The sequence below is a fragment of the Sander vitreus genome, chromosome 12 (genome assembly GCF_031162955.1).
Source record: "Sander vitreus isolate 19-12246 chromosome 12, sanVit1, whole genome shotgun sequence".
NCBI lineage: Eukaryota > Metazoa > Chordata > Actinopteri > Perciformes > Percidae > Sander > Sander vitreus.
Genome location: NC_135866.1, coordinates 18433248 through 18574930, shown reverse-complemented (window position 1 = coordinate 18574930; position 141683 = coordinate 18433248). Strand labels below are relative to the sequence as shown.

The following is a 141683-nucleotide window of genomic DNA, read 5'->3' as shown; positions in this document are numbered from 1 at the left end:
ATTGGCTATCTCAAAGAAACAGAGGGATGATGGTAGGTGCACTTCGGGGCTGTTAATTAATTCTCTGGTGTGGATCTCATGTTCCTCTCCTACCCATATGGTCATCTGGATGAAGCTGATGGGCATGAGTAGTGGAGCTGTGGGAGAGAAAATGAGTCACACTGTTAACAGGCTGTGAAATGTGGTTGTACTGTATACTGCTAAATACTGTACTGAAAAGGGCTAACTTAGAGCACAATGTGTTATTCATGTTATCCGAACCAAAACCAATTGGATTACTGATGTTGAAAACTTGTACTTCAGTTCAATCTTTGCTTAGATGAATAAAAGAATAACTTGATGAGCCCCAGTTAAATTAAATTAAATTCTTACTTGAATAGGCTATATAAGTTTATTACAACACAAATCTGGCCATAGAAGATCTTGGTACAGCATGCATTGACACAGTCGTACCAAAGAACTTTAATTACATTACATTCGCTCAGCTTATATTCAGTGTATTCCAAATCATGCATAATCTTGTATGATCACCCCACCTTGGAGGAGGCAAAACAATATTGTGTAACTATTGGTCCAAACTCTTTACAATGGGACTCTGGAACATCTACAAGGTCTTCATCTTATCTTAACCTCCAGACACCCAGAGTCTCCTCACATTTGCATGCCAAGAGTGAAGGACTCGAGGCCTCTCAAAATACCAAACCATGACCATGGACAAATGATGCACAAATCATACATTCCTTCATGTCTAACACATTGTGGTTAGATGAGGTTAAAACACAAAAATAATAGTCTAACCTAGTAATCTGTGCATGACACAAAGAAAAAAATGTCAAGTGAGCAAATCCTTAATATTGTGAAGCAACACATTTTGGCCTCAAGTAAAAAATGATGTAACCTGACACCCCAGGGTTTGTTAAGAACCATCTGAGAAGCCATGATTGAAAACTGTTTGGGAAAGGGCACGCACTATAAAATACCTGGCAGGTAATTGGATGAACAGTCTATCACGTCCGCCATTGTTGTTTTGAACCGAACAGTCGTGGCTGAATGTATTAAAGGCGTCCTCTTACCATGGCCATCACACACATCTAAACCATGCCCATAGCTGCCAGTAGCTCTTCACTGGACGCTGATTGGTTCGGTCCCGTCGTGTGATTTTATGATATGCAAAAATCCAGCTGCTGTGCAAGGTAAGATGAGGCAAAGTGGAGCTCAAACATGCTAACATAAGCTACCATGCTACTGGTCATACCCATGGATGTATAAAAAAAATGGTCAGGGCTTTTTCTTAGAGTTTTTGTCGCTTTTTTGGACGTTTTTTTCCGCTTTTTTCAACGTTTTTGTTGCCTTTTTCAAGGATTTTTTTGACAAGTGTTTTTATGGACAAGCTTTTTGTTGCTTCTTTTAACGTTTATACATCTTTTTTCGATGTTTTTGTCGCTTTTTTCAATACATGTAGAAAAGTCCCCGGAACTCCCTAGATAGTTGTAGAAATTTCCCCACAAATGACTTACCATTTCTTCAAGGTTTTTGTTTCCCAATGCGCCTTTTTATCCTTCTTTCATGAAGACGGATATGGGATTGCGGGGGGCTGCGGATGCCACCTTTCATGACCAACCTAGTCTGGACCACTGCCCGACCGGAGACCTCTGTTACCAAGTTGACGCGCTACCCGCCACTTCGTCTGAGGGCTGACGGTGATGCACCGGGCCTGGCCCAAACAGAGACAAAACCTCAACCCAAGTGCGTTGGGGCGGCCTCGCCCTGGCCGTCCTCCAGGTACCCAGACCTCAGGGTAAAGAGTAAAGTCAGTAAATTTGAGTAAAATCACAGGCTTGACTTATCCCATAAAAGTAACACATGCCATCAATCAATGTTCTTAAGTAAGCCATCATCACACATAATGGCTACTCAGAGTGTCAAAAACTACTATTTTAAATATGAACTGTTATCTGTTAAATGCATTAGCATGTAAGCAGTAATTTAATGTTAGCTAGTTGAGGTGGAACTAAGCTAAGTTTACTTACTAACCTGGGTAGTTTAACCTGTTTTCTATGTAAATTGTGACTGACAGAAGACAGTTTGGGATCAGGTCAACCATCAGGTCATGCCATACATCAGTGAACAGCACTCTCATTAAACCCCTTTTCCGTGGCTGTGTTTTCAATGTGGCAAAAAGTTATTCTACTGGAACTGTTGCAAAATGATTATTGACTTCAGACTCCTTGGCTCTTATTGTTTTAATTTGACACTTAATTTAACACACCATCACCGCTATCAGCTATGCCTGAAATGTGTATAATAAAGTTTAGAGAAATGGCAACTTCACTGTGTTAAGAAAGCCGAAATAGCTTGAATGTGACCAGACATGAGAACAGAAATTAATTTACAGCTTCAGCCTAAATTAGAAACTTGAATTAAAGGAAAACTGCCTAACTCTAATTTCAATAAACCATACTGTAACAACTGAAATATAGAGTTTTGTCCAAAATTTAAAGCATTTTTTGCTGGCATGTTATAAATCAGCTACTGAAATGTTGTCTTTAGATAAACTATTTCATGGTCAGGCTCACCTGGTGGTGTGCACATTAGGTGATCGGTGGCAGCAAATCCCTTGTGATGTAAGTGTTCTGAAGAGAAGAATATGAAAGGTCTTTCAGTTATTACTGTGACAATATCAATACTCTCAGTCCACATGTTGCTTTCATAATCTAATTACAGATATTCCTGTAGTTCTCCTGTTGTACAGATGCCATATGGTCTCTTATGCTGAGGTTTTCAAAATGTGATGCGGGTCTCTTCAAGGAGGGAGTGGGTGAGGCCAAGTGTGGGACAAGTCAGACAAATCCTACAAAACTGATCCCTGGGGACTTGACCACTGACTACCAGCTTAATTAACATTGCAGCCTCAACTCACCCTCAGAATCATCCTCTATAGTGTGTCTGTACCTACTAATCACACAGTAAATCCATCCAAGGCACCCTTCTTTAGATCAATACACATGAAGTTAACTATTTGATCAACTGTGTTTATTGCAAAACCCATTCTTCACCACAGTGATCACTATATAGATAAACCTGTCCTGAACTTAAAAGTCTCTATCTGCCTTGATCTATTCAGTGGCTTGAAAAATGTTCTGAAAAGCTTTCATGTAAAACAAAGTGAATTGTCCTTTGTATTAAATGCGGGATACAAACAAAACTGACATGACATAATACGGTATTGAATTCTGCTAACTGTAATCTGTAAAGACAAATACCTCATGGAGAACTCGCCCACATGAATGTCTGTAAAGGCATTATTAAAATCATATAAAACAACATCTAGAGATGATCTCAAACAGCCTTTTGATATGATGGCATTAGTGGCACACATGATAAAGTGGCACTCTACTAATTGTAGACATATTAGTCACAAGGAGTCCTTTTAAACCGTTGCATAATGTTGCTTTAACTTTGGGATGTGAAGATAAAAGAGAAGAGGGGATTTACTTGGCCAGGAGAACTTACAAAACAAAATGCTAGCGAGTTGCATCATGGGAAGTTTGCGATCCTAGGTTTTAGCTTTAACCTCGGCCTCTGCTGCCTCGATTTAGACCATTCTTTCAAAAGTCCCCCAACTATAAGACACTTAATCACTGGAGTAACCTTTTAAGGTTTGCAAGACGTATCTTTGTTGTTTGTAAAGTGACCTCTAAGTCCAGCTTTATAAAGAATGGATGAAAATAAGGTGAGATGATGTGTGGTGTCCAATCTTATGATGTTAGTTATAATAATGTTAGCGTCAGGTGTTATTGGAAGCTGCAATGATAAGAAATGTTCCATTCATGCAGGGAATACATTAGAAATCTTTTTTGTAGTTTGTATAGAAGTGTAAATGCTGTTGTGAGAGTGATGTGTGGGTGGAATATGCCTTAATCTTTTTTGAGCCACACTATTTAATACTTTTTAAATCTTGAGTTTCTTTCTTACTTTCTTTACTGTTTTTAGTTTGTGAGCCAGTGCGGCATATATTTTGGGTCATAAGTTTAATTGGGAGCATGGTTGAAAGATGGAGTCAAAAAAAGGTTACTTGTGTGTCTATATAGGGAGCGGGCAAAGAATAAAGTTCTGGATGAGAGACAAAGTTGTTGTCAAAGTATAAGCCAAAAGGAGGGAAATTTTGCATTGAGGTTGGTGTGTGTTATAATCCACTGTGTGTGTTTTGTGAGAAAGTGAGACAGAGAAAGAGAGATTCACATGAACAATACAATACCTTGATGGCAGTGGACAAGAAGATTACATGAATACATTCTGCATTCATTCAGCGTGCATTCAGCTTATCATATAGATAACTGTAGCTGTATCTGTAAGTGTTCAGCAGCACATTGATCTGATGCACCATGAGACATTTGAAGTGAGAAAGTTGAAAAGCATGGGAGGAACAGAATTCAAATGCATTCTGTAACCTTGGAATTGTGTGTCTTTGTTTAACCAGTTCTGCAAAGTATACTTTTCCTTTTTCTGTTTTCTTTTCTTCTTATCCTAGTAGATACAGTATAGGCTACCGTAGCAAAACTTGGCTGGCTATCTGTAGCCTCCTTATGTCGATGAAGTGCCAGGTACTGTATAGCTTTACGATACATATTACAATTTTGGATTTATCGAACTCTGCCATAAAACGGGCATATCTCTGTTATGAGATGGACAAATCTTTACATCGAACCACCTAAACCTTACAGATCAACAGTGTTGTAGAATCAGACAGCTTGGAGAGGAACATGCCCGTCGATAAAGTCTGCACTGAAATAAAGCTCAGCTGTTTCCTAAATTAGCCTGTTAATAGCCTTTTCACCTGAGAAGGCAGGAATGATCAATCATTTGATCAGTTGGTAATTGATCAGTTACTGCACTGACTGAATTAAAGGACGTAGATAGTTTACACAGTTAAAGAGCTGCACGACCATCATTTTGTTTTCTGCAGGACTCAGCTGTGATGAGTACTCCAAATTGTATTTCAGAGAACTTTTTGACTGTCGTCAAAGTTTTTTCAATTGTCAAATGCTTGTGTCCCACCTGTGACCCAGCAGCAACCACATGAGGGCAGTAGGTTTATGAAAATACTCCGGCAATGTCTTATGTCAACAAAGTAAGGCATCTTCTCTGCTAAGGCATCTCTCTGTTATCTACTCACTTCTGTGCCCCCCTAACCTTCAGCAGATGTGTTTGAAGTCTGAAGGATGTGTGGGCCCGGCTCATAGAAGGAATTGCTGATCAAGTGTGCTTTTAAAGTGCATCAGAACCGTGCAGCCAGCCTGAATGTTCTTGCCTCGCATGTGTGTTCTTGTCTCCATACAAGCTGCTGGACCCGCCCTTGAGAACTCTTGAACAAATATTTCTCTCCCCATTCTCACACACACACACATCATTATTCATACTACATAAAATCTACTCCAAAAACATACAACTTAAATATGCTGCTGGCTTGTTCACACACTTCAGCACTACCACTGCAGTTGATCAACAAGTGAAGAATAATTCCTGTCTCTTGATAATGTGTGGTAAATTGATCACAGAAAGAGAAGTGCAAAATTTTAATTTGGGAAATAATTACTTTCATTTCTAAGTCAATTAATATATCTCTTGTGAACACTTGTCGTGATCGTCTTCTTTAGCTGTGCAATGTACTCGACTGAACCCGAGACGCTTGGTCATTTGCATTTTGAGTGTATACTGTAGATAAAAATGAAGTCACTTGGGACTTAATGGAAGATGATGAAGTTCTGCTGCTGGATTAGATTTGCTGGGGGAAAAAAAAGTGACTAAAAAAAAGTTCCTGGAGTTGTTATCAGTAAATACATCTCAGCATAGCTTGAGAGTAAGCTGATATTGTTGGTGTGTGGGCTCATTTGGACCTCAGGGACTGAAATAAGCCAGCTCTAATCAATAGCAGAGTTGACTAATCTTTAGTTTGCCATTCCAGCACTATTGCTGATGTGAATACTAAGTTACCAACTCAGTGTTTTTAGGCTATCTTTTACCGTGGCACATCGACAATGTTTTCACAAATTTGGTTTAGAAAAAACTCTGGTGCTGTTAAGTCAATGGTCTCTCAAGGTGTCTGATCACAACGAGAGAAAAATCCTAAAACAGAACGCATTTTTTTTTCTGCCGTCATGATTACCATAAATCCCAAGCTCAGGTGCTATGGTGATCCATTAGAGATATGACAAATACATTCATTAGCTTCCTCACAGCACCTCAGCGTCTGTGTGCACTATGCCGCTGCTTGCACATAATACTTAAAAGTGATTTTTGAATGAGGAACTTGTAAATAAATAAATCATTTTTTACTGAAGTTGTCTACAAAGTTGCCTTGGTGAATTAAATTTATCGGAATATTGATAACCCACTTGTTAACATTTATTGAAGAACTTGTATGTAACACATCTGTCAGTGTGGATGATTCAGTCGGATTTATTGGAAAGTACCATCATGCAAATGGATTGTGGTTAAATCACACTCTTGTTATCTCCCAGGAACAATATCATACAACATAAAATAATGTTTTGCTGCACAGCATCAGTTTGTGTTATCAAGATAGTGATGGTTAGTTGATCAGTTTAGATACATAACACACATGTCTATCGATCTACAGTGTATTACCCAATATGGCTGCTACAGTTTGCACTATACCAATCCTGTTTTTAAGATTATAGGACAATATACATTATACCAGTTTTCGAGATTGTGTTGTTTCTTGACACTGTCTCAAATGTTCTATTATTATAAGCCCCATTTGATACATCAGGAAATGCTAAATAGATAAGCTGAACCATGGAGGCAATTGTGGAAACTGTGAATAGTTCCCTTTTAAAGGTCAGTCACGCCTCATTTACAGAACATAATTAAATAATTTGCCTGGGGAATGCATATGAATCTCTCATGAATGTCTAATTGATTTAATTTTAGACGATAAGAAATGAATAAGTCATACCAAAAAAATTTGCTTTTGCACATTTAAAAGCACATTTAAAAGCACTAGCTACACACACATCCACCAAATTGCATAAGTCAATTACTAGTCTCACATTGCCAAACCTTATTCCACAGCGTTGATTACCAACAGCTTTTGAGACAGCCACACAAAATCCAAGATTTTCTTCAACATTACCATTTATTGATTTTGTAACACAACAGCTTTAGGGCTGAATAATGCAACAATGCGCACAAATATGATTACAAAGATGCCAGATCAGCCCACCCCTGAGTATAGAGGTTAAATATGAATTTAGACAAGGACAGGCCCAGAACATATGTAGCAATGTACCTATTTTAGTTTTACCAAAGTCCAGGATAGTTGCTGAGTGACAGCTTTAGAAACAGCTGATGTACACATCCAAAGTCTGCTTCAATCTGTCCTAATGCAGAGCAGGCTGACAGCACATTTGTCCCACCTAACTTGCTGCAGTAGCTGAGTGTAATGAAGGTGGTGCCATGGCAACTGTTAGCCCCTTGTCAAACACCATGATGTTGACTGCCTGCAGCTTATTACTAGCCTGGTCCTATCAGACTCTTGTACATTTCATTTGTACAGAGAGTCTGGCCACTCTCCATTGACAAATGTTAACTTCCTTGAAGGCGGGTACTCTGTTGAAGTTTAAAAGCTTTCGCCTTAGCCAACTTATTCACCACTAACGGAGCGAGCTGGAAAATCTAACTTTTCCCGAGAGACACAACATCATGGCCACCAACAAAACTCAGCAAAGATTGTTCTTGCTCGGGCTTTAACTTCTGGATATTCGGCAGCGTTGCCACAATGGACCGAATGGCTTCACTTGCATCTTTCTCCGCTGCCATTACGGAACTCACCGAACGTTACCGAACCTCAACGTCATCTTTTTCAGCCACTCCCTCTGTTCGCTGATTGGACCGCCAAATATTTGGTCGGAGAAAACCCAAGAATATACCGCAAACCCAGACGTAGTACTGAAGGAAAATTAAAATTGAGCGGAAGTAGGCTAGCTTATTACAGGTCCCTGTCAACTTCTACTGCATCCATGAGTAAAACAAAATACTATTTTTCTGGTTACATTAACAATGCTAACAATATAGTGAATGAATGCTTAATGCTAAAACTTGCTCTGTTGAATATGTAAAAGGAATATACACATTATGGGAAATAGGCTTTCTAGGCAAGAGTTAAATAAGATGATCGATACCACTCTCATGTCTGGGCATCAAGTAGGTCATTAGGTAATTAGCTAAGCTTAGCATAACGATTGGAAGCAGTGGGAAACAGCTAGCCTAGTTATGTCCAAAGATAAAAACACCTAAAAACCATATCTTGTTGATTTTACATTTATTTTTATGTCTAGATTAAACAAATCTGATGAATTAGTGAGCTTTAAAGGTGTTGGTAGACAGATTTTTTAACTATGGGAGCCAGGCTAGCTGTTTCTGCCTGCTTCCAGTATTTATGCTAATTCAAGCTAAGATAATCACTGCTATCCTTAGCTCCATAGCGCACAGAGAGAGTTAATAATCACATTTCCTAAAATTGTTAAACTATTCCTACTGTAAGCCTGCTCAACAAAACTCAAACAGCAAGACTGCATAATGATTAAGGACAATCACATAAACTACAGTACTAAAAATACTAGCCTAATGAAAGCCTTAACTTTTAAATGACAGATGTAAAAATGTCTTACTGTATGTGTATAAGTAATGCTAGAGATAAAACAAAAAAACAATCTTCTTGTTTGAGTGGACATCAGATCAACGTATTCTTTTCAACTTTTCAACGTAATCAGGGTGCATGAATTTTAAAGAAAACTGACTTCTAACTAAATGAACTACAGCTATACTGACCCTTACACAATATGTGTGATTCTATGTATGTGTGTGTGTGTGTGTGTGTGTGTGTGTGTGTGTGTGTGTGTGTGTGTGTGTGTGTGTGTGTCTGTCTGTGTGAGCACATCCCAGACAATGGTTGTAAGTGATTTAATAAAAGTGCCATATTTCTTTTATCATGCTCTCTCCCTCTCAACCCTGGGAGCTCTTTCCTTGAAAGAATAGATCCAATCTTTTTTTACAATACCCACACCAAGGCCTCGCCAGTCCTTGGCACAGATCAATCTCTGAGGCTTGAGCAGTAGAAGGTTAATCTGGAAGAGGAGGCCTGTTCGTTTATACCTCGACATGCTCCACTGTCAGTCAAAGATCTTGGTGCATCTGTCCTGACAGATGTAGCTAACATCCATAATCCATACAGCCTCTTTTTTCTTTCTAAATGTTGAACGGTTATATGTACATATTTGTTTCAGTATGTATTTTTCATTTTTTTTTGTATTTTTTTCATATTAAAATTTTATATGTTTATGCATGCACCAACAACCAAGGGAAATTCCTTGTAAGCGTTACTTACTTGGCAATAAATCCCTTTCTGATTCTAATTATTATCCCGAATGGCCTTCCCAGGACCCATCGGCTGCCACCTCGTTATCATTTATCGACCTCATTATACCGAAACACCTAAGAAATACTGGAAATTGACCCAATATGTGACTACATTTTACATTTATATTTTAGCCATTTAGTGGCAGGTGTGTGGGGGTCAGGCTCCTAATGTATGTGCATAGTTTTTTATTTGTTTTTTGTTTTTATTTATTTAATTTTTTTTAACCTTTATTTAACCAGGAGAAATCCCATTGAGATTCAGAATCTCTTTTTCAAGGGAGTCCTGGCCAAGACAGCAGTACAAAAGTTCCATATTTAAAATATACAGCAAAAACAGACAACATAAAACACAAAAAAAGGTTGGCAAATTAACATCATCTACACATAATCACCAGCAGCACTCAGTAGCAGCACATGTGCATATAGTATTCAAGTAATCCTTTATCCTAATTTTAAACTGTATCAATGTTGGTAGGTAGTCTAATTTAAGATGTTTCTGCAGTTTATACCAGGATGATGGAGCAAAACATTTAAAGGCACTTTCACCGAAAACAGTTCGCGTTCGGGGAATGTCATACATGATTTGCCCATATGATCGAAGATTACATTTCCCGGTAGTGACTTTAGGAGTCAGGAGAGAACATAAATAAGGAGGCAGTTTACACAGTATGGCCTTGAAGAGAAAAATATACCAATGCTCCAACCTGTGATTATGCAAAGAAGGCCAACCAACACTCTCATACAAGCTACAGTGATGAGTACGAAAACTGGAATTAGTTACAAATCTTAGTGCTGCATGGTATACTGAGTCCAGCATTTTCAAAGAAGATTGATTTGCATGCATGTATAAAATATCACCATAATCCAGCATTGACAGAAATGTTGCTTGTATAAGTGTTTTTCTCGCACTAAAAGAGAAACTATATATTCTATAATAGAAACCCAACTTCACTCTAAGTTTTTTTGTTAGACATTCTATATGCTGCATAAAGGACAAACTTTCTTCTAAGAAGAAGCCAAGATATTTGTAGACTGATACTCGTTCAATTACTCTCTCATCTAGAGTAACAATCTGACAAGCATTGTCTGTGTTCCTTGCTTTAGAGAAGCACATAATTTTAGTTTTGTCAGAGTTTAATACAAGTCTCAATTTTTGAAGATTCTTCTAAATAATGTTAAAAGCAGATTGCAGGTCCTCTGAGGCCCTTGTTAAGGAAGAGGCAGAACAATACAAAATGGTGTCATCCACATAAAAATGACACTTTGCTGTTGTTACATTCTGACACAAGTCATTTATATAAATAGTAAATAAAATGGGCCCCAAAATGGACCCCTGAGGGACACCATTTTGTATAAGTAATGAGTTTGAGGACACACCATCAACCTGAACACTTTGTGTTCGGCCACTCCAAGTAGTCGCCAAACCATTTGACTGCTTTTAAAGACATTCCAATATCCACCAATCTCTGAGACAGGACAGAGTGGTCAACTGTGTCAAATGCCTTTGACAGATCCAAAAACAGCGCAGCACAATATTCTTTAGAATCAATAGCACTTATTAAATCATTTAACACTTTCATAGTGGCAGTGACAGTGCTGTGTTTTTTACGAAAACCAGACTGCAAATCATTTAAAATGTTTTTTGTTACTAAATCTTTCAACTGGTCACTAATAAGCCCTTCTAAAACCTTGGCTAAAAGCGATAGCTTAGATATTAGCCTATAATTATTTGGATTTGATCGGTCACCACCCTTTAATAAAGGAGTGACATATGCTGACTTCCATACACTAGGTATTAATCCAGTTTCATTAGTCAGGTTGAAGATGTGTGTCAAAGGTTCTGCAATATGTTCAGCAGCAATTTTTAAAAAATACGGATCCAACCCATCAGGACCAGTGGATTTCTTAGCGTTTAACCTTACAAGAGCATCATATACCTCCTGTGTTGCAATAGGAACAAGATCAAAATTGAAAGGTACATTTTCCCTAGACAAAGAGTAATCTTCTTGTGTCATCTGTTGTTGTGTTGCATGCTCAAACAACAACCCAGAAGATATAAAGTGCTCGTTTAAGTGAGTTTCCGACTTGTTAGTAGCGTTCACGTCAATATCCAAGTCGTAGTTAAGACTGGGATACTGCCTTACGTCAGTCAAAGTCTGTTGTTTCATGTAAATAAACCCAAATCTAATGGATATAATGTATTTGTGTTAATACACAGTGTTTTAACCCCCCACGTGACCAATTTCGTTACTATACAACCTCCCTCAGGTGTAGGATAATATGAAAATGTATAAGTCGTGGGAATCTTTCCTATCATCCATCCCATCTGAAGTGAACATGGCTATAGATCATGTTCAATTTAGTAGAAAGTTCGCTCAATGGTGTTTTAAGCCTCCAACATCGCCTTCCAGGCAGCTAACCCTAACCTTAACCCTAAAAATAACCATTGCCACGCTTCCTGGAAGGCGACGTTGGGGGCTTAAAACACCAAACACCGGAAAGTTCTGTGAGAATACAACTGTCCCCAAATTACATTTTAAAAGAAATGTATTGAAAACTTCAAGAACTAAAGGGCCAGTTCATAATTTCTTGACAACATATTGTATTTGAGGTGATATTACATACTGAACATGCAATATGGAGATTTTGTAGCCTAACCATTTCTTTCATTTAGTCTATCATATAACAGCATGTATCATCATATACATTTTTTCTTTACAAATGTTACCTATGTAAACTAATATTTTACCCCATGTGAAAACATTGTTTTATTACTGTGTCTTGTATTACAGATATTTGGGAGTGACAACATTGTTTAATAGGCAAGGCAAGGCAAGGCAATTTTATTTGTATAGCACAGTTCAACAGCAATGCAATTCAAAGTGCTTTACATAAGACATTAAAACACAGTCAAAAATGAATACAAATTGATAACAAATAGAAAGTAGTTAATACAAAAATATAAACGAAAACATTTTTTTTTTAAAACAATTAAGAGTAGATTGAATACAAGAGTAAATTCACAATGGAGTGCAATGAATTAAGAAAAGGCATTGTTAAAAAGAAAGGTCTTCAGCCTTGACTTAAAAGAGCTGAGATTAGGTGCCGTCCTACAGTTTACAGGTAGTTTGTTCCAGATGTGCGGACCATAGAAGCTAAACGCAGCCACTCCTTTTTTTGTTCCGACTCTAGGGATGGCAAGCAGATGATCTCAAAGATCTCTGCGGCTCATAGTGTAGTAGTAGATTTGAAAGGTAAATTGGTCCCAAACCGTTTAGTGATTTATAAACTAGCATGAGTATTTTGAAATCTATTCTTTGGTGCACAGGAAGCCAGTGTAAGGACTTCAGAACTGGACTGATGTGATCTACTTTCTTGGTGTTGGTAAGGACTCGTGCAGCAGTGTTCTGAATCAGCTGCAGCTGTTTAATAGACTTTTTAGGAATACCTGTAAAGACACCGTTGCAGTAGTCAAGTCTACTGAAGATAATAGTAATAATAATAATAGTCTTTTTACAGTACTATAATACATTGATACCTTTACTTAAACCCCTATAATAATAACACTGGTCTGAATACACTAGATGAATAGTTTGTAGCTGACAATTAGATAACAACCCCGCAATAGTAGACAGTGACTTGTAGGTCTCCATTTGAAAACATAATACACCAATACTGTTATATTCTCCAACTCAAAGTACTGAGAGCAAAAACAAATGACAAGAACGAGTGAACTATATTAAGTGACTTGGTGTTTTAATGGCATTGTCATGTGTGGGCAGAACATCACATTGTAAATCTGTAGCCAAACTGCAGCTAATAAAAAGGATGAATCACTGGAACCTCAGTCAATACACAGTCAACAAGTCTGGGCTGTGACAGGTTTATTGAGCCCATTCATTCAGAAGGACGAACCCTTAGCTGCTGTGCACACAGATAAGGCATGATTTCAGATGAGTGCAGCCAAATACAGAAATGCAAACCTGGGACCAAGTGACATTCAAAATAAACACAATTGGTGTGAAAGGACACTATTCTCTCTCTATCTCTTTATCTATCTCCATCTATCTCTATCTATGGACAGAATCGCAGTTTCCACCAAAGTTGTCCTACACAAAACCAGATAAACCCAGAAGAAGTATTCAGCTTCTATTTTCTCCCACCATTAAATATCTAAGACGATATCGGACGATAACTCCTGCCTGTGGATTCAGTAATTCGGTTTGGTGGACAGGACAGACCAGACTTTACATTAGCTTTGATCATCCTTAACAGCTTGAGGAGATGTGACTTTTAGTGGGGTTTTTTATCAATAATTGCTGTTGTTGGAATTATAGAGCAATGTTGTGAAATGAGGGAAAGTTTTGGCAGCAATTTTGTTGCTGCTGTGTCCTTTTTTAATGTTTGATTCCTTTTTGTTCAAGAAGTGTCTATTCTTGTCTATTCTTGCATTATATATCTTAAACTTTAGAGGCAGGCTAGTGATTTGGTTCCCACTGAGGCGACCCCTGCATTAAAAGTTGTACAATTCATACACATTTTCTTGTGTGTTATAACGTAACTGTTATAATTTTTTCACTTAACTTAAATTAACTTTTAATCTTATCATTGGTCATACAAAGTGGTTTTAAAAGCAGATACAGACACAGTGTTGCCATTTTAAAGCACTATTTCTAGAGGTTGTTGACAAGCTTGCTGAGAAAAGACACTCAATATTAAGATTAGGAATGATTAAAGGCAAGCAATTCGAAGTTTATGATTGCTAAAAAAAGAGTACAAGACTATTGTTTTGAAAGATGTTCAGTGCATTTATATTTAGAATTTAGGACCAGTACATCACTTTACTCATATACTAGGATTTTAATTTTAATTAATTCACACGCATTGGGGTGTGTATTGGCTTTGGGAACACATTTCAATAGATAATGTTTTAGAGATAGAAAATGGAAGAAACATAAAAAGTAAAATATGATACAATTTTCTTTTCAGGGAGTATGAGGTATGTTTAAACTTGCTAGCTACACCTTGGCAGCCTCATCTGTAGCACTCCCAACTATTTAAATAACTCACATTGCAGTGAAGCATGATTTGGTGAAGCAATTTGGCTCATTCTTAAACTGAAAACAACAATATAATTTGTTTAAGTATCACAGCAATCAAAGTACAATTTCCATTTTTACTCACCTGGAAACAAACCAAATTATAAAGTGTGATATAGAAAGGCAGGCCTTTGATGGAGGCTAAATCTTGTCTTGTTACAGTCCTGCTTTAAATGTGAAGTCTAAGTGTTCCCTGCCACTAATAGCTGTTAACTTTAATGACTTCAATCACCACAGTTGACTTGTTTTAGAGACATCAGTCTGTGGCTCGATCTTCAGCTCTCAAACTGTTTTCTGCTGCCCTCAAACGTGCCTCGATTGCATAAGAGAACACCTGACATGCTCAAAACTGAATTGATGTTTGAAAGCAACTTCTTCCTTCAGTTAGCTTGGAAATTGGCACAGGAACTGAAAAATTACTTTAAAACCCCCCACAATTTCTTGTGTTTCCTGATGCAATGCATGTGTTCAAGTTCAATTCATTTCAATTATATTATAGCCCAATATCACAAATTTGTCTAAGAGGGCTTAACAATCTATACAGCATACAACACCTTCTGTCCTTTGACCATCTCATTGGATAAGGACAAACTCAACAACAAAAAACTTTTAACAGGAAAAATTATTGGTAGAAACCTCAGGCAGAGCTATTGAGGAGGGATCCCTCTTCTAGGACGGACAGATGTGCAATAGAGTCCTCATACAGAACAGACCAGCATAATGAAATACAGTATAAACAATCCATATGATACAAAGGAAGTGTGTGTGAGAGAGAGACAGAGATGCACTCCATCTAACATCTCAAATTCCTTGCTGTAAGTCCAGCAAGGAATGTTTGAATCCCAGTCTATGATTTTAACCCACAGTAATAAGGCAATCTCTTAAAGTTTTAGCTCACAGCTGGCAGGATGATTTGAAGCATCACATTATATAATCAAAAAGATCAGAAATATACTTTGTATTTCAGCAAAAAGGGTGTGAAATATCCTTTTTTCTCATAGCCCTAAAAATTAAATTTTATTCTAATCCTTTGTGTTAGCAAAGCTGGACTGACTGCTAAAGTCATCCACATTGTTGGTCAGCAGATGTTAATGTTTATACTGTAATAATGATAAATAAGGGTTCCCAGTGGGTGCTCATAAAATGGCATCAAACGGACCAGAGTAATTACATGTTTCATTTAAATCATGGGTCATGGCTCTAAACAAAAAGTTGCTCTGAGTGTTGAATGCGGCCTCTGTTTCATTTCTGTGGACTGTTTCACATTCAGTATTCTAAATTAGCCTGGGTTTATTTCCTGTTGTGGTGTATATTAATATAAATTTGAACACAAGCTGTTACCTAGCAACACAATTCCAATGAACAGGAATAGAATAAGCCTCAAGGTTAACATCACTGTACATCTGTTTCATTTGAGTGGGCACCACTAAAAACAAAGGGGAAAACAAACTAATTCTGGCAGGACATCAAGGCATTTCATATTATGTTGACTAAAACTATAATACCACACATGTTATTTAACTGCAAGGATTTGTCTGTTTATGTTGGCACTGTTAACGAGAGGTCCCTTCACCCTAGCCCCCCCTTGCTTTTCTACTCTGTGCCGTCTTTATTTATTGAATTCCTGCTGGAGTTTTATTATGTTTAATGCTCCCCACATGTTGTCTGTCATGTTGCTGTGTATTTGTCATGTCCGCTGTGCGTCGGACGATTCACGCCTCGCCGTCGTCCATTAATACCTGACAATGGACACCTCAAAGGGCATTAACCTGCTTTTACCATGGCAACTTGCCAAATATATTTTTTTAAACCATTACTTTATATTTTAATGCATTTTACCATCAAAATCTAAAGTTTTTCTAAATAATAACTCCGTTTCCCTGGTTACGCCTGAGGGTTTGACTAATACCTGGAACAATAGTTCCCATACCATGAGGTTCTTATGCAATGCAAATGTTGTTCACTGTTCCAGTGAATAGGATGGGCCTTAGATACAACTTTCCAGGCTTAGCAACGGGATATATTTATAGTCTGCTCAGCTCATACAACCCTTCAGCCCAGACAGCTGCGAGCCAGAAAGCTAACACTATGCTAGCATTATCCGCCATGTGTACTGTCGGCTGCAGCCTGAAGTAGCAAACTGAACAGAATCAGAATCAGAAAAGGTTTTATTGCCAGGATGAGTACACTTATGTGGAATTTGCCTTGGTAAAAGGTGCATGTACATAAACAAACAAACAGCAAACTGAACAGAATCAGAATCAGAAAAGGTTTTATTGCCAGGATGAGTACACTTATGTGGAATTTGCCTTGGTAAAAGGTGCATGTACATAAACAAACAAACAAACATCCATCCATCCATCCATCTTCGTCCGCTTATCCGGTGTTGGGTCGCGGGGGGAGCAGCTCCAGCAGGGGACCCCAAACTTCCCTTTCCCGAGCCACATTAACCAGCTCCGACTGGGGGATCCCGAGGCGTTCCCAGGCCAGGTTGGAGATATAATCCCTCCACCTAGTCCTGGGTCTTCCTCGAGGTCTCCTCCCAGCTGGACGTGCCTGGAACACCTCCCTAGGGAGGCACCCAGGGGGCATCCTTACCAGATGCCCGAACCACCTCAACTAGCTCCTTTCGACACGAAGGAGCAGCGGCTCTACTCCGAGCTCCTCACGGATGACTGAACTTCTCACCCTATCTCTAAGTGAGACGGCAGCTACTCTCCTGAGGTAACCCATTTCGGCCGCTTGTACCCTGGATCTTGTTCTTTCGGTCATCACCCAGCCTTCATGACCATAGGTGAGGGTAGGAACGAAAACTGACCGGTAGATCGAGAGCTTTGCCTTCTGGCTCAGCTCTCTTTTCGTCACAACGGTGCGATAAATTGAAGGTAATACCACTCCATTGTCCCCTCACTCGTGAACAAGACCCCAAGGTATTTGAATTCCTTCACTTGGGGTAAGGACTCATTCCCTACCTTTTTCCTGCTCAGAACCATGGCCTCAGATTTAGAGGTGCTGATCCTCATCCCAGCCGCTTCACACTCGGCTGCGAACCGATCCAGTGAGTCCAAGGTCACAGGCCGATTATGCCATCAGGACCACATCATCTGCAAAAAGCAGCGATGAGATCCCCAGCCCACCGAACTGTAACCCCTCCCCACCCCTACTACGCACAAACAAACATATTAAACATTAATATGAAATAAACATATAGACAGAATAACAAATATGTACATACAAAATAACTGATGCATAAGAAAATAGAGGCTGAATGGGTTAAGTGCAAAAAAAGCTGATGTTCAGCTCCCACTTGAGGTCCTGGGAGATAATGGAGCCCAGGAAGCGGAGGTACTCTTTTTTTGACATGCAGTGTATACTATGACTTTTTTTTTAACATACTATACCATGATATTTTTTATATACTATTCTATGACTTTTTGATCACTTTGATCACTATAGTATGACTTTTTTAAACTAATTACTTTTTTAAGACTTTTTTCGACCTACTATACCATGACTTTTGTTATAACTCTTTTCAACATACTATACTATGACATTTTTAGCACTTTTTTCGACAAACTATACTATGACTTTTTTCGACATACATACTATTACTTTTTTATCACTTTTTTCAACATACTATACCATGATATTTTTTATAGACTAATTACTTTGTATTACTTTTTTCAAAGGGCTATTACTGTTTTCCAATTAAATATGTTTGTGGCACACTGGCTCAGTGGTTAACACCGCTGCCAACAGGTAACCAGCAAGTAGTCACTTCAGACTCACACAGGTTTGATACCTAGTCAGGGCAGGTTCTTTTCATGATGTTTTTTTTCCAACATACTATACTATGACTTTATCACTTTTGGAGAAGTACAATACTATGACTTTTTTTGATATAATATACTTAAATTTTTTTAAACATTCTATACTATGACTTTTTCAACATACTATACTATGACTTTTTTATCACTTATTTCAACATATTGAACTTTTACTTTTTACGATATTTTTTATATACTAATGACTTTATTATGACTTTTTTCGACGTACTATGCTATTACTGTTTTCAAAATAAATATATTGGTGGCACACTCGCTCAGTGGTTAACACTGCTGCCAACAGGCAACCAGCAAGTAGTCACTGCAGACTCAGACCCAGGTTCGATGTCCAGGCTGGCCCTTTTCATGACGTTTTTTTCGACATACAATACTATGACTTCGTTATCACCTTTTTGACATACTATACTATGATGTTTTAATGGATTTTTTAACATGTGACAACTATTTTAACAACTCTGACGAGGTTCAATACCCAGTCCGGGCTGGCCCTTTTCATGAAATTTTTTTTAGACATACTATGACTTTTTTCCACATACTAAATTAACTTTTGAATGGCTTTTTTCAACATGCTATACTATGACTTTTTTCGACATACTATACCATGACTTTTTTTGACATGCTATACTATGACTTTTTCGACGTACTGTACCATGACTTTTGACACTTTTTGCGACATACATATATTATGACTGTTTTTGATATACTATACTATGATTTTTTTAAACATTCTATACTATGACTTTTATGATATCACTTTTTTAACATACTGTACTTTGACTTTTTTCAGCATACTATACCATGACTTTTGTTATCACATTTTTTGACATACTATACTATGACTTTTTTATCACTTTTTTAACATACCATACCATGACTTTTTATTTGCTTTTTTCAACATACTATACTATGACTTTTTTATCACTTTTTTCGACATATCATACTATGACTTTTTAATGGCTTTTTCAACATACTATGCCATTACTGTTTTTAACTGAAATTATTTGGTGGCACAGTGACTCAGTGACTAGCACTGCTCTCTCTAGCACCAGCGAGTAGGCAATGCAGACTCTGATGCAAGTTCGATACCCAGTCCAGGCTGGGCCTTTTCATGACGTTTTTTTCTAAAACAATACTATGACTTTTTATGACTTTTTTCGATATACTATACTATGACTTTATTATCACTTTTTTTGACATACAACACCATTACTTTTTTTCAATCACTTTTCAACATACTTTACTATGACTTTTTAATGGCTTTTTGGGACATACTATGCTATTTTTAACATAATTTGTTGTGGCACAGTGGCTCAGTGGTTAGCACTGCTCCAACAGGCAACCAGCAATTAGTCACTGCAGACTCTGACCCAGGTTTGATTCCCAGTCTGGGCTGGCCCTTTTCATGACTTTTTTTCTGACATACAATACTATGACTTTGTTATTACTTTTTTCAATGTACTGTACTGACTTTTTTCAACATAGTATACTATGACCATTTTCGACATACTACACTATGACTTCATCACTTTTTTTGACATACTATACTATGACTTTTTTCGACATAATATACTATGAAGTTTTCTTTTTAGGATTTGTTTGGCATTTAAGCCTTTATTTGATAGAACAGCTTGGACATGAAAGAGGAAAGAGAGGGTGAATGACATGCAGCAAAGGGCTGCAGGTTGAATTGAACCAGCAGACGCTGTAGCAAGGACTGAGTCTTTTTTATCACTTTTCAACATAATATAGCCTACTATGACTTTTTTTTCGATATACTATACTATGACCTTTTTCAACATTCTATACTATGACTTTTTAATGGCTTTGATCGATATACTATACTATGTCTTTTTCAAACATTCTATACTTAGACTTTTTTCGGCATACCATACCTATTACTTTTTTATCACTTTTTTCGACATACCATACTATGACTTTTTATTGGCTTTTTTCAGCATGCTATGCTATTAATGTTTTCAACTGAAATTCTTTGGTGGCATACCAGCTCCGTGGTTGAATTTGCTGTCAACAAGCAACCAGTGATTTGTTACTGCAGACTCTCGCCCAGGTTTGATACCCACTCCAGGCTGACTCATTTTTTTCGACATACGTTTTTTTAAACATTCTATACTATTCAAGGTTCAAGGTTCAATTTCTTCACAAAAGTTAAAAAATACAATTACAACCATAAGACATAATGCAGATATGTCAAATGGGACGCCCTGGTCAGCTATTTAAAGCTTGTGTAAACGTGCCAGACACTAGCAAATAATACACATTATGAATACAATCATATTTTTTTCGATAAAAAAAGTAAACATGTACTATTCTGACTTTTTCTACATACTATATGAGTTATTATCACTTTTTTTCAAGAAACTATACTATGACTTTTTTCAACCTACTCTACTTTGACTTATTACGACATACCATACTATGACAATTTTGGACATACTATACTGACTTTTTTTATTACTTTTTTTCGACATACTATGATGGTTTTATCACTTTTTTACATGCTATATTAGACTTTTCTTTTTAAAAAAACCTAAAATATTCCACTTTTGTTTAATACATTATTGGTATTATTCAATATTTCAATGATTAGTGATTAGTGATATTCTCACTACTTTACCTTCTTCTTATGCAATTATGCCAGCAATCCAGTTTAACCAATTTAGCTTTTCAGCATTCACAAGCATTTTCTGCAGGAAATATATCTTCTAGCTCTAAATTGTTTTGCTACCTTTACTGAAATACCTGAGTAATTATTCCCCCCTGACTGAAAGTAACCAGGAAAACAGTAAATATCTCTTGTGACAAAAAAAAAGAGGTGAAAAAATGGTAGTGCAGGAAATGACAAAAAACCTCTCACTTTGTCCTTTTGGAGGACAATGAAATGACGTTTTTGGCAGAAAAGCATTGTTGCACTCAGGTCTATTACATTGAATTATAGCGCAACGCTACTTCATGATCGAGGCATTTCAGTGTTTTCTTTTGTTTGTAGAAAAGCCTCTTGAAGAAATTTCCCAAGCCGTTATCCTAAAAATACAAATACACAACAGTGACTTAATGAAAACAATACTTTTATTTAGGTTATGTATAACTTCTTATATACACAAATGATTATTAAAGTTACATACTACTGTCTGTATAAATAGACCATTACTATAGCTAAGGAGGAGGAGAATGGGATGTTGTGCAGATACAAAATATACAGATATACAGTTACAGAAAAATCCTATTAGGATAGCCAACATCCATGCACTAGAGCGGTTATCATTGGGCTTACAGAACATATTGCAATGAATAAGGCATACAGACTGTTGCTGAAGTTACAAAAAAACTAATATCTCAAAGTACTCAATTAAAGGCAAACTGTTGTTTGCTGAAGTACTTTAACTTAATACTTCAAGATATCCTATGACCTGGATGACTGAGAATCTTCATACACAAACGCCAAGTACAATTATACAGGTGCATGGTTTACCACATTTCTCATTGTCTGTGTACACGGTGTGTACAAGGTCAAGTGCAAAAAACTTGAAAGGAAAAGTACAAAGATAACTGTAAAAGCTAAATTGAGGCAGTGAAAGGCAGGAATAAATTAGCAGATGATGAATAAATGGAAAGGAAAGAATGGAAACAAAAAGAACAATTAGAGAACACGGTCAAAATATGAATTCATTAGGGGAAATGAATAAATGCAATACTGAATGAGAAAACCATTATAAATTTGAAGACTTCATTTTGGAAAAAGCTTTCATTTTGGAAAGAGAAAGGAACTGCGGACATTACGGAAAATTCATTGACCTGCAATATGTTCCAAATGCTCCGATGTGTTTTAATTTTGTGCAGCCATTTACTTTCAATAGAGAAAGTTTCCACATGGAGAATAGATTAATTAACGAATTCTTCATATGAAAACAAGCAAATACCAAGATGTCGGTACGTAAGTTGTCTAAAATGCCCCAAAAAAATAAATATATATATAAATAAATAAATAAATAAATAAATGCGTTAGAACATTCTGGCGCAACCATACATTTTTTTTCTATATTTTCGTAATTTCTTTATTTCTTCATGTGTACTGTATGTTCTTCCGCTTAAGAGTCGTCCTCAGTTTTAATGATGTGGAAAAGTGTAACATTAAACAGGACCTGGTGGCCGTTATTCCAGCCGTAGAGGGCGCGGTCCCTGGCGTTGTAGTCCAACATAGACATGTGGAAGTACTGGTTATGAAAGGGAATGTCTGTATACTCGTATGTGGAGGTTTTAGTGGAGTAAGCATAGTACACCTTGGCACCAGTCAGGTGGGAGTTAGTGATGTAGAGTGTTCCACAGATTATAAAAGACTCGCCGGCATTCCTCTTTGAGTATTCTGTGTTCCATGTGTTGAGGATCTGAAGCGTGTCCGGGTTCAGCTGGCTGATGACAATGTTCCCTGCGTTTTGGTTGGTCGCATACACAGCCCACAGGCCCAGCTCATCTGCCATCATGTCGATATCGGAGAAGCCTCCCCAGGTGTAAGGGTACACATTATGGAACCCCGCTGACTCTAGAGCCCTCTGGGTGACCACACGGCCCGTCTCGAAGCTGTACCTCACTATGATGTTGCTCTGCATCTTGTTGTAGTACAAAGAGCCATTGTACACCACGTGGTTGGTTCCAGCCCATTTGAAAGGCAGGTTGTAGGTTCTCGACTCAACTCCTGCCACAAAATCAGCCATGGATTTATATTCTTTTACAATCTTGTTGTTGGTGTAGCTGTCCATATACCAGACCTGAGGACAAATAAATACAAAAAAAGTTCCTGTGATCAAGTGACAAGAAACTGCCAGCGGTATCGATAAGGTCAAACTGGGACCGAAGGAGGGCAAATCTATGTCTCTTTTGAGCCAGAAGACACTGATAAAGTGTTGAAATTGCTTAAATGTTTTAATTCGATCAAGGATTGGCTCGCAAACAACTTTCTACAGCACAATGAAAATAGGACCAAAGTCCTTATTGTTGCTCCGGACACTTTAGCTTCCAAGATTAGTCAGCTTCTGGGCTCCTTGTCCTCAGCTGTTCAGTCCAAACTGAAAAATCTTGGCGTTATATTTGATAATAACATGTACTTGGATCAACATATTAAATCTCTGACCCGCACATGTTTCTTTCAATTAAGAAACATTGCCAAACTTAGAGGAGCTGTTTCACATTCTGAGCTTGAGATGATCATTCATGCTTTTATTTCATCTCGGCTTGATTACTGAAACTCTATTTTCACCTGTCTCAGCAAATCGTCCCAGGACCGTCTTCAAATAGTCCTGAATTCTGCTGCAAGGCTGCTGACCAGGTCTAGCAGGATGTGGCACATTTTTATACTCATTACATTGGCTTCCGATTAACTTTAGGATCAAATTTAAAGTTTTGGTTCTGACTTATAAAGCTTTGCATGGTCAGGCTCCTGTGTTTATCACGGACCTGCTCTATTCGTACACTACGAACAGGCCCCTCAGGTCAGAGGTGACCGTTCCTTTGAAGCGCTGACTCCAAACCTGTGGAATGCCCTTCCTATTGTCTTACGTTCTGCAGTCTCTGTTGAAGCTTTTAAAAAGCAGCTGAAGATGCACTTGTTTAAATTTGCTTTTGATTCATGTATGTAATTTTTTTCTGGTGTTTTTTAATGATTGTTTTTAGTCTTTTTAGTATTAACAACTTATTATTATTATTATTATTATTATTAACAACCCTAGGTAGCAGAAAGAGACTTTTTGGATTTATAATCTCAGAATACTGCATCCAAATTAGATGAATAAGTACTCATAAATAAGTAATAAGTAATTTATTTAGTAAGTTTATAATATTTACTAACCGGTTTGAAATCCGCTGTGGAGTTTTTGACCACAAGTGCAACAACTGGTGCCATGGAGCAGTGTTTCAATAAGTAGGCCAGGTCTCTTTTATGTTTTATGTATCTGTTTGAACCTGTTTTTATCTGTATATGTTCACATAATAACTAAATAAAGGCTTTTTCTTTTCTGTGACAAAAAAACAGCCTTTGAAAATGAATATGAGAAGGGAAATGTATCGACATCTTATTTTAAGCCTTAATGATTGACACAATGTAGTTGGCGACTAACATTGAATGTGAACAGATGTTCTTTACATAAAGTCTCCACTTTTAAGTAACAGTTTGTCATGTACTTTTATTTTGAAATTTCTGTCTTACAGTAAAATGTGCAGCATCGTTTACAAGCAGGCCATTAATGTGTCTAGTACACATTGGATAATTGACAAAGCCTTAGCCATCTTGAGGTGTATGTAAACTCTGATGAAGGCCTTGTGCCAAAACACATTAGGCAATAAAGTGTTTTGAGATAGTTTTCACATTCATTTAAAAGATTGTCCAAAATGTCCAGCAAGCGACATCAAGTTTTATGTTTGATCTCAGCAGTTAAGTATACAAAAACATTTGAGTGAGTATGATGTTGTAATTCAACATCTCTCCCCCACTGAACAACAGGAGGGAAGCAGTTGTATGTAAATTATTAAACCGCCCTGTGTTACTTCAAAGCTCGCAATATACAGCAAAGAACATTAACTCGGCTCACCCTGTTGTTTTTGGGAGACGCCTGTGGGTCGGTCATCCAGGCTCCAAATCTGGTCCCTGAAGTTTTCACAGTCTGCGGCCCAGTGATCTTCATTAGCTTGCCACATGCTACGAACACATCACACAGAGTAACACAAACTGCACATGCTCCACATGATAAAACCACAGCCAATATTATCATGGTAATACTGGAACAAATTTCTAACATTAGATTGCTTCAATCTGTGGCTAAGAGATGAACAAAAAAGTTATAGATGGGCTGTTTGTACTCAGCATCTGGAGCCTGCCACATTTCTCTGCTACTATAAAAATAAAGGGGATAACCAGAGAAAATGCCACAGTACAACAAGTAACTAGTGAAACCTTGTGTCAGAGCTGGGTGACCATTTATCCCACATTGTTTAATATTTGAAGTAGCTGCACTTGATTCATCTTGCCAGACACTTTAATTGTGCCAAATGACAGTAGGCTATCACTTGCACAGAAGCTTGCGAGTTCCCTATTAAGTATTTAACTGCTATTTTACCTAATCAATCGAAGCTTTGAGCACAATGAATGCTTAAGTAATCATCTTGAGCTCAGACAGATTTCCAGCCACATCCCATTAGTATTCACGTTGACACTTTGACAGGCTCAATCAGTGTTAATAACATGGCAGTTGGCAAATTGGAGTTAAGTTATGCAAACCTTTATCAGAGGCAAAGCTGCTCTGGAGGCAAAATAAGATAAGTTAAACATCAATGGGTGGAGCAAGGGAACTGCAGCTTTTCAGTGCCAAAGAAGGATACAAAATAAGAAAGTAGGCATATATGGCAGACTTAGCAATCGTGATTTTGTGAAAGTCAATTGCGATTTTTTTTTTAATGAAGCCAGAGTACAAAGCTTAATGCTGCTACCACCTTTTACCTCTTTATGGTTTTCTCTACATTATTTCTGCCTCCAGAAGCAGTTCTACTGTCCCCTGCTCTGTATTAAAATGTAGCCAATTACATGTAACTGCTTTGTAGCCAATCTGCTGATAGCTGCAAGAAATATGCCTATGATCCCTCTGCCATCGGATAATCTGGGGTCAGCATGCCTGAATCTGCTTTTTCTGTGATGGACTTACTGAGTTTGCTCATGCAGTTGCGAAGCCGATTTTCCAGGTTTAGGACCCTCTGTTGCAGCTCCTCATAGTCGTAAGCTCCCATTTCCTCCTGGATGCCCATCAACACGCCCGACAGGTTCCTGATCTCCTCTTTGAACTGGGAGATGAGCTTGGCGTCTGCCTTGTATTGCTCCAGGACAGGAATCAGTGGCTGCAGGGACTCCATCTTTCCCTGTAGCTCCTAGAAAACACCAAGAATACACCACTGCAAAAATACCTCTCTTAACAAATCTCTCAATCTGGAATAACAGTTTACTTAGTTTCCAATGCAGCTGTTTCAGGGGAGTTTTATGGTACAAGGTTAAACATCCTTAACTAATGCAGAACATACAGTATGATAAAAAAATCAATATACAAATTATGATATATATATATTATATATAAAATATAATATAATATAATCAAGGCATCATAGCTGAATAGAAACTATGTATAAACATTATCTCTTCCCTTCCATTCCCTTGCTTTTACTTGTATAAGAAATTATTATTCTAAGACTCAATATCTAGAGATGGGCAGATCAATGCCAAATATATTGGTACTGTGATAACTGCATCTTCTTATGTTAGTGGGTAGATACTTTATAAATAGAAACAAAAGTCGCCCTGTGTTTTGCACAAAATGCAGACTCTTCTTACTGATTGATTATGACAAAAAAACATTGTTAAGTTAAGGAAAAAACTATTATTTGGTTTTCTCGCACATTAACATGAAAAAGAAAAACACTATTTGTAATATTTGCAGGAAAGATTGTCTATATTAAAAGTTTATCATGAGAATGAAAACTTAGGGGAGGACAGAGAAGCTCCAGTAAGTCCCAAGCAACTTTTACTGATGGATGACAATAGTAATTATCTACATTGTATCTATATATGAATTGCTCCTATTATTATTGTTATGTAATGTCAGTGCTTAATTATACAATGTCAAATTATATGAAAATCTCTCTCTTCTGTGAAAATACAAAGTTCATCTCCATTAAAAGTATCAATACCAGTGATACTTGTCATGATATTACTTGTTGTCAGATATAAAACTTTATGTATCTCTACCAATAACCAGGGGTGGATGAAGTACTCAGATATTTTACTGAAGTAGCAATACCACGGGGTGTAGAAATAAAAGTCCCACATTCAAAATCTATATATGTATCATCATCAAAATATTAAATACCAAATGTAAATCTAATAATTATGCAGAATAAAATATATTATATCACTGGATTCTATTTTTTTATGCATTATTGTGAAAGCATTCCTGGTGATGTTGCAGCTGCTATACTGCAGGGTAGCTTAATACATCATTACACATCATCATTCATTAGTTGATTTATATTTTGTATTAATAATCTAAGTAAAGATTATGCAAAGCAACTAATGTCAAATGTATTGTAGTGGAGTAAAAAGTCCAATATTGGCAGTGGCAAGTGTTAATGTATGTGTTTATTTGTTTATTAAAAGTGTTAAGTAGCATACAATGGAAATACTCAAGTAAAGCACAAAAACCTCAAAATTGTACCTAAGTATAATAGTTGAGTAACTTAGTTTCTTTCCACCTCTTAGAATAATATTTTTTTACAGTGGGTTTCAGAGGTTCACAGGAAGAATGTCTAACATAACATAACAGATGAGTTCATGTAAGCGAAAACTACAACTAAAGGGCAAGTATTGAACTTGATCACTGTATAAAATGTGTAAAATGTACAATATACTTTGTCTACATGATGTTTTTTAAAATGGAAAATGGAAATGCTTCAGGATCATGTCACTCTCACTGATGAAAGAGTTTTAAGAATCCACGCTGGATGTTTCTTCACAGCCTGTCTAGCTTTTAAAAGTCCATTTTGTTCTTTGCCGGGAATTGGTAGACTTGTATTGATCTAGTCAGGAATAAAAGTTTATCTATTCAGATGCCCCTCAGGTATCTTTGGAGGAGATCCTTTCACTGCCTCTCCTCTGATGTTGCTCACAAAGTTTAACATCAAACAAAAATATACCTGAAAGTTTTTGTTGACGAGCGTCTTCCTGTCCAATTCGATCTGTCGAAACTTTGACCGCAGTCCTTTGATCTGGCTCTCCATCCTCATGATATACTGAAAGTCCCTCTGCGTCCGCAGGTTCAGCACCTCAATTGACTGCGACATGTTCTGCACCTTTTGAAAAGAATCAAACAGCGCAGCATTGATTTTTCCGTCCACTGCGAAATTAAAATGTCCTCCATGTTCAGCCGTTCAGTAGCCTGCCATGCTCTAACTTCCCAAGGAACAAATCAACATTTTGACCTCCAACATAACTGTCTTTTAACCATCCATGTGTGAGCTGAATAGAACTGTTACCTCTTTCTTGCTGTGTTTTCTTCAGTTTTTAAATATATATATATATATATATATATATATATATATATATTCTTCTTTATCAGCTCTAATTGAAAACAGATTTCCTGTTTTTTAAATGTCAAGAATAAACTATTGAATCTGCGAGGTTTGATAACACATTTCAGAGTAGATATTTGAAACAGAAACATTACAGTGTTTCTCTCTGGTTTAACAACAGCTCACTAGGTTTATGGGTCATGTGAGCAAAAAGCAATGTGGTCCTTTCTCTCTTTTCTTTTTGGCTCCAATTGTCACCAGCCAACATTATTGGAGCACATCACCAGCAAAGTGGCACAACATTCATACATTGTGTTCTGCATACTTTTCTGGCTCTGGTAGAGGGATTCTGAAATGGCCTCACTGAAGCCCTGAGGCAGCTAAGTACATTAGTGGCAAAGGCCCCAGTGAATGACAGAGAACACCCTTTGGCATACGACATTAAAATGTAGGCTAGAGCAATGTTTCCTTATTTGGCATACAAGGGAGTCTGGTGCCGTGCTATTTGTTTGTTGTAGATAATGCATTAAATCGTTACTGTCAGAAAAAAAAAAAAAAAAAAAAACTATTTCTATATAATTAAAAGTCATGTTTCTGCTTTAATTCACAATGTTCACTGTTGTATTCAGAGTTACCTTTGTGTGAGCAATTAAAAATCCATACTTTTGCTTAAAACAAATTCATGGTGGTAGATGTGAAAAAATATGTTTTTAAAAACTCTTGAAAGGCAGATTTTCTGATGAGAGTCCACTTTCTGACAGACAATTGTAATCAAGAGCTTAAAGCCTGATAATACTTGAAACCTTAGCATTAGCCTTGAATTGTTTGTTGCAAAAATAAAAATATGCAAGCGACAAGCAACAATTCAGCTGATGCCATCCATGTAATATATGCAGAAGTAGAAAATAGGGTTATGGACCTGGCTGGTGCAATCTCTCAAAGGTTTAGGGCAACAAAGAAGCACAAATAACGATCAATGTGATATGTTTATATGAATGTGCTGGTTGCTTACAGAAAATGTGTGTGTTTAGAGAATTTGTGTTTTGTCACATAAGCAGAAACTGTGTTGTGTGCATGTACCTTCTCCAGTAGCTGGCGGAGCTGTCTGCCTTTGGCATCTCTGGAGCACAGATTCTGTTCAGGTGCCACCACTGTGCAGATACAACGGCCATCTGCATCTTGAGCTGAGCTGTACACCTGCCACCCCTCCTTTGGCCTGATGGTCTGCATACAGAAACGCAAGGCACAGTCGTAAATACACAGCACACACACCTACTGGCAGACACACTAAATGGATTCAACACTGATGATATCACTATCATGAAATTGAGGCACACAGCTGTTATGTTTTCTTATTTTTTCCTCATGGGTCATTCATTCTTCTGCCCTATGCACCCAAAGCTTTAACACCAACCAATTGCACTGACTTATAAAAAGTCTGGGCTTTGAAAGAATACATTGCGTTTGCTTTAAGATATTCCTACACAGAATATGCTCTCCAGTCTTCAACAATAAATAGTTTTTCCTGGTCTTGATGAATAACCCAAGTGCAGAATTTCCTCTGTTTCTCCTCACTAGACTTAACTGAAAGTCCTGCTGGGAGACGCAGATAAACCTGATTTGTGGGAGCTTTTCCCACTCTTTATTACATTCAATATGCTCCACAGCACTAGAGTATACAGCTTAAAGAACATACAGTTATGCATCATAAGCCAATGCAGCATATTTTAATGCAGCAGCCTTAACTAATGCCAGAGTGTACCAAGTCAAAGCTAGTTTGGCTCACAATATTGATCAAAGAGTCCTGAAGTGCTAGAAAAGTTGATAGCTACAAGTGGTATCAGTATTTGAACAATACTGCTGTTTATTGTCAGCATGGTAAATTAACACAAGCCTCCAGCCAAATACTGGCAACCTTTGACTGTGGAGGGTACATTTGTCTGCACTACCAGCGTCTTTGGCAGACCACCAACCATTATTTGGATTTTGTTTTACATTCTAAAACTCAATCTGGCTGGAAAGTACCATAAACGTTGGCATCAGCCAGCCTTTGGGGCTTGTGGGTAGAAAAGAGGAGTGCCCTGTTTTCATATAGTGCAGGCATTCTTTTCCTTTTCTCATGTATACCTTACATGTCAGCCTGAACAGTTTAAAGAGTGTTTGGAATCAGCCATGAAAGATCATGGCCACTCTAACAGGCAGAGACATCACGCCAACAAGAAAACTCAGACTTTGACTTATCCTTTTCACTTAACGAGAGACTGCTTTTGTTTAGTACTTTATCATAGTAACACAGTAGGCTATACTGTATTACTGCCATAAAGTCCTGCGTTTTAAGAAAATGAAATGGCTGATCAAACCTTGAGTTGGTAATTTACAATCAAGAAATTTGTGTTGGTATTTAGTCACTAATTTAGTCTTCAACACCTGACTCCTCTCCACATATTCTTTCCACTTTCTTATCTTGAAGTCAATAAATTAAAAAAATAAAGACTCACACTACGCTGAAAAGCAGCAGAACAAAGAAGTGATATAGCTGAATGGAATAAAACAACCTCAGTTCTTATTTTGCCTACTTTGCTTTGAAAGGCTCCTTAAAAGAAGCCAGTTTCACAACTCTGGTGACGCACATCGTTTCCCCCTCTTCTCACTCTCACATTTCATCATATTAAAATTAATCTGTAGCTCAGCCAAGCCAGATGCACACTCTAACTCTGCACAAAGAGTTTTTCTCTCATTAAATAATTCAGACAGCTGGTTCCTCTTTTGTATTTGCCGTTCATTTAGAATTTCTGACAGATCTCTATTCAGTTTTGAGTATCCTGTAGACGTTTCCTGTTTTTGCAAACAAACAATAAACATTAATCTGCACACCACTTTCAATCATGGCAAGGTGATATACAGTAGTATGTGATGACACTGTGCTGCAATCAAGACACTGGCAGAGGGATTGTACTCTGCATGGGTGGGATGAACCTAATCGACCATTGTTCGTGTCCAAATGGCTTGGTGATCTGCAAGCTGCTCGTCCTAATTTGTATAATGTTACCAAATGCATTCCCATTTTGTAAAGCTTACACTGGCAGGATACATTTCCCTTATAAAATATCACATTTAGAAACATGGAATAAGGTAGCCTGAAGAAGAAAACTACATAAGAAATCAATGAAACATTTCAGCTAAGAGCGAGAGAGAGAGATTATGTATCGAGATGTTTAGTGCAGCGCCTTCTGTCTGGGAGGGGATTTGGACATAATTCACAGCAGCAATAGGTTTTATTTATTTATTTTACAATGATTGAACTCTCCCTTAAAAGTGAGTTATATGCCTGGCAATACTCCAGGATCAATATCAGTGCTATGTGGTTGATGTAGGCAATAAACATGAGTGCTGTGAGGGTGCCTCTTCCTCTACCACCACTTTAAATTCAGTCTTTATTATTTCAGATGATTTTTTTCCAAACATTTTTGGCATGTTAGTGTTAATTCCTGCCAATGCTGGAGTGTGTACAGGCTACAGTGACTATAGCAAAGAAGCAGCTGAACATGCCAAAATGCCTGGAAACTGAAATGACTCATTTTCTCTGTTGTTGGTCATTCAACAACCATTGTGCAAAGCTCCACTCTAATTAAAGACATCCCAAATCAACTGAACTTTAAAACAAGGACATTACAAGGCATGCTGAGCTCGTTTTGAAGTTTATTCTAAAAAATGTGAAGGCAGTAAACTTACCACTGAAGGGCAGTATCCGAACAGCAGCAGGAACAGCAGCGGGTTCAGCACCACGGACAGCGACCACATTCTGTCGTCTGCAATATGTTTCCCTCCTCCACGTCCTCCGCGACGAGTACAACAATTTCACGCAAGTTTTTGCCTGTAGGCTAGCGCCACCTCGTCCACTACGTGCTGGTAAAAAACATGGATTCCTGGGGAGGAGGGGGGCTCATCCATCCATTCGTCCCCGTTACGCATGCCATGTGGGCAGCGGGGAGAAACCTCGTCAATGCAAGAAGGGGAAAAAGTTTGTGGGCATGCATGCAGCCTTCTTCACGGATATGACATCATCCAGCTGCCTCTCTCGAATTTTAATGAATCCAGCTCGTGGTGTGTGTGTGTGTGTGTGTGTGTGTGTGTGTGTGTGTGTGTGTGTGTGTGTGTGTGTGTGTGTGTGTGTGTGTGTGTGTGTGTGTGTGTGTGTGTGTGTGTGTGAGAGAGAGAGAAGAAACCACCGGCAGCTGTGCGGTGACAAAAGTTGCAGCTGGCAGTATTCACCAGAAAATAGGAGATAGAGACGCGAGATCAGAGCTGCTGCTGCGTTTTTGTGCCTGAGTAATAACGCGCAAAGAGAGAGGAAACTATGACAGCAGCACGCAACATATTTTTGTGAACTATTTTAATGTTAATTTTACTTCACCGCTTACTTTTATTGGTAGAAAAAAATCAAATCAAATAAACATATTAAAAATATAAAATACCAAATCAAAATATGAGACATAAGTAAAACGTTTTTTACTTAGGCCACTACATCAAAATCAATTGAAGTTCAACCCACAGAGCAAAAGCTGGACCTCCTATTGGCTAGCTGCAATGTGTTAACAAGAGTCTGCCCATTCCATGTTTTACTTTCAAGCAGCAGGCTGCTTACATTAAATCTTAAAATGAAAGCAATCATGAAATGGAAACTACATGTTAAACCAGGAACCCGATGAATTGTGAGATAGTATTTGACGGAGAGACACATACATAAAAAAAGTTATATTTAATACATGAATTTTGCAACAATTTTTTTTTTAATTATTTCATTTGGCAAATTCAATGACCTTTTTGGATTTTTTTTTAATTAAGTTCTTATAACTTTCTTAGATTAATTAGTAGGCTATATATTTATGCTTTATAAATTATTCTGATGGCACAGACTTGGCTGCATACATTTGTTGACTTAAACAAATCTAAAATTTGTCTTTGTATCTTATACCTACCATGAGTATTTTCATTTTTTGTAATTTATAACCTTCCATCTATTACTTTCTTGAGCGTGAGAGATCATTTATCGACCCTGGAAACTATTTTTTAAATTAACTTTCATATATCTGGCCACCCAAAGTCCTTGTTGTGGGCAGTTTTTATTGGAACTTCTTTTCTACAGAAGAAATAGTCTTATGGAAACTACTCACAGCAAGGTCTGTAGATAAGGGCTGTGTCTGGAATGAGAGAGGGGTTGCAGTTACATTTTTTTAATTAAAAGTTTAAATGCTGTCATCACTACAAACAAAATCGTTTTGTGTTTTGAATGAACCGGCCCTTTAAATAGGAGAAACACTCCTGCAAGACCTCATTACCATACACAGACATACATATATAATCTAAAATTTGTCATATTACTGAAACAAATGACACAAAGGTTTCTGTGCGTAGTGCTGATATAATGTTCCTCTCCGGCCAAAGCCATTAGTCACTTACTCTCAAATGACACCGTATTTTCAGTGCTTAAAATAATTGAGACAAGGTATTAAATAATGTGCGGAACACTTATTTTGCATACAAATAGAGTTCACAGTTTGTGGAGGAGTAAGACGCACAGCTGTTTTTCAAGCTGTTTAACTTCAAGATTCAAAAAAGACCCCTGGCAAATGTTTGTCTGAACATAAACCTTCAGACATGTTGCTGTTTTAGAAGTAAGAATGGAAATATGTTTTGAAAAAAAGTGCTTCAGGCTACTTTTGTTTTTTGTTTTTTGTTTTTGTAACATTTATGTTTTTTCTCCTTAACAGTTTTCCGACAGTTGATCAAGAACGTTTCCAGAAGCAAATTAGAAAGTGGCTTTGATAATACTGGGACAAAATGTAGCAGTAAAACATCAGTATCCTATGTTTATATTCATGAAGATGAGATGACCCAGTCTGTAAAAACATTATCATTGAATTGACTAAGAGTCTTAAAAACATTCTTCATTAGTATAAATATTGTGCTAAAATAGTTTAGTAATAGCAGATAGTCACCTTTTTCAAAAGGATAATTCTTTTGCTGACACATTCTTGATTGGTAGAGATAGGTTTAATCTATCTTTAATATATGCCTGGAGCATTCTTCACCTAAAGAGCTTTTGACTTGAGCTCGAGCCATGGCTTCTATCAGATTGCCATTCAGACATTCCCCTAGAGGATGTGCTCACAGGCTGCAACAAGAGCATGATCTTGACTGCAGGAGTCACCTTCACCCTGGTGGGAAGCCTTTTCACTTTGGTATGTAATTTCCCATTTTCTAAGGAAAGTGGACAGATTGTTATTTTTGTCTTTGTTTAGACAGTGGAAAGGCATCAAAGGAGACAGGAGGATGCAACGTTCTGTAAGGATAGGGGCACACGTTTGGTTTCAGACAAGGGGGAGTGAGGTGGTCATCTTTTCAGCCTTCTCTGGGCACGTCAGGCAATGCTAATCCAAATAGTGACCTGAATAGTAGGAGTGTCTCCAGACCACTCCAGACCACTCCAGATCAGCAGTCAGCAGCAGGTTGGAATGAGGTAATGGGTTGGGCAATGAAGCACAGTACTGTTGCAGTATTTCCCAGTGAAACTGTTTGAACGGGGAATACTTGAACTCAAGAAGTGTCTTTGACAGGAGAAGGAGACAGAAGTTTCTTGGCACACTTGAACAAAGGGTTTTTCATAAGCCATGACCTGCATTCCTGATGAGATTCTCTCCAGCAATAACAGTCACTGCTGCTTGCTTTGTAGCTCAATCCAGTTCAAATTGGTTATGACATATGATGAGCCCTGGGTATCTTTCGCAGTTCAAATATACTTTAAAAATTGCTACAAAGAATGTATTTACTGAAGTAGCGGAAAACAATCAATAGACAACTGAAAAATGTTAATGCTGTAAACAGTAGATTTGTTGTGTCTGCAGAAATTCAAGAAAATATCAACAGAGAGAACAAGCAATTATCTTGCTACAAAAGACACTAGTCAAACAGGCTGTTTATGATTCTCTCCAAATAGCTGAAAATTGCATGGTGCTGGCTATTTTAAACAAGTCATCTTCCCTTATCCAGGAAAATGTGCACTTGTTCTTTTCACTCTTTTGCTTCAGTTAAAACGTTTTACACCCAGTATCTCTCTAGTACAACAGAAGTTTTCTACTCTCGGTCACTAAGCAGTTCTGCTCAAGCAGTTGAAGGGTAAATGTCTTGCTCAAGAGCAGCTTGATGTCAGTTAGCTTCCTAGACTTTGGCCCCATCTGTCCAGGTATTTCAACCAACAGTGTACACAGTAAGATTTGCAGTGTTGGGCGCCCAGATAGCTCAGTTGGTTGAGCAGGCGCCCATATATAGAGGTTTACTCCTCAACGCAGCAGGCCCGGGTTTGACTCCAACCTGCAGCCCTTTGCTGCATGTCATTCCCCCCCTCTCTCGCCTTTCATGTCTTCAGCTGTCCTGTCAAAAATAAAGGCCGAAAATGTCCAAAAGTAATCTAAAAAGAAAAAAAAAGAGATTTGCAGTTTGTTAAAGTAAACAGTGTAAGGTTCTAAGGATAAAGTGTGTTGCATGCAGTGGTGGAAGAAGTGCTAAGATATTTTACTTAAGTAAAATACCACAGTGTAAAAATACTCTTTGTATACTGTACAATAATAAGAGAATAAATGTGGTGAGTTGGCTCAGTTTATCTTTTGTTCTGTTGTTTGTTGTTTTGTTTGTAGGCTTCTTCTGGTGTTTCTTCTGATTGTAAAACCACCCATGACGAACCAGAGACTCTGAATTGTCTATTGCCTTAAATGTGATTGTCTCTCCACAGAGTGGAAACCTTTTAGTGTGCTTTCTTGTCCTCTGGCTTTATTCATGCTGTGGCAGGGTCCAGCCCTTCATGACTCTTGGGAGGATTAAATGGGTAGAGAAAATGTGTTAGAATAGAATAAGAAGATGTGTAAGAATAGAAGAAGATTTAACAGTTTCACTTCTCCTTTCAATGGAAACCTCTCATCAGATGTGACTGAAGCCCACGGCAGCCCTGGAGTTTTGACAGAATAATTTAGGCATGTTAGACAAAAGTTGGCATAACAGATCGGCTGTACTAGCTTTAGGCAAGAGTTTGGAGTGGATACGTTTAGATGAAGCAAGCTGCCCCTTACCCTTGCAAACATCTTCTCATTAGACGGCAGCCTTATTTCCCTTTCCTTGTGTTGATTCTGCAGCCATTTTAACCAGCAAAACATGTTGTTATTCCTTCAAAGATGAAAAACAGGTGGCCCTGAATTAATTTAAAGAATGATGACAAGCCAACAGCCCAAACAAAATTGTCAGGCACACAAACTTAATGATTACTCATCACCATATGTGCTTCCACTGACCAAAACATGACAACATTCAGGTTTATGAAGTGCACACAGAAAGCTATAATAACAGAATGATTCACACAGCAAAATGAAAGCAGTTTCAGAAAGTCAAAAATGAAAAAAGGACCTCACGCCAGTCAAATACGCCAGTTTTTCTGTATAGGTTAAAAACATAGCTGAGACTTGGAGGATAACAAAGCTGTGTTAAAAGTTTATGTGAGTTTTGTAGTTAGCAAGGAAAATAAAGATTTTAATGTTTTTCACGACCAATATTGTGAGCAAAATAGCTATTGTAATGCTGTACTGTGTGCCAGCTACAACCAAAGTCTATTGAATCAAAGAAAGGACGGTAATACTGCATAAACAACATTTAAATTTCATTTTTTGTATGTTTGTGACTGTGACTCTGCCTGTGTCTGTTCTGACAACTTGACATTATTGTGAGATCTCTAGAGGAGTCGGTGACATTGTTAATTGAACAATGGGCATAAACATTTAGAAATTGTTTGGGCGTGAGAATAAGCCTTTTTTTTAATTTGTGTTGTAGTTGTGTCAAAAGTGAGTTGAAAGCCATAATCCTATGCAGCTGGAAAAAGAAAGTATGCTTTGTTTAATGTTGATGTGTTTTCCTACCAAGTACACATTACATTGCAATCACCATCACTACAGGTAGACAGAAACAAACTGTTTTTGTTTGTGACAGAAAATAATCTGTTTTGTAAAGTCCATGGTTTGCATTCTTCATTATTATAAACCTAATCTGTTACTTCATCCTCACCATTGCTAAAATGACAAACACCCTGGGAGAAAAGATAATTACGGTCATTTGCTGTAGACGCTTCAGCAGCATTACAGTGAGCTATTGTTAAGTCAACACTATGTGGATTATGTAGCAAATTACACTTCATGTGATACCAGAAAAGCAACCTATTTGACTGTGAAGAATAGGAATTAAGATACCACATACCATCTCAAATGTATGTCTGTATGTGGATAAATGAAACTGAACTCTGGAATGACCCAGTATGCTGTTTGATATACATATCATTTCATTGACTCTGTCTCTGTGCTGAAAAGTGAATGTTTTGCTGGTTGTCATACTATGAATTAACCTAAATGTCGACAAACCACTAACAGAATATGTTTGTAATAGTATGATAACTGGGCTGAAAAATTAGCATTTTTGAGGCAAGGGTACTAAAATCCAATTAATTCTTTTACTATATTGTGAAGATTCTCTGTCTGACATGTGGTCTGACTTTATTTTCTACACAGACAGTGATGCAGTAGAAGCCTAATCAGCCTGGGGAGTGTTGTTGTCATCCAGTGTTGGCACATTGGATCTCAGCATTCATTGTGTGACCATGCATTTTGTCTCGATATACTGGTTCAACGGACTCAATTATCTATAAATATAGGATAATCTGTAAGTGAATGCAAACGATTGCAGTGTGCATTTGGCAAAGCACCAAACATTTATTTCATTTGTACATAGGTTGTAAACATACTGTAATTACACAGGTTTGAAAGTCTATGCTTCGAAGTCTATGCTATCATAGCTTTAAGCTAAAGAGGTGGAGATGCAAACAGATTATGATCAAAGTCAAATTTGATTCAGAGAAAGAACGTGAACGAGATCACAGCACCTGGGCTCAGCAGAATCAATCACATGAACGCCAACACTTGGAGTCACTAATCCTCCAAATGGCGAAGGAAGGTGATATGTATAGGGCAGCGCAGAATCACAAAAAGAACATTAATCGTTTCTGCACTCAAATAGCCAACAATCCAATACAGACATTTTTCAGAATCCAGTTTTAATATTTTTGAATGAACAATTCAAGGAACATGAAACATTTTGTTCATTACAAATAAAAAAAAATCGACAGAGCTTTTGGACACTATTGGACAAATTTAACTCCACAGAAAAAAAAATGGTAAGTTAGCCACCACAAATAATGTTTAAACTTGATTGTGTTATCAATATATAAACACGGTTGAAGAGCCAAAAAGAAACTGAGATACAATATAACATCTGGGTGAATAAGGCTGGGAAGAATAAGCCCTTTCTTACAATATTTATATTACTATCTCATTTTATCATGGCTTAATATCCCAATGGGCATACCAACTGGTATGTCATGAAAAAAGACAAAATGCTTTTAGAGTTGTGTTTTATGTTCCACTTGTGTTAGCTCTCATAAAAATCAAATACTGAAAGTTATATTATTTACAAAAGGATTATTTTTTGCTTTACAAATTGGAATGTTTTCAATAGATATTTTTTTTAGCAAATTTGTTTTCAACACACATCAAATATATTCATTAGATTTATTTCTATATTGTTTACCAAATACTTATTTAAACTTAAGAGCTGGGGCACATGCAAGATTTTAGGGTGGATTCAGAAAGGCACAATATTGTACACAATAATAATAATAATTACAGTTTTATCAAAAAGCACTTTTTCTAGCACCTTGAGTGTTTTGTGATTCTGCACAAAAGCACCACTGTGGTTTTATTCAGAGCAGCACCTGGAGCATCCAGAGAGGGAGGCATGGTAGGAGGGGGAGGACAAGGGAGGATGGGGCTTGGGGTGAGTGGATCCTCTCTCTGTTGCCGAAGGTGCGCCACTGTCCGCCACGGCATCAAATGTCCTTTTCCTGATGTCACTCCCATTACAACATGTAAGTTAAAGTCATGTGATTCTGGCCCTACAAGGGCGAGGAGTAGTTTCCCCTGGTCAGCGCTTTCATGACAGGGCCTTGGGGGCACTCTTCTTCTCCGGGCTTGAGTGGATCTTCTCGGGCAACAAAAGAAAACACAGGTTTTTTTGCTTCACAGGGAGAGAAGGTAAAGGTTGTCGGATCTCAGCATGTGGGTGTTAATATGTACCCTCTGACCCTGTCCTTCAGCGGGGAGTAGGGGTGTGTCTAGCCGAGGAAACAGACAGGGCCCACCTCAAAGCCAAACCTCTGGTTGGATTCCCCAAAGTCATTCAGCATGACGTCAATGATGGGCAACTGGTCGATGCGGGGAGTGTTGATCTCCATCACAGTCTTTGAATAGCCCTGCTTCAGCTGTGAACACAAAGGACAGACAGTTATGTAGTTGGGTGGTGTAGTATGGTTCACAAAATCTTTTAGGAGCCTTTTATAATTAGCATTCAAAAAAACATGTTTGTTTAAGATTTTTCTCTAATGAAAAAAACACATTGGGGCCCAGTCACGTTGACAAAGCAGCAACAGAAAATGGATGAATTGATGGAGAGATAATATAGATGATCATATGCTCAGCTAGAAAGAGCAGAAGCTGGTTGTAATGTTGGTACAAATTAATACTGAACCGTTGTCGCTTGACAGACAATTAACTGCAAACTGTTTTGATAACAAGCTTCTGAAATGATCAAGATTTGCTACTTTTCTCTCTTTTTAGATAATTGCAATTTCAATAAATTTTTTTAAAAAGTTGATCGAACAAAATAAACAAGGAAGATGTTACCTGGGGCTCTCTTTCTAACATTTTACAAACTCAAAGTTATTCAATTGTTTTAAAAAATAATTTAAAGGTGTCTTACATCGGTTATCTAAGTGTAAGAAAAAGTCAGTACAGTAACTGCTGTAAAATCAATAAAAACTACATACCATAGGTGTTCAACTAGGGCTGCAGCTAATGATTATTTTTATTAGTGATTCATTTGCCCAATTTATTCCTGATTAATCAATTTTATTATAAAAAAGAAAAAAAAATGCCCATCACCGTTTCCCAAAGCTTGAAGTTAAAGCCACAGTTAAAGTTAGACCAAGATTAAAAAACCGAAAGATATTCCATTTAATATAATGAAAACAAAGAAATCCATTAAATATTCTAATTTGAGAAACTGGAACCAGCGAATGTTAAGCATTTTTGCTTAAAGAAATTTAACAATTAATCGATTATCAAAAAACGTTATGGATCGACTAATTGGTTAATCATCTAATCATTTCAACGATACCTTGACATTTTATTACAAACCATTACATACTGTAATTAGTGCATTAAAAGAGGATTGACATGTTTTCTTAACCAATATCAGATTCAACACACAGATTCTTCTGGTCTGTAGCTGTAGAAACATTGTTGTATGACATTCTTCTACAACAGTCTACATATTTGTGAGGATTAGGGGGATTTCATGGGATTTAGTAAAAATGTAATTGCAAACTGAAAGTTAGAAAATGAGTGTTTACCGAGCAGCTGTCCATCAGTGGCTTGATGAAGGGATTATTGTCGTAAGACATCTCCTCATCGTTGGAGCCAAGGAAGCGCAGCGCCTTGTCGTAGTTGTCAGCCTTGGCGTCGTACCAGGCCACGGACTGATGGCAAATGTAGGTGAAGTTCTGCCGTGCTGAGGAGCTCAGCAGCTTCAGGAAGGTCATCTGCACTGTGTTGATGGTGTTTTCTGCCATGTCAACGTAGCTCAACTGGGGAAAAGGAGATTGAGAGAAGGAAAAGGGGAATGAGGAAAAAAAAAATGATATGGAAAAAGGGGGGAAAGAAGGAACAGGATAGTTGTGTAAAAGGATGGAGGGAGATGTATAACAGAGGAAGGCAGGGTAGGAAGAAGAGAGAGATTGGTGTGAAAGAGCTCCCATAAATGAGGCAAAGTGATAAAGCTGCAAAACTGAAAAACTTTTCTAAAAAGGATGTGAACATCCATGGGGAGGTAATGGACAAGAAAATGAGCAAAGAAAAAGTCATGTAGTTTGACTCACAATTTTGCCACGTTTAAATTCACTGAACCATGAACCTGGAGACTCCTTGGGCCAGTTGGATATCCTAACCTATAATGAAAAACAGCAAAAAAAATAAAGTGAATGACAATTGGAGAACTTTGTTTTTTTGTTGTTTTTTTTTGTTTTTTTTTACATAAGACACCATTTGATTCAGGTCTCATACTGTATTTAACAGATGTTAACATCTGCCTGTTACTTACTCCTGCGGATTTCTTATCTGGGAAGATGCAAGTTTCTCCGCCTGCTGTGAAGTTACACAACACTTTGATGGAGTCTCCTATGCAGCCCTGGTTTGGATCAATCCAGTATTCACCTGAGAGAGAAACACAGCCATCACACAGAGCCAAGGAAGGGGCAAGAAGCACAGATTTGGCTTCGTAGAGAGTGAATACTACTGCTGTTATTTAGTGTTTACATCATCAGAGCTTAACTGTCTCAGAATACACTGATGTAGTATGTATGTTGTTTGTTCTTTCCAAAAGTGTAGCTTTGGTTTAGAGCTGCAACATTTAGCCGATTAATCAATCAGTTGATCGAAAATAAATCAATTAGCAACTTTTTTCTTTTTCTTTTTTAAATTGATTAATTGTTTAGGTAATTTTTCAAGGAAAAACGCCAAACATTTGATGGTTCCTGGTTTTAAAATGTGAGAATTATCTTCTTTTCTTTGTCGCACATTATAATAAGTTGAATATTTGGGGGATTTCAACTGCTGGTTGAACAAAACAAGACATTTGATGATGTCACCTTCTGCTTTCGGATATTGTGAAAAGAACTTTAAAAAAAAAACATTTTGCGGATGTCTTTCTAAACTATCCTTTTAATAAATTGTCTGTAGACTTACAATGTTCTCAATGCTTCGGTTAACATTTAGGGACCCTCATTATACTACTGTTGAAGTGTGGTGATATTTTTTGCCTTTTTAGTGGTATAATAAGCAATTTGTTTTTACTTTCCCTGTGGCCCGAATACTAGCGTTGTAAGCTAATCAGCGGTCCGCGCTAGCTTGTTTCAAGCTACAAACACATTCGATTAGCATGAAAACATGTCCCAGAGAGCGATCGAGTGGGTACACATCTGTTATTAACCCCTAGGTTGGTTTTGCGCCGGAATTGTCCTTTAAGTTACAATCATGTTTAGTCTCCCTAATAGCGACCAGACACTTTTTTTTTATGAATTTCTTTTTTTACATGTTACTGTATGTTTACCGTTTGCTATGACTGGAACTGTAAACCAAATATTATTATTGATAGATTCTGTGTCATTGGTTAATACTAATATAGTCTCGCTTTGCCAGACCTTCCTCGACAGCGCTGCGGAGGAGGGTCTGGCTTGTCCACACAGCATTCTTGGATGGTAGAAAAACGTGCTCTGGTTTATTAGCATATCTTTAAACCAATCACAATCGTCATGGGCAGCGCTAAGCACCGGGCAAAGCCACGGTGCCTCTGCAAAATAGCCTCGGGAAGGAACTTGTTTTGGTGGAACATGTACGTTCAAAAGTTGTTTTAGTCGTGCAACAGACAACTCAGATTGGACAGATAGTCTAGCTAGCTGTCTGGATTTACCCTGCAGAGATCTGAGGAGCAGTTAACCATAGTCCTCATAAATCGACCTGAGTTTAAAATTACAACACAAAGAAAAGCGGAAGGTAACAGGACAACCGGCCTAAAAGAGTGACATACAGCGGAATATCCGTCGGCAACAGAGCAATCCCGGAAGTGGGACGTCGTAGATATAGACTACTACTAATATAAACCCTGTCTCCACCCTACCATCTGGGTAGTCAGGCTGGCTGAGGTGCAGGTCGTTGCAGGTCCTGGCAGGATTGTCTTGGGTGCCCATGGGGAACTTCATGCGCTCAATGTCCTGTTTGAGGTTGTTGAGGGATCCAAAGACATCCTCCATTCCCTCCATACCGAGGCCATCTACGCTGTAGTCTGCCAACGCCTTGTCTTCCTGCTTCTCAGCTTGCCGCCTGGTCCTTTTGGCAGCCTGCTGGATGGGCAGTGGCTGGATGATGTCACCGGGTGGACCCTGTAACACAGAGGTTAAGGTCAAGCATGTTATTGCTATTGATACATATTTATCAAGGGATGTTTTCCAAAGTGTGCACAGCCTTTGTCAATTCCAGCGTAGAATAATCTAGAATCTGGTCAGTGCTCAGTCTGCATCCAACGATTATTTTAATTGTTGTTTAATCTGCCAGTTATTTTCACGACTAATTGTTCATCTGAAAATGTCCAAAAAAGATATATATAAAAAAAAAAAAACAGGCTTCAAAATTTCCCACAGCCCAAGGTAACATCTTCGATCCAAAATGTCTTCAGACCAAAACCCAAAGATATTCAGTTTACATAATTATAAAGCAGAAAGAAGTGGCACAATCTCATATTCGAGAAGCTGGAACCAGCAAATGTTTTTTTCTTGAAAAAAAGACTGAAATGATTTATCAATAAACAAAACAGCTGATTCATTTTCTGACTAATTGATTAACTAATTGTTTCAACTCCAGTGAGTACTGCATTTAATCATAACGCTACAGTTCGTGCACATTTAGAGCATTCTTAGAGTATAATGTGTTTAACAATTATGCTTCGGTAAAACTATCTAAATTTAATGATAAGAAACTTACAGGTGGTCCAGGTGGTCCAATCAGTCCAGTATCTCCCTTCTGACCTGTTGAACCCTGACAGAAAACAAAGTACCGTTGACATAATTAAAACACATAACGGGCAATGAATGGCATCAAAACACGGTAAAGAAAGAAAACACAACTTACAGTTGATCCCTTGGAACCTTTCTGTCCTAGAGGGCCCTGTTGAAAAGAAAATTAGGAAAAAAGAAAATTAAGAGATGAACAAGAGTCATGATGTTACAAAGTGGAAAAATGTTTTGGTCAATAAGAAATGGAACTTACAGAAAGACCAGGGGGACCAGGAGGGCCGAGAGGACCTTGGGGACCACTAACACCCTTATAACAGATAACAGATCAGTCAGAATGCAATTAATAGGTTAATATATACAAGTATTTTTCAATATGGCAAAAGCATGCAAAATCAAAATTGGCAAATTCAATACAAAATGGGTTTTACTGTTATGCATTACATCAGAACATACTCTTGACACGTAAAAAACCTTTGTTTATGTTAAAATGATCTCAGATTCAACCAGAAATTTGTACTATTTCTATGTGATCCCGACATGATTTTACTGAATGTCGATGAACAACACCCAGCCCTAATTACTCTAATATGTCTTCATATCTGTAATAAAATAAGTTAGTGGTCTTGTGAGATTTTAACCTCTAAGTCTAAGTAGGTCACACTACGTTAAATACGTTGACATGCAGCGCTATGACTTTATGAGATTCACAACCAGAGGAGACAATGGAGAGTATAGTTTAATAAAGCATACTCTGCCTGACACTTACAGCTTCACCCTTGCCACCTGCAGTACCCTGAGGTCCAGGCAATCCTCTGTCTCCCTTCTCTCCAAACTCACCAGGAGGACCAATCAGACCGATAAGACCTGGATGACCCTGGCGCAGGCAGGGAAGAAAAAATAAAGAACAAAAAGTGAAACAAAAGCATCGACATACATTTAGAGAGCAAAACAATATTTATACCAATTATGCATTAGACAAAAAGTAATTTTCATATTTACTAAAGTTTAATTTCTGCTCATTAATCACCTGCAGAAAATGAAAACCGTTTTTCAACGTGCAAGTTTATGCACAGTTTATGTCTGGTCACACAACCTCAGTACAGTCTTATTTCTGCCTATAAATAATTAGTGTGTTCATAGGGGCCGTCAAATTTAACAATGGTAAATGGCACCTGCTGCTAGGCAGAGATATTGTTATCTGCGTCTGACTACTGCATGCTGGCATATAACCAATGACCATCCCAGCAACAATATTACTGGACTTATACATATTCATTCACTGCATTAGATCACTGTGTGATGGCACAGAGCAGAGGCTTTCTTCATCCTTACTGGGAGAGACTGAGCAAAGAGATACAGGCAATAGGCCCGGATGTTTGCTTACTTTGGAAGCTTCCGATAAGCAGATATGACAAATCCACAATAAAGCAATTTGAGATTAGCATCGTAATAATGGCTTACCTTCTCTCCCTTCCCTCCAGAGTCACCTTTCATACCAAGAAGTCCAGGGGGTCCCTGTGGAGGGAAAGAATCAGTTTGTGAAGCATAACTGACAGCAAAATTAATACACATTATTTTACAGTGGCAGCCGTCGAAGATCTCTGCATTCATGGTGACCATTCTCAAATTTTCCAATTGCTGTAAGTAATACTTCAGGGGAGCACCTAAGGACTATTTTCATGATTAACCCACAGCTCAGGGCGACGCCTTTAAATGTCATGTTTTGTCTGACCAACAGTCCAAAAATCCAAATTCTCACATTTAAGAGGCCGGAACCAGCAACTGTTTAGCATTTTTCCTCCAATGATGACTAAAACGATTATTCAATTATGAAAAATAGTTGCTAATTAATTTTCTCTCTCGATTAATCGTTACAGCATTACAATACTGTAATGTTATCACACCAAAACCTGGTATATTGAACCATAAAAAAACATTTTCAGATGACCAATGTCCTTTATTTGGCTAAAAGCATGCAACCTCTTAAACAATGAGTGGGCAAACATGTTTTGACTGAACAATAACTATAACTATTGTTTTACTGAGCAGGTGGGAGAACGTGTCTTACCATAGGTCCTGGTGGGCCATCTTGACCAGAAGCGCCAGGCAGTCCTTGCTCACCCTGAAAATAAAGACAAAATGATTACAGTATTTGGCGAATAACATGAGAATAATCTAGATACTAGATTTTAAAGTTACTAAACTGTATTTTAAGAAACAATACATGTCCCAAAAGTATCCATGATACGAGAATTGTAGTTTTAAAACAAGAACATTGACTTTCAATCATGTCATTTATTCCATAAACATGAATTCATTAAATTCTGAGATGTGGCATTTCAATCAGAATATAATGTGAAACCTGTGGCATGAAAAGTGACAGATTTTTATGAGCAAAATGTACTCACAACAGGGCCAGGGATTCCACGCAGTCCCTCGGGACCAGACTTTCCAGCAGGCCCCTGAGGTCCCACAGGTCCAGTTTTCCCAACAGGGCCCTCGGCTCCAGCTTCGCCCTGTAAAACATCAGAACAAATTAAAAATGACTCCCTTTTCTCTGTCTCCGGCTCATACATGTCTGGGCGCTTAAAGGTATTGTTTGCAATTACATTCTCTGTCTCTAACTAAACACAGAATGTAATTTTGTGTATCCTTTCTTAACAAACATTTTGAATGCATTTTCTTACTTGAAAAAACTATTGAAAAGCTGATCTTTTAGACATTGTGTTCATATATAAGTACGTCCTTGTGCAGCAGATACAAACAAAAGCAGGACTCACTCTTAAAACCATTGCTCCACAGTGATACTGGTGCTCAAAACTCCACACGGTATCTCAAATGCTGTCACTTTGTATGATCAAAAAGATCTCTTCAGCAATAACAAGACCTCTATCCCACTTGATAATTGAAGCAATCACGGATCCAGAAGTCACATTGTCTGATATTATGCAATGTGTTCCCTCCACAAAAAACCTCAGGTTGGAAGGATTCGAGGAATTTGCAACATTCAAACAGATAAAATGTTACCAGATTTCGTCTGTTGTCTCTGAGCAGTTCCTGCTGAGTTTTTATGTGTTGAAGTTTCCGAGATGTCATATCAACTAGGATGATAGGAGGAGGGGATTAAATTGCTCTGACAACCAATTAGGCCTGGATTTGACACTCTAGGATCAACATGCAGGCTTTGCCTTGTCTCCATCAAATCAACTCTAATCCTTTATCTCAATGTGGACAGAATGTGTACTTTGTATGTGTGTGTGTGTGTGTGTGTGTGTCTGTGTGAGGGATGGAGAACAACAAAGAACGAGGCTATGTCTGAGATTTGTCAGGTTTTCTTTTTTTAAGATTATTTTTTGGGGCATTTTAGGCCTTAATTCATATAGGACAGCTGAAGACATGAAAGGGGAGAAAGAGGGGGGAATGACATGCAGCAAAGGGCCGCAGGTCAGAGTTGAACCGGGGCCGGCTGCGTCGAGCAGTAAACCTCTACATATGGGCGCCCGCTCTACCAACAGAGCTATCTGGGCACCCTTTGTCAGGTTTTCTATCTTTGCTTTCCTTCGAGCCGACTGATTCGGAGACAAACAATTTCTGTGTGCAGGTGTACAAAGATTCTTCCTATTTGATGGTCTTCAACTGTGCAAGCGCTAGCATGTTTAACAAAGCAATCAAATCTGCAGATAGCCTCGAGAAACCCCACTGCTTCTTTGCTGAGACAAATTCAGCAATTTTTACAACCTACAGGATCTGAGGTGAATACATAAATGTACACCAGAGCATAATATATTAAAGGAACAAGTTAGTTTTTTTAGTTAAATTAGTGTTACTTTGCCCTTGATATCATTACAGACATTTCATTCCATTTTTGTATTAACTACCTTTTAGGCAGTGAAGTCTGGCAGCCATTTATGGAAGCAAAGACAGACCATACAAATTACAAAGCTGTTTTTCTATGAGCGGGTCCCTGCTTTGTTTATCTCGTGCATGCACTCGATACACAGTCCTACTAATGCTGTCACGCTGTTCCACTAATCTACAGGTGGTGGTAACACGCACAATATATGCAGTAATACACCAGCAAAGGTTGAGAAGAAAAGACTGCAAGCTGCTAGACATGGATGTAAACAATGGTGTGTTTTATGAGGATGGAAATACACTTGACACGCTTGTTCCTCACGAATTCACGAATACACACAAATACACACGATGCGTTTTGGTGAGCAAAACTGAATGTAAACGTACGTTTTGTTTGTTTACAAGACTCGACAGGATCCCTTTAATACCTAGTTGTGACATATTACCACTAATATAATATTAATACTAATATTTTACAAATAATTTGAGTTAATTTAATAATTGGACATGCACCAATTGAACACTTGTTCTATTGTCTTTGCAGTACTAAATTACATGGTTCTTTCCAGGAAACACAAACATTATTAGGAAAATATGGACCTGTAAAATTATTTGAATTCCCCTCTTTGAAAATGTGAAGTTTTGCTATTTCAAAAGATGTTAATAAATTGATATAGAAAATTATGGTCTGGTGTTTCCAGTCAATCATCTGAACTTTCCTTTCTTGGATAACATGACTGACAGCGGATTCGATCAGACCTTTGTCCTATCAGGTTTCATTCTGAGGCTCGATTGATTATCCAGGTAGTTAGGAAGTGTGAATTTTTCATCTTAGGGTCTGTATTTCACCAGTCCGATTTGATCATCTGATTATTTTGACTTGACTTAAATTCTTAGATCTGAACATGACCAACTGAATTTGAGCTACTTGAATATAGCAGTTTGACACTTACATGTGTGAACCTTAAAAAAAATAAAAACTAACATGAATATAGACATGAATTGAGATAGATGGCTTTCAAAGTAAATTCAGTGGTGTTTAAATGTCAATATAAAATAGTCAGTAGCAATAACATTTTACAAATAGGTATTCAGTTGCTTATAAGATTCAAATTAAGGCCTTCCTTTGCTTCCATACAATTATCCAACCCTGATCGGAGAAAGAATAAGATCTACAATATTATTAGGTGATTGTTATTTGTAAAAGTCAAGCTAATGTCAGACGGTTAGCAACTTACCTTGGATCCCTTTTCTCCTTGTCTGCCCTCCTGACCTGCTGGTCCAACAGTTCCCTGAGGAAAACAACAACAAAATGCAATTATAGTTTTGCACATGAATAATTCAAATATACAAATATATCATTGTAATTAAAAAAACTACCTTAATAAATATACTCCCTCATGTCAAAACCTTTTACATAAATCTATTGAAAATAACACAAAATAGGTAATTATTCTCTAAAAGGGAGTTCTACAACATTTGCAGAGCAGCAGTAGTTTCATGTACATTATATACTAATTGTTCAGCTGATGCAGAATCAGAAAAGCTTTATTGCTAAGTACGTTTTTTACACATACAAGGAATTTGTTTTGGTGTTGTAGGTGCATGTCACACATTCTCTAAAATAAGTTAAACAAACAGGTTAAACAGAACAAACAATATAAGTATAAATATATGTATATATATATATATATATATATATATATATATATATATATAGTATATATATATATATATATATATACACACACACACACAGAATCATCATCTGACCTTGGAACTTTTTTCAAAGAGAGAGGGTTTTGCAGGGCCAGGCAACATCAGTGCAAGCAAATTGCCCTACATTCCAAACATGCTGAGCTAAAAGCACATCAGCATTTTCACCAAACAGCCTCTGGTCAAAACCTTGTACGTAAGTGGGCTGTCATTTGCCATTAGGAACCATAATCAAATAGACCAAACAAAAGCCATCGGTCTTCAATGTAGGTTATAAGCCCTTGCAACTGTGTATGTGCGTTAGTGAATGTGTGTATGGAGGCATGTGTGTGTGTGTGTGTGTGTGTGTGTGTGTGTGTGTGTGTGTGTGTGTGTGTGTGTGCTAATGTAGACAAGAAGCCACATGCATCAATGAGCACCAAACCTGAGTCAATTTCGAAGAGATATTGGGAAAGAGACCCCAAATTACCTTGGTGAAATAATAATATTGCCAAGTCCATTAATATGGACATGGAGCTGGGGTCTAATTTGTTCTGTAGCCTCTGTCACCTGGATAGTATCCCTTGGAATACAAATTGTGGGTCTAAAAAGTGCTTACCATACCTACGTTTTTAAAATGTATGATCAACTGTCCAAGCCTGCATTTTAATTCTAGCCACCGCATTGCAGGAAAACAAGCAAACAAGTGTGTCTGATGCTTAACAAAGAACATGTTTGGCAGTGAAATACCACAACGAAAAAATATCTTTTAGACATTTATATCTCAGGTAGCTGATACTGTATCTACCGGATGGTCATCTACTGTGCACAGTAGATGACCATCCGGTAGATACAGTCCAGTATCTCACCATAAGCTGTGTGGTCATGACTAGCTTGAGAAATGAATGAACAACTATTTGTGAATTGTATTGAAATTTAGAAATCTCCAAAGTCAAGAAAATGGCAATGTAGATTAATGCAACACATGGCTTCATTCCTTATTCACAGTCGTGAAAGAAGTAGTCAGATCCTCTACTAGTATACAAGTATCAGTAAGTATAATGTACTTAATGTCTTAAAAGTACTTGTTCTCCAGCAAAATGACCCCTGTGACTGATGTACTGTAATATTATACTGATGCATCAAAGTAGTCTTTTACTGTTGGAGTTGGTCAAGGTAGAGCTAGTTTTATTAACATTGTGTACAATAGGTAGGTTAGTCCAGTGGTTGCTAACCTAGTTGGGACCTTCTAGTGGGTCACAACACAAATCTGAGTGGTTGTGAGATTATTAATTAATAAACAAACTTGTATTTCTTTATTTTTTCCTCTAATCTTTGCTTTTTTGTAAACACATTGGATAGCTTTACCCCATTTGAAACTCAAACAGTTATTTCAGTGAAACCATCTGAACAACTAGATATCTGAAACAAGACATGAGGTCCCAAGTAAACATTGTTTTTTGTAAAAGGTCACAAACCAAAAAGGTTAGGAACCACTGGTTTAACCTTAAGGCCTAAAGGTTAGAGACACGAGCTTGTGACCGGGAGGTCATCGGTTCAATCCCCAGATCGACAGGATAAAATCTGGGTGGGAAAAGTGAAAGTGCAGCGCTTGTCCCTCCCTTATTACCACCATCACCTTAACCCCAACCACTCCAGTGGAGCTGCTCAGTGGCCAGCAGATCAGACTGTGGTTGTACCGGGCAGCTTCCAGGTGTGAATGTGTGCAACTGTGTAAATGTGGTCAGGGCGTTCCTGCAAAAGAGAGGCTGCCTCTCAGTGAACCTTCCCTGAATAAATACAGGTTAAAAAAAGGTGTAAGTAATAATGTTTTATAATGTAAAATCTTAGTCTGAAAAGTAACAAATAACTATAGCTGTCAAAAAAATGTATGGGGTCAAAAGTACAATATTTCCTTCTGAAATGTAGTGGAGAAGAGAGTAGAAAGTAGCATAAAATGGGAGTAATCTATCACTGCTTATTCATAAAAAATAAAAAAAACAGTGTTCATACATTAATATGACATACAAGAGCTACATTGTGTACGTACTATATACTATGTTTGTATTAATATACAGAGATGGCAGCAGAGCTGGTTCATACTCTGGAGGATAAGTTACACTTTACTGTGCATCATCTCGGCTTAAATAAACAGAACTAAATATCAGTTTCTATTCTCTCTTGCCATATTGTGCCAGCCTTTCATACAGTACATTAATCGCGTGTTTTATTGCTAACTGTAAAACAGTATTACAGTAAATGAAATGCATCGTAAAAAATGCCACGCTAGTGAAATGAAATAATGTCAGTTCAAGTCTGATGTGACAGAGGGGGACAGTGAGTGCCAGAAATTAAAGTGACACATTCATTTCCTGACATTAGGAGCAGCAGATTTCAAGTCAAACTCACAATATTTCAATATTCTCTTACAGGATGATCTCTGTCTGCAATTACTGGCTATTCCACACACATTTTACCTAATGGGCACCATTTCCTGTCAAACATATATAGTACATAGTAATTTAAATTCCAAACATATAATGCTATCATAATGTGTGTCACTTTACAGTGGGTAATAGCTTGCAAGCCCGTAAGAGCATTGTGAATCTAAAAATAGAGAACATCTCGAGAGTTAGCAGAAGTATAATCTCATCCATCATTTTAGAAATGTACTCACCCTTTTGCCAGGAGGTCCTGGTACTCCAGCCTCACCAGATGGACCTGAAGGGCCCTAAAGTAGAGTAGATGTAACACTTAACTCCACTTTACAAAAACTAAAAAGTTTTGTTACATAATGAGTTATCCCTAGTGATGAATGTCATTTTTTGGGATTATTTCACACCCCTTTCACCATATAGTTACATTTGTTTCAGTTTCAACAGAGCTGGATTTAAAACAAGTAACTGCAACATGATTTCAAATGACACTGCTAGGAGGTTCATTTCACTTATTGTACACATTTTCTAGATTCTGAATGTTGAAAAAAAAACATAATTCAGTTACTAGATAAACAAAATGCCGCTAATTCAAACTATTCTGCATTCTCAGGTTACTGCACACATTAAGGAATTAATCTTGCTGTATTCTTGCACATCATTGTGTGCATGGGAAATCAAGTTTAGTAGCTGAATGTGACTGGCTGGATATATTGATTTGTTTACATGGCACATTTTTACAATTTCAGATCACGTAAGACTTACCGGTTGTCCGGCCTCTCCATCGTCTCCTTTGTCACCTGGTAAACCGTCAAGACCCTAAAATATAATACACAAATGACAACATTAGTCAGCTCTTATACTGTACTGCGACGCAGGGTCTATATTAATGGCAGGGTCTACATTAATGGCACATTCAAGAAATTTACATACAAACAATAACAAAATCCTCATACACAAAATGGGAAAATCAAGAATGTCACATTAAAAAGAGAAAAAAAACAAGACCTTATTGGTAATAAAGGCATGTATTGCTACTCACTGAATGGTACATCATCCTAAACATAAGATTGATTGAGGGATAAATGTAGCACTTACAGCAGCACCAGGCTCACCAGGGGGACCAGGGTCTCCTGGGAAGCCGACAGGACCCTGCAGACAGATGAAGACACTGAGAAGACTGAGCTGGACTCAGATATTTGACATTGTGTCAACAACATGTCTAACAGAAGACAGCTCGACTGAGAAATATGACAGTGGTTCTGCAGCTGACAGCTTAAAGAATGCATCAGTCATGGCTGTGTATGTGACAGTGGAGGGGACATACGGGGTTGCCCTTGGGACCGTCATCCCCAGAGGGTCCGCGGGGGCCGGCGGGTCCAGCAGCTCCGGGTGGGCCTGTTTCTCCCTTCTCACCAGTCTCTCCTCTGGGTCCCTATGGAAAAATGCATCACAGGCTTGTCACAAGGAAAACCACATAAAGCCATCCACGTTTCTTTGACAATAGCAGGCTAAAATAAGGCACGGGACATACGTGTTATCAAATCTGTCACACCAACTGGCATCAAAAAATGCACCAAACTGTCTCTAAGAAGAACTAGTATAGCTCTTAGAGCTGAAAAAAAATAAACCAAAAATGAAGCTGTTTTCATCTGCTCTGGAGTTTCATTTTAAAATCCTATTTTGATCCATTAAATGATTACACAAAAAAGTCCTATTATTATAATATTTTATTTGCTCTAGTAATAAGCGTTGGCTCTGACTAAGAGCAGCAGTTGGAGAATAATGACAAGCCCAAAATCGTTAGTTGGCCCATTAGAGCAGAGCACGTCTCAGTCGATGCCAGCATGGCACCTTTAAAATTGACCTTGATGTGATGTGCAACACTGGGTCTATCTGTCACTGTTCATAGATACACAGCAGAATGCTGATACGTCAATACAACGTGATAGACTCAGACTCAAGCCCATACCTATAACTAAGGTGAGGCCTGCCTGGTCTACAAAACCAGTGCTTAGCCCAGATCAATGGCACTGCTACGATTTGTGAATACTTAATCATGATTTTTACCGCTGGAAAGGAAAGAGCAGAGGCATTTTTGTAGCCAAACACTGATGCTGCATTATGAAACTTATGTTGTGCATATCATAATGAGTAATGCAGGTGATAGAGTTAGTAAGTTGATGTCAAATGAGTTAGGAGAAAGTGAACTTCTGGTCATTTTGGAGACATTAAACAACGAAATTTACTGTGGGGAACACCTCCACGCTATCGTGATGCTTTTTTCATTCAAAATAACTCCTGGCATATTCTGACTTTTGCCTCTAATAACAGCCTCGCATTCTAAGTGATGTTTACACATGTATAAATGATCAGTTATCTTGTTTTTGAAAATAACAAATGCTATCTGAAATGAGATCATCAGTATTTTAACATGACACTGTACTTACTGCAATCCCAGGCTCCCCAACTGATCCTGGGTTGCCAGCTTCACCGGTTTCTCCCTGTTAGATCACAGTGAAAATGTGTGAAAATGTGGATTTATCACACTCGCAATAAACAATCCAGATAGTGTTATCAGCTGACTAACTTTTGGTTTGTACATCTACTTTGATGTCAAACACACACTTTTTTATGCATTACATGGTACTAAATATGGCAGCACCCTGCAGGAGCAGAAAGAGAAACATTCCAAAGAATTATTTATTTTGAGGCAAAACATATCAAAGGAGAGAAAATATATATATATATATATATATATATATATATATATTTATATTTATATTTATAAAGGAGCTGGAATGTGTTTTGTTGAGTGCTTCCACAATCGTCTGGACGTTGGTTTTTACCTTCTCACCAACACCTCCCATTGCACCAATACCACCGGGAGGACCTTGAGCTCCCTGTGGATAAATCACAATGAGAACATTTAGGGAAGTAAGAATCATACGAGAAAAATGTGTGCTTTTGATTGACAAAAACGTATGAGTAGGGCTGGGTATCTTTAAAAAAATTGTTCAATACCGGTACCGATACTGATCCCGAGACTTCAATGCCGGTTCCTAAACAATACTTTTTTCGATACCAATCTTATAAAACAAAAAGAAATTACAACATTACACATTATGGCACAAACGTGAGCCCTGTCTCTGTGCGTAATGTAGAGTTTTTCCTGCCTGCCTCTGCGATGTGTAACATTAGACAGCCAATCACAAACATTATTAGATCTTGGTAGAAGCATGCTGTGTGCTTATTGGCTCACTGTTGGTGAGGAGATTTACTCCTTAGATATTGAATTTGGGTCTTGAATGACGAGGCATTTTTCGGTACTTGATACTTTAGAGGCAATTCGGTCAGTACCTGAAAAGTATTGAAATTGGCACCCAGCCCCTACATACGAGTATGACTGAAGCCCCGTCAAGAAAAAAGAAAAACAATCAGACTTACGTTGGCACCGCTGGAACCCTGAGGACCTCTGGGGCCAGGAGGACCAGGTGGACCCTGTCAGCAAAAAGTTGTGGTTAGTATAGTAGTCGTGCCAATATAGCTTTCTATATGTTGCAGAAGGCAAACTAAATGTATAACTTTCACAGTAAAAAATAAATCCAAAAGAATCACCTGGTGCTATAATGTTTATGTTTGGTATTTGTTTAGTCACCACCCTTTAGTGCTATATTCATCGTATTTTTAAAATTAATAAATGCTACTAGATATAAAAAAAAACATACTGCATGGGAACATAGCATGTTTTCACCAGTAGAAATGTTTGTGTCAATACATCTTTTAGAGAATTCAAAAAATCTGCTAATTGGCTTGAGGAGCTGCCAAACGCAGCCACGAGCCAACACTTCAGAACAATCAGCACAATTTCCCACGTGTCTGGGTTGTACATGAAAACTATATGAATCGCTGCAACAGAGAAAAATCACAGAAAGAGCTGAACTCACCATTGGTCCAACGTCTCCATTCTCTCCCTTCTCACCAGGAGGGCCGGGCAAACCCTGCAAAGAAGGCACATATTCTTCAGAACAAGTAAAGAAGGGTCATGTGTAGCAGCAACTGAGACAAAACGGCACATTAGAAAATCCACAGACAGGAGCAGGAATACCTTTGTGCTGCTCATTAATAGGTACTTACAGATGATGTGTATTGAATAGTGAGCTTTAGAATGCAATGTGACGGTGAATGCATGAATACAAGCAGAGCCCCTGAGTGTAAACACACAATTAGTCAAAAAGGACACCTATTGTAATTAAAGGGTATGGGATGCATGGGTATAATCAGCCTGTGTAAATTACAGGGTGGGAGCTCCATCCATCTATGTCCACAGGAAAGTGGAAACAAAGAGGACGGTGCAGGCGGTGCGTATTTTCCAGTTTTGGTATTCAATCATGTAAAACAGTTTGAATACAACTTGGGAAGGTGTATGTGTGACACAAATGAAGGAGCTCTCATATGCTACTGTTGCTTATTGTCTATCTGCATAATTGCAGTTATTATTTGTTGTGTTAGTTAAGCTCTGATGATGGAGCATGCATATTCAATAGGTGGGTGGAAAGCCGCGGTAATGATAAGTTACTGTGAAACTAAAATGACATTGAAATCCATCATTGAGATCACATATGTGTAGTTTCAGCCCATTTTGTTGATTTAATGTACCTCTGGAATGGCAGAGAAGGCTACTTTATAACAGATTCTGCCTGGGACTTTAGTCACAGTAATAAAGCATGAGGGTAGTAAGAATGGAAAAATAAATTAAGCATCAAATTATTTCATGCATTATGTTTAGACGTGACAGGCCCTTGATCAATGCTTTATGTTAGGCTTCTTTGAAAAATGTTCTAATGGATTAGAAGGCCGGTAAGAAAAGGTGCATTGTGAGTTAAATTAACATCCACACAAACAGATACATAAGCACATAACTACTCTTTGGCTCACATGTCAGAGCAAATAAATACATGCTTACCTATATTTAATATTTCCCTTTACTTACCAGACTAGCCTGACGTAATAAAATCTTTATTACGTTATTAATTCCCATTTTCATCCACATCTTAACCTTTTGATCTGAACAATGCATCCACTCAGAAAAGACTCCAATATTCCACGGCAAACACAGGTCTAAATGATGGAAGCCTTTCAAACCGAAGGCATTCATTCCCCGTAGTCAAAAATCATTAATGCTACAGATAATTAAATTGAAGAGCTGAGCTCACAGTGGCTGCTGCCATCTACTGAACGGCAGCTTAGCTAAACATAATTAAAAGAGTGGAGATGGAGTGCATTATGCCCAATTAAAAGCCAATTGCACTTAATAACAACGTTATCTGGCCCTATTGACCAGCAGGGCTTCGCTCTAATTTCATCCTCAGTGAGTCCTTGGATAATTGACTTTTAGATATTCTAAAATGTGCTGTTTCATTATTCATTGCCACCAAAGCAAGTTTCTTCAACTTCAGCTCATTTGGCTTAAATAAGCCAATGCTGAGCTCTTTTGCTTTTCTTTCACTTGTTGCAGTTTGGAGGAAAAGAGAGCTAAATAGAGCAAATTAGAGTGGGGTGGTAGTCACATACTGTAAAGTTTTGTCTTAATCGTAGTATTACATCCTTATGGAGCAATTTAAAAGCAAACACTGTATACTGTTTAGTCAGTTTCCTAAAGTGAGATTATCTATCAGTGTGTCAGTGAAATGACTCAGCTATGTCAGTTACACAGCGACATCTACCTAAAGTTAGCTTACATTAGTTAACCTTAGCCACTACAAGCTACTGGTTAGACCACACTATGTAAGGTCGTATCTGCAAGTTTTTTGAATCGAGGAAAGGCAAATTTTATTGCTTTATCTTTCTCTCTTGTGCAATTTGCAAGAGTAGGAATGTGTTACTTCTTCTCTCAAAAGTATCATACCAGTAGTCTAATTTTAATACCAAAATGGGTGCTTATACTTTGTGCATGATTCAAAGAAAAACACTTTCTACAAATCAATGAACTACTACCATTAGAAATAAGATTAATGTGTGTTGAAGTGGAAAATAAAACTGCTAGTCATATATTGATAAAAGCCCTCAAATATCCCTCTTCCACACAGCCTATATCCTGCATTCTCCATGTTTGCGTAGGCAGGGTGTACTGCTCGACTATTTGTAGTGTCACAGGTTTGATACCTGACAAAGCAAATGTGTCCACCCTGGTATCAAACGCATCATGACTGCCTGCCTGCTTCAGAATTGCTGCCTCTTTTCTCTAAATCATCTAGGAAATGAATACTGTTGTGGGCCATATTTGCAAGAGAATTAATTTATACTATACATTGATTAAAATATCTAATTGAATACAGGCTACCACGGCAGCTGGTCTCTTATTTGGGCCCGGGACCACTGCAAGGAAGTGGTTTGCTGCATGATAATGATGTAGTCTGAGTGGAAAACCAACAGCAGCCTTCCCTCCCCTATTAATGGCGCGGCAAAATGCCAAATGCAAAATGTTAGCAATGGTGATGGATTTTGAGCACTGTCTATGCTACGGAAAGTCCTTGAGGGGGAAAAAGCATTACTTTCCCAGGAGCAATGAAAAGTGTTATTAGGAGCTGAGGCTGCATTAATAAATTATGCTCTGTTTTGATTTAATGTAAATGATGTAAAGGAGTGGTGAAATGTTGTCGGTTTAAGGGGTGTGGAGGAACTCATTCTGCTCCAGCTGGCTCTGACAGAGGAAAAGCGATGTGCATATCTAGTGGGCTTCGTGATCTGGTTGTCATGTGTTCAGAGAAGGAGAGAAAGGGAATCAGTGTGTGTGTGTGTGTGTGTGTGTGTGTGTGTGTGTAAAAGATGTCGACCTTACCTGTAGTCCGATGGGTCCTGGTAGACCGGGGAATCCTCTGGCTCCTTCGTCTCCTTTCTGGCCAAACATACCCTGCTGTCCTCTTGGTCCAGATTCACCATCACTGCCCTGAGGGAGGTAAAAGTTCATTAAATCTAAACATTTAAACACTTCATTCTGATCCTCATTAGCCGAAGCTTCGGCAAATGCAAGTCCACAAACACTGGTATCTAAGTGAACTTTCGCTTATGGGATTTCTCTGCCCTCTTAATCCTTTTCAAGGTGATGGAGTATGTCCAAGCTCAAGGTGGAGGGTGGGTCGATGCTCGTATTCAAACACAGATTAGGACAGACAGTTTACCTTAATGCTTTTTCTGAAGTCATTTTATGGCAATTTCATCCATCCATCAATTGTCTACACCCACATATTCTTGCTCAGGGTCATGAGGGGGCTGGACCTTTTCCCAGCATGCACCCTGGACAGGTCAGGGGTTTATCTCAGGGCTAACACATAACCAGACATTTACACTCACAGGCCATTTAAAGTTTAGAGTCTACCTGCAAATCTTGAAGGCTAGTCAAGCATTTAGAGGAAAAGTCAAATACAAAACAAAAAAGGACAAGGGTGAGGCCACGGGGAACCTGGGAAAACAGCAGCCAGATTACAGTAACAAAGCGCCTCATCAGGAATGCAGGATACAGTAGAGTGTAGCCACAGGGTTATGGTAAACAGCGTATGTGAAAGATGCTGACTTCATCTGTGAAGTCAGAGGTGCACAGGGCTACAGAGGATAGAAAGGGGCGACTACAGGGAAGGAGCGAAGTGCTGACAAACTGGGAGTTTTTAGTTCAAATGCATGTCAGCACTTGAAAGTGCTTGTGGAGCTCTTGCTGAGCCCTGGGATATGTAGGCAGCCTCAGGTGCTGGTACTGAATGTAGAGCAGTTTAGAAAGCTAAATGTTAGGTGATTACAGGTAGCATGAGTACAGCTTTGAACCGAAGAGTCGCAGACAAGGTGGACTCAAATTTAGAGAGACTGTAACCAAAACAAAGTCACAAATCTGACTGCTCCGACAGCTCCTCAGGGAGATCGGAATCAGAAATGAGTGTCTGTGATGTGTTTGAAGTTAAATACTGCATAATTGGTCTTTCATTGTTACACCGCATGCACAACTTGCTCCACTATTTTTCATGACACATTGGAGTTCTTCGATTGATAGAATTAGATGGAACCGCCAAAATAATATTTAGGGAAGCCTAGAACCGTTATCATGACCAAAATGCGAAGCTTGGTTTGGGTAGCTTGCTTCTCATGATTAGTGAAATGATCCAACAAGGGCAAAGTGTTTATGTGATCATGAGCATGAAGCCTGCCGATAACGGGTGGGAAAGCGTAAAAGATTATATTTTAATTACAGTTACATTATAATCATCATTAACATCACAAGTATAAACCAGGCAAAATAGTTTTCTTTTGTCTAAATGTGCAAAATAAAACAAAATATATTGTTTACAAGAGGACACAAACAATCCAAGTTATCGCTGATCCGATGTCAGGCAGATCAAACTGCCGCAAGGGGGCACTAGTCTGTTACTGTCCGTTGTTTCCCCTCCACTGTAATAAATGACTTCTCGTCTCCGTTAATCAGACAATGTGTAAAGTTGTGCATGTGGTGTAAATCGAGCTAAGAGAAGCTAAATACTTAAAATGTGCAGTAAAAGTATATTCCCCAGAAGTGACACATTATATTCTGAAAAACTGTCTCAGTGTTTTCTGTATTACAGCTATAAGAGAGCGGAAATCTGTGCATTCAACACACGCTGAAGTTCTAATTAGAAAAATTATTTCTTAGGGGCTTTAATCATCATAAATCAATGTATAACAACTTGTACTAAAATTGTGAATGTTTCATTTTTCAGGACTCGGTAGTTATTTTTATATGAGTCTATCTAAAATTTGAAATGTGGCTGATGTAATTGAATGAGATATGATTAGTAGCTGCAGGCATACATTCTTAGGCCTCGAGGCATTAACACATGCTGAGGCAGATGTCATTTATGACTCACCTGAAGTGCATCAATCTTATTATATGTTTAGATTGTGCCTGAAACAAATCTAAGTGAATATTTAAGGATTTTTGTTCACCTCATGTTAAGTTAGAAACAAACTTTTACATCACTTTGTGTTTCCTCCTGCCCATTAACATTTCAAAAATTGTTCTTATACAATATTTATGTTTTTATTAGACACTGCTAAATACAAAAACACAATTGATTTGTGGAAAAGGATGTTTACCACATCCTGATTAAGATCAATAGAGTTTCATTCCAACTGCTTGACCTTAGTTGTATCTTAAAGACAATACTGGCGAATGAGCTGTTGTAAACCTCGTTAAGCCTAAGCTGAAAAGAAAATTGGATCATTCATTTTCCCTGCAAACACCAACATTTTTCCTGGATTGAGAGGTGGGGTAGATAGTATAGTTGAAATGTATAACAGCATTAAACTTGCAGTAATAGAAAGAGGGCAGATAATGGTGAAACTACACAGCATGAGTCGGGTCCCAGTTCTGAAGGTATGAATACACATGAGCAGACTGACTCACCAACACAAACAACTGTTAAATAATTTGTTATTCAGCTTGTGTGCACTACCTGCTCGCGGCAATCCGTCTCACCAGGTCTATTCTAGCCCCCACAGAGCGCTGCAGATGCTGAATTTTTGCTAGAATGGTTGTTAAGGCCTGATAATTTACAGCAATGAGCTCTTAGTCACCCTCAGGCCATCAGCTATTGTAGAAACAGGACTTTTTTGTTGTGTTAATGAGATGGATGAGTAGAGGATGTTCTGCAGCATACAAGGCAGGCAGTATTCTCAGCTAAACCGGGTGCCATATGAGGTTAATACATGGAAATGATTGGCGGGTTGGCGTACCATTGTGATTTGTGAGACTCCAAATTCAAGAAATCCCAAATACATAACTGCAATGTAATTGATGGCTGGGTGCTAAAAAACTTTCTAAAGGAAAAGCTGTTAACAACCATGATGACAAAAGTCTTTGTGGGGTACCCTGCTGATAGCAATAGTTTGTGTAAAGAAATTTGTGTAACGTTACAAAAATATAAAAGGATGGGGATTCTTAAATAAATGGGGACGGCAGCCAAAAGGTTTTTGGAATATAGCAATACTGTTTGCATAATGTATCCCTGACCTGGCTAGAACAGTAATTAATGTCTGCCCATCTGGGAATTTTTATCTTTAAATTTTTTTTTCATAAATCTTATTGTAACAGTCTTCAACTATGCGCCATTAAGAGCCAAGTGTCCGATTTTCCAATGTATCTAAACACTAAGAGCTCATTTAACTGATTATTACACCATCAGCCAGGAATGGTAAAGTCTAAATAAAAACCTGCATAGAGTACACATTGCTCTCGGAACATGATCGGAAATGACTAAATAACAGGGTCTTGTGCTGCAGAACCTGACATGATTCAGAGTAACTCTCATCTGGAGACAAGTTAAAAAGATCTGCCCACCGGCTTTTGGCTTTTGGTTTTTCACTTTTCCAGTTTCTGTTTTGCATCATTACTGTCTTTGTCTTCATGGGGCCTTGAATTTGAGTAAATATTTTAAACTTAATATGCTATTTCAATGTTCTGATCCAGAACCCACCATGGCAAGCAGGGGCTACCATTAGCTACAACATTTCAATTGTTTAAGTCATGTGAAATGTTGAAAACTGTGGAATTTAAAAAAAATCAATACAAATTCAGAATCTGCCAAATAAAACTTTGAATCCTGAATATGACCTCCATTAATAAAGTAAACAGAGTGTATAATAATATTTCACAGGGAAAAGTTGACATTAGATGGCCAGAGGAAGTGATACTCACTGCTGGACCAGGAGCTCCGACCACACCCTGAAGACCGCTTGGGCCTGGTGGACCCTAAAAACACACGGAGCAATGAGATATTGTTATTGGGATCCCCATTAGTTGTTTGCACTTTCACTTCATACAGTAAGCAATAAAATAAAAACGTTAACATTGGATCAAACAATAAAATCACATCAAAACCAATAATTAATGTTCTAACTACAGTCCGACTATTGATATACACAATATAGACCTGTTTCCAGTTTCCATTTATCAGTTTCCCAAGAGAAGAATGGAAACAATTGCATGATTAATCTGTTTATCCTCATACACAATGCCTACCTGAAGGAAAATACATAATATTTAATTTATTTGAATTGATGCTTGTGAATAACCAAAGTCAATTGAAAAACACAAATGTTTTAGATGAATACAAAGCCCACTGATAATAATTAAGAAAACATAGCAGCACTTCAGTTAATATTTTGCTGCAGACTGTTCAGGGCAAGATAACCTGAGATTTGTCATTGCAAAGTGACCTGTGTTCTTTGATTTATTCAGCTCATATGAGAATTCAGCAAGTGAGATTGGTGTTCTTTGCTCAATTAGCATTGTTTATCATTCAAAACGCATTGCCTTACAAAACATTTTTTTTAGGAAAAGTAATAGGAGAGAGAAAATAAAAGACTCACAAGTTCACCCTTGTCTCCTTTGCTTCCTTTCTGTCCAGGTCCGCCAACTTCTCCCTGTGGTGCAATACAAACAGCAGAGCTCACATCTCTCTTATCCATCTTAAAAGGCTCTTGCCTCCCATGTTTAGTCAAAGTCCAATATCTTAAAGTGTCACCTTTACCACGAGTGGGTAGTAAATATTTCTCAAGAGATTCTAGAGTGTTTGCAATTAATTGATTGGCTCCCTGTCTAACCCCATTGGCACTATGATTGACAAAATGGTGCGATAGAAGACGTGACTAGGCTCAGAGAGGCATAATGGTTACAAATGTAAAAGTCCAGATCTGTGGTTCAGTGATGCTGTTCAGAAAGGTTTCCAGAGTGTGCTTATTTTGTTTACTGAATGCAACAATCTGATATTATTTTCTGACAATGTAGGCTAGAGGCATAACTGTGAGAGTGACGGTTTACTATGTTGTTTATATGCGTGTATGTGTGTTTTCTATATGCACTGTAAATTAAGACGTGCATTTTTGTATGACATCGGACTACATGCTTATTGTGGAATAGTCATGTGGTGTCTTTACAACAGTAGTCACAAGTATAAAAATACCAAAAAAACAAAGTAAGAAGATATGCCAAGGAGTGCATCCACACATTTTGAAGATACTGACATTTGTGGACATGAGTTGTATTATTTGCTGTTGAACAACATTGTTCCGATCTCATTAGGAAGGAGCTGGTTAAAGATGTTGAAATGTTTAAATCCAGGATTATCACAGTGGTATTCCAGTGCATCACATCTTTACTCCACCTTGTCACCGTCCTCTCCAGGGGGACCCTGAGGACCAGCCGGACCAGGAAGACCAACAGGACCTTGAATGCCATCACGGCCAGCAGGGCCCATGGGACCTTTCTCTCCCTAAACACATCACATTCATTAAGACGTGTCACATTACCAGCAGTCAAATCAACATTATCCGCAGTATATGGAAGGTAACAAGTGAAGTGTTTGAGTGAGCATTAGAAAGAAATACTCACAGGGCCGCCCTTTTCTCCAGCAGGGCCGGGTGGTCCTTGGGGTCCATTGCGTCCTGCCAGACCAATGGGACCTCCAGGGCCAGCAGCACCTCTCTCTCCAGGAGAACCCTGTCACCAAATAACAGAGACCCACCAGTCATTGCTGCATCATTTGGTAGTTAACTAAAGAAGTCAATTCCCTTGAGAAAAGGCACACAACGGCTGAAAGTCACAGAAAGTGTTGAAAGCATTAAAACTCTGACTTCATTAGAAAGGCTGCACTAAAAAGGAAAGGTGTTTTTTTCTCCAAGGCAACTTATACAGATAAGACCCACAGTGAGGTTACGTTCTAAGGTAGCTGAAAATTATTTTTCACTGTAATCAAGACCGGTGGAGAGTCTAAGTCCATTGGAAAAGGTAGGTTCTGTTGTTTTTATTTATAGCCTCAGAGACCTGGACGCCAATTAGTAGAGTGCACTGCAGGCAAAATACTTCCTTTTGACTGCTGGGGCTTAACATACTCAAAAACTCACCAAAATTGGCGGTTGCATCTAGCCTGGTGAAAATTTACATATTTTAAGGGTTTCGAGAATAGGCGCACAAAAATGGCTCGCTAGCGCCCCCTACAAAATAAAAAAAATGGAGTCCCTACAGTACGTTTAACGTAGACTAACGAAACGTGGTACACATATATAGCATGTCAACACGTATAAAAAAGCTCATTGGAGCCATACCCTTAACGCAACAGGAAGTCCGCCATTTTGAATTGAAGGTTCGAAATTAGTGCGATTTTGGCCATTTCCACATGTCGTACTTTAACGAACTCCTCCTAGAGATTTCATCCGATCGACTTCAAATTTGGTCTGTGCCATCTTAAGACCTTAGAGATGAAGAGTTATTAAAAGCTAGCCTAGCTGTGGCGGGGCGGCCATTGTGTGCGTTTCGCCATCGAAACAGGAAGTGGGTGTAACTTTTCAGGATTCATAAGAGTTCAACCCTGAGGACATATACAGGCCGACATTGACTCAAAGTTATAGAGCCCCTTACTGGCATGGGAAGTAGGCCTAAAAGTCAAGGTGCTATACTTTAACGAACTCCTCCTAGAGATTTCATCCGATCAACTTCAAATTATTTTTGTGCCATCTCAAGACCTTAATGATGAACATTTATTAAAAGCTTGAGTTTTCGTCCAACGGTGTGGGCATGGCGTGGCGGCCATTTTGAGCATTTATCGATGAACAAAGAAGTTGTTGTAACTTTAGTGTACATTGTCATATCTGCCCGAAATTTCTCACGATTGACAAGGGTCCAGGCCTGCGGTCATCTATAGGCCAAAATTGACTTTTGGTTATAGCGTGATATATTTGAATGAATAAGCCTGAATGTTTGACTTGACATTCTTTCCGAAATCAGCAGGTCTAAAATCACTGTCTAAGTGACCCAAATCCAAAAGTAAACTGTGACTACATCCTTGATCAGGATGGCATTCCCCTTCTCTCTCTCACACAAACACACCCACACACACACACACACACACACACCTCCAAACTGTCACCCCTTACTGCCAACCTGCCCACCAAACTACACATACAGTCGCATACACAATCACACACAGTTTCTTTGACTAACATAACTTCACATCATTTCTTTCTGCTTCCCTCCCTCTCATTTCACCCATGTTTCTTCTTTCACACATGTGATTCTCTGTCTAGAAATCAGAACTTCAACAGAAAAACTTTGTGGTTGTGACTCAACTTGTCGCATTCATCCTTTCTGTTCTTTTTTCTGTTCTTTTTTTCTGCGCAGTTTCTTGGCTTCTTGGTCCGTCTTTTTCAAACACACACACAAAATTCTAAAAAGACTATGAAATAGCAACACACTGAACTCAGACTTTCCCACAGCACAACAGCAGCTCAATCTCTGACAGGAAATCGATGGAGGAAAATATCAGATCTCTTGTGAGTGTGGGCATTGCACACCAGCCTCTTTTTCAAGGAGTTTTTTTCTTCTTCTTCCAAACACTACCAAAGCAGTCTATCAGTTGTTTTTTTATCCAGTGGCTCACGTTCAAGCCAATTTAAGAAAAGTATCTCATTTCGCAGTGGAAATGGATTGATTCATTCACAAAATGCCCCTCTTCTGCGCTTTCATCATCTTTTCATCCATGCTCTGCATATCTGCTGTCATCTAATCTGGTGTTGCTCTGTCGCTAGTGAGCAGGGGCAATTATCGGGAGTCTGCATTTAACGCTTGAACAAAATGTCAGACAGTTCAAAGCTGCCTGTCAGTCAGCTTTCTGTACAGAATCACCACCGGAGCGCCTGAGGCTTTTCATCGCATATATCGCTAACTGAGGGGCTCAGAGACACAGGCAGGAAAAAAGTGACCCACTTATTTATTATTTATGGGTTGCCCTGCCACTCCTGCTCCTTTTCAGGGTCGTAAACTATGTGACAGCAACAGCACAGTATATTAATGCAGCTATTATATCTAAGAGGTTGTCATTTACTGTAATTAATGCAGACGATTCAACATAAGCACCCATAATCACAGAGAAAAACAACCTAACTGTATTATGTGTAATTGAGTGATTAAAAGTAGTGGTCATACAAAAATAAAAACAAGACACTACCCCCATCTGTGTCACAACAGTTGCTAGAGTAACTACTAAATGTGAGAGGAAAACATCTAAGACTAATCAAGTTACTGGGATGAAGCTACTGTAGTTGTTCAATTGGGAAAAAATAAGCAATGATTAGGCTGCTTCAAAGTGATGTTGTTGGGCACTCTCATTAATTTCATATCTAAGAATATCTCATAGCTGTTCAAAAACACTATATATCAAGCATCATATTGCTTTTATCAAACCAGAGCACACACATTCATAGCCCTCCTATTTTAAACTGCTAAAACTGAAACCCCTGTGTAACATGAACATTAACACAATAAACATAATTATGAGAGGTGATTCACAGTCAGAAAAAATAGTAGTACTATCCATTTTATGACAACAAAAACGGAGGTTAAAGTGTTGTATGATTTTTTTTCTCCAATTTAACTAACTAAACAAAGAATTGGAAAAAGAGATTTGACATTTAATATTGTTATGTATATCAATTTTGAACGACATCTTTTTTAAACTATTGTTGGATTGATTTCAATCATACCTCCCCACCCTACTCTACCACCCTCTACACTGCAGTTTACATTAAAGGCGCTGCTAATAACTGGAGAGCCGAGCTGCGCACAGCATGTGCAACTCCATTCTCCAGCAACACAAGTCACTTTTCACTGTAATCTCTGTGGCAGGGAAGATGAGGTAACCATAGTAACGGGCTACTTACGATGGGGCCGGGGGGACCCTGAGGCCCTTCTCCTCCCTTTAAGCCAGCTGGACCCTGAAAGCAGAGGACAGGAGAGGGTTAGATCTTGTTCACTGCGGGCTGCCGCTCAATGCCATTCAAAGAGCAGTAATCACAGCTGTCAAATGGGCTTTGAATGCTACCGTGTGTGTGCATGTGTGCATGCATGTAAAGATATGTGTATACCTGTTTATGTGTGTGTGGAGGGCATAGATCCAGAAAGGCATACAGTAACTAGCAATCTGTGAACTATACAGTATTAAAAGGGGAGGAAACCTTTAAGTAGTTTTTGTAGTAGTGTTTAGTAATCATAGTAGTATCTCTTTTTGTATATTAGTGATGATGCTATCATTACCAAAAGCTATGACAGTTGATAAACGTTTCTTGCATTGACTCCAAAGGAAAGTTTTCTAAACTGTACTTACAGTATTCCTTCCAGATGTATGTACATGAAAGCAAAGGACAATGTGCTTTCTTTGAATATGTGCTCACAATCCCCATGTTATTAGCTCCCAATTTACTGAGGCAGCAAGTAATTAAGGGGTCAGTTTACCCAAAAATCAAAAAACACATTTTCTCACTTCTTAGCTTTGGATATATAGAAAAGAAAAACATTTTAAATATTGTAAAGCATATATTTCCTTAGAATTACTTTATTATATTATTAAATTTTTTAAATAGTCCATATGAGAACTGTTCACAGTGAGGTGTGTCTATTATTCAGAGTAAACAGAGCACCATTTACGGAGAGAGAGGTTGCTTTTGAAATGTCACTTTTCAGTGCTGTAAGCACCACAAACAATTGTATTGGGTTAGTGGCAGAGATCTCAGAGACAGACGTCGTTTATTAATGAACTCAGTAGTTTAGTCAATAGATTTGTTTAAAATTCCCAAACTCAGGAAATAAATAATATAAAAACAATAATAATTTTATGACACTGAAATCCTTATTAATGAAATACCAATATTTCAAAACATTTACTTAGACTGCAGTTCAACTTCACCAGAGAAAAATGGGCTATTACTTAAAGGGGCTGTACACGATATTCAGAAAAAAAAAACATTCTGGGATTGCTTCCACACGGCTCTCACGGACTGTTCCCCAACTCATCAAATACTGGCGCTTTGTCACGGCCCTCGGTCTCTGATACTGACGCACAAGGCCGGACCAGCTCTCAAAACAAAGAACTGAGAAGCTCAGATTACAACACACACAAAGGAAGTGTGACTTCATTCTCTGCTCAGGACGCCATTGCTCCACTCTATCTTAAATATGAAATATTAGTTTACTGCAGTGCTATATTGATGTTCTGAATATCGAGTACAGCCGATTTAATACAGTAGAAGCAAAGACCTCTGACATGGCCATGCCCTATCCCGCAATGTTAACAAAAGTGAAAAAAAATATTGTATTGTATAAATGTATTTATATTATCAATGCAAAATAACTCATTAAATGAGCTTCCAAGGAAATGAAAAAGAGAAAGGATGACAAGGTTCTGAAGCCAGCAGTGGGCCACAAGTTCAAGTATAGTCCATCTATCTGGACCTGTCTGTCATTTGGAGATTCCAGCGCTTGGATGGAAATGCTTGTGCTGCTGAAAAATAGCACTGAGGCTGAGATTGCATATTGAAAACACAGTTCACCGTGGGCAGTAAAGACTTTCATTATAATATCTAATTTACAGGATCTGACAGAGTCAGGGGGTGCAGACGCTGCCAAGCAGGCTTGCCGCGTCCCTGGGTTCCACATTTTCACCATTGTGCATTAGAAGGGAGGAAGGATCTTTCTTTGCCAGACACACAAAAAGTTATTTATTGGCTCGTATATTGCTACTGTGCCTTTCCTCAAGAGTGAGAGATGGAATGAAGAGTGTGTGTGTGTGTGTGTGTGTGTGTGTGTGTGTGTGTGTCAATCTATTTTTTCTCTTTTGGATAGGAATAAACGTGTGTGTGTGCTTGCTCAGTGTCTGTGTTTGTACTTGGATGAACTTTTTTACATTCTTGCTCATACAACAAGTGTTCATGTTTATGTACAGTATGTTTGTCTGTGTGTAACTGAATGGGATCACTTTAAGAGAGAATGGAGGCTCTATTTGATTGTGTAGAGAGAGAGAGAGAGAGAGAGAGAGAGAGAGAGTGAGAGAGCGAGAGAGAGAGTGTGTGTGTGTGTGTGTGTGTGTGTGTGTGTGTGTGTGTGTGTGTGTGTGTGTGTGCTGCTCTTATGAAGAGAAAGACATCCCTCTGCACACATGGGACAAACATAAAGGTGGTAATAAGTCTGGGCTGTGCTATCGTGTGCTCTCTTAATGGTCAGCCTTGAAATGAGCCTCAGTCCCTCAAGCTGATCCTCAGTCCGCCTCTAACAGCCATTCGCTCCAACCTTGAACTTTTTCTCACTCACATCCACTTCTTTTGAGAATTAAATTTGGGATGTGATGTGATGTGGAATGTGATGTACTCAAAAAGTCATGGGTTTGAATCAGAATCAGACAGAAACAAAACAGGAATTCCTTAAAGAAAATGATCTGAAACTAGTGCAGCCCTAAACATGGAATTAAATGCCTATAAAATGGACAGACTACAGCTGATAACAGATATTTTACTGGTTAAAATCCTGCTGAGATTAATGATCATAACATTTGTCATTATTGTATCTGGCTCAGTCGTCTATAACGTCTATGTGAGCCAGTTCTGCACCTTTCAGTCAGGTCCACTGCCAAGCTTAACATTTGGTTTAACAGCAGGTGTTAGACCTGGGAATTAGGGTTTGGCATTATATTTAATCAGGTGTGTGATCAGAATGTGGGATGACACAAGACAATTATATGTTGACACGTGTATGTTTGCACAAGTGTGTTAATGTGTTTGTTACCATGGCCCCTGGAAGACCTCTTGCACCCTGGAAGCCCCGTAGGCCGGCAGGTCCTGCCTTGCCACTAGGACCGTGAGAACCTGGATCACCCTATAGAGGGAGAAAAAAATAGCATCCACTTATATATATATATATATATACATACACACATATATATATATATACACACATATATATATATATATGTATATATATATGTATATATATATGTATATATATATATATATATATATATATATATATATATATATATATATATATATATATATATATACCCTCAGGTAATCATTTAGCACAATTGCATTAGGAAAAAAAACAATGAGCAGAGCTGAATCTGTGAGAATGGCATCAGAGAATAACAAGTGAAGTGATTGATCTGTTTGATAAAAGCTAAAATGATACGTTATTATGCGGGAACAACAACAACATTGAGAAGTAAAGTTAAAAAAAAGAAGAGATGTGCCAATTTTTAACAAACAAAGGAATTTGTAATATTTTGAATCCATTCATTTTTAACAATAAGAGGGCACTTTTGTTACAGTGGAAATAAATGCTATAGAATCAACAAAAACAAGTTCCTATTCTGATGTGACTTGTTAAAAGAACAATGACAAAGATGACATCTCAATAAACACAACTACACTGTTCTACATCAATAAAGAACCTTGTATGACTGCAGATATTTTTGCAGTTGGATCTTCAACTACAAGATCATTTGTGCCAATTTGGCCAGAACTTAAAGTCCTTTGTCATTCTCTTTATTACACTGTGTTTTCCACATATTATATTAGAATAACTCTGTTACATGAAAAAGCAATGGGTAGTTCAAGTATAGGAATAAAGAGGAAAACATAACTACATAACAAATAACCTCCAAGAATAAAAACAAAGAAGCCAGGAATTAATTTCCTCTGTGGTCCTCTAACAAATAAGATGAGGAAAAAACATTATGAGCAAAAACACTTGGCATAATACAAGTATGATGCACTTACTACGTAGTACGCACTTTGATTTTTTTTTAGCATACAAAATACATGCTCATTTACCTTTCCACCCTCTTTTCCAGCAGCTCCAGGCAGACCTTGCTCACCAGGTGGACCAGGCGAACCTGGGTGTCCTCGCTCTCCGCTGGGACCTGTCTCTCCAGTTGGGCCCTGTCGTGGACAGCAGAGATATGCATTTGATAGTAGCGAACAAATCATACTTTTTCATATGTAATTTTTTTTTTTTCACACAATAAATGGAAGTCTTAATGAGATGTAACAATTTATTTTCAGCCCACGTTTCATTACTTTCAAGAGAAAATGTCTCACTGAAGGCATTCAAAATTATTTTTTATGCATTTTGTTTATATTCTCTACATATGGGTATTCTTTTTCAGGATTCAGCTGTTGTTACAGCTACATACTTTCATACATTTCAATCTCTCATAATTATCCCATAACAAGACAAAGAATAAGTCAGGGGGAGGAATCTAACTGTAGCGGTGTTTATATCTACCTGTGGTCCAACCACCCCTCCAGGTCCTGGAGGTCCCGTCTTTCCTTGGAAGCCCTGAAGGGGAAAGCAGAGACAATGTAGACTGTACACATGCAGGGTTATATAGTATGTGCTGTCTACATCATGCTGCACAGTATGTAAAGGGTCTGAGCCACACAGACAAGTGTGAGCTATGTGTCAGTGTACAGCAGTGTTGTAGTACTCGAGACTTGGTTGTCTGGGAGATGTCAGTCAAATCGTTGGTAATAACATTTTATGTATTACATTTTATTCATAATAGTTTGAAAAGAGTTTATTTTCAAAACAACATCTAAAAGAAAACACACAGCCATGTGTAAATTCAGGGTTCCTGCAGGTTTTACCAAGTCAACCTTAAGACTTTTTAAGACCTTTTTAAGACCATTTTGAATGAAATTGAAGACCTATAATGTCAGATGTCAGAGTAATGAAACATCGTCTGTATCGCTAAATATGCACTTCCCCATTGCTGAAGAAAAAAATATCTTTTATGTCTGTGGTACAATCCGAAAGAGACTTGCGCCATAACATGAAAGCTGATTGGCTGCAATATGTTGGTCTTGTTTTTAGTTAATACAGCAAATTATATTTGGACTAGCGAAAGAAAGAACTACAACACCACGGAATCAAAAACAAAACCATTGTAAAGCGCTGTGGGAGCATTAGAGGTAGAGTTGCATTAAGATTATTTAAGACCTAGAACACAATACTTCAGTGAATAAAGACTTTTTAAGGCCTTAAATTCTGATTTTGAAATTTTAGACTTTTTAAGACTTTTTAAGACCCCGCGGAAACCCTGGAATTCTGCAATGTAATGCTAACGAACACAGCTGGGACCACCTTCAATTTTATCTGCACTTAGTAAGGAAGCATAAAGAAAGGTAAGCTAAGTGTAAGTGACGCTAGCGACCAAAACTCTCCAGAAATCCCTTCACCCCTCACCCAAAGGGATTAAGCGAATATTAGCTATAAATATTAGCTAGTTGTGTTTGTGTATATACTGTATGTTTCAGTTGTTTGGTCTGCTCTGGTCTTGTCTCGGTTGTTGTTGACTACAACACTGGTGTACGGATATGTACTATGTAGTACTAAGTATCAGTGTATGGCAAAAATGTGTGTACACTTTTTGTTGGTCACTAATGAAAATATTCTTAAGTTATTGTTAAGCATGGTAACATTTTTAGCTATGCAGAGCAGTCAGCTGTATTCTGTTTGTACACTGCAAAAATAAATGTATCTTTACAACTCATTTGGTCTCATTTTCAACCTGTGAGAATGACTTTTTAGAGCAAGAAAGATCATTTCACATCCAATTAACTGTTTCCCTTCTATTACTGGTGCTTTACTTTCACCCTGACACAATTTGTATACTATCTCAGTAATCATCTTCCTTGCTTTATTTTTTTGTGCAACCTATCTGAGAGAGTGAAAGACCGAGTGGGGAGTGAGTGGGAGCTGATGGATGATGTTCAGGGTCAAATGGCACAACACACGGCATTTGAAACTACACACTCACCGTCTCGCCTCTCTGTCCGGGATGACCAGGCAGCCCATCTTTTCCTGGTGGGCCCTGGGGGTGAACAGTTCATAAAAACTAAGACATCAGGTCGTAAGTGGGTATTAATATTTGAAAAGCTAATATGAAAAGTGTCAACATGGACTTGTTGTTGCTAACTCACAGACAGTTTGACAGCAGCTACTTACATTGGGTCCTTTAGGTCCGGGGAAACCGACGGGTCCCTGTGGTCCTTGAGGTCCCTTAAATGAATAGAGCGAGTAGAGAGAAGAATGGATTAGACACACAACACAACTTTAAATGGTTATTGGTATTGAATTAGGATTTTAGTTGCCAAATCCAGCTTTCTTACCATGATTACTGGTAAATAATTAAGTCATATTCTTTATTAAAAACATATCTGATACTAACCCTCTCTCCTGGCGGGCCCCCTGGTCCATCATTGCCTGAGGTGCCCTGAGGAGAAAGGCACAGAGAAACGTTGTCAAAGTATGAAGTGTGAATAAAATGTATGCAAAGCATTGACACTGAGGTTATATAGCAAGCCTTTACATTTCTACCTGAGTTGGTACTCAAGAATTCCAACATCATGTGAGCAAATTAACCCATTTGTTGCCATTGATATTTTTTTTTACATAGATTACATAGAAATATTACATTCAGACTGCAAAATGTGCTCTGGGTACTTTCATATTCTTCCTGTATACAATGTTAAGCATGTAGACACATTTATTATCATTGGCCCTACCATAATAGATTCTAAAATAGCCCTGGCTCTCACCTTTGCACCTGGCGCTCCTGTTGGTCCCCTAGCACCACGCCCACCACGTGGACCCTACATACACAGCATTTAAAAATATACAGTAATTGTAAGATAAAGAAATAGCATTTTTCAGTATTTTGTTCGATATTAGAAAACACAACAAAACACATCAATAAAAAACAAAACAGAGAAAGTAATTAAGTATTTAGGCCAGGTCATCGATGGCTTCCCTGCCCATCTTTACAATTCCCCACCAAGTGCATATCCCCCTCAAAAGACAAGCAATGAAAGCCCATACACATCTACATAAAGAGAGATATTTTCATTTGAAAACAATAAATCATTTATGTGGAGGGCTCGAGCTGATTTGGCAGATGAATTGCCTACCGTTGGGCCACGTTGACCTCTAGGGCCTGCTTTGCCAGCGATTCCCTGAGAAATAAAAATAAAAGCTTTGATTTAGGACAAAATCATTCCTAGTACCATCAGAGAATAGAAGTGTTTTCGTATCTCTTTTTAGAAGTTTAAGCTAAAGCAACTACTCTACAGATATACCTTAAACATCAGACAAACACAAATGCCGAGGGGGTTTGAGTGAGAGTTGAAATAGAACCATCTAAGCATCTTTGGACAAAAACAAATAATGAAATTGCTGCTGCAAGTGGTTACCCACAGGCACTTGACAGCTTGAACTACCTGTCAGTTCTAGCATGCCGGGGCCATGGGTGTCTGCCTCTCAATGTCTGTCTGAGAGCAGAGACAAGCTTGTCTCTTCTATAATAACCCTCCGTTTCATCCCTTCATCTGTAACGCTTTTCAATTGGACCACTCTACGGTTACAAAGCTAAATCCAGTATTATATATATATATACAAATGTATATACAAGTTATTTTTCAGTTCAGACGAATGACACTGAGTAGATTTTAAGTTGAAATGTAATGATATTTTCTCAGTCAGACACGAACCAGCAACATCACAGTTAAATTTACATTTTGTTCTTCCAGTTGGACTGCTGGACTTAGTGGCCTTGCGGTCTAAAAGACACATTGACCATCCTCTGTCTCAGTATTCCACACTATCCACTCTTAATCCATCTCCTACACAGGAAACCCCACAGTAACCAAGAGTATGTGTATGTAATAGGAGAGAGAATAAGACATTTTGTGGCTCACCCTTGCTCCCTTCTCGCCATTTGCCCCAGGGAATCCAGGGAAGCCATTGGAGCCCTGCAAGACAAGTATAGAAAAAGAAAGAAAGAAGTGACAGAGAGAGAGGAAATACATTAGATAGTTGGAGGGTATAAAATAACTGAGATGTCTACCATAGTCTATGTCCAGTAACAATGTGACAGAGGCTGCACTTTACTGACCACGGCTAATTAATAGAGAAACTGTGAAGCCCTAACATAAGTACTGCCATGCAAGCCAGCATATTCTTATCATAGGGCCACAGTTCATAGGTTGTGAGTCCCCATAGATAAATGAGGACCTTCTTCTAATACTTAAGAGGAGCCAAAAGGGAAAGTCTCCTCCTCGCCACTTAGAGACTTTCTGACACACAGACAGACAGAGGTGCTGTTAGGTTGTTAGCACAAATAGGAAGCAAAATAGGAAGATAAAAAAGGTGTGGGCGCAAATAAAGACAAAGGAAGGGAAAACAGCAGATCCCCCGTGATACCCATCAGCAATTTAGTTATTGGACTTTCGCAGGCTGTGCCCGCTGATAGCAGCGATGGTGCCAGTCAAACAAATACTAGGAGGGCAATCACTGGTGGATGAATAAAAGGAGTACCCACCAGCTTACCAATATAGCCTCACTTAATGCAGCATTAGGTAGCATAAATATATATTCAACCAAATTTAGTTAAATATATTTTGGTTCAGCTTCACTACAAGGTCATGAGCATGTCTGAGTGTTTACAGTTTAAAACAGGCTTTGATGCAAAGCACATCTATAGTGCTCATTACTGTTCACATGCATATGTATATCAGGCATAATACTGTTCAGTATAAGCAAGAGCACCACCACAAGGCAGCGTGGGCAGAATTGCAAGAGGTAAACAGCCCAACATTGTGGAGACAGCAGGAAGGGAGATCTATGCTGCCTAATTTGTTTTTCACAGAGGTGCAGTTATGGTAAACTGAAAGGAGAGTTGGTACTGGACAAGCCTGACTTGCGCCACAGAGATAAGACAGTCCACTGAAGCTATTGCAAATGCCATCCAGAATTAACGGTGTGGGAAAGCTGTTAACAGAGAGTGATGGGGTGCAGCAGCCAAAAACACAGCCAGTGGAGGGATTTGTGCACAGGCTGATTGAGGGGGGATAAAGGCTGCAAATGGGCCAGGACTTTGACCCTGAACCTACTCTTGAGGACGATGGGACATTTTATAACATTGATGATACTGTGCAATGGGAACCCAGTGGGAGATGTTTGTTTCTATCTCAAACAACAAACAGCACTTGATCTTTTAAATTATTTGAATCAATTTAAGAAAAAAAGTTCCAAAAAGTGATACTAAGTTCTTGAGTAAAGTATTGTAAAATTATAGAGGATTTGATGATAGAGGAAAATCATCCTCATTATAGGTCACTATAGACCGCTTCATATTTTGTTTTAGCTAACAGAGGGGTGTCACAATTTTTAAATGCTGGATATCTGTCTTCTTTTTTAGAAGAAAACTCTTCAAATGCAGACTACAGAGAGGAAACTATGGCACTGTTTACACCATGCCAAAGCCAGGATGCCTTTATTGTCTCTCTAGAAACTTTAGTTTTTGAAGTATAAAGAGTTTAAAAAAGAAGATCTGATCCACTGGGAACCTTGTCGGCAGCATTTGTTTAAATTAATCTATGCATACAACCAAAGAAATATCCTTTGTGTTTTTGCCATTGTTGTGTAAAATAGCCAGTTATTAAAGAACGTATACAATTGCTTACAAATTACTGGAAAGAATACTATGCATTGGGATTGTAACTTGTATCCTCTGTTACTCCCACTTTGTGTAATTGATCCAGATCTCTAACTGCTGCTGACATTTACAGACAGAGTGTGAGACTTCTAGCCTATCTGGATGTTGTGAGAGTAGGTGTATCTGACCCGTCATATCAGTGCCAAGCTGTCAGTGCTGACAGCAACAGAGAAGAACCAGCTGCAGCAGCACATCTCGATAGTGGAGCTGTGGCACTGTGGTCAGCGCTGCAGTGTAAGGAATGCCTGACTGTTAGATAATGCCTGGAAGAGTTTAAGGAGGGAGGACAGCTGATGTCTCCAGCAGGGAACCATGCCACTTAGGCTTCCTACAGGAACTGTGGTGAAAGTACAGTAGGTGTCTGCTTGGGTTTGTGTCTGTGTGAGTAAAGGTTAGTCAGCAAGTTGGCAGATTCTAGAAAAGGCATATGAGAGCAAGTTTTGATATGGGTGGAAGTTGATGAGACAGATCACTGAGAGAATCAATGCACATATAGCGTAAACATTCACATATGTACACACATGCACATGCATATGTATACATGCATTATGTGCACGCACATGAGAATAAAAAGTTTGACACTGTAAAGGCTGTGTAGTGAGCGAACACAGCAATTGTCCTTCAACTGTTCACATTACTGAGGTGGCAAACGTCTCCTCTGTTGATCTGCCCTTAAGCAAGACACTACACATCTACAGCCGGCCCTGATCTCTGACCTCCCAGTGGAGTGGAGGTTATTGCTCTCATCACACACCTTGGAGCCTTGTCGACCAGGGTACCCAGGCAATCCAGGGACTCCAAGTTTTCCCTAAAAAAAGAGCAAAGAAAAACAAAACTTAGATGATGAATTCTCATTGTGTCACCACAGACATTGTTAGGAGACTGCAGTAAAGTTCACAGAAGCATTGCAAAAAGCAATAAACCTATACACGCAAAGTTTAACTTCTAGTGTGGGAAATATTTTATTACCATGTTTATGAACATGACATCATCCGTGCAGAGGCTTTTCTGCTATTCACCAAAATGTGAGTTCACTTCGGTCCATTTTGGTAATCATGGTGTACAGTTATAAAGAGGTACAGAGAATCTAATGCAACTATTCCGTCTGTTCTTTTAGTTTTATTTTGTTATTATGAATCCAGTACTTCTAACTCTGGTGCTGGTAATTTGTACTTGTATTGCAATGTTGCATTAATGTAAAGCAAATCAGGATGAGGATGTCAAAAAAATGGAAAATGCATTATTGATATAGCAAAAGTAGCATTGCAAAGTAGCTCATCTGTGTAGCAAATGGTGATTTAAATGTTAGTCAAATGAAAAAAATGCATCATTACTGTGTTTCCTATGATGTAATTTAAACCACAAAATGGACTGATCTAAGCCTATTTACTGTATAAGAAAACATCATTGTCATCAGTTATATTTTAATCCGTTAATCTGAACTGCAAAAATCTTGTTGTAACCTTCAAAACTAATAGTAGTATAAATACAGAAGCACCATGAAGCAACATACAGCAAGATCAAAGAACCATGGAGAAATGTTGGCAAAATAAGCCAATTAAATGGGACTGTTGTAGAGGTGAAGGGAGGTGGAGAAAATCTAAACTTCAATATGATCAGGACAGCTACGAAACTATTCAGACTGTTATTTGTTTGTATTGTTATTTGACCCCTAATACTGCAGGAAAAGAACAATCTTGACCCTGGTCTGGTTTTTGATCTCACAACAGCACTGAAACAGACTTTGTATTTCTATTCATATATGAGTAGTTATATTTATATGTTTTAACCTCACTCACTTAAAGCATTTTAATTGCATTTGTGTGTAATTATCCTATGCAATTAAACCTGAACTTCAGCATGTCAATGAAACAAAATCAAAATGATATCCACAGTTTTGCAATTCACTCTTTCTGCAGGTATTGATTACTTACCTTCTCTCCAGCTAGTCCCAAGGGACCAGCTTCTCCATTGGGTCCTGACTTGCCCTTGGGGCCCTCGGGGCCGTCCTCTCCTCTGGGTCCTAATACTCCACCCTCACCCTTGATGCAAAGAAAACATATATAAACTGTGTTATTATCTTTACCACCCTATCAATCTGCAACCGCAAACATCTGTATTCTCCTCAGAGATGATGATTCACCTTGTCACCCTTGAGACCCATGTCACCTTTGAAGCCAGGGAATCCATCCTCTCCCTGAAGATGAAAGAGACAAAAAGCTGTTAAGAGCTGCGTGTTTTATTATTGAGTATCACAGAGGCACAACTGATACAGTCCAGTCAAATATTTCAAATTGAAATACTTTAAAAAGCAAAACAGACTGAAGACTACACATCAGTGACAAAATCATAGTGAAAGTTTATCATGGCAGTCTTGTAGTACTATTGGCAGTTAACAGTATAATGGAACCTTAGGATAGTTTAATACTGACATCTAGTGGCCACTTAAAGCATTCACAGATTCACAGAAGCAGTTTTGACTCTTTGTCTCTGTTCTACTGACATCTGCTGGTTAGAATTCAGAATGCACTTTTCAATCTTTTCCAAGGGACCGCTATTATTGGTTCATGATGGCTGTGTTCTTGACATATTATACACTGATGCCAAATTTCTTACATATTTTCATACATAAAACCACTAAGATAATAAATAACAACCCAATATATTATGATAAGCATATACATGTATGTATGATTTGGAATTGGTAGAATATTTGTCCCACATGATTTTATTTAAGACAGTATTAAAGTAAAAGAGCTTTTAACAACAGTTGTTCAGTGTCGTAGGTAATCTCTTAAGAGCTTCAATTTCCGGACAACAGAGTGGAGGTAGCAACAGGCTACGTTCAACCACAGCAATCCGAGAAAACAATGGCAACGGATCAATCTCCAGTGAAACTGCCCTACAAACAGCCTCATTCTGGTTTAATGTTCCACACTCCATTTCAGCTCAGTGGCATGAGGACTTAACTGCCAGCCTGATGGGCCATTAAGAGTTTTTTCCACTTGCTGGATTGCAATGATGCCTCATTCGAGAGGGAATTGCAACTGTGATGGGTCCAATTTTTAGAGGAATGACATCTGTCAATCATGTTGAGGAAGGAGAGGACACTGGAGAGGTATTTACCTTTTCTCCTTTGCCACCTTTAAGGCCTCTAATTCCCTCAGCACCCTGGGGAGAGAGGACAATAAAGTGAGGATGAAATTCAGGGGAAATGGAAATGTATTATGAAAGGGTGGTACTGTATGACTAAGATAGAGCTTACTTTCACACCGCGAGGTCCAGGGTAGCCAATGGATCCCATAGGACCAGCAAGACCCTAAGATATTGTAAAAAAAGAGACACGTGATTGGTGAAGTAACATTGCAAATATGCATCAACCTTTACTGTAATGTGTTCCTGCTATATAAGATCACTTCACTAGAGACTGACCTATAGATTATTTCTATTGATGCCACTGTCTATATTGTACACGCCGGATCTATAGTGTATACACCTATTCATATCGTACCACCAGCTGTTATTCCGTATATATTTACTATTAGCACAACTTGTACTTACACTTAATGCACTGTTTCTTTTTATTCACCTGCACTGCTTACAATGTTCTACTGTATATACCTTAGCATATTTATGCCACTATTAATACTGTTCATACTGCTCATACTGTATATATCTAGTGTATTCATACCCCACACTGTTTATTCCACATTCTATTTTTTCTATATTTTGTTCTATAAATTCTGTACATGTTGCACTTCTGGTTAGATGCTAAACTACATTTTGTTGTCTTAGTATCTGTTCTTTGTATAATGACAACAAAGTTGAATCTGAATCTAATCTAGAGATATTTTCTATTCTATTTCCTAATGTTTTTATTAAACAGTGAACCCTCAAGAGGCTATTAGCCAAACTTACGCAATGGCAGCATCACCTCATATCCAGTAGTGAAATATAATACAATAAAATTAAACAAGTAAACTTTGGTAAAAGCCCAATACCTACTTGAATCTAGCCATAGTTATTTTTTAAATACTAAAATCAATGTCTTTAATATTTCTAGTATTCTAGTACTTTTGTTTAATTTTGACTGTACTTGGGCCAATCCTGTAGTGTGTATCTTTTATTTAACATGACGGGGAAGATAAACTACCAGATGGATTCATGTAAAGTGAAATCTAAACTTTGATAAATACAGTAGAATGAACACATCAACTCATGTTGCCTCTATAGAAATTGATTTAATCTCTATGTAGTCAAACTTTCTCATACAAATAATTGCATGATTTTAATAATTTTTCTCACATATCTATTGTTAGAATAACTTTATGAACACCATGTCTTGAAATAAGCTAATATTCTATTTCAAATATCTACACTGACTCTTTACAAAGCATATTTATAGTATTCATTTTTTTGGTGCCAGCTCAATTGCACAAGAACAACAAGGCAATTACAGAGAATCACAACATTAGCCAATCACAGGAAAGAATGAGGTCAATTTAGTGTATTTTATTTCTGAGACAGCTTACCAGATATCATCTAAATGGTGTGGTTATATTAAACCTCACCTTACTGGCACACTATGTGGGCTAAATGCTAAATTTCATTATTTGCAAAGTCTGCCCCACCCAGCCCTTTCCCTGTGCAGTGACACATTTGATGACTGTGAGAACAATAGTAATTACATACTTTCCTGCAAAATCAAAATTAACAGCTTAACTACATCATACTTACAGCTGCTCCTTTCTCGCCTGGAGGACCTTCTTTTCCTGGGTGACCCTATAAAAAAGTTCCAAGAGATTTAGTTGATCAATCTTGTCAGTTGGTATTAAATAACAATTAAAAATGAGTCAGGTGTTTTACTTACAGGAGGGCCATCAGCACCAGAAAGGCCAGCCAAACCTTGTTTCCCTTGAGGTCCCTAAATAGAAAGCAAAAAATGGGAAGTTACAGTAAATAGAAAGACATATAGTAGATACGTAGATCAGTAGACTGATCACTTCTAACAGTATTATGAAGACTGCTACAGGTTCATCTACTTGAAATCGTATTAAATATCCACAAACTAATATAATACTTTCATTTAGACAACGCAAGTGCTTATGCAGGAGTAGTCCTATAGTTATATGTATATAGTGTGTGTGTGTGTGTGTGTGTGTGTGTGTGTGTGTGTGTGTTTTAGCATTCAGCAAAGCCAGTAAAGTCCTCAGACAGCAGTGTATCTGCAGAATCACTTATGAGGTCTTGACTGAAACATTCACCATTCACTTATCGGGGCAGCAGAGTTGTGGTGGGAGGGCCGAAGGGGTGACTGGGTTCCCCGTGTACTTACTTTTTCACCAGGAGGCCCGATTGGACCTTGAGGACCAACGAGACCCTGAAAGACAATCGAGATAGGTCTGTTATTAGAACAGTCAGCCAAACTTATTTTTTCATAACTAGGCTTACATGATACTGACCCAAAATGAAGTGGTGCATTTTGGGATAAAAGAACACCCGCTTTGTCAATTTTGGAAAGTCTATACCTAATTTTCATGGTGTGCTGTATTTGTAATTTGCTTATTTTGTAATATATTCATCTACTTCCTTCTACAATTCCAGCCATTTGTTTTTGTCGCTCAGTTACTTCATGCTGCTTATTCTGATGTGTTCAGCTCTGTTCCGTCAGCTGGGCAAAGGGATGTTCATTCTTTTCTACATTTTAAAGTCACACATCTTGTAGACATCTTGAGAAGTCACCCCGTGAAGAATAAAAAAAAAGTTATTAACAATTCATATAAGCGAGCTGTGTTATTTTTCTATGGGGCCAATGCCTTCCCTGAAAGGCATCAATCAGCCTCTGGCCAGGTTTAACTGAAATGAAGTTATTTATTCAACATGTATACCATCAGGATAGGTCCATAATAATACTTTCCAGGGGAATGACTCCATCCTGTCCAGGCTATGAGCGTCAGCAGGACTAAAAATCTTACCTGGCAGTGGTCATTTTGCCCTGGCTACAATATTGAGTGCGCTGTTTTGTATTAAAGATGACTCAATTCTTCCCTCTGCCCCTAACTGGATAATATATAATCTGGTTAAGTGCTATCAAGTTATCACAATATGTCTCATCTCAGCAGGACAGAGAGGATATTGTTCTTCTTCATGGCCGCAGAGAAACAATGTTAGTGAACACTTGTTAAGTCCTTGCTCTGTTTTGGTGTCAGTTTTGTTGAATGCCCCACAGAGTACCCTTAAGGAATGAATGATGGCGAGAAAGGAGAAAAAGGCAAGTAGAGCAAAAGCAAAAGAAGTCTGAGAACGTTTGATTAAGAAAACAGAAGTGCGAGTGATCATCCCAATTCATAGTATCTATGGATATGCCAACAAGGATGGAGTGTGAAAAGGGAAGATTGAAGCAGAGAGCACAGGGAAGAAGAGAGATGACAAGAGAGGAATGAAGAGATTGAGCAAGAGAGGAGGAGCAATCAGACAGGGTTAGAAAAAAGAGATACAGAGAAAGAGAGGATGGAAAAGAAACTTACATGTGGACCAGGCATACCCTGTTGCCCAGGAGGTCCCGGCTCTCCTTGTGGACCCTATGCATAACAAAGAAAAAGAAGAGGATGCAAGTGCTACTATTTTATCTGTTCTATTGTATGTTTTGAATCTGCACAACTATTAAAAATGAAACAATATTCAGATAATTTAAACAAACACAGTCAAGGACTAATTTAATTGTATCTACTGTATATGGGCAATGGGGAGCAAATCTTAAAGTCATTAGGTGCCATGTGTCTTTTGTTGTTTTTCCACATCTGAACTGTGGTACTGGGTTAGGTGACCTTGCTTGGACAGATTGGTTGAATTGGCTTTATCCAATCTATGTCAAGAATGTGAAACAAAGAAATATGATACACTGGCTCATGAAGCAGATCTGTCTGTGTTCTGGCCTTCTCCAAATTTATGTTTATTTCCTATCAAAGCCAGTCTTAAAATCTAGTGGGTGTTCAGAATCTGGCTATGAAACACAGCTTTCTCTACATAAACGCTGTGGGGCTACAGAGCCATCTGGGTATGGATTAAGGCTAATGAGACAAACTGAACTGGTGGGTTGTTTGGTATCCCTGCTGAGAATGAGTGTGTCACAAACCAAACATATACAAAAACCGACAATACCCGTGTGAAGCAGTCTTCTCCAGCTGTTACAACAAACACTACATACAAAAGTTGGATTCAGAGACGTTAAGGTTGCCTGACTGAGATTGTTAGCAGGGCCTTGAGTGCAAAGTTGGACATTCGTCTAAGTTCCAAATGTAGCAATTAAAAACATTTGGGCTCTTCACTCGTAAAGATAAAAAGTCTTTAAAACATCCATATGTTAGAGGCTGTTGTAAGCATCATACAGGTTTATAAACCCTTTAGGAAGCTTTTCTACTGTGGATACTTTCAAGTATCTCCAAGATCAATACTAATTTCGGAGAAATGAATGAGAAGCACACCATTGTTTTGTGTCCCTTTAACAGCTGCTTATTTCCTCAGCTCAGTGACTCAGTGACCACACAGACAACATGTGGGCTTGCCCGGCTGCCTTGACCAATGCTACGTTACCCTCACTCACACGTCCCACTGAGCAGCTGAATGCATGAGGGGACCATCACAGCCAGGCTTTTCGGTTTCATCCCTTACTAAAGTTAAAGGCCTCGTTATCACAGCCTGCTAAGTCAGCAGGCTTTGTAGTTTAAGGAAAAGGTCTGACGACTATGATAAGACACCCCCCGTCTCCATTTACCATCTCCAGTCAGCAAATGACCTTTCACCCCTTCTACACAGGAGTAAAAGGTCACTGACCTGCAATTGGCCTCAAGCAGGCCAAATTACAATTTGCTTACGTGGTCTTCACAAATATTTGCAGGAACATTCCCTTTATAACAATTAGATTTTATACTCTAACTGGTAAATATTAAAAATGAACAAAACATAAATATTTCTCACCATGTTTCCTTTGGGACCAGCTTGCCCATCAATTCCAGGGAGACCCTAAAGAGATCAGAAATTTAAGAATGAAAATCACAACACAAATAATGAGTACAGAATTAAGTGATACAGAAGGTGTACTTACACGCTGTCCACCAGTACCTGGAGACCCTCTGGGGCCAAGCAAACCTCGAGGACCCTGTATTTTAAGACAAACATAGGTACACTAAAGTACACTAATACTGAAACATATACGGTTCAAGTGTGTAAAATAATGACCACTTGTGGCCATATTTGGCAACTGCAGGTACATTTCAGGGAGTGAGCATGAAAGTTTCTTATCTCAACATCATAAATCTTTGCACTTACTGTGCTCTTTCATCTAATGGACAGTGTGTGTGTGTGATGAAATGCTGTGCAACTATTGCTTTAAAAGGACAACATTGTTTTGGATATGACAGCTACCATTTCTCATGCAACTCTATGGTCCATTTGAACTGAACCTGGAAGGATATAGCAGTTTCTCATGTGTAATGACAGAACAACACATTTCCCAGTTCTATTTTCTGATCTTTTACTCAGAGCCATTCTGTTTGGCAAGGTCCAGATTACAAATGCAATGGTCCTTGCAGACAGGAATGTCGTTACAGTTGCAAGAGGTGTGTGTTTAAATAATTGCAAATGAAAGTAGAGGAACGAATGAGGGGATGAGGCCTGTTGTAGCTAAGGAAATTAGCAACATGATGGTCATATGTTTGTCAATTTCTTATTGGTTTAACAATCCTGTACAACTGTGTCATCAAATAATTCATAAATACACTTACACTGTCTCCAGCCACACCTCTCTGTCCAACCTGGCCATCTTCACCCTTGATAGAAAAGGAATGTGTTATCAAGGAATGCAGAGTATTTTTTAAGACTTTTGAGAACAAGGTTATGTTCTATGGTGACTGGTGTACTACTTACTCTGGGGCCATCCTCTCCTGGAGGTCCTGGAGGTCCTGTAGAACCATGTTCTCCCTGGAGAAAAGATCACAGAAAAGGAATATCAACAAAGAGTGGGAATGGCAAGTAACTAGAGAGTCCTCAAGCTTGATCACTGCAGATAAGAGAACAAAAACTGATTTTTACTTCTTGAAAAAGTATGATATGGGGGTCAAAAATTCACAAAACATAGAGAAACAATGTTAAAAAGAAAGCAACAAAAATGGCAACAAAACTGCCTTTATTCTACAGTACACCACAATTGGCATGGGCCTATATGGTTTCCAGTATTTATAGAACTCTATAAGAACTGGCCTACTTCTGGTGGCTCTGTAATTAACCAGTATAGGATAAGGCATGAAAGCCTTTCTAGAAATACAACTCTGTGATCTCTGTCCTCTCTCTTTAGGCTCTCTATGCAGGCCCAAATTCCACAAACACTAAACTCAGCACTCTTCATTTGCCTCCAGGCCTGGTTAAATGCAGCATAAGTGGTTCTGGAGTCGGTCCCACCTCTCATAAGCCCTGATGAGTTCCACTGGTTTAGAATTCATATCTGTCAACACTGTAGTGTACATGAGATGGATGAGAGGTGGCTTTTGAGCAACCAATCAGGCCTGGATCTGCTGTAAGGACAGGGTACAGAGCGGCAATAACTGTGATCAATGAGGGTTTCTTTAGGTCTAGAAATAAGAGACTGTAGGATCTTATTTTTGGAAACAGATATAAGTCTTTGATTATGTTTGTCCTCTGACCTTGTTCATTCACCAAACCCAAAATTATCTCTCCTCATACTTACTCTATGCCCTTTTTCTCCAGGAAGACCAGGGAGACCGTCAAAACCTCTGTCACCCTGAAACAGCACAGTAACAAATGGTTAGCTCTTTCAAGCGGAGCAACTTTTCAAATACATCCCACACTCACTGGTTTATTGGATAACCCAATGTGTACTTTACCTTGGTCCCTGCCTCTCCTGGCATTCCTCGAGCACCATCGGCTCCATTACGACCCTGGAGGACACGCAAATATCATGTCAGGCTACATGGAAATCAGATTAGAAAAAATATGATCTTTGATGGTTTGATGGTTCTAACTAGTTTAGAGTTAAATAAACATTACTTTATGAATTTACACAACACGCAGAGACAATTATTGAGTGCAGCTGAGTTATTTGAAATAAGGCCATGTATGAAACTAGACAGGCTCTTCTCCTTGGGCACTGGAGCACTTGCACTCGTGTTGGTATGACATATTAGAAATTTGGGAATTTAAACTTAATCTTCTGTTGCAATGCAGTGTTGGTCTAGAGGAAAAAATAATAAAGTACTACTATAAAGATAAAAAACATCCTGTTTGAGCCTGGTTGGAAAAAACTCTTACCCTCTTTCCTGCTTTCCCTGGTGGACCAGTTGCACCCTGAAGACCTCTGGGTCCCTATGGGGAAAGCATATGAATGTTTTAAATAAAACATTGAAAACATGATTTATGTGCAATGTATGTGAGATGTAAAAGTACAAAAAAATCAGGAAGTTACATATTGATAATAGTTATGTAAAACTAAAGGTTCTCATCTCACCTGTGGTCCGGAGTCACCACTATCACCTTTAAGTCCAGGAGCACCAGGACCTCCCTATTTAAAAATCATAAACAGACACAAAGCCAATAGTTTGTCATCACATCATTTGGCTAGGAAACCAGAATAGTCTAGGTTGGTCTAAAAACTGATGCAAATCCAAACACACATAATGTAAGATTTCAAACTTGGATTGTGAATATACAACAGAAAGACCTCCTAGAGCATCTTTGCATGTGTACAAAATCCCTCCGGTATCAAAGAGTTACAGGATTGGTGTAACATTCATGTGTTGTTTGAGAAAGGCACAAAGGCACACCCAAAACATAAGGGAAAGCTTCAACTATTATAATTTTTTTTCATTCAATTATTCAAGCTGGATATCCTGTTTATAAAAAAAAAAAGAATTACAATCTGCTACGGATAGATAGGAAAGAGGGTGGTGCGTGTATAAATGCGTGCAAATGCACGTATGGGTGTGTGTTAGGAAATGATAAAATGCTGAGTTAAACCCTTCACAGGAAGAACTATTCACTATGTTTTTCATCAACTGTGAAACGAACAGATATCACAGCAATAAGATCAATGGCGTGTATGTGATTGTGTGTAGACGGTTTTCAAAAGCTACTCACCACAGGACCAGATCTTCCTGCCATGCCCGCTGGCCCTGGAGGACCTCTCATGGTCAGCTGTGGATCAGACAGAAACAACCCATTAACCACTGGTCAGGTCACAATTACGACACAATATGTATTTATACCAATTGAATGTATAAAAACTAAACAATATTTCCTCCTCTATCACAAAGATTAGAAGTGCAGCCATAACTGCATATTATAAGTTTATTAGAATCCAGTGAAGTGATCTTTAGTGTGTCTGTTCTTAGTCTTATGGAGATACATTCAATATATAGAAACTTATGAAAATAAGTGGGCTTTATTCTTATTTTTTTAACCTCAAAATGAAGACCATCATGTGCAAATTGTTGTTTGTTTAAGGGATTATTCTAATATTGCAAGATTAATCTGGTATGCATGTTAAAATGCTGCATGTAGTCCCTGTACTAAAGTAGGAATTTGTCATATTGAAATTGACAAAACATTCATTCAACTAACTAGGCTTAACACCAAAATGAATAAAGACTAAAGAAAATAAAACTAATACAAAAACAATTTAGGCCCCTGCATAGCATGTGCAAACTTTACTTTGTTCTTGTTCATGGTTGACCACAGTCTTGTACGGCCAAAAACGTTGTCTGGGATTTGTTTGCACCCTGATTACTGAATGAGAGAATTTGCTAAATCAAACCAAAGCAATTCATGCCCTATGCTACATTTTAAGCCGAATCACACATATTAGATAGCATTTGCTTTGTGGCAGGTGTGAGGTAACATTTCCATCTACAAATTGAATTCCACAATTTGTTAATAAATTGCCTTTACATTTTGAAGCCTTTTTCTTGTTTCTGCCTCAGGCCAAACCACTGGCATAAAAGACAAATATAGAAAGGTGACAAGTGCTTTCAAGACATTACTAAGCCAGTTTTCGCCACCTTCCAACTCCATAGAGTGTTGTGAATGTGTGAATATTCAGTGTTTGTGCAACATTTAATGATCTCCATGTGTTCTACTATAGATCACACCTTGCTTACAGCCATATAATTCAGTCTAATTTTCAACAGTGCTATGGTTATCAGGACCCCAGAGGGAGTGTGAACATCTGGTGTGGCTTTATATACTACCTCACCTAACACAAGTCCATATTTTAGAATTTAGACAATTTATAGGATGAGTGGGACTTGTGAATAGTGATTCCTCCTTTCATTATTTACTAAACGTTTGGGACATTTAAAATTATAATTTTATAAGCTATTTTCAAATAATTTGGTCCACAGCATTTCTTATAAATTAAAATCTCAATTTTGCATCTGAACTGGATTTGGTTGAGGTTACATGGCAGCTAATAAGAGTACACAGAGGCACATAAAATCATAGTAAAGTGTCCTTTCTAAACTGAAAATGATGGCTCATACTTACCCTAGCCTGAGCAAGGATGGCCTGAGCCTGAGCTTCTTGAGCTGAAACCACAGGTCCCTTGTGTGACTCACCGCCCGCACGGAACTGTCATCCACAAAACAAAAAAGAAACACAATTAAAAACAAATTGACTTGTCTCTTTTTACAGAGTGAGATCTCTAATGGTCTCCCCTGGTGAGTGTTTGTTCAAATCTTTTTTTCTTTAACCTGTAAAGCTGTCAACATGCCGCACGCACGCGCACACACACACACACACACACACACACACACACACACACACACCCCGTGTGTCGCCAAGCCTCAGTCACTGGTTCCACTCCATTGCACTGGCTGACATTTACAAGGTTAGAGATTTGTAACCCAACTAAGGTTGCGATCCTTTGGCCTACTGGTGATGCTATGAGGTAAACTTACTAAATGAAGTGAGTTCACGGGCTAGTGGGGTGTACAGTATGTGAGGGAAAGTAAGACAGACAGCCCAGTGGACATGTGGAAAGCAGCAGTACTTACTGGAAGCATCAGAATGGTACCTGGAGGCCCAGGAATACCGTCTGAACCAGGAAGACCAGGACGCCCTGGAGGACCCTGGAGAATCAGAGGAGGGAGAGAGAGTTGGTTCTTTTTTAAGTACAAAAAATATTATGTCTTATTGTGACTGTGTAATGCAATTGGAGCTGAACCAAAGTATATGAAATCCCCATTTACTGCAATAATGCTATTCAAAAGTACCTATACAGTATTGTTGTGAAAAAACACATCCTGAAAGTATTGTATTTAAATCATCATTTGTTGACTTGTATATCAGTGCGTAACGTTGCTCGGAACAATTAGTTTTATGTGGTTAATAAGCAAGCCATTTATTTTCCTATGACAGAACATGATTATTTTGCCATTTCTCTATAATCCCCTGGAGGAGCTCAGCAAATTGAAAAGAAGAAAACAAATTATATCAGTACTAACAAACAACAGCAACAGTGCAGAGACTGATCTGTTCACAGCATACGCCTTCTTTAACAATCATTTCAATGGGAAGGTGCTTTGCAACAATCTGCATTGTTGTTGACTATTCCAAATAGATAATTGACTAATCCTACCAAGAAGAATACGGCAGGGGATTCAATCACGAGCAAAGACATATAATGTATTTTCATTAAGCTGGCCTAGGGATATTGCCTGCAGGGTGTTAGCATTTTATGTTAGCATTCAGATCAAAGTACAGCTGAGGCTTAAGACATAAAGACAATCTTGTCATGAAAAAAAGTTTTGGACAGTTGAAAAAGCATATCTGGCTCCAGATGAAAAGTCCAGGGCTCACATAAGTCTTCAGATTCATCATCTGGGTCTGTACCAAATTTCATGGCAATCTATTCAAAAGCAAAATAATTGCATAAAGGCTGCTCATCCTGGATGACAGTAAAAATAAACAGTTACATTATACTGGAGATAGATTTTGATTTAATAAAGACAAAAACTTATCTTAAGGATCAAGACTAAGCAGGACCCAGTGTTTCCAGAGAAACTAAGGATCTATTTAGCAGGCTTGTCATGTGCAGCAATCTCAGACTGCTCAAATTGATGCCACGTGTTCCCATCTGCCTTTTCCCAGAGGTGGTATACTCTCCACCCATTGTTGTTATAGTAAGCATAGCGGCATCTAGTGTTAATGATGCTCCCACATTGCCTGGGAAAGTGGTGTTTGGGTGGAGAGGAGGGAGACAGTGATTATGAGAGAAATGAGCCGATCAAACGTTGAGTCTAGACGAATACTGTGCGCAACAGAAAACCACAAGACTACAGAAACGAGTCACTTTTAATGCACCCTTCAATCCTCAGCAAGACTGTCTCTCATGGGAGGAAATAAAGGGAGGGAAAGAGACTTTTAGACCAACAAAACATTTTCTGGTTACTTTGACACTGTGGAACAATAAGCCTTTTGTACAGACAATGTCTGTTGGTCATACTGTAGGAGGTGTGTTTTTTTTTAGTTGGCCATTTTTGGCAATTAAAGGGTTAACCTCCAGAGACAGTATATACTTGCTAAAAAGATGATGAAGGAGGGGTGCGTGGCAATCATCACATCTGTGAGAAACAAGCTGAGATCCAGCCTTGTGGAGGCGACAGGCACTTATGCTGTGTCTTCCAATCAATCAAATAAATGAGTGGAATCCCACGGCGCTGGGAAAAAAGGGTTTGAGAATGTTTAGGCTTCTACACATTTTAAAGCAAACTCCTTGAGGTTCTCACAAGTCCTGCAGCATACCGACACAGCTGTTTCTCAGTACTTTTCTTTGTTGGTACATTGACAGTTTATGGGCATCTCATTTCCCTGCACCACTCCTTGCTAATCCCCCCTACTGCTGCAGCAGTAAGCTGTGTCCAATTGTATTATTCATTCCATTGCATTGAGACTTTACTCCACAGCTTTCCAATAAAGAAGACTAATGCAGGGGTGTTTGTATTGTTATTGTGAAATATACAGCTTGCTGACTCCCATAATTCCACAAGTAAAATTAATGGCTAAGTTTAAAGTTAGTATTTCAGTACATTTTGTGTCAATTATAACTTGAAAAAAATGTGTTTTACTTATCTGAAACCTAAATTGATTTGTGCACAAATGTCCTTTTTCAGCAAAATATAACCAGTTGTTAAATGTTAAATGTTTATGGTGAGTAGAGAATGGGTGACAGCTGTGAAATGAGGCCACTCTTCACTCACCCTCTCACCGTGATCTCCGTGGGGACCTGGAGGACCCTGCAATCCTGGGGTACCAGGAAGACCCTGAGACCACACACACAAATACACACATATACTTTAGCATATTATATCCCAAACTGCTGCTAACCAGCATTCCCACCACAGTCAGTCTATCCAGTATTTCACATGCATAGGCCAACAAAGACAGAGGCACAGACATGGGTTTAGAAAGAAATAAGCCTCAATATAAAACAGACCCCAACCCCCCTTCTTTCTCTCTCTTGCACACTTTCACACAAAGACACACATGTACACACATTCATGCACAAATACACATTTTGACTGTCTCTCCACAACTCAAGCTTCACTGGTGATCAGGGCTGATGCTCTTTCCGTAAAGAATTTTTTCCCCTCTTTAGCGGTTCTCCATCTGTGGAAGGCAGACAGGAGTGTGGGAGAATGTGATACTCACGGCTTGGCCGGGGGCTCCTTGGGGTCCTTCTATAAGCATCCCCTGAAAAAGGAAAAAGTGGATACAGTAGCATTACAGGGCAGCCTGTAAATCCACAGGCAATGGAGAAAGGGGGTAACATTAGAGCCAAAGGGTGCTTTGGGTTTGAGGTTGAGGAGTTTACTTATAGCTACAAGCTCAAGACGTTAACAATACATTAGCTATCTGATGTTCTATTCTATAGTGTGTGTGTGTGTGTGTGTGTGTGTGTGTGTGTGTGTGTGTGTGTGTGTGTGTGTGTGTGTGTGGATTTGGATGGGAACCTCTGGTGGTACAGATGGCATGGGAGGAGAGACGTTAACTGCAGCTTCTATTTTAGTCAATGTTTAGCCTATAGTGGTAAATTGTATAGGATAGCTCTATAAAGAACGTATATACTTTGGCATTTTGTGTAGACAGCAGTTGTTTTGTCTATGACCAAAAATGTGTTACATCTTATCAGGAGGGAAGTCTTGGTTGTATGTGCTTTAGGGAAATAAAATTGAAACTACATTGAAACTGAAATAAATAAAACAAACATATGGATGTTAACCAGATATTAAAGAGATGTCTATTCTTTTATTTGTTCAAGACAACAGATAAAAGAAAACATATTCCCAAGCAAATATGCAATTAATCTGATTTAGAACGAGTAAAGACTTTAATCTTTCATCATTGTGCGCAACTCTTAGAAAAGTTAGCTATCATTTCCAGGATAAAAGAAAAAAATGTTTGGTGGCTAGCTATTTAGCAACTACCAAACGTCCTATAGTTATAGCAGGCCAAATATACTGCATTATCTTAAAGCGTGAAGACATTTCTTTCTAATACATTAACCTTAGAGGAATTAGTGAATGTGGCTTTCGACATTTCAAGGTTAGCTGTTTTGGTACACAAAAGTGAGGTTTATTATAAGAATTAATACACAGCAGTGTAATACTTCACTTACTGGCTCAATGACAGCAGGTTCACCCTTCTCTCCTTTTTCTCCCAGGTAGCTTTGACCTCCACCCACCTACAGACATAAGACAGACCAGGTGAGCGTTTTACACAGTAACAGGCCAGAAATGTACATGTGAGGGTAGAGCACCAATGGTCTGAAAGCCAAAAATGGAAAAACTGAGGCAGCAACAGATGCCCTGTCCTGTTGGGTGTCTCCTCTTTTATAGAGGTTACTTAAAATACCGACAAAACTGCTAAAGGAAAGGCTCAGCAAAGTGCTGACAAGTGTTCTGCATGGATTTAGGTAGTTCTCAAGGCAAAAAAGCTGTTTTTTTTTCTCTGCCTGCTGGAAAAATACACCTCAAGAATCATTTTGCAAGAAGCTATAATTTAGACTTTGGTCTGACTCTTATATATTAAGCTTCCTTAAAGCCAGAAACTCAAAAAAGCCCCCAACTGTGCACAAATGCAGAGGTCGTTACCTGACACTATCCATACAATGACTTCACATGAGAAGAATTCACAAACCACCTACAGCAGTGTGTCCAAAAACCACTCGATTGTACAGTTTAGCCTGAAGAGGAGACTCTTTGAGAAAATCATGGATAGGGCTGTGGTGTCCTGAGATCGCAGAACGGAGAGCATTAATAGAGTGGTTCAGATTAACCCAAGGCAGACAGATCTCAAGCCAACTTCCAGACAGGGACCAAGTCACTTCCTACCTCTGAGAATCTGGATCCTGAGGCAAGGAAGGGGGCTGGAAACAAGCCATGATAGACACTGGCTGATGAGAGATTTCTGTCTGGTTTTAGATATCGATGTTCATGGATTTTGTGAATAAATATGTGCAAAGACTTAGTTTTTCATCGGGTAATCCAAACAGACCATTGGTGTGATAACCAGGAAGGAGCATGTCTTTCATAAACAGCAAAGGTCACAGAGGCCAAAGGTTATGGAGGGCGTGTCTGTGCTGACAGCTGGGTCAACATCTGTTTATCTGCAGGAGACTAAGATAGACATGGTGTGTGTTTGTCCTTGCTGGTGTATTTGTGTTTGGTGCATGCAGAATGCTCCACACTATAACCCGATACCATTAGAAACAACAAACAAAAATGGCACCACAAACACCTCATCAAAACAAAAGCCACCAGCATCTTCTCCATCTTTCCACATTCCTGACCACCACCTCCGTCCTTCTCTCCCCTCCCACCATCACTCCTAACCATTTCAGCACTTACATTGCTCTCTCGGATGTCCGTCTCTGCTGGAACACCAGGACCAAACTCGTCCTCATATGTTGCAGATGTAGGCTTGGCGTCAGTGGGGCCATAATCGCCATAATCACCATATTCGTATGGCTTCTCTACAATCTCTTTGTTGTCATATTCCTTTAGGTCGTATTCCTTAAACTCATACACGTCTGTGGCAGAATCCACCTTCTCTTGGGTGTCCACTGGGGCAGCAGTTTCCACAGCAACGGTGGGGTCCACCCCGACCTGTTCCACACCGGTGATGTAATCATCCACTATTTCCCCTTCATAGCTCTGGGATCAATCCATGCATCGTAAAGAGGGGGCAGGGGTTGGTAAGATAGGAGGGAACATGGAAGTTTGGTTAGTAAAATGAAACCATGTGAACAGCTTCAATGAGTCACATGTTTTTTATGATCCATGATTCACAGTCAAGGCATTAGTATTTAGCACTAAACTACATTAAAAATATTGGAAACCAACTAAGTGAAACTCCTCTGAAGAGTTTTCAACTTAGTTGTGCACAAATCCATATATCTAGTTTGGGACGTCATCCAAAATGCAACATATGTGAAACAACAAGCACTGTTATTAACATAACATCTATAATCATATTTTATATTAGGAAATTATTCTCTGTAAAGCAATAGGAATATGAGATATCCCAAACTGTTGACACATTGATGTTTAAAAAAACAAGATCACGCACAGAGCACAACATCTATTGCCGGAAGAGACTACTGGTAAAGAAGAATCAAGAAGCGAGTGAACAGCAGAAGCAGCTACTGCAGCGTGAGGCAATAGGACAAGATGCCACACAGTTGTATATATCCCGGCTGTGGTTTAAAAGCAATAGATGTTGTGCTCTGTGCGTGATCTCGCGCAATAACGCGGTAGCAGCCAAGAGGAGTTTCCATTAGGCAAGTGTTATTTAAATATACTTCTGGTGTAGTTACAAATTTTCTAATGCCTCGTTTTATAAGTATAGAAACTATTTGTACTACTGTAGAAGTTTGGTATAATTGCGGGCATTATTAGTGGGGTAATTTACGAGATACAAACATGGATCCATTAGCGCTGCACTAAGCTAACCAGCTGATAGCGCTAACTCGACCAACGTTATAACAAGGGAAAAAAGCTTATGGGGGGTTGTTTGGCTCGAGGTCAAGGTGCAAAGCAGCCTAGGGTGAAATTACTACGAACCATCACTTGAAGCAGTAACAAAAGAGCAAAATGCTATATAATGCAAAATGACTGTAAGGCATAGCAGTAGAATTGCCAGGTTGTATTTTGTATGTTGTGTTAAGTCTATGGGCAATATGACCCTGTGACATTGTCTAAAAGTTGGCCAGTGCATCACAGTCCTCAGTAATCAGACAAGTGTTCCAACATGGGACAGCATATGTTTAGTTTCCATGGTTAGCCCTCTGCCCTGTCATTTTAAATTTTAAATGAATGTCTCAAGCTAAGTGAAGCTGCGTTATCCACCTCAAGGTACATCACAATGCAATCGACAGACATTTGGCTGGCGGAGCACACAGCCGTATTGTGTTAGTTCAATCCCCAAATGTTCCTCATTATGTTGTGTTTTATGTGATGGTTTAGCACAAATTAAGACAGGATCTGCCAAATTCAGGATATGGCAGAAACATAGGGGATGCGTCTGTCTACTGATTTTCCATTGGTTACGGTTCATTAAATGACAAGGCTTTCCTGCTACGGCCCTTATCCAGACTCTGTTTGATGGAGTTGGTTTCTTATGGAAATCAAGGAGTAGAGTGAGCAGTTTGATCTTAGCGAGGCCTTGTTGGGTTTCAACCTCCAAAGACGATCATAAAATTATTTTTGTTGTTTGTGATACCCAAGCAGATTTAATGAAATTTCATTTTAAACCGGTAAATATATAAATAGGAGTCTGGATGCTAATTGGATGGATGGATGATACAAGTCAGTGACGCACTGAAGGTTTTCCACCACGATGGTGGTCCGAACCTTTCCGATTTCACAGATCAAGTCAAGAATACAAATAATTCTACATTACAATCCCAAATGAGTTTGTGAAAAATACACATATTTAAAAGAGTTACCTGGCCTTGTCCACCGGTCTTAGTAGGGGGTTTCAGGCTGATTTCCATCCACTGTGGTGTAGTCATACTCACCCGTGTAGTAGTCTCCACCCACATTTGTCTAAAATCAGGCAAGAACAGCACACATGGAAAGCATTACATATCTGAGATGGGTAAATTCTATTTCAGGTCATATTCAACAGATTTTGTTAATGCACATATGTGAATGTAAGGGTGATATGATTATCCTCTATACATTTGGAGAGCAAGTGTTATTATAGTCATGATGTGTTTGAAATGTGTTGAATATACAAAAATAATAATAAAATAAAGTAACAGTTAAAGTAAAACTTATGGCTGGCATCAAGACATGCCTATGAAGCAGGACATGGGGGGGGGGAGAAAAAGGAGAAAGAGAGGGTAAGAGAGAGTTGAAGTTTGAAAATGAGAGGTTGACAAAAAGAGATTCCTTGTACATGTGTTATTTGTTCAGCCATATAAATATGACTGTAAGTGCTACCTCAGTCTTGGCTCCTTCAGTTGGGGGAGCGTCAGTGGTTAACTCTCCTTCATTGTAGTCACCATATTCACCATATTCATAGTTAGTGTACTGTAAGGAAAAAAGGATGGCGGGCAATCAATTCATTAGGGCAATCATGTAAATAAGGCTGCACAACATCTCAGAGACATGTTGCACATTATTTACATGGCATGTAAGAGATTATCATTTTTTAAACAACAGTTTAAAAAAAATGTTAAACCATTAAATTATCAATATATTATGTTGTAATCATGCTATTTTGGAAATAACATGTTCAAATGTAGTACAACAAATATCATATCCATATTAGAAAACTGAAGATTTTTGCATATGGACAGCAGCAATCCTTGCTTCCCTACCCAATCCCCCCAACCCCCACCCCCCCGAGCTTCACATGACCCTATTGAAAGGTTCATGACTGTAACCAAGCAAACAGCAATTGAGATTCTTGTTTGCTTCCAACAGGATGTTAGAGGGTTAATTTGATGCCAATGAAAACGTATCTGTCTCTACTGTTTAATTCTGTATGCCAACAATGGCTCCAGGGTTTCATTAATGGGACCATTAAGAAACCAGAAACTGTCCTGACTTACCACATGTTGGTTAATTATAGGGAACATACAGAATACAGAAGCAGGGGGTAAAACCACTGTTAAACCAGTATCTGTAAAAAACATGTGTTCCAACCATATTTACATTTGAGAATTATTTCGACCTAAAGTGGCTTCCTTGTTACTTTAAAATAATAGTTTGATATTTGGGGAAATACGGCTTTTCACTTTTTCACAAAAGTTGGATGAGAAGTTCAATACCATTAATTATGAAAATGGAGCCAGGATACAGTTAGCTTAGCTTAACTTAGCATACAGACTGAAAGCAGGGGCAGACAAATAACCTGCCCGACCAGCATCTCTAAAGCTCACTAAAAAACTGATCAGTAAAAAACGTCAAGTTGCGGTTTTTACAGAGCAAGCTATTTCCCCCTGCTTCCAGTCTTTGTGCTAAGCTAGGCTAATCATTTCATGGCTCCAGCTTCATATTAGCTACAGTATATAGACATGAGAGTGGTATCAATCTTCTCATCTAGCACTTGGCAAAGAACCACATAAGCGTATTCCCAAAATGTCAAACTATTCCTTTAAATCACTTATGTTAACGGCTATTCCTTGGCATACTGCCTACAACCAATATAATAGAATGCAATTTAGTCATTTTAGCCCTTGTCATAAACTTAAGATTCCTCGTCTTGTAGTTCTATAAACATTGTGAAAAAAGGGTGAGGTAGATTAAGATAACAGACCAGCCCCTGATATGCATCGCTCTATCAGCGCAGAGATAAATATTAGTCCCTGGACGACTGCTAAGCTCATAAAAATAATACAAGATCCACGGCCTGCTGCAGTGTTGGCCTGATCTCCATTCAGTGGCCAAGAGAGAGAGAGAAAGGTCACACAAGAGAGAAGCCTTGGCCAGACCAACTAGATTGACTGAGAGGAGACAAGGAGAGAGTCAAAGAGAAACATAGAGAAAGATAGAGTACGAAGGAAGAATTTATAAAGATTTATTGGGTTGAAGTGCTTGGCTGAGCTAAAGGCCTTCACCACAGGCTTGGATGAAAGGCGTAAATACTAAAGTGGGCTCTTAAAATGCTCCCCCTTCCTCCTCCTGCATCACTCCCTCCTCCTCTCTTAACCCAGCTGCAGACGTGTGGCTGACGACTGAAAGAGCGGAGTGCCTCAGGTCAAGGAGCATCATCAGAGGCTAAGGCCAAAGCTACGTACGGACTGTAAAAAAACTGGTGAGCTGTGAAACAAAATATTTTTCAATTGTGCAAGAGAAAATGAATTCTTTAAAATACTGATGTGGAATGTAGGAAAAAGATTCCTGTTATAACTGTACAGAAACCAACAATAAATAAACCAGATTTACAATGTTCTTGAAACCAAACTGCTCCCTGCTGTCTATTTAGAATTGACAAGCTCCTTGTCTTGGCACTGAAGAGTAATTTGATGATGAAGCAATATTTTCCGGGACACGATACCCACTGTACAGCCAATATTTTCAAATAGAGAACCGGCTCCTGATTTTCTTCTTGAACCAGGGATCTAAAGTCTACTTTTCCAGGTACTGGATAGCTGGGGAAGGAAAAGCTTAAATTTCCCTGGGAGTCTGGGCAGAGCCTGCAGAACTCGTTAGTGATATAACTCACGGGGCCACTCCAAAGTGGGCTCAGACTCCGTGGCAGGGAAAAAGGAAAAGTTTCCAGTGTGAGCTCATCAGTTATTTAGTGAAATACTGAAGGAAAATGTCAGCCGACAAAAAGGCTTGAACTAGCAAAATAACAAAAAATGAAGATGAAAAAAGAAAAATGAGGCCCTGACACTAAGCATTGTATTTCAATTAAGATATTTGGCTGAAGAGGCTGCAACAAATGATGCTTTGGAGCCAGTGGCAATACAATTTGAGTTTGAGAATATGAGCTCAAACTCAACAATGTATTTTGATATGTCAGCATGTTTCCACCAGTAAGACACAGACTAAAGAAAGAGACATATTAGAGTTGACATAGAAACTCATACAAGTCTGTCTCTGTCAAAGTACTTTTGCCTGGAGGAATGTTTGTAAAAATGTTTTAATATCACATAATTTGCAGAGAATGTTTTGCGCTTTTTGTGCATTTCTGGCAGACTGATAGTCACAGACCATTGTTTATGTTACGTAAGTGTTTAGGGAACAATTGGGGGAGTTAGGGTGATGTGTTTAACTGATGTATCTCAAATAACCAGTAGGCTGACAGTCCAACCCAGAATCATTCCCTCTGTGCCTTAAAGCATCAAGTTTGTATTTTATCATTCACCAAACCATCCCAACCTTCTTTTTAAAGTCAAACTGAAGTTTAATTTTTGCAACAACAAAAAATTTAAAAATCTGTAGATATTTGTTGTTTGTTTTCACTCATGTATTTATCCGGTTAGTAGGTAGTGTTTCAAAAAGAAGAAAATCAGGTTGTATTTATTTCTCTGCCGTGATAGTGCCCCCTACATTAGTGTTTTCCAGGGGGTGTGGAACTGGTGATTTATCTGGGTTAGTGGGCACTGAAAAAAAAGGAAAAGTATCTTATACATCAATGTTTGTAAAGCATACAGGGCTATGACGTTCTCCAGTCAGTAGCTCACCACAAACGTTGACAGCGCATCTCTTCGCAACAACGGCGGTAGAATTTCAGTGGAATTCCTGTTATCATCCTTACTAATCTTCAAACTCCAGCTCCCATTTTTTCTCCCTTTATGTTTCCCTGCTTCCTTTCTTCGCTATAACGATTCCTCCCTCCCTACCTCCCCCCTCCTCTCTCCCAACTCTCTTTTCCTTCTTACCTCCCTCCGGACAACTACTCCCCCACCTGATCTCTTCTCCTAAATCCATCTCGCCCAGCCTGCCTTCTTCCCCCCCTCCAGATACTGACCTCATCCTCAGGTTGCTGAGCCTGGGGGGTGTCGTGGTGGTTGGGGGTTTCACAGTCAGGACTGTAGTGTTCACAGTAGTCATAGGCTGCCCTGGGGTCTGCCACTATCAGCAGTTGCTGGATGTCACCCTGGAAGAAGAGAAAAAGAAGAAAAGCAGCATGTCAGCAGAAGCCATGTCAACAAATTCCATAGGCTTTCCCCGCTGTAAATTCCCATGTCCGAGTTTTCTCTTATCCTCAGTGTCTCTAACATAAAACTACTGCAGTATATGTTTATGTTATGGCCATCAATTTTATTTATTTCAACTTAGTTTCCAGTGTGGTTTGGATAATGACTCCAAATACTACAATACGGAGGAGCCTTAGTCAGCTATTGAGGAGGAGACGCCAGTCAGAGGCTCAAATAAGAGTTGTAGCCAACAGGAACTGTGATATGATTGGAAATGCTCATTCTAAATTGTAGTTGACCACTCTACTTGCAATTGTATGTACTGTACACAAGGTTTGCTTTTAAACTTTTTGATCAAAGAAGCAGGTATTTTCTGACAGTTGTTGATTTATTGTACTCAAAATTCAACTTGAATTTCATGCCCAGCCAAGCCTTGAAAGTGCTCCAACTGCCAATCAGGCCCTTTTTCCATGATCGTCTCCTAAGGATTTTTTTAAACCAGGAACTGTTATGCCACTGATGTGGAGAATGTTATCTATACCTATTAACAGGGGGCACCTTAGCTGACCTTTTTTCCGAATCCACCCGGAGTAAGTAACAAAAAGAACGAATAAATAAGGAAAATAACCTAAATGCTGTGTAAAGGTGAAAGAAGACTGCGATCAGGGTGGCCCCTAAAGAGGAAGCACATACATGCAGATTGCATTAAATTACAGGAGGCCACATCTGTACAAGCTTAGACCTCTGGAACACATTAGATATTCACCGCCCCGTGCTTCCATCATACGTGACCAGTATATCTGAACAGGGTATTAAACAACCCAAACAACAACCAAAAGATCTAAATAACTTTACATATGGACTAATTAGGGGTGTTGAAATTAATCATTGCATCGATGCATCGCGATGCGGAACGATTCTGCATCGATGCAGTGACAGACCATAACCAATTATTGCCTACTGATGTTACTTGTTGATTTTCTGGTTGCTGCTTATTGTTTTGTTTCTGCCTTTATCTGTTGTCTGCTGTGTTCAAACTCTGCTATATTCAGGAAGTGTCTTTTTAAGAGAAGATAAAATAAAAAGGGGAGTTCATATCTGACTGCTTGAATTTGTTGATGAAAATCATGTGTAGCAATATATAATTATATTGAGGGGGTGACGCATCGTGATGCATTGGGATGTTGAATCGATTCAAATCGTTGACAGGATAATCAAATTGAAATCGTGAGACCAGTGAAGAGTCACACCCCTAGGACTAATGCATGTGTGCTGAGTAACAGTAACACTCACGATCTGCACATGTCAACCCTTTTCTGTATCATGTTTGTAGCTGGAAGCTATCCAGAAGAATTTCAGAAATTTGAAATAGAATTGTAAAAATGCACAATAATTCTAAAAGACAAAGGAGTACCATACATTGAATTTAAAAGGTTTGTCTTTCTTCACATCCACAGACACTTAACTGAAAAGCTAAATGTCGTCAGTTTCATCCCCAGACTACAGCATAAATCTGGGTGGGGAGAGTGCAAACGGCTCTCACCTCTCAAGACATTTAATGGCCAACTGTGGCCAACAGATCAAACTATGGTTGTACTGGGCAGCTTCCGGGTGTGAATGTGTTTAACTGAGTGTGGTAAATGTGTGCTTATTGAACCTACACACAGTGGGGAAAAAATAAGAAACCCTGCTACCAGAGAGTTCACCCTGCACTTTTGGAACCTCCTATTCAACTAAAACTACAATGACAAAAAAAAATGACACTGATTCAGCCACTGCATACTGCCCTTGTTAATCCCCAAATGGATCCAAAGTCAAAGCCAGAAACAGAGGACAGTTAAAAACAAACGATTTCTATCAGGAAGACGTAGACATGAAGAGGCAGACAGAGATCTTGCCAAACTGCCTTTTCATGTCTACGTCTTCCTGATATGTATATTTAGTAAGAAAATAAAAAGGTACATATCAAGAATGTATTTACTACAACAAGTAAACAAATATGTGGTGAAGATCTGAAGAAGAGTACAAAAACGTCATATGGGGCTTGTCAAGGGACCACACACACTTGGTCCATTTATAAAGCCAGTCAATGATTCAGTAACTCCCATACGCCCTGATTGGCTTCTCCCTCACCGTTCCCCCTCTCTTCTTTTACCCTGTGTGTCTCCTTTGTCTGCATCTCAGTGCTTTTGTTAATGTTACTGTCTGGGTTGTCTTGCACACCTCTCTGGCATGAGAGTTGAGGTTCCTTCTCAGAATTCCAGGATTGATATACAGCAATGCCCTGGCTCTGCTCAGAGCTGGCACAGACACAATGGGCTAAATCAGTGGTTCCCAACCTGGGGTCCGGGGACCCCTCAGGGGGGCGGCAAAGATCACAGGGGGTGCGCAAGTCTTTATCTGGTTTGAGGCTGAGGTAAAAAAATAAATATTTGCACGTTAAACAAATTATGATAATCCACCAGAAAATATAATGTATATAAAAGTCTGTATAAAAACTATGTATTTTTGTTCTCGTTTAAAATTGTAGGCAGGCTACTTAGTAGGCCAAACCTCCGGGACCTCTTAACCTGTGACCCTTGCTGTCATCAGGTCAGCTGCTAGCTGCTATGATCCTCGTTTTTCCTGCCGCCACGGCATCACTATTTTATGAATGAAACATGGCGGAGAAACGTAAAAGTGTTGATAACTCCTCCGTATCAAAAAAGAAAGTAAGGCTCTATCTCGAGAGTTACCTCAACTTCGGTTTCGGAGGGGGGGCTCAGCTTTTCTTAGACATAAGTAGGGGGGGCGCCAAGGAAAAAAGGTTTAGAACCACTGGGCTAAATCATCAGTCTAGGCTACACTACAATCGATCGATTAATGGGTTTGGTAAGAATGTGCATGTGGGTGTAAATACAATGCCCCTCGAACACATGTTAACCTTCATCATACACTGTAACAACAACTATTTGGAAAAAAGTACATCAAAGCACGGATGAGACTGACTGGTCAAAGACAAGAGAAGAGTCTTGAATCATCCTTGAATCCCTCCTCTCATCTATATTTCACATAAGTAAGAAAACCATTTTCAGAGAATGACTGCTTTTTTTGTATTGGAAATAGACACCACTGGTTTTTCCTCAAGCATACACATTTCACATCTGATTTTGAACTAAGAAATTTAAAACAGCGAACACACACCACTGGATTCTCCCTGGGCTAGGTGACCTTGGCTGTGAAGAGTATTCCTCCCAACACAGCCCACACCCACAAGGAACACAAGTAATTTAAGGAAAATAACTGGCAGATGCATGATTGCCTAACAGTGAACGGTATTACAAGCCCTTAGCAGACCATGAAATCTGTCCTTGGCATTATATTGTTAATAGGACGTCAAATAGGAGCTTCTGAATGCCACTCAGAAGGATAGAGGTGTGTGTGTGTGTGTGTGTGTGTGTGTGTGTGTGTGTGTGTGTGTGTGTTTGGGGAAGGGGGCGGGGGTCAAATGAGTAGTTGACATCTGATTATGAGCACACATTACCTCGTAAATAGGGATGGGTCTTCTATTAGGACCCGGTTCCAAATTTCTCAATCAATAAGATCAATAAGGTCCAAGCTTATCGATACTGCTATCGAAACTAGTGGATCATAAAACGTTATGTCTAAAAATAGATACGTGCATGAACCGGAAAAATTATTTACGAGCACAGTGTGTGCGTACCAAGACCATAGGTAAAGACTAGCCTACCCACCGCAAATCATTGAAAACATAGTCGGACTAGCTACAGAGAGCACGCTCTGTGGGCTGCTTAATCAGCTACAGAGACAGAAGAAAGTCACAGACTGCAATAAAAGCAATAATAGTTCTGTTATGATTAAGAATTTGTTGTCTCGTCTTTCCACCAAATAATAGAAAAATATCAATAATGGTATCGATAAAGACTCGGATTGTTAAGCAGTCTCGAAAAGATCCCCATCCCTACTCATAAAGCACATGACTGACCTCAAAAATCAAGGCACAACTTTGATTAGATGCAGATAGCTCTCGTTGGTGCCAGATCAGATATGACAGGAGGCATGAGTGTTTTCCCATTTGCGTTTCATTTGTTGGACTAATTTGAAGGTATAAACAATTATGTAGTTACAATTACACAGTACAATTATGAGACCATACTTGATTTATGAACTTTATCAACAGAGTGTCATTTCTGGAGGTATACTCAAAGGTGTATATATTTGCTTTTCCAGAAATAATGTCCCAACTCGGGGTAATCCACAGACCTTGCTGTAAAAACTATGGGTGGGACGAGACACCCAGTTCTTGAGACGAGACGAGATTTTAACACTATTTTACAGAAAACTTCAATGAAGAAATAAGACTGGAAAAATAGTCCATTCAATTGAAAGTCACAAAATGAATATGAGCACTGAAAGGTTTTGCCACAAACTCAAATGACTGGCTTCTCTCCTGTATAACCAACAGTTACACCGTTGCTTATTCCATATGTATGGTGGAGAGATAGTTTCTTCACTCAGAGAACCAAAGTTACAACATAACTAAGTGTTTTCTGGCAGTATTTGAGACCAGTTGTTTTGTACTTGAATGTTTCATTGTACAGTAGACAGAGAGAAATAAAGAAGAAGAAGCCCGTTAGAGGGTGGAGCAAATACGAAAATAGAATGGTCGGGGAATTTTCTATGCTAATTTCAAGGATGCTGCTCTGCACTTGTGTACTGATTAGAGATGGTCCAATACTATTTTTTGCTTCCCTATACCGATTCCGATACCTGAACTTGCATATCGGCCGATACCGAGTACCGATCCGATACCAGTGTGTCATGTATTTTATTATGTTTTAAGAACTGTATACTACTATCCCTGTATGGATGTGATATGATTTCTATCTTTGTTGTCAGTCTGGCTCAGGTTAAACTCTTTGTGAAACATGAATGCCACAGAACGTTCTTTTATTATGCAGTTTGACAGTCAGTTATAACGGAAAAAGAACATAAATAAACTACTTTAATGTATATTTTCTTTAGGGCTTTATTACGTGGTATCGGATCGGTGCATAAACTCCAGTACTTCCCGATACCAATACCAGCGTTTTAGGCAGTATCGGAGCCGATACCGATACTGGTATCTCTAGTACTCATATTGGGAGATACTTTTTACCTCCGCGAGAAATCTCGTCACGTTTAATCTCGTGAAATCTCATGGGGACGAGATCTCGTCACACCTCTAGTAAAAACCTTTCACTGGAACTACTTTCTACAGTATCAAAGAAATAGTTCAAACGGAATCTTTATGGGTGTCACTGTAACCAGCCTGCCACACTGAACCATCATCAGCCAGATGTGGCCAGCTCAGAGGCAATGCAGAATACAGCTGCTCAAATAAACGTTCTCTGGCAGATGTTTCTGCTTTTAAAATGCATATCGTGCAAATGTGCAGTATCTCTTGAAGCATAACTTACTTCTGTATTATCTTTATATTATCATCTAAAAATTCTACTTTTCCACTCTCCAGGAGGGGAGTACATCTCGAAAGAACAAATAGACAGATGGAATTTCAAAACTGTACAACAACAATTAACCAAGAAGCAGAGAAGAGGAAAATGTTTAATACTCTCCTGATTCCTCCCAGCCGTTGTGGTCAGTGCAAGGATAAAGTTTCTTTTCAAGCACTGGAGGCATAATGTCTTGCACCCTTCGAATATTAAAACATTTCATCTGCCAGTAGCTCAAAAAACTGTTGAACTGTTTGAACCATCTGCTTGCTTGTCTGACTGCCCTTCTGCCGTCACTTCTCTCCCTCAGTTTTTTTTTCCTCACTTTGCTCCTTTCCATCAGCAAAGGTTTTTTAAGAAGCACCTTGGGTCCATTATTTCCTGGCTGTGCTGGGACCAGTTAGTGAGGGTTACAGCACAAGGAGGTCAGATACACATGTTGAAAATATCAGTGACTGATGATCTTTCTCAGTTACACTCATTCAAATATAAATTAATTACTATATTCCTATTACACAACCCTAACCAAAACATTTTGTGACGAGTACTGGAGGGTGAAAAGTGACTGAGGCAGATGAGAAACAGTCGAACCGTTTCTCTTCCTGCCAACTCAACCATAAACAATGATTCACTTTAAGGCTTAGAGCCCATCAGAGCCTTGTTAGATGCCACTGCCAAAGACTGTCCTGCTTGAGGGACAGCGTTTGGGAACAATCTACTATGCAGTAATGACAGACATATAAACAAACTAGCTTTGCCTCCTTACACACACACACACACACACACACACACACACACACACACACACACACACACACACACACACACACACACACACACACACACACACACACACACACACACACACACGGCACAAGCAAAGAATCCCACCCTAGCCTATAAAGTCTGAAGAATGGATTTGCATAAAAATGAGAGATGATTCAAATACCGTGCAGCTTTTACTTTAAAGAAGAAAAAGCAGAAGAAAGGGGAAAAAAGGCATTTGGAGGCCCGGTCAGTGAGCATATCTTTTAAACAGCTGTGTAATCTGAGCCAAGACTAAGCACACACTGATCATTTTTTCCCCAAGCCTTCACTCTCCCCTGTGCTTCCAACTTTGACACCTGCTTATGCAATCTACTGCAGTAAGGTAGCCATGTGCTCACAGCTCAAAAGCAGTTTTAGTGAGAATTGTCACAGCCAAGCTCAGCAATTACACTAAGGAATGGCTCCAAAGTTCAAGCTTGGTTAGCCACAATTTCTTAATCTGGTAGGTTTTAGATATTTTCTCATAACTGTAAATCTCTAAGTCAAGCTGCAGTAAATGTTGGATCCATTTACCAAGGTAACTTTAGGTAAGAGTCTTGAGATGGGTATGCTATATGAAGTAGATACCTTTAATGCTTAAGTTAGGGCTGTAAATGGTCAGGGTTTTTATTTATTTTATTTTTTTTAAGGAATGGGCTTCCATCTTTTCCTATAGCTACAGTGGGATCCATGAGAACATGTCAGATGATCATAAAACACATTAGGATGAATAACAACAGCAAATTTATAAAATGTTATCGAAATCTTAAGATATGTTATATAATGGACCAAAGTTTTGGTCAAGGGACATTTTTGACCTGACAAAGGTCAGGGTTCAATTAAACCATTGGGAGCCATCCTCTGGGAAATGATAAATGAATGCTAAATTAATTGTAAAGAAATTCTTGCTGTCTGGAGTTTGCACCTTCAAGGTTGACAGCACTAAGGCCTAGCTAATTGGAAGTCGCTTTGGATAAAAGCGTCAGCTAAATGACATGTAAAAAAATGTCTTTGTGTTAAGTGTGTAAGTGGAGTCAGGATTCGGTTAGCCTAGCTTAGCAAAAAAACTGGAAGCAGGGGGAAACCGCTAGCTTGGCTCTCTCCACCGTTCAAAAACACACATACAAAAACCTCTAAAGTGACATGTTGTATCTTGTTACACAATACACAGCAGAGCTTTATTACCTAACATTAGGGATGTTCTGGTCCCGATCACAGTATCGGGGAGCCGATATGGGCTTTTTTACTACCTAACATCCAAACAATGAAGCTGGATAGGAATTCCAAGAATCACTGTTTAAATTAATCCATCATTTAGCACGTATCTAGAAGTTATATAGGATTTAAACATAAATACTTTACAAGACCTTGGGAGAACTGGACTCAATAACCTGATTGTGGAGACGTTTCAAATGTTCACATTTTCTTTATCCACAGAAGATAGTGCAGCCAGCAGAGTTCCAAAAGTTTCCACAGCCTCCAACGTGCTCATTGTAGTAGGCCTATACCTATAACAGCTGTAGAATGGATGCCAAAGTATAATCCCATAAGCAACAAATCCGACCCAAACACATGGCTTACATCTACTTTACAAACCTGGTTTTATGTATAGAATATAGTGTGGCCAGTAAAATTTATTGCCATTATTAGCAGTGCAGTGTGTCGACAAGTAGCCAGTTTGCAATCAACAAATCTAAGGTTATCAAACTTGAAGTGAAAATAATTATAGTTTAAGATATGACTGCATTTCTAGCTAGGCCACCACAACATTGCTATTGTGTGATACACTGATTAAAACCACATTGTGGAGTGCAAAAAAAACTCAACTCTGGGAACAAAAGGAAATATTTTCTTTTCTCCAGGTTTTTTAAAAGTAAAGAAAACAAATTACACTGTAATTCAACAACATTAAATGTAATATATGTTCAAACAAAGAGCACTCACAAAAGCCAAATGGACGGTCTTAAATCAGCATTTAAAATAGAAAAGGCTTGTTGAAATACTAAGTACTAAGCTACTTTTAGCCTCTCCACTTAACTCTCAATTACCTTAACTACAATCCCAAATCTAATCACTGTGGCTTTCACTCAGCAATTTGCTATGGTTGTGCCCATTATACTTTAATATTACAGTACATGTCAAATGTACAAAATATTGCTGTAAATTAACTCTTCTTATCATGTCCTAAACTTGTCTGTACTTTTAACAGCTATATCCAGCAATGTGATCTACTTGCCAAAAACCTATCACTGAAGAAGGGTGGGATCCCATTTTCTAGTGGCTCCACTGTGGAACGTCATCTCTGACCTGGAGGCAAACATTTTGCAGGCTGTTCTACTTAGCAAGCATTCCACATGCAGACATCAAAGAGAGGCTATTGTCTTCAGAGCAAGCATTCAGCTCACATTTTCCACTCAGCTCACAGCTACCTGTGCTAAACCTGGTAGGGCCTCCATTGCATAATCGCCAGCTCAGGAACCATACACTAATTCTATCTAACTGATTCTGAGCTATGATAGTCACAGCTATTGAGGGAATAATATAAAAAATCCTCTCCCAAATAGTGGCAAAATCCATGCATTTCAAATAACACACTGTCCAATATGAACAATTGAATCCTATAATACCTCAATCCTTCTTTTAATAAGTCAACTATTCAGACAAATCCAAACCAAAAAAGAAAGCACTTTGAACAACACATTGTGCAAGTTACCTTTCCACAGACATTGCCCATGACTCAAGTACACAAAGCCAATATTGTTGTTCTGGCCAATAAAATTCACCATTACTGTATGCCCAAGTTAATGAAAGACAAATAAAAATGTCCGGTCTTAAAGCTTTTGGACTTAAAATATTAGACACTTAAATTTCCCCTTTTCACAATGGTAAATGAGATTCATTGAGAGTCAGATTCACAATGTGCTTTCTATTACATCCTAGTACATCTATACTTATCAAGAATTGAGAAATATCTTGCATCTAGGTGAGCTTTCCAAACTCCCTTAAAACATATTTAGTGGTGAATGTCTGCATTATATTTGTGAAAGACACTCCTGTGGAGATGATGAAGACATCTTGAGGCAGACTCTTACCACAGAAGTTAATTATATTATATTTTTCCGAAAAAGCAAGAAGATAACAATAAACGATAATTTAGCCATTGACATAAATCATACTTAAGTCCTCCGCACTGCTACAACCAAGGAGGGCATTTAAGGGATAGTTAAAGATTTTTGGGAAGCACACTTATTCCCTTTCTTGCTGACATTTAGAGGAGACGATTGGTACCACCTTCATATCTGACTATGGCATCCATTTTCTTACCTACTTCTCGACAGAAAAGGCAAATAAGTGCATTTCCCATTCCCATTACTTTAAACCCATTCACATCATAGTCGTCACAATGCAGCTAGCTTAATCCAGGAGAATAAGGATTCATTGTGGCCCCCTTACCTCAAAGACTTCCTCATCCAAGATTCTGGTGCCAAAGACAGTAATGCCTTCTGTGTTGATGACGGCCTGGTCACTTCTGCCAAGGGGCCTGGTCACCTTCTTCTTACAGTCCACGATGATGGTGACACTCTTCTTCTCTACGCTGATAGCTACACGATGCCATCTGTGCAGCAGGGGAGCAAAGAAGGAGGTCAGAAATACAACCAGAATGGCACTTCCTATCCTTTTAAAGACAATTGCCAGTCTATGGTTAAAGGAATAGTGTGACACTTTGGGAATGCGTTATTGTTGAGAGTTAGATGAGAAGATTGATACCACTCTTATATTTGTACGCAAAATATAAAGCTACAGCCAGCAGCTGATTAGCCTAGCTTAACCTAACATAAAGACAGGAAGTAGCTGAAAAGAGCTAGCCTGGCTCTGTCCGAAAGTAACTAAATATGTCTACCATTAGCTCTAAAGCTCACTAATGAACACATTACCTCTCATCTTAGCAGTTTTACTCTGCGTCCAGACTTTATGCTAAGCTAATCGTCTGCTGGCTGTAGCTTTATATTTATCTTACAGACGTGAGTGGTATTGACTTTCACATCTAACTCTTGGCTCGAAAACAAGTAGCCTAAGTGTATTTTCCAACATGTCAGACTATTCTTTTGAATGTCCACATGTTCCATACCTTTGAGTATTTGGGGAAATATTTTAGATATGGTGATACAGCATGCCAGAGAGAATCAGAAAAAGCATATGCAAACCCAATTAATTAAAAAATTATACCAATTCTAATATATCACTGCTTTTGCATGGGTTTGTTCATAAATACAGAGGTAGTTTCATTACATTTGGAATGTGTCAAAATGTAGGCTATAAGAGGCACATTACTGGAAGCTACATCAATAGCAATGTTTTAAATTAATGTAATGAATGTGATGTACTTTGTATATTTAAACTGTAATGTTTTTGTTCATGATGTAATCCATTGCAGACAAACAGCCAGTGATGGAATCATTTCTGTTGGTATTAGTGCTAATAATTGATGGCAACTTTTAATAGTGATTTGTATCAGCATCATTGGGCAGCTATGCCATTTACGAAGATCCTGCTTAGTATTGCATATCAGTATACAGCTGATGTAAATCATCTGGAAAAGAAAAGGCTGTCATCAAATTGCTGCCAGCAATATATTTTCCATTACTGTCTAACTTGTTCCATATGGTATTAATGACTGAACAAACATAATATGATAATAAATCCTCAGAGCTGTTTAGCAAGAAGAGTTAACTATGTTCTGAGTGCTTGAGAAAATATGTAAAGCATAACCTATAAATTGCTCAAGATGAGCCTAAAAATGTGTTGCTTTGCTCTTGAGCCAATCACACAAGCTTCACAACAAACTTGAGCTTTTACATTCAACACTGAAAATGGGACACAGACAAGCAGAAATCCAGGGGACATAAAAATCAACCACCCACATCTGAGCCAACAAGTACAAGCCCTCTTGAGAAGCAGTCAGTTACTTACTTGCCGTCAGCAAGGTTGATGGAGCGGAACAGGGGGTACTCCTCTGGGGCAGGCTTGCCATGCTGGTCCTCATACAGGAAGACGGGGGCACGGCCCACCTCTACGCCAAGCTGCTGGATGCCTTGCTGGTTGTATATGGACAGTAGGAAGGACTGGAGGCCAGCCTTGGGCTTGATGGTGAACAGGATGGAGAAATCTTCTGGGAAATCTCCTCCTGAAGGTTGAACAAGCAGCAGGCATGTAGGTTGGTATGTTAGTAAAGACCACAGATACTTAGTTACAAAATGTAGGTGCACATTTTTGTCAGAGGTTTTTATAGCATTGCTCTGCTTCAGATTAACACAATTACTCACATGGGAACCTCCCAGTATAACCACAGTATTTTTATTTAAAAAGCTCTTGTGTGGATGTTGGTTTATTGGCTACCTTACTTTTTTAAGTTAAAGGAATAGTTTGACATTTAGAGTAAAATAAATCTTCTTGCTGAGATTAGATGACATTGATGCCACTCTGTTAAGTTACAGTGTACAGTGAATATGAAGCTAGAAATGGAATGCAGACTCCATTTCACCTTATGTCCTGTCATTTACTCATAAGTCTTCTACTGATGTCATTACAAGGGCAATTGTATTCTAATGACTAAAGTGAATAATGGCAAGTTTATTAGCTCTCTAACTTTCTCTTCTCACATTAAACCCCAATGTCTAGACAACTGGACCTGGATCAGTGTTTATTGAGGAAGCTGAAGGAGACCTTGGCATCCCCTGAAAGGACTCAATAGTGTTGATGTATCCACAATAATTTTTACAAGGGCTGTAAATACTCAAACGTCATATTTTTTCAAACCATAATAGCTGGGTTGAATGACAAAATATGTGATCCTGATCAAATAAAAGTCCAGTTATTCTGGCTGAGGACATTTTGACACTTTGTTTCCACGGCACCTACAATGGCTCACCTCTCACGCTTAATTAGAGCTTCAAATTTCCGGTACTGAAAGTGTAAGGTGTGCTGGCAGTATATGCCAAAAATCACAGAAATTTAGTTCTAATACCTCACACTATTTTTGAACAGTTTTTTTTTATTTTTATTCTTTGACATCAAACCAAACTGAAGAAAAACCAACACAGACTGGGACAATTTATTCAACAGCACTCACCTAATAAATGTCTATACATTTTCTTGCCAAGTTAGTGTTGGGTAGGTAAGCAATTGGGAGCTCTTTCTACACTTTGCCCCAGGAATAAAAAAAATTAACAGGCTTCCAATTGATGTATGAATGTATTATTGTTATATATTATATTCCATTGTATTTGTGCTTAAATACACCATGTTTCATATTTCAGCTAGAAAAAAAAGCAACTGGCAAGATTGGATATTGACAAATAGCACATCTCTCAACAGCTCATTGGTTTTCTACAGGCTACAGCCATCAGTAATGACAGAAGTCTTGTCCACTTTCGGATTAGTTTATGAGTAGCAATGAGTGTAAGAAAGTAGCAAATCAAATTGTTACAGTCAAATCATTTTTTTATTTCTCTAAGTGGACTCTTTACTAATAAAATAAATATGGCTTTTATTTCTCACAACCAGCCGGGCAGTAGACTTTAAGTCAGGCAATACACACTCAGTATGATATCATCAGCCCAACCCAGTGCACTGGAGTCTGCCAGCAATCAAACTTGAGTACAAATACTTTATTGACAAGATCAGTCCACAAAACATCAGAAGAGATATTCATCTCATTGATTTTCTGTAACAAGTGTGTTCTCCCAAAATATCAAATACAAATCTGGTGTTGCTCTTCTTACTTGAATCATATGTTTACATGACATTTCATACACCATGTGCTGAGTGACTCTCATCCCCTATGGGCTCTTGGAGCCTACTGAAACACCAACGCATCTTCTAGAAAATAATTGCTGAACGTCTGCACTGCATTTTAGAAGTCAGGTGTTTGTAGTGGAGGGTTTTCATTACAGTTAGTCATCATTTTTTGCTATTTTATTTTGAAATTTAAATATTGTGAAGATGTTTCTATTTTGCCAATAAGTGGTTCAAGACAGTAAACAAAAGCATCTGTTTCATTTTCATCCAAACAATTATTTGTTAGAGTAGACATAACATTTCTAGCTCTAGGGATAGCAATGTCAAACTGTCCATCTGTCAGTCAGTTGATCCACCACTTTGGTCTTGACTGAAATATCTCTACCACTCAAATTTCAAATTGATGGTGAACATGGTAAGCATTACACCTGCTTAACAGCATTGTCATCGTGAGCATGTTAGCGCGCCAACGTTAGCATTTAGCTTAAAGCACTGCTGTGCCTAAGTAAAGCCTCACATAGTGACTAGCATGGCTACAGATTTAGTCCTGTTTAACGGCCATGTAGCTTGTTTTACAATGAGATTGTATAATCTTAGTGGTTCTCAATCTGGGGGTCGGGACCCCCAAGAGTGTCGCAAGATCATTTCTGGGGGTCGCTAAATGGTTGGGGAGAAAAAAATTAAATAACATATTCTAGACTGGGGAATGGTTTTTACATTACTGTGTGTGTTTGGTACATTTCATGTGTTATATTCAGAGCTTCATTTGTAAATCAGGGGGTCCTGGAACACAGAAAGGGGTCTGAAGGCAGGTCACGGGGAGAGAAAAAGTCACAAATGCATCAAACATCCACAGAGCCTGGAGCACATTGGACAAGGCTATGTGCTAGCTGCTAAAACTCAAACTAAACATTAAAGCAAAGCATTATTTGTTTAGAGCATTCAGAAAAATCACTCAAAATCAGCAGGGGGAGGCATGTAGAAACAGCTGTTTACACCAGCTTGCAGCTCTCTTTCTCTCGTTGTCGAGGGGGGTCGCGAACACCAACCTCATTATTCTGGGGGTTCGTGACTCAAAAAAGGTTTAGAACCATAGTTCTCGCTTACCTGATGTACAGTGCGGGTATAACACCTGACATGTCAGGCATTCTCCTCCCTCAAGAAAATGCTGCACCAACATTACAACTTCTTTATTTACAGCCTCTTTTCATATCTTTGGTATAAAGCGTAACAAACTAAGATGATCCGGTGAATTCTGTGGCAGTTTCCTTACATCTAAACTAATTACGGAGTTCTCTTGTGAGATCCATTTTCTTCTGATTGGGCAAAGTTGCTTGGTTTAGCTTCAGTGTAAATGCACGTGATCTGTGTGAGGTAAGGAGCGAGGTTACCTGGGAAGAGCTGTTTGGTTGGAGCGCTGATCTGAGCCTGTTTTCCCACTCTGTAAGCGATGTTGGATTTGGATCCTCTCCGGACTGTGCAGAAGCCTGTTGTTTTCTGTATTCCTTCAGGAGCGCTCTGGAAGTCTAGAGCCTTTAGTACATCTACTGGTTCAGCTGAGGAGACAGAACAAAGAATTGATTACATTACCCAATGATATTTGGGCAGCGAAACATTTCATGACATTTGCATAGCAATAAGCTTTTTGGAGAATGCATTTGTTAAAGTGCTGAGTCAGTGTTCCTTATTTGCGTGGGACACTGAAATAGCTTTGTTCCCAACTAAACAAGTTTTTAGGAGTTTTGTTTCTTGTATTTTTGTATGTATTTATACTTTTAAAATGTATATGTAAAAATGCAACTCAGAGTGTACATCTTGGGAAACGGTTATATGGTGCATTCAAATGCAGTTGTTTAGATTGGAAAACATGACTTTCCTAATCATAATTCAGATTGTAAATTTGTTTCCCAGTAAACTCGTAAATGTCAAAGTAAATTCTCAGTCTGCTTGAAACGCACGCTGACTGCATCATGTGCTAAGAAAACGAACATTATATTGACTGCTAAAGGTATAACTCGCAGCATATGCTGCTACAATAAAAAGTAAACTAATTTAATTTAATAGAAATCTAATAAATGTATAAAAATACATACAACAATCAAATATTTATAAATTCAACAATAAAGATGATATATGACATTACAGAAGTAAATGCTTTTATTATAATGGATGTTGTAAAAGCTGCATGCTATTTTACAGTACACTGTAAGCATATTACAGCAGTTAACAGAAAATCCAATCAGAACTGGCATTTTGATGATAAGTCAACATGTACACCCATTAGACTCCTTGACTGTTGGCCAAATCGGTCAGTCCGACCAGTTGTTTGTTTATGAGCTACCTTGTCAGAGGAGCAGTAAAAATGTTGGTAACCATTCAGCAGACATAATTGGCCCCCTCCTCACCTCCACAGCCAAAAGTCACAGCATCTATGGGATGATAAAACTCATTGCTGCTGATCACTGGGTCTTTGGAATAAAGTGAGCGCAGAGGGGGGCAGCTTTACAAGCTTCTTAACACTAGACTCATTTCTATCAATGGACCTGGTGCTCAGGAGTCAGACTACTGTGCAGTGCAGCCATAAACACTGTTTCACATTTATTCTCTCTCCTGCAATAGTCCAGCTCTACCTTCATTCCTGAGACTTTTACTCTTTATTCTGAGTGCCGTTCTCTGTCCCATTCTGTAAATGTTTTTCTCTTTAACCTCTACTGTATCTCTCCCAATCCCTGAGGCGCATCATTAGTTACAGTGTGATTATGGGGAATTTAAGAAGCCTAAAAGGGGTATGTTTTAAGGCTAGTGTATAAACTATAATAAGGAGTAATATAAGGAGTGTTGACGTACAGCGCAACGCCTTTCCTGATTTAACGCATGTCTGCTTGAGTGTGTGCGCTTCGAAATATACAGTAAGAGGAGGCTGTTAATTCAAGGTTTGAACAAATTGTTTCATTCTGGCTTGTGTTTTGTGACTGCGACAGTGTTGTTCTTACAGTAGGTTAATACTTGTCTGGACTTTACAGTGTTAACTTAAGTGATCCATTCACTGTAAAATACACATGTGCATCTACCTAGCAAATTATCGGTCTAGCTATAGTGTTTATAAGCAGGTTTTATATATTTCAAACCCAAATATTTAAAGCAAGACTATGTAACTTTTGCTGATCACCAGCTACTGTGGCAAAAAGTCACAATAAGGCTACAGGATAACGGCAAATGCTAACATGTAGCCTATAGCAACAGTAATAATTGTAGAGAAGAGTTATGAAGACAAAATACTGACTCAGTAATGTCAGTTACACACAAGTATCTATTTAAAATTTAATATTTGCTAACATTAGCCATAAGCGTAGTCAGACCAGACCAGCAGTAGTAAAACCCCTGAGTAAGTGAAGTGAGCAAGGGTGTTTTATTGCGTATTGAACGTTTAAATGTGTTATTCCTTCTAATCTTCTTCTAATCTCACTTTAAATAAGCAGTCATGAACAAAACTATGGTTTATTAATTCATATCTCTGTTGGTATGGGGTCTCTAAATTGCTATTAATATGATAACTATTACTCAAAATGACAGATCAAACACTTTCTAAGCCATAAATGTTGTAACATTTGCTGCCTTGTAATTTAATGAGATTCACTGCAATATCTGTGCTATTGCACTGTTAATATACTAAAGTGAAAACAAAGACTTTAAGGCTGCACATCAACACTGCAGTATATAATGGCCTAAAGAAAAATGTGATCTACAAACTGTCCAGAAACTCTTGTATCCAACTAAGAAGGGAATATTAAAAGCTAACAGAGGACCAACGCAGATAATAAAATGACTAATAATTAAATTTCCACTCCATACCAAACTCAGTGCAACCCAAGTATTAAATGCTACTTGTTTAACTGTTACAAAAACCACAGCAGCAGAAACCAGCACAACCAGACATCACATGACTCATATGTCTTTTCAGTGAGTCCTCTTCAAAAGGCCTAGCAATGATAAACAATGTATGAATGCTCATATTAAATCTCACTGGTAAGATAAGGTCTTAAAGGAATGTCAGATAACAGACTTAATGTGAAATCTCCCTTCCTTGAAAAAATTTTAGATTCATGTGTTTGATACCGGCTTGCAAGCATTGTGGAAAAATCTTTCAAGGGATCAGACAGCAGAGTTTCTTGAATTTCACATTGCAGGAAATCTCCTCATCCACCTTATAATACTCCATTAAACTGCACGAAACAGAAAGAAAGTTTGGTCAAGAGACATAGATGAATCAAATAAAGGAGTAGAGCGTCAAAACCCCTTTTTCCCCCATCAATGGAAGAACGACATGTTATTTCTTTTAATGCAAAATGTAGACCCTAAACTGTGTTAGTCTGTACTTTTACCATACTTTTCTATAGTACCTCTTAACTAAACATTTCAACATCAATCTCTAGTAAAAGCTAAAGGAATTTTATTGTAAAAAATATACGCCTGTTTATATTTTCCGTTTTTGTAAGTCATGTGGCACGTGAAGCCAGGAACTGCTGATTATGCAGTTCCTGTTCGCTTTTAGTGACCAGGAGGGGGTCTAATGGGTGGAGCTAAAAGTACACATGCTGAACCCATTATGGTACTGGCACCACTCCCTATACCCCCCAACTAAAACATACATGAGACTAAACGGAGAAGGCCCCATCCCTGTAGCTACTTCTCCTGTGACCAGAAAAATAGCAGCTTGAGTGGTGAATCAAACTCGCTTGATTCCAGCACATGCTCGGGGATCGTGTCTCAAATTTTAGCTCATTTGAAGTTGTGCAGATTTGCTTTTTAAGTGATGGAAAGGACTGGAGTAATTTATGCTGATGTGGTTCCAGATCATCTGATGGCACAGTTCATTAATTTAAATTGTAAATTGTATGAGTATAACCATCAATCAAGCTGCACTGTTGGGAGATCAGCATATCTTTTCTTTTAATTTCAACTGAGAGATGGATTAACAAAGGCTGTATGACTGACACTGCACAAAGAGCAATTAAACAGACATTTCTGACTTGAACACAGACAGAATAAAATACAAATGTGTGGTACCAAACGCCAAGATTAAAACCTCACACAAAATGCCTCATAAAAAAGAAAATAGTCTGTGGCTCATCTGAATATTGTCCCAAGTACAGAGCTACTGGTTCTTGGAAAAAAAAATAGAAAGCTTGTACTAAAGGTCTCTTTGTCAGTTTCAGAATGCCTTTCTGCATTACTGCATACCTCAAGGCCTCATATATTCCAGATGTGCTGAATTGGCCAAGACACAACCCCCCACCCCCCCTCCCCTCCCCCCCACCCGACACACACACACTCCCCTACCCGCACCCCCGACTCCTCAGCTCCTCTCCTTCCACAACCATCGCTTCACAGAAGCCCTGAAAAACAGGCAATATCCCAAAACCATTAAAGACCCCAAATGAATTAGGCATACCTTTTTAAATGCTTTTCAGCTTTGTTGGAGCTAGCATGCTTTACCCTCAACACATGCTGAAAAAAACACTCCCCTTCTTCCACCTTCTTCTTAAAAAGGAATAACCCATATTCTAATGATAAGGATGAAAACCACAACAGAGAGAAGACAGTTCTCTCGTGCTGAAGGTATCAAAGCAGCTTCAGACTAGCCACAGTCTTGTCTGAGGGATAATTTGTCAGTCTCTCTGATTTTTAATGACACATCTTCCTGACTGCTGTCGGGGACTTGTGATATACTATCTGCCATGTTAACAAGCTAACATGACAAAGAAGTGGGATTTCCCCAGAGGCAGGGAAGCATGTAGTGACAGGAGAATCCATGTAAATCATGAAAGCAATTTCACCAGCAGCAACATTTAAATACCATTTTCAGCTGTATAGTCAAATTTTCCAGCACTCTCTATCTCTTCAAAGCCATACAGTTTAATGTTTAGGTTTAGACTTGTGATTAACTTTTCAATCCATGACATTCTGACTTAATGTCTCTGTGGTTGTGCAGCAACATATTGGGATGTCTTGTCAGTCTTTTTTGTGTCACTGGCTTCCAGTGAGTTGGCAGCAATAGGCAGCAATTAAAGTACACTGGAAAGCCTGTAAATGTTTGCTAGCACATCATGCAATTATGGTTAGTTTAAATATCAGTCAGAGTGAAGGAAGATGGGCAATGGGCAAGCCATGCCACTGTGGTAATGGCTTTTATGATCTTTTCATTTTGGGGGCACTCTATGCAAATTGCGCTCTGCTGAATGATTTATTTATGTATCATAGGATATGTACAGTAAAAACAATGATTCAAAACAAGGTGGGACTTAAGACAGGAACTGTCTAGACAGGATGTAATACATTACACAAATCACCAAATATTGTATATTAGCTTCTGATTAACATTTTCATTAAGTCATAAATTTAAAAAAAATTCTGTCAGTAATATGGCTCTGATACAAGAAGGCATTTTTTGAAAGGTTGCATAATAACTGATGACAAACTGACCACAAATATTAAAAAGCAACACGCATCCAAATAGACACAGAAATTCAACCGGGCTAAAGCCACAGTACTGGATGGATGTTCATCAGACTTCACAGACAAAGGAAGTAGTTAATGTGACCCACATATGTGTTTTTAAAGCAAAAAAAATCTCAGTTTTCTTTTTTCCATCAACGCCCCCTTGGACTTAGTGGGAGCCCGAATAATGTGGAAAGATGGTGATCCTTCAGGCCAGAATATGAATTTCACTCCCAGAATTCCACAGTGTTGTGCCCAGTGTATTATATAAAGCATCAGAATACTCATCATCACAAAACACACCACAGTAAAACTCTGTTGACAGCAAGGCAGCTGACAGCTTATTAGACAAAATAAAAAACAACAATGTTGTGCCAATTTTATGAATTAGTGAATTCCATTTAACTATTAGGCTCTTGCTTTACTGATTTTTTGGAAAAACGTGTGGGCTACTAGTTATATCATCATACGTCGTGCGTAAAAGTATGCGTGAAACCTTAAGGGTTTCTAGTAGGCTACTGCCAAGTGGTAAAGTGGAACACAAATACACAAATATATTATTTTCTTCTGTGATAACATTAGCTTCCAAAATGATGTGCATGTAAATCGCAGTATGTTCACCGCTAGTAAGCGCTACCATTGCTCACGTCATTTTTAGGCACACTTTTTACGCGGACCACCAGAGTATTGTGTCAAGACGAAATCAACACTGTCAGTCTCTCCTTGCTGACCACACGTCGATGGCAGACTTTTCCCACTTAGATACTCATTTGCCTATATTGTTAAAGTGTAAAGGCACGTTTCAAAGTCATCAACAATCTTAGAGACACAAAAGTTACTAAACTTGGATGCAGGTGCAGCCATGTGATATAGGTTCAGTTTGGTGTCACTCAAAAATAAACTTAAACAACTAAAAACAAATTCAGTCATCATAAGATAAATTGCCTTGAATATCAACACACACACACACACACACACACACACACACACACACACACACACAGTAGTAGTAGTAGTAGGCTAAGTATGATATAGATAAGTTGGATAAGTTGGACAGGTCTATTGAGCAGCTGAAAAGGTTTGTAAGCTGATTTATGGTGACTTTCCTTGCCAGCCATTGGCAGTCTACTAAACTAAAGTAAATGGTCGATCGCTGGCACCTATGGACTAGCCGCCAGCTAGGACGCTCTTAAGCTGTACAGCATGCACAGGAGTTGGCACAGTGACTGCGGCGTGGAGTAGCTTCTTACCTGCTCTGACATTGGCAGCTTGTAGAATTAAACTTAATGTGACCACTGCGATTATCGTTGAATCCCATAGCCACCTTTTCGTTTTCCACCTGGTGGTCCACCTTTGCATCTCCATGATGAACGCCTGTACAGAAAACGGGCGACTTTTGATAAAATTCGCTCCCTTCCAAATTCGGTCCCTTCCACAATCCACAAAAGTGTGCTTATATTACAGCGCCATATGTGAAAGTCTAAGGATGTCTCTCACAGCCAGACTGGGCCCTTCAGATCCGCTCCCCCTTAAGCCCAGCTCTCAGACTGATGGTGAAGGGCTTTCATAAAAAAAGGGGAAACCACTCTGTTCCCTGAGAGTTGCGCACCGTCAGGAGGCTGGACAAACGCCGCAACACTGAACCTGAACCGACTTTAAGATACTGACACTGGAAAATCCTCCGTTCATCAAATCACCAGTCGGGAATGTTGTCTCGGGACCCGCCCCCTGTGCAACAGCAACAAGCGGAGCATCACTACATCCCAGTGCAACCTAATTACAGGACCCGGTGAATTATCTTGGAAACATCCTAGAAGCGCTCCTAAACACGTTTCTTACAGTCGTTTACAAAGTTTTAAAGGAAAATACAGCAAATAAAAGGATATTGCCCCAACTTTCCCGAAAGAAAATAAGCTTATAAGAATGGGCAGAGTGGTAATAAACTAAATGCAACATGCAAATTAAGTGGTGGAGATGTTTTTTTAGAGGTTTCCTAAAAGCCAAAGAATTTGAAAATAGCCTGAATAACATCTACACTGGCCAATGGCTAATATAAAAGCCCCAATAGCCAAAATGAAATGATTTCCAAACTATAGGAGTTTCCTCAAAGGAGCCCTTAGATTTTTTTTATGAAAGCAGGGCTCCTGAGGCCTGAAAATAATTAATGGTTAAAGATGTCTGGAACAAAGAATGGAAGCACAGGTGGTAGCTATAGAGTCCTCCCCTCAATTTGGATTTCCTCATGTACTGATGAAAGATGGATTTAACTGTGTGATGGCAGCCATTGTCTCACAAACCCAAACCATATTTCAGAAAATGTGTCAGTGTTTACGTGTTTTATCACAAGGCAGAAATTAGAACCACAGGCTTAGCAGATTTTAAGTATGCTAAAGTAAAGTTTTAGTACAGCACAGTGCAGGTGTGGCTAATTAAATACAAATAGTTTGGACAAAGACTAATAGGGCTTTAGTATAAAAATGCAGATTAATGGCTAGATGTCTGGACTTTCTTTCAGAATAAGGTCAAATGCTTTTGTTCATGTAAGTGTGGCTTGATTGAGTTATTTTAGACTCCAGGGTTGTGTAGTGTAGTGGTCTGATTCATTAGGGCCATACACAAGCAGTTGTTTGCATATTCAAACACTACGTCTGGTTGCAACTTTGTAAAGCTACAGTTTTCTACTGTTGGTCACTGTGCAGCTCTACTAGACAAGAGAAGACATCTTGCTCATGGGCACTTTGGTGGCAGCTGCTCAATTAACTTCCTTTCATTTCCCCACCTGATTGTGGATGTAAACTGGTAACTTTCAGTTTTATAGTTGACTCTTTGAACCATAGTAGTGATGGAAATAAAAAAAGGTGTGATCAAGACAAACATAACAATATCAATGGGTTGAAAATTGACACCAGTGTTAAACATGACTAAGGGACTACAGCCATGCTAGCAAATCGGTGAGGCTGCACATAGGCACAGTGGTGCTTTGAGCTAAATGCTAATGTCTGCATGCTAACGTCACACAGGTAAACTGTTCACCATCTTAGGTTAGCATGCTAACATTTGCTTATTAGCAATAAACACAAAGTGCTAATGAGTCTGACCTGATGATGGCGCTGGAGGAAAAGTAAAGGGATCACCAACTTTATTACAATTTATCCTGAAGGGAACATGAATGCCTGTGTCCTCTGGGAACCATGAATGTCTGCACATAATTTCATAATAATCCTATAGTTGCTGAGATACTCCAGTCCTGACCAAAGTCTGATCAACATAGCATGGCTAAAAACAAAGACAAACATACAGCATCAATGGGATGAAAATTGACTGCTAGTGTACTAAAGGATTTGATTCTCACTTTTGGAATAATTACTTTGGAGGAAATTACCCACTAAATGCAATTAAATGCATGTTTTCAATCATACTCAAAAAGAAAATATGAACCGAAAGGGATTACTGTTGTTGGTAGGATAGAATGAGGCTAATTCTGTGATGTTGGACTGTCTGAACTATTTGCATCATTTATCTAAGACCTGATGTGATGACCTTGTGCTTGCTCAGCAGTACTAAAACTTTCATGAATGCAGCCTGGCTGTGCATATTGGTTTTCTGGCAGATGGTTGGCTTTTTTGTAATATGGTTTCAAGTTGTTTGGCAGAAAATGTCAGAACCTCTTGTTCATGTTGCTTCCTGGGACTGTGGCCCAACATGCTTGGTCTAATTTAACAAGCCCTCTTGTGTTGGCAGAGTGGAAATTTGAACAACCAAAAAGAAAGTCTTCAGTTTGCCTTTCAAACAGGACAGCTGACAAAATGTACTGACAGACATCCAGCGGCTCCTTACAGATTCTTGTCTCTTGGGACAGTCTACAATTTTCAGGATAACTTGACGTTAGAGCTGCCCTCTTTGTAGTTGGAAGCATATGATTACAACTGATGCATTTACTGCCAATGTGTTCCAAGAGGACATTGTATAATTATTCTATAATAAGTCTCTACTCCCTGTAAGGTTCAGCCTAGAGCAGCTATAAAAACAAAAATGTCTTGAAAATGTTGCCCAGTGGCTGTGTTTTTCTATTGCAGGCAGCTTTTAATCTGAGTGCTTTCAAGTTTCAGAATAAAATTCAGCTCGCTTTCGTTTGAGTTCAGGAGTTTAAGAATAAAAGTTCTCTCAAATGCACGACAAACCATTTTCTTGTATGTCTGTACATTTATTGTGATGCTTATGAAACACCATACAGTGTCCAGAAAATGCCTTCTAACTCAATGTGCAACAGCATTTCCTCAAGACACACATTATAACACCTCATTGACGATGACTTTCTATTTGCTTCCACCACATGGCTGTCAGCAACCTTGGAGCACATAGAAAATCAGCAGTTGCTCAAAGCTACTTCACCTGGATGACAGGGAGCCCTAAAACTCATGTATCCAGCTGAATGATCCTTCCCTTCATTAATATGCCAAAAACAGCTGCAGTAAGAACAAAGTTTCCACAGGGTCTTCTGATCTCTAATGTTCTCTACCAGATCACAAGTAGATGTAACCTCATGAGCTTTTCCTTACCATGAATTATCCAGCTAGAAGGCAGTGTGTGGCTTGGGGGTGGAGAGGGATGCATACTAGACACTGCAGACCACATAACCACTGAGTGGAATGTATGTTTGTCTAGGCATGCTTATTATAGATGCATGTGGTACCCAGACAAACTCACCTAGTGTTTGCTAGGACGTGGGAAGGTGTGCTTTTAATTTCAAATGTTGTAAGGTCATCTGGTTTTATATTGCAAAGTCATAACAGCCGACACAACACCACAGGAGACAGCATTATTGGTAGCTGTGTCTATCAATCATATTGCAGAATAAACAAATGAATTAAACAATCACCCCCAATCTGTCCGTTACATTAGAATGCCGTGATTGACCAATCAGAATCAAGAATTCAACCAAGCCGTGTAATAAATGTATTACAATTGAACCTGAGGGGGACGTGAGTGACTGTACCCAGTTTCATGGCAGTCCATCTAATAGTTGTTGAGAAATTTTACCATAACCCAAAATGTCAACTTCATGGTGGCACTAGAGGAAAAGTCAATGAATTGTGGGGACAATACATATTTGTTCCAAATTTCTCGGCTATCCATGCAGTAGTTGTTGAGATATTTCAGTCGGGACCAAAGTGGTGGACTGACTGACAGACCAACATCGCCATCCCTAGAGCCATGGCACCAACAAAATCATGTGAGTGTTATGGACACCTAAAGAGTGAACACACACTGTAAACAGGAGCTGAAATAGTAAATATATAAACAATTACATTTACACAATAATCTATATGACAAGAACAAAACTGCATGATGAAAGGTGCAGTCTTGATAGCAGTACAGAGGTAGGTCTGTATAGTTACAAAAGTAGAGACCAGATATCACAGAAAACAACCTTCAAGTGTACAAGAGGAGTGACATAGATTAAGAGAGGCCATCCTATTTTCCTGTTTCTTGTCAAGTCTGTGTGATGAATGCCTTTATTCTCAGCAGTGAACTGAGCGTTATGGAGAGTTAAGTGGAGAGGTCTTTCATAATCTAAACATGCCCCAAGCATCTCATATTTCATGAGCCAAAGTCTCCCTGAGCCCATGTCTCCAGCCTTCAGCAGTAAAAACTGATAGCTGAGAGGGACTAGCTGACTGAATGTGGAGGCTTACAAACGCAGCAAGGCACAGACAAAAACTATCGTTAACTAATATCCTGTTATCATACTTGGGGTGGGGGGGTGTTTAGTTACTGACCTTAGGTTTTTAATCTAGAACAACAAATAAGTGTGATAAGGTCTAAAAGAGACACAAAACATATTGCAAAAGATAAGAGAAAAGAGCAAAAGACAAAGCAGAGAACTTGGCAGATGAAAACACAAAGCTTATTTACTGAGTATGCTTGAACTCATGAACCTTATTGTATTTAAAGCACTTTGAGAGTTGCTGTTTTTATAGGCCATGCATGTTCCTCATTACTCTTGTTTATTGTGGTCAAGCATAAATCTCTGTGTCATCTTTGATGCTCTGCATACAAACTTATATTCAGAGAATTAAGCTTCACTCTGACATTTGTACAATAGGAATTGTTTAGAATGAGACTATTCTCACAAACATTGTTGTGTGTGCAGATGTTCAATCTTTATTGAGCGACCGGGAATTAGGCAAAGTTTGAGGTGGTAAAAAGTAAATAAAAAAAATCTGTTGAATCACCATATGTGAATGCAGCTCAGCAACATTCAGTCTTCCATAAAGCTGCATTAATCTGGATGTATTGCATTCAATGAAATAACGACTATTCATTTTTAACAACTTAAGGTGCTCTTTTGTCTCTTTTTGGTTATTATTTTTTTTTTTTTTATGACCTGCCAATTGAATTTAGCCAATGGATCAATCTCACAGTCCTTAAGCCACTTTCAGCCAACCAGCCCTGATAAACCCACTGTATTCTAATTGCTGACAATGAAAGTAACATGGACAGCATCTGTAGTTAGCAACTGACTGGTGAAGTTAGTTAAACACCTAGCAAGTTAAATGTGTTTTTCTCAGGAGTTGGTGGAGACCAAACCAAAGCTAAAAGCAGAGGGAATAGTGGACTTTCGGTGATCAGAAACATGACTCTGGGTTGATGACACGATGTGTGTCTGTTCAGCTGAAGCTAATAGGCTTAAGCAGTCTATGTTAGCCAAATACATTTTCTAAATTTACAATCCCAACTCAGCAAGGAAACAGTTCAATGAAGGGTAGTTGCCTGCACAAGATACAAACAAAACTGGGACCTACTCATCAGAACATTGCTTCATAGGACTACTAGTGGTCAGAAACTCCACAGAGAACCTTAAAGATAAACCTGTCAAAAATTAGAAACTGCCGTGTTATGTTCAAGGTTGGTGTAAATGTTTTGACATTTAGGCAGACAGTTATTCTTTCCACATTGTCAAGAACAACTGTCAAGATACACAAGCGGGAGTGGGAGTTTATGTTGGAGTTAAAAGCCATTGTTCACAGTTTACTGACTAAGAAAATGTATGCTTGCTTTTTATTGAAACAGGTATATTCAATGTGACATCTTAATGAGTGGTTATGCAAGCAGGGTTTCCAGTCATAAAAGCAGTCACAGAGGAGACTCCATTTCCAACCACCCATCACCCTTTTAAGATAACAGTTTCACACAAATACATATAGGCATATTTACTGAACCCAGCTGTGTGCTGAGCTGCATTTTGGTATTTGGCTAATTTTAACTTGTTATTAGCAGTCATTGAAGCTGTTTGGACACATACTCTTACAAGCTAGTAACAATGGGAGTTCCAGGTGTCTTTTTAAATCAGCCTGAAACCCTGCCTTGGTCTGTCATTCTCATGAATGGATAGCCATGTTTTTTTTATTGTGTGAATAAGTAAAAGGAAAGTATGATGCAATGCATGAAACTAAGAGCAAAAACACAGCTTCAACTCATAAATCAACAGCAGAATCATCAGCTGAACTGGCACAATGTAGACCATTTATCAAGCAATTGGAGGATTTGAAACTATAAGGCAAACAATTAAGAGATTATTATTAAGGGACTCTGTGTTGTAATCATTTACAGTATTTACAGGTCCTGCTGGCACTTAAACCCTTTCTGGCTCTATGGGATGACAATGTCATTATCATCATGTCGGCCCACCACTTTGGTCTAGACTGAAATAACTCAACAACTGCATTTGGTCTAGACTGAAATAACTCAACAACTGCATTTGGTCTAGCCTGAAATAACTCAACAACTGCGGTTTATGACTAAATACTTGCAAAACTAATGACATCTATTTGTGTTTTGTTTTGTTTAGCCCTAATTGCTAATTTTAGCACGCTAACACACTTAAATAAAATAGCAAACAGTATACCTCCTAAACAACAGCATGTTAGCATTGTCATTGAGAGCATTTCAGAATACTGACATTAGCGTTTAGTTCAAATCACCGCTGTGCCTAAGTACAGCCTCACAGAGCTGCTGGCTGTAGACTCTTAGTGTTGTTAATTTACTTAATATACTGCATAATCGTCATTGTAATCAAACGTTTACCTTTGCACAGGGAATGTTATTTAATGAAGTTTTATAACTAGGTTCAGGAATAAAGATGGCGCCTCGAACACATCTAACTAAATAGTATTCAAGCACACCTGATCTGTTCCCTTCACTGTTGTCTCAGTTTTTGCATCCCTCCCCCCCGACCTATTTTCTCTTTTATCCCTCCCTTCTCTCTCTTTGTTTAAATACAAGAGCTACAGGGGGGGCACTTTTATAATCGCAATGCACAAAAAGACGGCTTCCCCACTCCTCCATCCACTACTCCATCCTCCTTACGGCCATCCCTCATTCCCCCATCCCTTCATCCCTCGACCCTCAGCCCTGCATCCCTCATTCCTCCCTTCGAAACCTTAACCCTTCCCTTCTACAGCACCATAGCCTTTTATCCACAATTTGCATTAAATTATTCTAAATTATATCTGTATTGGCGTGGTCTTTGTTAGTGAAACTAACAAACTTTTATGTTTGTAAGTGGAGTTGACATCAGGTCTCTCTTGGTTTATCCTCAGAGTAACTACATGTTGAAAAAAACTTGAATAAGAATAAAATAGAATAGAAAAAACATGGATCAAGGATTGAGTCTGGCAAGACTAAAGACACAACTGTGGCTGGAGATATGGAAAAACAGATGAGGTAGATTATAGAGTATTGCACTCATATCACCCCCAACACTAAGAATATGAATGGGCCATTTTGTTCCACTTGCAACGAGGCCCTAACCGTATATTCCATTGATGGCACAGAAACAATGCTTTGCTTGAGTAAAGTACCATATAATTTGGTAGATAGCCTATTCAACTAAGTCCTTTCTATGGGCAGGAGTTTTTATACATGTTCCCTCCATCCTGATTGTTACCCGCATTTATATTGACAGTTACAGTGGAAAAGGTAAAAGCAGTAGCAGCAGTAGCTCACTATTTTCCATGTTCATCACCTCCCACAGTGTATGGATTGGATGTTTTCCAACATTGTGGTTTGGGTTACAGTAACCACCAGCTGGATGAAGCGTTGTTTCCACGGTGCCTGTAAGCTGCTGTGCCTTTGCGTCCCTCCACAAGTTTCTGCAACAAGCCAATCAAAAGCCATCATTCTTACACACGGGACTGGCATGGAAGAGGGTAAAGGAACCATATGAGTTTCCCATTAAGTAGGGCTGCAACTCCAACGATTATATTAATTGTTGATTAATCTGTTGATTATTTAACATTATTATGGATTTAACGATTAGTTGTTTGGTCTATAAAATGTCAGAAAATGGTGAAAAATGTTGATCAGTGTTTTCCAAAGCCCAAGATGACGTCCTCAAATGTCTTGTTTTATCCACAACTTAAAGATATTTAGTTCACTGAAGAAGTTGGAATCAGAGAATTTTAATTTTTGTTTTCATTAGAAAAGTGACTCAAACTGATTAATTGATTATCAAAATAGTTGGCGATTAATTTCATACTGTAGTTATTACAACTAATCTATTAATCTTTGCATCTCTACCATTCAAATATTCAAAGTGTGTTCTTCTCTTTTCTCTGCACACTGAACATTCAGTAGCTGATAGAGACAATACAACCTTATTATATGGAATAAAAATATCTCCAACAACAATATTACATACCAACACACCCAGACACAGGCCAATATTAGCATTTAGCACGGATTTTGTTGCTCCTATAATTATCATTTGTTGATTTAAGTTTTGTAACCCCTTTTGGGGGAAGTAAACAGGAAGTATAATGGTGCCATTGAGTTAATGTGGGTTACAACTTGCAGACCCGGGTTTTTATAGCCTATAATTGTTTATATTTTTGCCAAATTTGCATTTTTAAAAGTATGCCGAATTAGCTATTATCAGTTCCTGTTTGCAATGTACCAATGGATGTATGGATAACTATCACTAGATTACTTCAATACTAAAGAAAACTTAAAAACTGGAGGGAACGTCTTTTCTTAGATGGTGGTATCCTCAGAAAGTACACAAAGTCACACTGATTCTAGAAATATGTGTTCTGTCATGTCTGTCATTTATGTGTGTTCAGATTTGATTGGGTTTTGATTCTAAGAAGATGTAGCCTACAATTTTGACATAACTAATGCGCGGCAATCACAAATAGGGTTTTAAAGTAGGCCTACCTTAATTGCCTCCATAAGCTGTGTGTCACATCTACTGGTGCTTTAAGCTGGCCACAACAGCGGACCAAACTATAATACCTAACTTCCCATTGTTTTTGTAACACAGCAGTTTTACAAAAACTGTTTTGCTCTTAATAAGAGAGGTTGGCACCACCCAAACGTCTTTTTTCTAAGTCCAACATCTGGCTGTCAAAGTATGCCAAATCCTGGCTGTAAGGAAAGGAAGCTGCTGGGTGGACCTGCAATAACAGAAAAGACCATTATGAAAATGTTTGAGTCACGTTGATCTATTGCCTTTTCCAGTGGAGATCCTTACACTTCTTTGGGTAAGACTCAAAGACGGAGGTGGCAGAGCAGATGGATTTACATTTGCAGTAATGGCCTTTGTTTGGTCTCAGATGCATAATGCCATAACAAGTCACTGACAAGTGATGCTGCAGCAAAACCTCATGGGGGCTGCAGATCAGTGGAGCCGCGACTGAGCCCCAAAGAGATTCTAGTGTCAGATTGTGTAGGCCTATGCATGGCTGGAAGGAGTGGTGGTGTGTGTACATGGGCATTTTTGTGCTTATACTCGGGCATGCTTGCTGCCCGTGCACCCACATAAAGCCTATAGGGAGAGCAGCGTGTCTGGAATCCTTTAATAAGTGTGAGAACACATTCCCGCATGTGGAATCATTCCTCCCATTAGGAATGTCATTGTTTCCAAAGACAGCTTTGCTTTTGCGACAAATCAGGTAGAATTGTTTCCTATATATTAAATTTTTTTCCTGTCAGCTATACAGGTCTCTACAAAAATGCTGGGAATTAATCCATGCAGGAGGAAGTTATGACTAAGTACTGATCTAAGAATTGTGATTGATGACCCATTTTGAGTGAGCAGAGTGAAGGACACATAGTAAACAGAACAACTGCACTGAAGCCTACCTATTCAACAGAGCAGATAGATTTAAATGCAAAACCTTTTGGGTTTATTAAAATAATGACTGGTGTTATTTAACAAATCCTATGAAATCCTTGTCCTCAGTGAATCTCAGGCTGGCCCGTCATGTGCAATCATTTTTAATCTAAATTTAACTTAAAACTCCCCAAATAATTTCTCTTGAAACTCAAAGCTACTTTGAAGCCTGCAAACTTGATGCACTTTGTGGCCCTGTGTGTGAGAGCTGTAGAGAGTAAACGGGCAGTGACTCATAACAGCCAAATGTATGGCTCTCGTTGTGGTGGCACGGGCGGCCAGCCACATAGTTGCCTGTGGTGAAGGCCACTGCAAAGGCAGCTCTGGAATAGAAGTTTATTACTGGCCACCAAGTCAAGCCCTGCTCACCAAATTGATACCTTGAAACAAATATAACAGAAAATCACATATACGCATAAACTGTGAAGCAAACGCACACCCATGCACGACTAAAGTCATAGATGGAGATGTACGCACACACATACACAAGTTAAAGGCTGTATTTTGAAAGTTCCTGTTTAGGTGTAAGTGGGTGAGAAATGTGGGCAAATTGTTTAGTGTCTAAGAAAAGTTGCAATAGTTCAGTGAGGAGAGAAGCCTAAAATAAGATGCGAGATTGAAGGTTTTCTTAAAGATTGAGAGGAATAAGGAAACAAATAAGAATAAGAGACACAAGTGATATATGAGTGAAGGAATCTTCAACTTTTATATGTCATATATGACATAATATATCCTGGAGAAACCATTTATCTGGTCTGCTTTTCAGGGAAAAAAAATACTTTTGGGTTTCAAAGAAAGATGTTTCTCCTTAGACAAATGTGACAAGTGGCCCCATCATCCTGCGATCATCTCAGTGTAATTGAAGACATGATGTCACATCAATGCCTTATAGCTGCAGCTATGTTATTGAAACCACTCTTACCCACACTTCCCAATACAGGGTGGTTTTGTCAGACAAGCTTCAGATATGTGCTGTACACACACACACACACACACACACACACACACACACACACACACACACACACACACACACACACACACACACACACACACACACACACACACACACACACACACACACACACGCACTTAATAACGGTCTGGGCTTAGGTTTGGCTCCAAATGTTTGGCCGAAACCCGATCACACTCAATAAAGAAGCAAATACAACTAACTGACAGACCACTTTTATTGCACCATTCAAATGGGAAGTTATGATAATTAGAAATCTGATTTGTGATTTTTGAGAGTCTGTGAAATTTAGTGCAACACATCCCTGGAAACAACTTTGACTGTAAATGTTGTGAAAATGACTTGACTCATAAACATGTTTCAGTAAAGTTATTTTGTGTTTTGGCTTGACCCATTGCACTGTTGATGAGGCTATAACACTACCAGCATCGTCTATTTTTTGCTGTAAGGACTGCAGTGGGAGAAGTATTTAGATCTTTTACTTAAAGCTTTAGTGCATAACCTTTTGATATTAACGAACGTCTGTTACATTCAAGCCATTGCCAAATTAGTTGCTGGGGTTGGATGGTCTGGTGAATGAATGAACAACACACAGCACAGCAACACAATTCCTTTTTTTTCCTTTTGAGTCTGACCTTCTCAGTGCTACCTTTCCCTTTTCTTTTTTGGCTTTCCATCATTAGACTCACATGTCTGTTACCATCACCGATAGACTTCCAAACGTGATGAGGAAAAAAAAAGGTGTTTAATGGCTTTATGTCATAGGCCGACCAGGGCTATGCCATTTGGGGAGGGGCCGCTCACTGATCCACCTATATTTCTGAAAATCCTAGACACGGTTGTGACTTTTGTGTTTGTATTGAAATAACAGGCTGCTGCGGCCCACACCAGGCTGCCGGATGGTGTTGCTAAGAACTTCCAATATATAACTATTATCAGACCGGCCCTCACAGCCTCGAAACACTACCGGCCCACCGGGAAAAGTCCCAACTCTCCCGATTGCCACTCAGCTGCTGGCGCTCACGGAAGGCTTGTATCATGTGGACGTGCTGACAGTTTTGTTGTCATTACTTAATTCCTCATGGGGACGGCAGAAACGACACACTATAGCTTTAAGGAAGCCCTGAATTCCAATTGTTACCGAAGTAAAAGTACAGAAGTATTATCAGCATATACTCAAAGTATTAACAGTAAAAATACAGAGACAGACTGTGCCCTGTTGGGTTATCCATCCATCCATCTTCGTCCGCTTATCCGGGGTCGGGTCGCAGGGGTAGCAGCTCCAGCAGGGGACCCCAAACTTCCCTTTCCCGAGCCACATTAACCAGCTCCGACTGGGGGATCCCGAGGCGTTCCCAGGCCAGGTTGGAGATATAATCCCTCCACCTAGTCCTGGGTCTTCCCCGGGGCCTCCTCCCAGCTGGGTTGGGTTATGTTTTTAAAAATTATTGTATGGATATTGACTATGTATCTTAATGACTTTGGTCATCCCCTGAGTTTTCCTCTGGCACCACCATGAGGTCGACGATTTTGCTTTAGTGTGACATATATTATTGCCTTGACATTTGGTACAGACATTCATTTCCCCCTTTGTGATCCCTTGATTTTCCATCTAGCGCCATCACATTTTCAATATGACAAATCCTTTGGTTAATAACCAAATGCCTTTGAAACTAATGCCATTCCCATCAGCCTCAGCTGAACTTTGTGCTTAGTGCAAATGTTAGTATTCTAACAGCACACTCAACTTAGATGGTGAAATGCAGGGCTCTCAAGTTTGGAAGACAGGCAAGAGTGACATTCTGTCCGCATGGTGACTAATGATGCGAGGGGGTCTGGGAGTCCTCCCCCAGAAAACTTTGAGCATTAATCACTTAATTTCCTGCATTCTGGTGAATTTGTATGCACTTATTTCTACCTTTTTCTGAATCAATTTATGCTGGAAATATCTTTATGTAAAGGGAAACAGATTACAATCCAAATATAAAAACATAATGGAATATATTGCAATAAGGCTCTCAGGCATTCTGTATTGCTTTCATCTATTTATTCTCCTGTAGATCGACTTTTCTAATTATATCTGAGTCACCACACACGTCGCCTAGGCATAATTTACTCTTCCCTTCTCTTTTGCATCATTTGTTGAGGAAGTGTATTATGACAATAGGAAATGTGCATATGACAATTATTCACCTCAATGATACATTATTAATTACAAACAACGTAACGCCAACATGTTCCTATTTACATGTTGTGATTTGTATAGTCACAGCGTGTACAAATAACAAGGTCACATGATACACAGCCATCTTCTAACCGTATATAAACAGTGCAGTGCTACTTCTGCTACTTGGGCAGAGTGATATGCTTTGCAGCACCTGAGAAGCCCAGAGAGCAGATCAGCAATGCTTCGCCTTTCTAAGACTGTAGTTCCCAGTTTATATATTAGAAGATGTCTGTGTCTTATGTGACCTTATTATTTGTACACACTGTGACTATACAAATCAGACCATGTAAATAGGAACATGTTGGCGTTATGTTGTCACTTATTCGGAGCAGTACGCTAGTTGGAACCGATTACCTTCAGGATCCGTGCTAGGCTAAGCTACCGGTGGAACCGTCGGACAGAGTTACAACACGCACGGAGATGAGAAGGGTATGTATGTACTTATCTAACTCTGGGGGTTACGGTAAATAAGCTAAAGTCCCAATAAGTCGGCATGTTCCTTTAAGTAAAAGTACAACCACACTGTAAAAATACTCTGTTAAAAGTAAACGTCCTGCATTAAAAATGTTACTTAAATAAAAGTATGAAAGTATCATCAGGGAAATGTACTTAAGTATTAAAAGTAAAAGTACTCACATCCTCACATTTTAGAAACTGGAAACAATCAAAACTGTTCTGTCAATCATCTTGGCTAATCATTCCGGCTGACCTTGTAGGCCTATATATTGTTGGGTAGTTTAATTTGTAATAAAACATCATATTTTATAAATTACATGTGTTTTGTGTGCAAATATCTTAATTTGTAAAGTAACTAGTAACTAAAGCTGTCAGATTAATGTAGTAAAAAGTATAATGTTTCTCTCTGAAATGTAGTGGAGTAGAAGTAGAAAGTGAAAAGAAAAGACTCAAGTAAAGTAAAGTACCTTAAGTACAGTACTTGAGTAAATGTACTTAGTTACATTCCGCCATTGGACATTAGTTTTAAGCCCCGCTGTGCCTATAGTTGAGCCTCAAAGAGCCAGTTGCATGGCTGTTGACTCTTAGCCTTATGAGACAACAAATATAAACATAAGGGCACTCAGAGAGCACAGAATTCCGCCAAGGCATGCCCTATCTGAAAATGTTAAATGCAATGTGAATTTTCCCCATTGGGAACTCGTTTTTCTGAGATATTTCTCCAGAGTTGTATCTCGCCACAATAGCAAAGGCTTTAAATTACCATTTAGAGGGACAACATATACATAATCAAAATTCTAAATGAATGATTGAATTAAAAGACGGCCCCCACAGTTTTAAGTAAAGCCATACATCATATTTATATGCCTAATGTGATGTTTTCCATATAAAATATTGATCTTTAAAATGTTCCCCTCTATAATGTAATGGATTATAAGTTTAAAGCAGCACAAAACACACAGTAAGTGAAAAAACTGATTTAAAATAGAAATGGTACTGAAATCACTTTTGTTTTGTTGTACAGTTGTTCTTTTTTCTTTACCTACTATATTTCTTTATATGCTTTTACAACATATTTCAGATTTCATGCCAGCAAAGCAAATTGAAACTGAAATTGCAAGTGTGAGAGAGAAAGAGAAATCTCAGGCAAAAGCTCTCTCCTCTGTAAGCTTTAAGAGTCAATAAACCTGCTGCCCATTCCCAGGCTGCCCAGTGACTGGGCACAAGATGTCTTACTTGCCCTCCCCCTGCTTGACAAGGTGAGCTTAATTCATAGGGGTTTTCTAATTGTCGGGTTTGTTTACTGAGCAATTTGGCTTTCATTCAGCAAGTCCTTAGAGAGACCCCTAGTGTTGGAAACTTACAATTGCACCCACAGGCCCAAAGCGTGGTGTTTATGGTGTGTTGATGATCCTCTGTGACTGCAGTGTGTTTTGGGATGAGATTATAATAGACAGAAAATAGACACCAAGGGACAGGTTAGACGGGGTGAATCCTATTCAGCTGCAAACTCTCACAACTCTGGAGGTTTTAATTTGATTTGGCTGGAAAGGGGATTTTTCCAGAATGCCTCATGGAAGTCCTCCAAAATTAACTTCCTGGATATTCTACAGGGCCTCTATGTCTACATCCATTCTCATACCCAAATGGTACTTAGGCCAACTTTACGGTGGTGGTGTGATTTTGTCAGGGTATGATATAAATATATAGAGATATCCATATAGAAAATATGGGAGAGAAGCAGAGACAATTGGAAGAAAATACAAGCAAGTAAAACAGAGAGGTGTATTACAGATTTTATATATATGTATTAAGATTATTAGATGACAATATTAGTGTAAATTCTAGTCAAGCAGTGGGAAGAGAAAAACCCAACGGTGCCCAACTTGGGGGGCGGGACTCCCACTAGGGGTCACACGATTAATTTAATGGGTAATTTAATGAGGACAGAAAAAAAACATATTAGCTACAATATTAGGTACACAAAGTTATTACTATTTTTCCTCTTTTCCTTTCTTTTAATTTGTCACACGTTTTTCCACAGTATCAGTGTGCCTTACTTTCAGACACACTTTTCTCATAAAAAACTGGGTTAAATGTATTACATATGGAAAAGGGATGTGCTTTATTAGTCCGCCTCCTTCTCTCGTCTCTCCCTTCCTTCCTCCCTCTGTATCTCTCTCCGTCTCCGTCTCTCCGAGAAAGAGACCATTGTTTCTTAATTAATACACCATGTGTGGAGCGCACATGACTGAAGGAGGTGCAATGTACGAAAGATTAATACCTGAAGATAACCCCCACATTGGCCATCAATTAGGAGTTATTAAGTATCAACACTTTGAAAACTTCCTGTGATGTTCTGTGTGAAGTCGAATATGAGTTGGCAATATTCACGTTTTGAAGTTGAGTGCTCAGTTTTATGTGACTAAGACATGGGCTGAAAGGGATTAAAGAGGTACAATAATGAAATATTAAGCAACTTTCTGTTGCTAAAGTTAATTAGCTAAGCCTGGTTTTAAATGATGAAAATGCAAATTAAAAAATGCCATAATTTAATTTATTTTGCATGTGTTTTTTCGACCCTTACAGTCCCATACAGACATGTTTTACAGCATGGTAGTTCAATATTGACTGTAATCAAAAGTCATGAAAGTGAGAATAACGGGGGAGATCAGGTGACCGACGATCACATGGCTGCTCGGAACTGAGGCTCCTCGCCCACCTCCACATTTTCATTAAAAACCAGGTCTGTTCTTTTTTATTCGACGTCAACCATTTCATTTGTTACCACAGTGACTTAGTGGAACGCCTGCAGGAGCGAAAAAACAGGTCTCGCTGCCGTTTACCCGAGCACAGAACTCTTCCAACATGGTGACGGCTAGCAAGGATGCTGATGCTAACACGGACCTACGCATGGAGAACGTTATAACCAAGGTCCTGGAAAAGCAACAAAATATGCTTCAATCAGCGGTCCGCATCCAAAGTGAAGGAAGCGTTAGCAGAAATTGACACCTCGCTACAACACATCAGTACAGAGCTTGAGAGGCAGGGAACTACAGTATGAGACCTGGTGCAACGACTAGACGAGGCACAGGGAGACAACAGACAGACGAGAAACACGGTGAAAGCCTGCATTGATGACCAGAAGAAATTTGAGTTTAAGCTAGCCGAAATGGAGGACAGATCGAGAAGAAACAATCTGCGCATCATTGGACTGAAAGAGGGCAGCGAAAAAGATGACCCAGTTGGATTTCTGCAAAATGTGTTGCCAATATGGATCCCCTCTTTACAGAACAGGGCGACCATCGAAATTGACAGGGCGCACAGAATCTACGGCAAGGGTACAACGACGCGCACACTGATTTTCAGGTGTTTCAGATACCAGGAGCAATTATTCAGGGGGCGAGACAAGTACAGCAGGAAGGCCCGATTCGTGATTCCAACGCAACTAACGCGCTATAAGCCTGACTACAGTGTTTTCACCAGGAATTTGTAGGAGTGCAGCGTAAGTTGCATGCTAAAGGCGTCCCAAACTTTCTTATTTATCCGGCAACTCTGAGAGTAACCCACGGAGGGAGAACGCTCACATTCACTACACCCAAGGAGGCGGACAGGTTCTGTCGGGATCTGGATATGGAGGAGGAGGAGGAGGAGGAGGAGGACGAGGACGAGGACGAGGACGAGGACGAGACATCCGCGCGAGCCGCTTCACGACTGGACCGGGCGCTATCATTGGACCCAGATGGCGGCGTGGGGACTGGATTAGCGTATCTGGAACACTGTGCAAGTTCGACTCGAGGACACTGCATGTAAGTTTGGCAGTCTAGCTTTAAAGGAACATTTAATTAGGCTGAAAACATGATGGACGCGGACTGCTCATTTTACATAGCCTATTTCAGAGCTTAATAGCTGGTTGAAACATAATATGTGAGTTTGGGAGCCAAGTTATAAGGAACATTTGATTAGACTGAAAGAATATGATGAACATTCATCTTATAATCTATGTTTACTACTCCTACATGGCTGGTTTGTTTTTCACACAGCTTATTTCAGAACTTAATAGATGGTTGGGACCTAGTTTTAAGGTTTTTTGTAACATTGTTCATGTTTAACATAGGAAAGCACTAGACCTGTTTCAATTAACCTGTGACTTTAGACAGGAGGGGCAGTTTTGAGCTGGAGTTTTGTGTGCGAACTGCGTTTGATGTGGCCACGTATCTTACAGAGAGGGAAGGGGGTCTGCGGTCTCGGAGGGTTAGGGGATTTATTTAATTTTTTATGTTTTCACCACACTTTGCTTAGATCTAACAGCTCACCCTTTGCTACAAATTTATCAGTGAATTCCGGTAGGGTACTCAAGACATGTATACGAGTAAATTTTGAAGATGGCTGAGCTTTCAGAATCAGAATCAGAATCAGAAAAGCTTTATTGCCAAGTACGTTTTTTACACATACAAGGAATTTGTTTTGGTGTTGTAGGTGCATGTCACACATTCTCTAAAATAAGTTAAACAAACAGGTTAAACAGAACAAACAACATAAGTATAAATATATGTATATATATATATATATATATATACACACACACACAGAATGTATTAAAAATAAGAGAGTAATAATTAAGATAAAAAGAGCAGATTAAGTACAGTGGCATGTAGAGCCAGAGGTGGGGTGTGGAGAGAGTCAGGGAGGTTTCCGGGCCTTGTTAATAAGGCTAGTGGCAGAGGGTCCTGCCACTAGCCTTGTGACGTGAGGTTTTGGTCCTGATGGACCTCAGCCTCCTGCCAGAGGGGAGTGTCTCAAAGAGTTTGTTGCCGGGGTGGGAGGGGTCAGCCACAATCTTTTCAGCACGCTTCAGAGTCCTGGTGGCGTAAAGGTCCTGGAGCGGCGGCAGATTGCAGCCAATCACCTTCTCAGCTGACCGAATGACACGCTGCAGTCTGCCTTTGTCCTTGGCTGTGCTAGCAGCATACCAGATGGTGATGGAGGATGTGAGGATGGACTCAATAATGGCTGTGTAGAAGTGCACCATCATTGTCTTTGGCAAGTTGAATTTCTTCAGTTGTCGCAGGAAGTACATCCTCTGTTGTGCTTTCTTGATGAGGGAGCTGATGTTCAGCTCCCACTTGAGGTCCTGGGAGATGATAGTTCCCAGGAAGCGGAAAGACTCCACAATGTTAATTGTGGAGTCACAGAGGGTGATGGGGGCAGGTGGGGCTGAATTCTTCCTGAAGTCCACAACCATCTCCACTGTCTTTAGAGCATTGAGCTCTAGATTGTTTTGCTTGCACCACTTCACCAGGTGGTCAGCCTCCGACCTGTAGGCGGACTCGTCACCATCAGAGATGAGTCCGATGACAGACTGGTGACTGAAAGTGCAGCTGTTGGTGTACAGGGAGAAGAGCAGAGGAGAAAGAACACAGCCCTGAGGGGATCCG

General features: G+C 38.9%; 2 protein-coding genes across 2 annotated transcripts; both read right to left on the bottom strand.

Annotated features, from left to right (window-relative positions):
- Positions 1–22223: 22223 nt before the first annotated feature.
- LOC144526407 (noelin-3) lies at positions 22224–28282 on the bottom strand. The gene is made up of 4 exons (XM_078263876.1): positions 28127–28282; positions 26092–26311; positions 24985–25091; positions 22224–23169 (listed from the first exon to the last, which is right to left on the bottom strand). Exons 1-4 carry the CDS (start codon positions 28271–28273, stop codon positions 22492–22494), a joined length of 1152 nt encoding a protein of 383 aa, XP_078120002.1. The 5' UTR covers positions 28274–28282; the 3' UTR covers positions 22224–22491.
- Positions 28283–38280: 9998 nt separating this feature from the next.
- On the bottom strand, positions 38281–123076 carry LOC144526665 (collagen alpha-1(XI) chain-like). Its single transcript, XM_078264278.1, is given in 68 exon segments — positions 38281–39908; positions 41058–41291; positions 41583–41651; positions 41804–41916; positions 43379–43640; positions 44239–44292; positions 44386–44421; positions 44524–44577; positions 45037–45144; positions 45732–45785; positions 46339–46392; positions 46679–46786; positions 49364–49417; positions 52498–52551; positions 53021–53074; positions 53354–53407; positions 53583–53690; positions 54706–54759; positions 55105–55158; positions 55703–55756; positions 56203–56256; positions 59097–59204; positions 62973–63026; positions 63647–63700; positions 64441–64548; positions 64668–64775; positions 67991–68044; positions 70884–70973; positions 71930–72037; positions 72384–72437; positions 73918–73971; positions 74106–74159; positions 74329–74373; positions 74699–74752; positions 75068–75112; positions 75854–75907; positions 78407–78460; positions 79587–79694; positions 79796–79849; positions 80779–80823; positions 80918–80971; positions 82390–82434; positions 82523–82576; positions 82988–83032; positions 84180–84233; positions 85630–85674; positions 85757–85810; positions 86436–86480; positions 86578–86631; positions 87395–87448; positions 87552–87605; positions 87976–88029; positions 88172–88225; positions 88801–88857; positions 90205–90288; positions 90714–90788; positions 92919–92981; positions 93370–93411; positions 94337–94402; positions 95568–95873; positions 97667–97693; positions 97695–97766; positions 98166–98255; positions 101650–101778; positions 111571–111733; positions 113089–113302; positions 116307–116471; positions 122664–123076. Coding segments are annotated over 68 exon segments (5472 nt in total). The 5' UTR covers positions 122779–123076; the 3' UTR covers positions 38281–39761.
- Between the last annotated feature and the right edge of the window lie 18607 nt (positions 123077–141683).

Excerpts from the sequence above, each read along its gene's own strand:
- LOC144526407 (XM_078263876.1), bottom strand. The coding sequence starts at position 28,273 with ATGTCGCAGTCAATTGAGGTGCTGAACCTGCGGACGCAGAGGGACTTT. Across the intron at positions 26,312-28,126 it reads TCGTCAACAAAAACTTTCAG|GAGCTACAGGGAAAGATGGA; the intron begins GTATATTTTTGT and ends GGTGTTTTCTAG. Across the intron at positions 23,170-24,984 it reads CGTCTCCCAAAAACAACAGG|GTCTGGTATATGGACAGCTA; the intron begins GTGAGCCGAGTT and ends ATTTGTCCTCAG.